General features: G+C 46.4%; 1 protein-coding gene across 1 annotated transcript; it reads right to left on the minus strand.

The window, feature by feature from the left end:
- Positions 1–27,807: 27,807 nt before the first annotated feature.
- Positions 27,808–80,889, minus strand: LOC144797665 (uncharacterized). Its single transcript, XM_078668381.1, has 5 exons — positions 80,685–80,889; positions 58,672–59,022; positions 31,700–31,847; positions 31,563–31,605; positions 27,808–28,923 (listed from the first exon to the last, which is right to left on the minus strand). Exons 1-5 carry the CDS (start codon positions 80,740–80,742, stop codon positions 28,717–28,719), a joined length of 807 nt encoding a protein of 268 aa, XP_078524507.1. The 5' UTR covers positions 80,743–80,889; the 3' UTR covers positions 27,808–28,716.
- Positions 80,890–144,179: the final 63,290 nt, after the last annotated feature.

Raw genomic sequence — 144,179 nt, forward strand, 5'->3', positions numbered from 1 at the left:
CGCAGGTTCTTGGTGCTTGGAGCTGAAAGGGCTGCAGGCGAGGTGAAAGAGAAGTGTCCGGTGGAGTCCAAGGGTGGACTCAAGTCGAAAAGTACCTGAAAGCAGAGGGGACAGAGTCTGGGTCACTCAGCAGTGACCAGGGTGGAACCAGGATGGAACCAGGCAATGTCGGGCGCAATCAGGTGGTTGTCGAGGAGCTTCTCTCCGCTGTCCCGTGGGCTCTGGGGCATCTACGACGTCCAGGAGCGGGTCACGATCTGTCCCACGCAGGTTCTCGCCGTCGGCGCTGTTGGCTTCAAGATTGGAGCAAACAACACTTGGCAAAAGCAATCCACGCGAAACCGGGAGATTGCTTCTCACTCGAACCAGGAGGGTCAGAGTGGGGGCTCCTTTTCAGGGGAGCTGGTGCAAATCTGGAGCAACCAGAATCGCAGGTCGAATTTCAAGTTTCGTCGGTACAGGGGCCACAAGCCGGCTGGCAAGTGACCGGACCAACGCGTTGAGCCAAAAGAAGCAGAAGGGCCCCACGCAGCACTCGTCGAGTGTGGAGGGCTGAACTTCGGTGCAAGAGTGGCTCAGGGTTGGGGCTTCTCAAACCCCGGTGCACAGCTTCGAGGGTCACTCGTGGGCTGCACGGTCAGCGTCTCGTGGTCAATTCAAGATGGCGTGCCCCACGCTTCCGGTCGCCTCCACGGGTCTCAGCTCTGCAGGGACTGTGGATCGGGCTGTTGGAAGGCAGGCAAGCTTGATCTCGTCGATCTCTGTCGCTCGAGTTCCGGCGGGAACTGCAACAAAGCAGACGTCGAAGGCTGGATGGTGCCTGTTTGCACAGGGTGGTCACTCCTTGACCACAAGGGAGATTCTTCAGTCTTCTACGTTGAGTAGGATGTCGAAGGGTCCAGAATTTCGTTTCTTATGTTTCATCAGGATAATCTGAAGTGCATTGGCACTGCTCCCACTCTTATTCGAATCTGGGGGGCTGGATTACCTGCTAGGTCCCCTCCTATGGGTGGGACCCAGGAAGTGGGTGGATACACCCCCTTCCTTTGATCCTGGCTGCGCTGGGACGGGGCCTGGAGTGCCCCAGAACCGGTTTGGCCGGATTATGCAAGGGGCAGCCTTGTGCTCCCCAGGCACTGTCTGGTTTCTTTCAAACCTCCCTGCTACAATCCACTATCTCCTGTCTGAGGGGGTGTAACACCGCCCTGCGACAGGAAACCCTTTGTCCAGGCCCCCTTGGCTGAGTTTCGGTCAGCTGCAGGGGGTCAGACCTGTGTCTGTGGCAGAAGCATCCATTTTGTGGATGTGAGGCTCTTTTTAAAATTAACCGCATTTCAGTAAAGTAACATGTCTTCTCCCTCTAGAGGGGTGGAATGCTATCCCCGTCGCCAGAACTGGCGAGGGGATAGTATTCCAAATCGTATGACACCTTACACGACATGTTTTGATAAAGCCAAACCAAAGTTGCTATATAAACGCGAGGGTTATAATGCACTTAATAGTGTATGGTATGGCATTATCCTGAAACAGCTTAGGGATTTGTTCCCGACGGCTGCAGACAGGCTCAGCTCATACTAGTGCTCCATCTCACATTAAACCACGCACTCTGCCTCCCGGATTGATGAGGCCTTCCATAGGAGTGGCCCACAGGTTTATATGTGTCCAGATATAGGTTTAGATATAGGTATACTATACCTAAGCAAGGGGTGATTACACCACCTTGCCCCAGCTGAGTGAATAGCCAGTTGTGTCAATTTAAGAACCAGCCAGGGGTGGCAAAAGATATGCTGCAGCCCCTGGTAGGCCTTGGTGGCACCTATGCCCTGAGCACCTATAGTGCATGGTACAGGGGCTGACAAGGAGTCCATTTCCAATTGTGGTATGTACCTATAGCACATGTATTAATAATTTAGAGAGAGAACAGCAGGCTGGGGGTCTGTTTAGCAGGCCCACAGACTCAGTAGTCGAAAACCAGTGAAGCAAAAAGCAAAAATTTGGGGTGACCATAGGATAGCAGACCCTACTCTCCTACAGGTCGATTACGATATCGTTTGGAAGGGCTCCAAATCGGATTCCGGTTTGCTGATTCCAATCCGGGGCCCTTGTTTCCAACTGAATGGGACACACTTCTGAACAACCAAGTTCGATGCCTGGAAACAGGTTGGGCTGTCCGAATCGATTCCAAAAGGCATTTGGACAGGTCACTTCTTTCGGACCTGAATCATACAGCTCTATGGATTCGGTTTACGATCGAGCACGTACGATGACTGACTCGGACAGCCGTTCCGAATTGGTTTCTCTGGAACAAATCGCTGCCAGAATCTATCTTTGGGGGCCCGTAGCAGGCCCTCCTTCACCCGGGGGCCTTCCGAATCGGTCCAGCAGGGGTACCCAAGCGACCCCCCCCCCTTTCCAATCATGCACAGTGTGGTAGGCACCATGAGGTGCACGCCACAGGGTGCACGATTTCCCCAAACACCCCTTTCTGAAATGGGAGCCTGTGTTCTCATTCCGAACACAGGTTTCCATTGAAGTCAATGGGAGCCCGACCGAATCATATCCAGATGCATCTTACTCGCTCGGTCGGACTCCCCCGATCGGAGTTGTCCGGAAAGCATTCCGGAACCGATTCAGTCAGACTGCTTTCCGAACGAGATCGGAACCTGGCCCTATTTTGGGATATCACTCTATGAAACACTCAAAAGTTGATAAGAGGAATGCTTGCAATTTGTCTCACCACTGGGAATCGCTCGGGGTAGCACTCCGACTTTTTATTCTTTTGCTTACCATGCCACCTCAGTTTGGACCCAGCCAAATGCAAATCAGTCGACCCTGCTCCTCATGGGAAAAGGCCAGCCCGAACTGCCATGCCAGTTATTTCCTCAACCGGCTGATGAGCCCATAACCAGGGCAAAACCTGTCCTGGGTTGCTTATGTTTCAGTTCATGAAGAAGGAGCAGGGTCAAGACTGATTTGCATATGACTGGGTCCAAACCGAGGTGGCACGGTGAAAAAAAGCACTATGGGTTTGAGTACTACCCGAGCTATTGCCAGTGGTTAGACTTATTGCAAGCAGCCTTCCATCGCCTTTCTGTGTTTCACTCTGTATTTGTAACAATGGTCAGTCCTCAGGATTAGTTTGTTGCTAGGAATGATCCACCTCTTGAACTAACCAAGCCTACAAGCCGTAATGGCAAAGGTCAGCGAAAGCTTCTAATGGGGGAAGGAAAGGGAGGGAACAGCAGGGAAGGAGATCTGAAATGAGACAGACAAGAACACCTGAGTGAGATCTCCTTCTACACATACATTATATAGACAGTAAACTGTATATACATCAGACCCCTACTCCGGGAGGGTACACCTCTTAATACCTGAAAAGAAAATGAAAACATCCTTGTAATGGCTGTTGTTTTGGGACAGAATGGAATGCCTTCAATTGGAATGGGTATGGCACGTTATAACTGCAAGAAGGGAACAAAAGAGCATGTAGCTATATATATATATCAACGCACTCCTAGCTGCCAGAATAGAATTGGTCTATACGTTATTAAGGAACATGAACCTACCCTATCTAGACTCCACCGCACTTCACACGGATAGAGCGTAGGCTCCTGCCACTCATACCAACCCCTGTTAAGGATAGAGCCAGAAGAACAATTATAACGAGACGTCCTCCATAGCATATAAAACCAACAGCAATCTGTAATAATTCACACCGCAGATGTAAGAACTCTGTGGACCTTAATTTCAGGAAGAGTCCATGTAAGTATACTCAATAGTACCCTTGTTGTAATGACACTTACACCAATGAGTCTTAAGTGAAGGCAGGAAATAACCCAAAGTAGCCCAATAGAAATCGCTCCATGTAATGGACGAACAAAAAGGAAAAGTGATACTCTCGGCTCTGTAAGAAAGTATGGACTGTAGTTTTAGGACCCCCGCCGGCCGACAATGCAGGCGAACAAATCCAAATTAATTAGTACTCCTCGCCGCTAGCCGGGGACGCTAGCCGAGGAACCAATACAAAGAAGAACAACCAGGGAGTCAAGATCCTCGCCGCTAACCGAGCGCGTTAGCCGAGCAAATGAACAAACAAGGTACCAGCCTCCGCATGAGCAGCCACTCTCTAATGGAGGTTGGTTACAAAGACAGGGATATCTAGGTGGTGCAAAGCACCCTTACCGCAACTTGAGAACAAAGCAGAACCACAGCCAGAAACGCACCCGGGACGAAGAATTTCCGACGTGGGACTCAGGACTCTATTGCATTTTATGCCGACTTCTCACGAAGTATAACGTAACGCGCAAGTGCTCATGGGAACTGTAGTTCAGGATACAGGCACTACGCGTACTCTCAGAACGAATCGTTCTACAGGGTGCGCTCATGGAAATACGTTCATGACAGTATTTTGCCATCTCTGTGCATGTCCTAGTGAGCCATCTCTTATTCAGTTGTGATCTCATTCTGTTTCACACCATGTCTTGGTAATTTCTATAAAGTAGTCTCTCCTTGTGTTGGAATTTCACTTTTTATTGTGTGGTATCTGAACCTGACCTGGTAAAACAAGACTCTCCATAAGTTATGATGTTATTATATAATCCCAATCAGAAGATTTTGATGTTGTATGATGTCATTCTATACACTTATCACCAGATTTCGATCCAGTCCCTCATGACATTCCAAACAACAAGAAAAACAGTGGCTATGCTATTTATCTGCACTTCGATCACATAGTGTCTAGCGTTACATTTGTTTCTGTTGTTAGAGCAACTTCCAAAAGGCCTCATTCACATTTAACTCAGGGTGCAGTATATGTTAGTTCTCCGCTCTTTTGGTTAGTTGAATGTCATCATCATTGGGTCTTTTATCACTTGAGTGTTCAGTTCTCCAAGTGATCTGCGTTCCTCCACCTGGAGGGAGACCGTCGGGGTTGTTAGACAGTTGTGATTAGAGAGTTAATAGCATCAAAAAGAGGTGAGCAAAATTAAAATTACCTTCATTCCTTTCTTTGGTCCTCTATTTTAACAAGGAAGGGGCTATATTAAAAGGGGTGAGTGGTGCTGTGGTGCATATGTTAATGATCCACTGCACCTGGTGTTAGGTCGACAAGTTTTGGCCCTCGGTAGTCCTGATGGGTCTACGGGCCTTCTTCAGGACCAAAGTGAAGCTGGCTACTTTTTAGGAAACTTGTAGGGAGTAAGCGAATCACTTACCCCTCTTCAGAAGTGAGCTCACTCGCTCAACTTCTTAAATGTGTTATAGGTACACCTATTGCCTATAACTTTGTAAGGAGACAGGTGTTCCTCTGACAGGGATGGAAGGGGAGACTTGCCCTTTTCGGGGCACGAAGGACAGAGTCAGCACAAGCGCAGACGTGCCCTTATTAAAAGGACCAAACCAAATTGTAGCATAGGCACCGAAGTACACACTTGAATTTTCACTGTAATCCTTGGTAAGCTAGAGTACATAGTCGTTTTTCAGTTGTATACATTATCTCGATTTAATGACTGTATAGTGTGGTATATTACAGATAATCTATTTAGCCATGAAGAAGTCCTGTGGCAAAACACGTGTCGGCTGCTTCTGTGATCAAACTGTCCACATCAGGCCATATTGAACAATAAATGGAGAGATTGTATACAACTGAAAAATGACTATAATTAGCCAGATGTGATGAAACAGTCCACATCATGTCATATTGAACAATAAACGGAGAGACTATATACAACTGAAAAATGACTATGATTAGCCAGAAACCGGTCCCAGAATGCTTGTTTTCGGTCCAGGGAAGACATGGCTTGGCAGTTCGTGCTGGACTGTACCCATGAGGCACAGGGTCAGCATGATTTGCATATGGCCATGTCTGAACTGGGGTGGTGGAGTGAGCTAAAGAATGATGATGGATTAAACCCAAATCAGTTGATTGGGGCTGCGTGTTTGATTTGCTCAAACGCTCTGTCCCTCATCCCCTTTGGTATCACTTTGTTCGTCTTAAGTTGACAGGGTATGCCCAGACGTGGGTCCCTTGCTCACTTTGCCACTGTATTCAAGCTAGCCTGGCTGATGACGGCTGATTAGCCAGAAACCGGTCCCAGGATGCTTGTTTCCAGTCCAGGGAAGACATGGCTTGACAGTTCGGGCTGTACTGTTCCTATGAGGCACAGGGTTAGACTGATTTGCATATAACCATTTCTGAACTGGGGTGGTGGAGTGAGCTAAAGAATGATGATGGATTAAACCCATATCAATTGACTGGGGGTGAGTGTTTGATTTGCTCAAACGCTCTGTCCATCATCCCCTTTGATATCGCTTTGTTTATTTTGCACAGCATGACTAATATTGCTAAGCGGGGGGTGGTTGCCGATATTGTCACTATGGCACACGCAGTAGGCCCTGTAAAAGGGCGGCCCCCTTAGTGCCGCATTGGGTACCGCCTGGCGCCCTGTTGCAGGGACCCCCTTCTCTGGGAGTCCCTCCTATGACCGGTGTCTCTGTGGCGTCATTTCTGCTGCGCAGTGGGCTGGTGCCAGGTACTTATACCTGCCCCACCCACTGGCCACCCTCTTTGTCCCCTGCTGGACAAGCTGTCACTCTCCCATCCACTTTTCCCGCGTGCCGGCGGTAGAGCTGGCTAATGAGTTGAACATATTAATGTATACATTTGTGTTGCAGGCAGATTTACAGGGTGATCAGGAGGAGTACCCCTTCAGGAGCACAATGGGATGCTGTGGCGGGGTGGATGGAACAGCACGAAGACCAGATCTTGGGATATAAGGTTTTATTTTACCAAGGGTTTTTTTCTTTCTCAAAGTAAGTCTCTCCCGGGCCAAGAACGCGGGGTCCGTTGTTACTAACTCCTCAGGTGGTCTTCTAGCGTGTCTGGAGATGGGTGAAAGGTCTCTGGTTGGATACCCTCCGTGATGCTCTCCTCTGCGGGACATACGAGAGAGGAAAGAAACACCACGGTCAGATTCTGTTCTTTGAGTTTGTTACTCCCACTAAAGGAACCTGGGTAGTGAGGGAACACCAGTGCACGAGTGTATATACAAATCTTATATACACAACAACAGGGTGGTGTACGTGAGGGAAAGTGCGGGTAACGTGGGGAGGGGTTATGCAAGTGAGCCGCTATATTTACAAAGATTTACAAAGCGCTTTCACTCGTGATAATCAGCTACAGCCTCTCCCCGCCTCCCCAACCAGCCCGACACGCGTTGACGCACCTGGCTGAGCCACACTCCTCCTCGTTGAGTGTGGCTGGGCGATACACAGAAACGTTGGCCTCCAGGCACAGGAACCTCCTTCTTCAGTTCTTCGGTACCTCTCGTTTTCTCCTCGGTCTCGTGCAGTCCTTCTCCTCCTCGATTCACCAGCTCTCCCTTGCAAACCAGCCGCTTGTCGGTGATGTCACACGCCGGTATTCTCTCTTCTGTCTTTTTCACCAATCCAGTGGAACCTACGTCATCCGCAGGCGTGTACATGAAGTCCATGTTCGTATAGTTAACAGGGCCATCCTTGCTTTCCTCGCTGTGCATATTCCACAACTCTTCACCGTCTGTTGGCCACTCATTCTGGGGGGAAGGTAAAGAGGGAGGCGCACTTGAGTTAGCGACCCACCATTCGCTCCTATTGACAATCCCCTTGGCTGGCCCAGACTCTTTGTTACAGGTGCATTATGCCAAAATCTCAGGAATTCTTTACACCAGGACCCTGGTTCAAAAGGGCGGTGCCCGGCTATTACTTTGAGCAGTTATAATCCTGAGCAACCGGGGACTTGCCTGGATAGGCTCCGCCCTAGAAAGGCGTGAATAAAAGTGATGGACTAGGGGTCCATGGTATGTAAGGGGGATAACCCCCACATAAATGGTAGCACCGATTGGGTTGGCCACAGTGCAGTTTGGCTCATCTGGCGGGCAGGGCTGCCTGCCCTTGGGTCGCCCGTAAGTTAACCCACCAAGTTGACATACTCCTTGTACGTAATAAACATGCAGCAAATTATTTTCCCAACAAAACGTGGGTGGACTGTTTATTTTGTGCATCGCCACTATTATTGCTAAGCGGGGGGGGATTTTGCCGATATATGCACTAGGCTTCACTACAAGTCATAGCATGGATACCACAACATGGAAGCCGAGGTGAGAGAGAATGCGAGAACTATTCGTGGCCTAATGGAAGTTCCATTTACCCCTCATCCCTATCGGCTCATGGGGCATTAACCCCTGCTTGTGACAGCCCACTATTCAGCAATACTGATAGGACTGTACACTATAGGAATTAATACATACCACATAGGTATAGATTATCTTCACCTATATATACACATTGCACATACTGTGAATCAATATTAGTGAGTGACAGAGGGATCAGACCCCGTCCTGACGAAGAGGCGTTCTGCCTCGAAACATGTTGACGCCACTAGGAGATTAAGCTCATTGTCAAGCCTATCAGTCTCCGCTACACCTTTTTTAACGATACCAGCTTGTGACTAATAAATAGTTTTTTGCTTTCACAAAGCCAGGTATCATTTTAGATTCACTTTTTCAAACACCCCTGACCCTACCTACACTCACTCCAACTCACATAGCACTCACAATTATTCAAGATGCTCCAGCGTAGTCGCTAGTCGTAGCACGCCCTGTCCCGCAGCGGAACGGGAAGACCTCGATGAAGAAGCATGACACCAAGGGCCCTTTTGGTGTGTGAGGGGTATTTTAACAAACACTGTGTATGCCAACAATATCTGGACTCACAGTTAACTACTTGAGGTTGGACCTTTTTGATTATATATATATTGCAAATTTGAAAGTAAAGGTTCTGGTCTAGAGCTGATGAGGCGTGGGCGTGGTCTGTTACTACTTAAGTTTGCAGCATAGATAGTTCAACTTGCTACGTACTACAAACGAGACACCGCGCTCCGGGTAACCTACATCGCCGAACACGGGTAAGTCTATGTGGGCTCATGTATGTTATGTTCTAAAGTCCAGGTACAAGTGGGGCAGGTAGTATTGACGCACACACAGAAATGGTTAATTACTTATGCCCATGGTGCAATATGACTGCTATAAGCTGTTGCGGCATTTCAAGTTTACATTTACTGCGGAGTTTTGAGAAGGCTGCTGAATGCTGCACCTAATGGTTGATATTATCGCACTTGCAGAATCAATAAATGGTTTTCAAAAGGCTAATTGATTCTTAGTCTATGACGTCAAATTTGATGGAAAACTACAGTGTATTGTGCCTTTTTATGGATCGCATGTTCACGAGATGGCTGGAGTAACTAAACATGCCCTTTTGGTAATTGGTGGCTTTACACCCGGTAGGGGCCTGCTGCATATCTTTATTGTTGTAATGGTTCTATCAGTTGACTGAGTCTTCAATATGTGTCAATTGCACCTATTGTCTCAGTGAGACGTAACAATCGGCTTTTGCTTTCCTCTCTTGTCTAGCAATAATTGGAAACTCCCTGCTCGCAAACTCAACATTCATGGTACTCTGATACCTTACCTATTCAGTATTTCCATACCAGGATCAAATCGTTATTGAAATCTATTTTAGGGATTGTTACTTTGTTTTGTTTTCACTTTGGGTGAGGTTTGAGTAACTGTCACAGTGTTTTTTTTTATTTTAAAAACAAATTAACACATTTTATTGAAAGCTTTGACAAAAGTATCAAGGGTATACTTTATTGAAACTCTTGCCTAATTGGCCTTATTTGTACAAATTATTCATCAATGCTCCCCATTTTTAATAACAATATCAATTGCATACTCATTGCCATCCAAAACTTGCCCCCTGCCCCCAACATGAGTCAATACATGTTTGCGAAGGAAGTCTAATGAGGGTTAGCTTATTGTTGTACCTTTACCCGGTATACCTCTCTCAGCCAGGAAGGAGGTGTATAATCGACATGCATCGTCAAGCATGAGAAGATGAACTAGGTCCTCAGGACGGGTGGGTCAGTACTAGAGAGCCCTCAGGGGTGGGGTCCCATGTATCTGATTCCAGGTTTTTCAAGGAGTCCACCAATATCTCCCAAGCCCGGGCTACATCTATGGACGTATGCCCCTCGTAGCTTATCTAATGAGCATTTCTCCTTGTTAACCCACCCATTTCTCTAGTTCTTTCCGCCACCCGGCTATCCTGGGACCCCTAGGGGCTGTCCAATTTCTCATTATCGCATGCTTTGCGGGTATAAAGGCTAAGCCCTGAAATCTACTGGTGACCTTCGTTTTTGCTGTGTGAGGGAACCAATTCAATATGCAGTGTCACATAGTACATGGGACCTCCCTGGAAATTGTTTGCGACACCACTGTTGTGTCCTCCTCCCGGTAATGTACTAAAGAAGGGCTATCCCAGATCATGTGTTTAAACTCTGCACCTATGGGGCCACATCTCGGGCAGGCCGCTCCCACCATGTAAAAGTACCTGGTGATTTGGTGTGGGGTCAGGTATGCCCTATGAAGGGAAAAGTACTTATTCAACTTGACTTCAGCATTTCTGGATACTTTAGGTACTCTTGCCAAAATATTGCCCCAGTTTCTTTCAGGTATGGGGATTCTGGGGATTTCAGAATCTCCAAAGGCTGTATTGTGTCTCCGCGTATCGCTCTGTAGAGACAGGAGACCGCCTTAACTGTGCCCGCTGCACATAGTGACAGGTGTTCTGAAGAGGTGCTTCCGACAGGCTGGTTTTCTAATGCGCGCGGTACACCCCTGTCAACGCTCTATGTAGGAGAAAGTGCCCGTGGGGGAAGACAAATTCCTCTTGGAAGTCTTCAAACGGGAGGAGCGCATCCTAACGAACATGTCCCCTACTTTTTCCACGCCCGCCTCCACCCACACGTTCAGGCCTTCCCAGTTACCACCATGCAGTAAGCAGGTCAATATCTCCAGAGGTATGGCCAGGGAGTTGGGGGGCTTTGGGCTTGTTTTTTTCAAGCAACCGGTCCAGCAGGACTGTATCACCCTGAATTCTGTGGTGTCTCCTTCGGAGTGCCACAGAGTTTTCAATAGTGTGCCTGTCAACTTAGGGAGACTCGGAACAAACAGCCCTGTTGCTCGGGCCGGGGTTTGTCGACTTGCCAGCCACTGAGTGAACCACTGGAGTTGGGCTACTAGATAATAGAATTCAAACTCAGCTACTGCCAGCCCTCCATCCTCCGACGGATGTTGCTTGGCTAATGCCACTCGTCTGCGTCCCGAGCCCCAGCGGAACAATGTGACCAAAGAGTCAAGTTCCTTGAAGAGCGCTCTGGGGATCCAGAGCGGCGGCATTGTGAAGAAATAAAGCAGTCGAGGGAGGGTCACCATTTTGAGAAGGGCCACTCTGCCGTTGAGAGTGGGAACGTTCGCCAGAACTCAGTTCAGGCACGTAAGGATCTGATGGCCAGTCTCAGGTTCCTGTCTAGTAAATTCTGCCTGTCATGATATATTTTTACCCTTAGATATGGCAGACAGTCAGACTCCCAGGGAAGGTCTCCCAGTTTGTCCAGCCTAGTCACCTCAGCCTTGAAGGGAAAGAGTTGGGATTTCTGCCAATTCACTTCCAAGCCAGACAACTCCTAGTATAGCTCTGGCTCCCACCAGGTCCACCTCTATGTCCCGTAGGAAACCGTCACAGTGATTCTGATTGCGAATGGGCCTGGACTTGTGCTTATTTGCTTTTCTGTTAGAAATTGTACAGTTGGGGACCTTTTTGGTGAATGTTGTGGCTTATCTCTTTATTTTATGTTGGTAAGTCGAGTTCATGTGTCTATTATATGAACCATAACAATGTGCTTGTCCCTTACGTTTTAGTGGACTAAAAATGCTGGTTGTATTGTTGAGGACACAGTGTTAGATTGAGACGCTGTGTCCTTCAAAATAAGTGATTAGAATACAGTTTTATACAATATTGGTAAGAATTTGATTATTGTGTTTATGTTGCACCTTGAGTGATGGTGCAGTATTACCTGACACTATCCTAGTGATTGCCATACAAAACGCATTTCATTTCCCCACCCTCTTTTTTTTAACTCCTCTCTGTCCTCTTTTCTCTCTTCTTATCTCTGGGTACACATACTTTGAAGATGGATTTCCCATTAGCTATAGGCTTCCAGTTCCTGGTCAGTAATCTCACTTGCATCCTTAATCCTCTATTGCTTTGTATGCGACACACTATACCTCAATTGATTTTTCTGAATTTCTGTCAAGCAAATGAGGTATCTGTCCACCGCCCCGCCCCCCACTTACATTTATACACGTTATTTCACCAATCGTAGTATTTGGTCAGTGTGTTATGTGCTTGCTTTTAAGTTCTCATTTTTCTCTTTACACGCTGGTGCATCAGGTGAAGATGTGGTTTTAACTGTTTGTCAAAACAATTGTGTGTCCTTTCCCTCTTTACTTGACCCTGTGGTTCTTGCTTGTAACATTAATGGGCAATCAATCAATCAGGGGAATTATAAGCGCACTACTCACCTGTGAGGGTTTCAAGGCCCATGCAATATGTCTGATGTAGGTTTTCTAAAAAAAAGTTCTATTCACTCTCTGTATCATAGTTCTTTTTGAAAATATTCATTGCTATGTCGTTTTAAGTCTCAAGTCAGTTTTAACCAATTGTTTGGTTGGTTCGCTATGTACATATTCTGTGTATAAATGTATACATGTGTGGTGAATAGTGGTGAGCTTTCGGTTTCCTTGACAACATTAAGACGATTAATTTTGTGCATATTACATGTGTAGAGGATTACAGATTTACCCATGTGCTTTTCGTGTTTGCAGCCCTGAGGAAGCCTACGTTTAAGTGAAACGCATTGGCTGTGCTGTTTGTAATCCTTGAGGAGGAACTGAATAAAAAAGAAAACCACAATCATGGGCTCACACATCTTGTTTCCATTGATACTGCCTATAACTCTGTTCCTCACACTTTGGTTTTTGTTGCCTCTCATTCTATGTTTTAAAATGTTCCATAGGGGGTTTACCTTATGCAGTACACCAGTTCAAATTTATTTCCACAAAAGTGTCTCCACACTCTTATTAATGGTTCAATAAGTGTCCTTTTGCACCTAAAAGTGATCTTTGCTTCCACCAGTGTTTCCACACTCCTCTCACTATTGAACTTTCAGACCTCACTCATGGGGGGAGGAGGGTATGGGAGAGGGGCTCAGAGCAGACAGGTTACTGTGCCTCAAAAGTGTTTAAGGTTGTGAGCTGGGGGGCGTGGCCAGAGGCCTAACATGGCAGACATGCTCTGAAGAGGTCTGTAGCCTGCACCGCTCAAGCCCCACAATCCGCCCAGTATTCCTACCATACTGAGAGGAAACATTGGTGCCTTAACCCAGTGGACCTGTCTGCACCAGCTGCGATAGCGGGAGACATGAGGGTCTGCTGTGAACACGCAGAGCTTGGAGCACAAGGAGCGGCCTCCTCGATGTGGAAGCGGTCGGAGAGCGGCCTGGTTGGTGGCGGAGCCGTGGCCCAGTGAGTGCCCCAGCTGTGTCTCGGCTTCAGCGGAAGTGCTGCTTTCAACGGAGGCCATTGCCCTCAGAGTCCTGTGACAGGCTATGGTAGTGCCAGCCACCTGTATCTGGGCCCGAGACTCTTCAAAGTGTGTGCCCCACCTAGAGGAGCAACTGCCTGCCAGACGACCGGGGAGGCCGCGCTGACCCACACTAAAGTGCATGAACCTGCTCTGCCTGATGATCCAGCTGGCCGACCCACGACGCAGGTGAGGAGCGGAGCGGGGGATGCGACAAGTGAGTCCTGCCGTTCCGGACGGCTGGGGGTGCTCTGGCCTGACCCCTGAGGAGCCTACCACTGAGCTCTGTCTGGGTGGGTGCGGGGGCACGCAGAGACAGTAATAACGGTGGCGGACCCCACCCCTCCCCTCCACTGCTGCTCCCTAATTGTCCCCCCGTATGGTCCTGGCACGTTGAAGAGTGAAGGGCTAGGGCCAGAGGAGACGCCCTGGGCTGGTTTGACGACATGTCTGGGAGTGCAGCCTGGGGACGCATGCAGGCCCATTGTGCAGACTGGCTGCGGGCCAGGACCCACTGGGTAGAGACTCGTGACCCCATGCAGAACCTCCTTGCACTTGGGGTCCCCGGCCCGGCAGGCGGTGGTGCTGGGTGTAGCGGCGTGGTTCCAGGCCCAACTGGTCAGTGATACAACCCCAGAAAAAGATGTGGTAGATATAGCCGGGGGCAAAGACAGAAAAAAACAAAGATTAGTAAGATGGAAAGACACATTGACAGTGGGGCCAAGCCAAGCTCACAGGGAGAAGAGGAAGAGACACACGATCTGTCGCTACGCAAGATCATGGCGGCCATACGGAGCATAAAGGGCACACTGGAACCAAAACTCTACTCGGTGGTGGCCAAAATGACACTGATTAGAGCAGATTTAAATAAAGAAAAAGAACGACTCCGAGACACACGTCAAACGGTCACAGCTATCAGCGCGACCACCGAGCAGCTTCAAAAACAGGTCACCTTCCTTCTAAAAAAAACCGCTACTGTCAAATGTGGCTCGAAGACATGGAAGACATGGAAGGCAGGTCCAGACGCAATGACCTACATCTGGTGGGGGTTCCAGAAAAAGCGGACCAGCCTTGCACTGATCTCTTCGTGGTACAATTTATCACTACTGTGCTCCAACCCAGGGGTCTTTCAAAATTCTTTTCAGTTGAAAGAGCACACAGGCTACCGGCTCCCTCAGCCCCCCACCCCCACCCAGCCACCGGGCATTTCGCCCACACTATCATTGCCTGTATCTTCAACCATAGAGGCAGGGATGCTATCGTGCAGGCTGCCAGGCAGCTCCTGACCTGAAATTCGAGGGTACATCGGTCTCTCTATAACCTGGCTACACTCTTAAGGTTTAACAGCTCCGGAGAAGCTTCACTGAAGTGAAGCAAGAGCTACAAAAGCTCAAGACTAAGTACATGGTGCTCTTCCCAGCGAAACTCAGGGTGGTGGCAGAAGGGAAAACATGGTTCGTTGACTTCCCCGAACTGGTTGCGGAATGGCTGGAGGGATGGCGAAAAGTGAATGGTGGGAAACAGGAGAAGGCTCCATGACCAAAGCAGAATGATGCAGGAGTAGGGCCAGTGTCGACCTCTCCCCGAGAAGAAATGCTGGTAACCCTGAAGGAGGTGAGAGACAAGCAACTGACTTGTCTCAAACTTAAGACCCCTGGACTGGGCTGGGGTGAGCCATGCAGGCCACATTGGCTACGACAACGAGGGCCCACTAGTTCTATGTAAAGTGCAATGGCCGTGAGGGGTGGAAAGGGGGGCCCCCTGCATGTCTCTAATGTGGGACTCATTGGCTTACGGCCTGCCAACATACAGTCCGATGCAGTGGCCTCTAATACAGACGCCAGCTGACTTGGTAAACTCCGGACGTTGTTCCTCCAAAGACTGAGCTAATGGGGGCATTGGGGTGGCGCGGAACTACTCTAGTCATTTTACCCACCCCCAGTTATAACCTAACTAACATAATTCTTTCCTTTTATAGGGGTGACAGGCGCCTTGCCAGTTGGGGCTGGGTGGGCTGTTTAGTTTCCACGGGGCAGGGTAGCATGGTAGGGGGATTTCTTAGTTTACAGGGGTTAGTCATAGCTCGTTTGCCAAGGAGCAGTAAAGTGTCATTCAATGCTTCCATCCTAGACCCCCCTATCTTTGGGGGAATAGTACCGCCAACACACAACATGTCATCCACCTCTAGTTCCCGGTGTCAGAACTCTAAAATAACTTGTGCTCTGCTTACCAACTACTGCACAGGAACAGAGATGCTAGAACCCAAGTCCCTCTCAGCAATGCTGGTAGGTCTATACAGAACCTCCCATCATTACCTTAAGGGACGGGGGAATTGGATAAAATAACAAACAGAGAAGAGACTGGTCCTGCGTTGGCTCCCTCAGTCAGCTACCTTCGGCGCTGTCTTGTCTGATGGAAACCTAAAACAATAACACAACATTATCACCTAACCTCCTCTCTCTAGTGGAGTCTACTCTGTTATTATTTTCTCTCACCCACCATTAAGATGCCGGACCTTAGCTCCTCTTCGGTAAATTAGTAGTGATGCTATTCTCCTCTATAGTTGTCACTAGTGTGAAAGAAAAGACCATTAATTATATGTATTACTTCCTTCTCTAGTGATTCTTAACTATTTAATCTTTTTACGCTTAGTAAGTACACTTACTTCACTATTAGTGGAGCCTTTTTCTAATTGGGAGTTCTGTCATTCTGTTTCTTCTGTAGAAGCCTTCTGAGGGTCTAACCTTGCCCTTTATTGTCTCTTTAGGTTGGCAGAGTTATTCTACACTCCGAAAGCTCCTTGGTGAGTATTTTACATATTCACAATATTTACATGCTCTGGTTGACAGAGTACTGTCCATATTTAATCACCCTTCATCTTTCTTTCTTTTCAGAACAGATACGTTGTTGAACTGGATTCTCTTTCAAAACGGTAAGTAACTTAGTACCAGAACTATCGACTTAAACATCAATTATCTTTCACTTAGCTTTTCTCTTCGAGTGTCTGTGTTCCTGCGTTGAACTCCTCTCTTCACAACGCGTTTATTGGCTCTTTCTCCTCCGAGGTCCTCAAGTCATGAAGAAGCCCTCTGCTGCTCCCTTCTCCGCTCGAGGCACGACCCCTTCCTCTTCAGGCGTACACTCGCAGCGGTAATTCTTCAAATAAGATTCTTCAAATATGCCCGGCAACTCGCGCTTGGATTATGCGCCGAGTTCCGAACCGAAATGCTTCCACTAACAATATTGCGGCAAGACTACAACTCCGCTATTAAAATTTTAACTATAAATCAGAACTCTTAGCCTCTTCCAGAAAACGGACTTCCCTAGTCAGGTTCTTCAGTGAAGTGCGCAATCTTCCCAGCGCTCGCGCTTCACATAGAGTTCATGCAGCTGGGGCCTGGGAGACTAAAGTGCTTACGGGTCATCTGCCTCGGCAACAGCGGCGGCCATCTTGAGTCTCCATGTCCGCACCTTCTCTGCCCAAGCATCTCCATTAGCACCTTGCCCAGTTTGTAGCGTCGTTGGGTAGCAGAGGATGGAACCCAGGGTTCGGGTCCTGACAGTACCCCCCAACAAGGCAGATCCTCTCCTTCCCGGCTTGGTGGGGAATCGTTGATGAAAAGATCTAATTAATCTAGGTGCATTAACATCCTCCTCTTGTTCCCAATATCGTTCTTCTGGGCCATAACCTTTCCAGTCGATCAAATAATGCAACTTTCCTCTCGATCTTTTTGAATCCAAAATTTCCTTTACTTCATACTCAGTTCCTGTTTCTAGCTGAATTGGCTTCGGGGGTGATTGGTGTCTCAGGTTTGCAGGAGCCTTCTTTAACAATGAAACGTGGAAGACTGGGTGTATCTTCAACTTGGGAGGCAATTTGTAGGCGATAAGTTACCCGATTGATTTGTTCCTCGATAGAATAGGGGCCAATAAATCGACGTTGAAACTTCCTGTTCCCCTTTAACTTCAAATTTCTGGTACTCAACCAAACCTGATCTCCTTTAGTCAAGGATGGCCCCTCGCGTCTCTTTCGATCAGCATATTTTTTATACTTTTCTTTAGCTACTCGTAGATTGTCTACAGCTCTTTGTTGAATTTGAAACAGATGCAACATTACTTCCTGGACTGCTGGAACTGCTGTTTCCATTTGCCAAATGGTAGCATTTGGGTGTCTGCCATAGTTCAGGAAAAAGGGGGAATACCCTGTCGAACTGTTCTTTGCATTGTTGTGAGCGAATTCAGCTGTCCACAAATAATCTGACCAATTACCTTCTTCTTTTAAAAGGAATAGCCGCAAATATTTTCCAGTTCTTGATTCACCCTTTCTGTCTGCCCATCTGTTTCAGGGTGGTAACTAGTGGAGAATCTAACTTCTGTCCCCAACCCTTCCATAAAGGCCCTCCAAAAATAGGACACAAATTGGGAACCCATATCTGAAATAACAATCTTAGGAATTCCATGTAGCTTGACAATCTGGGAACTAAAGTGGTCAGCTAACTGTTTGGCAGAAGGAACCCCTTTTAAAGCTGTAAAGTGGGCCATCTTTGAAAAGGGGTCCACCACCACCAGGATGGTGTTGTACCCTTGACTAATAGGTAAATCTGTGATAAGATCTAATGTAACGGTGTGCCATGGATGGGGAGGTGTGGGTAGAGGTTGCAATAACCCCTTTGGAGCTTGCCGTTCTGACTTCCCCTGCGCGCAAATCTCACAGGACTTAACATACTTCTCAATATCTGTTGTCATCTTAGGCCACCAGTAATGTCTTTTAATTATCTCCTCGGTCTTTGCTTCTCCCTTCTGACCAGCTAATTTGTCATCATGGCATTCATGCATTACTTGCTGCTGACTGTCTGTAACGGTCTTCTGCAACTCCGTACCAATCCTGGACAAGGCATCCGCCTTCCCATTTTGAGCTCCTGGACGGAACGTGATCACAAAATCGTAGTCCGCAAAATACAAGGACCATCTCAGTTGTCGTGGTGTAAGAGTTCTGGCTGTTTTCAGAAACTTTAGATTGCGATGATCTGTAAATACCGTTACTTGGTGCCGAGCTCCCATCAAGTAGTGTCGCCACTCCTTAAAGGCGTCCTTAATGGCCAACAACTCCTTCTCTGTGATTGTGTAGTTTATTTCCGCTTGAGTCAACTTTCTTGATCGATAGACGACCGGGTGCAGTTGGCCTGTGGTCTTATGTCGCTGCGATAACACTCCTGCCACTGCTTGATCCGATGCATCTGTTTCTTCATAAAAAGGTTCCGACGGGTCAGCATGTAACAGGACTGGCGCCGTGGTGAAGTCTTCTTTTAAAGATTGAAAAGCCTCCTCCGACTCCTTTGACCACTCAAACTTGGTTCCTTTTCTCAACAATCTCATGAGGGGAAGAATCTTTCTGGAGAATTCGCTGATAAATCTCCGGTAAAAGTTGGCGAACCCAATAAAACTTTGGACTTCCTTTACGCTCCTCGGAGATTCCCAGTTCGTCACCGCCTCCACCTTGCGTTGATCCATCAGAATTCCAGAAGGTGACAGCACGAAACCCAAGAATTCCACCTGCAATACATCAAAGGCGCATTTTTCTAGTTTCACAAACAATTTATTCTCCTGTAGCTTCCGCAACACTCCTTTCACTTGCTCATGATGTTCTGCCACGTCAGAAGAATAAATTAGGATACCATCAATGTACACTATCGCACACTGATCTATAAATTCCTTCAGGACGTCGTTGATGAAGTGCTGAAAGGCTGCTGGGGCATTGCACAGTCCATAGGGTATCACCTGATATTCAAATAGCCCAAATCTGGTCCGAAAGGCCGTCTTCCACTCATCTCCTTCGGGCATTCGAACTAGATGATAGGCTCCCCTCAAGTCGAGTTTGGTGTAGATATGAGCCCCTTTTACTTGGTCCAGAAGCACCGAGATCAATGGTAAAGGGTACCGATTCTTCTTGGTTATCTTGTTAATTGCTCTGTAGTCGATGCACATCCGCAATTCTCCCTCCTTCTTCGGCACGAAAAATAAGGGAGATGAGACTGGTGACTGGGACGGCCTGATGTACTCATTGGCAAGATATTTATCTAGGTACTCCTTTAGATGTTGGTGCTCCTTCTCGGTCAAGGCATAGACACGACTGCATGGCAAATTTGATCCAGGCGATTTTGGAAAAAGGGGGTGGTGATGGACAGAGTTTCTGAATGATGCAGAATACTCTTACCAAGTCAATAGATCATGGTTTTAATCCATCACCGTTTTTAGCTCACTGCACCATCCCAGCTCAGAACCTGGCTATATGCAAATTAGTCTGTTCCTGTCCCAGTGCATGATGGGAACAGGGCAAACCAAACTACCAAGCCAATTCTTATACTGGGAAGGAAACAAGCTTCCGGGATTCAAGCAAGCCGGGCCGAAGAAGGCTGTGATGCCAGAAACCGGTCCCCGGAAGCTTGTTTCCTTCCCAGTATAAGAATTGGCTTGGTAGTTTGGTTTGCCCTGTTCCCATCATGCACTGGGACAGGAACAGACTAATTTGCATATAGCCAGGTTCTGAGCTGGGATGGTGCAGTGAGCTAAAAAACGGTGATGGATTAAAACCATGATCTATTGACTTGGTAAGAGTATTCTGCATCATTCAGAAACTCTGTCCATCACCACCCCCTTTTTCCAAAATCGGTTTTATCCACACTATGTGTGGGAGGGTATACTCAGACGTGAGTCCCTTGCTCATTGCACCATCAGGATTCAAGCAAGCCGGGCCGAAGAAGGCTGTGATGCCAGAAACCGGTCCCCGGAAGCTTGTTTCCTTCCCAGTATAAGAATTGGCTTGGTAGTTTGGTTTGCCCTGTTCCCATCATGCACTGGGACAGGAACAGACTAATTTGCATATAGCCAGGTTCTGAGCTGGGATGGTGCAGTGAGCTAAAAAACGGTGATGGATTAAAACCATGATCCATTGACTTGGTAAGAGTATTCTGCATCATTCAGAAACTCTGTCCATCACCACCCCCTTTTTCCAAAATCGGTTTTATCCACACTATGTGTGGGAGGGTATACTCAGACGTGAGTCCCTTGCTCATTGCACCATCAGGATTCAAGCAAGCCGGGCCGAAGAACGCTGTGATGCCAGAAACCGGTCCCCGGAAGCTTGTTTCCTTCCCAGTATAAGAATTGGCTTGGTAGTTTGGTTTGCCCTGTTCCCATCATGCACTGGGACAGGAACAGACTAATTTGCATATAGCCAGGTTCTGAGCTGGAATGGTGCAGTGAGCTAAAAAACGGTGATGGATTAAAACCATGATCTATTGACTTGGTAAGAGTATTCTGCATCATTCAGAAACTCTGTCCATCACCACCCCCTTTTTTCAAAATCAAATTTGATCCAGGCTCCAGTTCTATCTTACAGTCATAAACTCGATGTGGCGGTAAAAGTTCTGCTTCCACTTCATAAAACACCTCTGCAAAATCTTTATATTCTTCGGGAATTTCCTGAACGTTAATCACTCACATGGAATGCCCAATGGAACACAACGACAAGGCTGGGTTGTTTTTTGCTCGCTCGGTTTCCGAATCGAAACAATTCTCTTGGCAATAACTCGAATCCATTACAACGGTCCTGGAGCTCCAGTTGATGGTAGGATTATGCTCTGTAAGCCACGGGAGACCAAGAATTAGTTGAAATTGAGGAGCATCTATTAAATTAAACTGGATCTCCTCCTGATGTCCGTCATTGGTTGTTAATTGGATCATTTCCGTGTGGCTCACGATTGGCCCCGAAGATAGGTTCGTCCCATCCACTGCACGAACCGGCTCGCTCTTTACCTTCCGGATTGCCTGGATCCCCACCTTAGCGGCAAATCTCAAATCACAGAAATTTCCTGTGGCTCCTGAATCTATCATCACTGATACTTCCGTTAAGATGGTCTGTCCGAATTTCACTTTCATAGTCAGAACTAAATGCAGAGCCGCTGATTGTAGGGTGTTTGCCACTTGATATTCATGCGGAGTCTTTTCTTGAATCGCACCCACCTGCTCAACTCCTCCCGCAGGTGGTGCCGTTAGTTTTCCTTCGGCTTGAAAGTGCTCTTCTTTGGGCAATCTCGAACAAAATGGCTCCCAGATCCACAATACATGCACTGATTATTCGCCCTTCTTTTCTCCTTCTCTTCCTTGGTCAAAGGGCCTCTTATTGCTCCAATCTGCATTAGTTCGGCTCCTGAGTGTGTCTCTGAGGTCCTAGAACCATCTGAACGACCCCGGTCAAATCTTGGAGGTACCCCCTTAAAGTCCTCCTTCTTTTCTCCTCGTCTCTCTCCCTGGAGGAAATCTATCTCCAGCACCAAGTCTATGAGCGCTGATATCTCGGTGGGTCGATTAGGAATTTGGGCTAAGGTGTCCTTTAATTCATCTCTCAATCCACGATAGAACACCGCAGCCCTCTTGCTTTCTGGCCAATCGGTCTCCACCACTAACTTATTGAACTGAGCCAGGTATGCGATTAAATCTCTATTTCCTTGTCGTAAATCAAGCAATTCATTAACCACCACTTGAGATATTCTCCGTCGATCAAATATCCGCAAGAATTCTCATTTGAAATCTTCAAAATTCCTTAACAAAGGGTCATCCCGTGAGACTAATGGCATGGACCACGAAGCTGCATCCCCACTTAGATATGAGAGTAGGAAAGCCACTCTAGACTACGCGTCGGGGAAGATTGAAGGGCGGCACATGAAGTGTAATGAACATTGGGAGAGGAATATCTGTGCCTTCTGTGGGTCCCCGTTAAATCTCTCTGGAGCTGCCAATGGTATGACTGGGGAGAGAGAATGTATCACTTGTGTAGTCGTCCTATTGGTGGTCTCTAATACTGGATTCATGGCTTCCCTCTCTAGACTACTTGGTTGGCTTAATCTTAGCGCCAATTCAGCAGTTTCTTTTCTGGCACTGACTACCTCTTGTCTCAGATTTCGATTTTCCTCCCTAACTGCTCCCAATTCTTTCTGAATTGTGTCTAGGATGGTACCTAAGGATTGGACATTAATTCCTTCCGCCATCTCTGTTCGGGTGCGAAGGCAACTTGGGCACTTCACTCTGTCAGAACTCTAAAATAACTTGTGCTCTGCTTACCAACTACTGCACAGGAACAGAGATGCTAGAACCCAAGTCCCTCTCAGCAATGCTGGTAGGTCTATACAGAACCTCCCATCATTACCTTAAGGGACGGGGGAATTGGATACAATAACAAACAGAGAAGAGACTGGTCCTGGGTTGGCTCCCTCAGTCAGCTACCTTCGGCGCTGTCTTGTCTGATGGAAACCTAAAACAATAACACAACATTATCACCTAACCTCCCACTCTCTCTAGTGGAGTCTACTCTGTTATTATTTTTTCTCACCCACCATTAAGATGCTGGACCTTAGCTCCTCTTCGGTAAATTAGTAGTGATGCTATTCTCCTCTATAGTTGTCACTAGTGTGAAAGAAAAGACCATTAATTATATGTATTACTTCCTTCTCTAGTGATTCTTAACTATTTAATCTTTTTACGCTTAGTAGGTGCACTTACTTCACTATTAGTGGAGTCTTTCTCTAATTGGGGGTTCTGTCATTCTGTTTCTTCTGTAGAAGCCTTCTGAGGGTCTAACCTTGCCCTTTATTGTCTCTTTAGGTTGGCAGAGTTATTCTACACTCCGAAAGCTCCTTGGTGAGTATTTTACATATTCACAATATTTACATGCTCTGGTTGACAGAGTACTGTCCATATTTAATCACCCTTCATCTTTCTTTCTTTTCAGAACAGATACGTTGTTGAACTGGATTCTCTTTCAAAACGGTAAGTAACTTAGTACCAGAACTATCGACTTAAACATCAATTATCTTTCACTTAGCTTTTCTCTTCGAGTGTCTGTGTTCCTGCGTTGAACTCCTCTCCTCACAACGCGTTTATTGGCTCTTTCTCCTCCGAGGTCCTCAAGTCATGAAGAAGCCCTCTGCTGCTCCCTTCTCCGCTCGAGGCACGACCCCTTCCTCTCCAGGCGTACACTCGCAGCGGTAATTCTTCAAATAAGATTCTTCAAATATGTCCGGCAACTCGCGCTTGGATTATGCGCCGAGTTTCAAACCGAAATGCTTCCACGAACAATATTGCGGCAAGACTACAACTCCGCTATTTAAATTTTAACTATAAATCAGAACTCTTAGCCTCTTCCAGAAAACGAACTTCCCTAGTCAGGTTCTTCAGTGAAGTGCGCAATCTTCCCAGCGCTCGCGCTTCACATAGAGTTCATGCAGCTGGGGCCTGGGAGACTAGAGTGCTTACTGGTCATCTGCCTCTGCAAACAGAGGCGGCCATCTTGAGTCTCCATGTCCGCACCTTCTCTGCCCAAGCATCTCCATTAGCACCTTGCCCAGTTTGTAGCGTCGTTGGGTAGCAGAGGATGGAACCCAGGGTTCGGGTCCTGACACCCGGTCTTGCTTGACCGTTTTATCCTGGAATGTGAATGGTCTTGACAACAAAATCAAGCGAGGCATGGTACACCAATACATCCGCAAACATGCACCTGATGTCATATTACTACCCGAAACTCATCTGCTGAGTAACACTTGTAGAGCCATGACTCGGGGAGGCTACACGATGGTAGCACACTCGGACTTTACGTCTGACTCACAGGGGGTGGGTATACTCAGCAAGAACTCAAACCGCTACATTTCACCCAAGAGATGGGTGGATCCACAGGGCACCTACGTGGCACAGTCTTGCACTTGGGAGGGAACCCTGATCAATTTGTGCTAGTTTTACATTCCACCACGACTTTACTGCCTTACACTCCTAAGACTGAGTGAAATGCTGCTCCAACTACAGGAAGGAGCTATATACTTGGGGGGGGACATTAATGCACTGCTATCCCCAGTTCTAAATAAATACTCCAAAGCTTAAACGACCCATAATGACCCTACTCTATCAAATTTTATTGCAGCGCTTGGCCTTGCTGATATTTGGCGATTTCGCCACCCGAAGGAGCGCCAATACACCTTCCTCTCAGGGGTCCATCAAAGCCTCCCCAGATTAGATTACATATTTGGTCAATATGCCCACCTGGCCCGGGTGGCTGAAGTTGGGCACCTGGCCGGGGGAATCTCAGACCACTCCCAGGTGTGGCTGGCGATATGGGGCGTGCCCACACAACACGCTGCCCACAACCCATAAACGCCTGGCACCTTCACAATGCCAAATTTGCCAGTAATCTGACCCAAGCCAAAAACTCCTACTTCGAACCTAATGAGGGATCGGTGACCTCCTACCTTACTCTCTGGGAGGCCTACAAGACAGTCATCCGGTTTTGAGCATATTCCACAATAGTGGGGAAAAAACGTGAACACCAAACACAACTGCGCACATTGGAGAGCGAAATGAGCAAATTAGAGAGGGCGGGACACTAGGCTGTAGATTAGGACAGTCTACACACCCTCCACCTTAAGCAAAAAGAGTACAGAGACCTACTGGAGAATAGAGCCAGAATATCCTACACCCTATCCCAGCGACGGCCCTACGACGTGGGTAACAAAACAGGCAAACTACTCGCTTGGCTTGAAAAGAGAGATCAAACTAGGGGATGGGTTTCGCACATCACCAACAAATTGGGCGAGTTCCATTCAGAGCCTGAGGGCTGAGCAGAGACGTATGCACAATACTATGAGCAGCTCTACGCTCCCAATACAAATTGGTTGCACACTGAGATTAGTGACTTTCTAAGAGACATCAAAATCCCCACGGTCACGAAGGAACAACGCGCTTCACTGGAAGCGGACATTGAGCCACACGAAATAGAACAGGCGTTGCGAGCATTGAACTAATGACAAGGCTATGAGAGCCAACGGGCTCCCTGTTCAACTCTACAAGTGCCTTGCTTCTAAACTAGCTCCCCAGATGCTCAAGATGTGGTGAGAAGCTCGGAAGAAACACGTGCTCCCAGAGGACCAATGAGTGGCAACAATTGTCATAATACGCAATCCAGCAAAGCTGCCGGAGCGCTGCAGCTCATACCGCCCCATTTTCCTCCTTAATGTGAAGATCAAAGTCCCTGCCATGCTCCTAACAACTAGACTCCGACTAGTTGTCACCTCCCTAGTACACCCAGACCAATCCAGCTTCATGCCAAACAGGGAGGCCCATCTTAACCTGCGCAGACTATATGGGGTCATGGTGGGCTCCGTAAACGATGATGTTTCCACTATGGTGGTATCCATAGATGCCTCAATGGCATCTGACACTCTGGAATGGCCCTATATGTTTGAAGTGGTTGAACGCATTGAGTTTGGGCCCAAGTTTCTAGGCTGGATGCACCTATTATATAGAGACCCGATAGCCCAAGTTAAAGTCAATAGCACAGTATTCAGCAGTTTTACTCTGGGCAGAGGAACTAGACAGGGGTGCCCACTCTTCCCATTGATATTTGCCCTCGCCTTGGAGCTTCTGGCGGCTTGGGTCCGCTAGTAAGGGGCATTTCCTGGAGAGAGTCATGGGAGGAGGGCATATCCCTATATACAGATGATATTCTCTTCTACGTGACAACCCCCCCTCCGCGGCGATCACACGCTTAACCCATACATTATGAATTGTTTGGCCAGTACTCCGGTTGTACAGTAAACTGGGACAAATCCCTCATGCATTTGATAACTGGCCCCATGCCAACACTTCCTAGAGGCCTCTGTCTCCCCCTATCCACTGAGCATTTCAAATATTTGGGCATCCATGTAACTATGGACCCCCTTCTATTTTATCGATTACATTTGATGCCTATCCTTGAGCGATTCAAAACTGATATACGACACTGCAGAGAACTCCCTCTTGGGGAGAGCAGCAATGGTCAAAATGATGACACTGCCTCGCATGCTCTATGCACTACAGAACACCATCCATCGAATACCCTACAATATTTTTACACCACGAAGCCCCACCACGGATTAACCTCACCAAGACTTTATCAGTATAATGAGAGTGGAGCAAGCCATCTCGCTTCCCATCGTCATCAGTATCCTGGGCTGCACCCTCCTATGGTATAAGATTAAGGTCAGAGACAAAAATAAAGTGAAGCCAGTGCTCATAGTAGTGGTGTCACAGTAGAGGTAAGGGGTTAGAGTTAAGTGGGATGACCAATGGTTGCGCTTTAGTTATTTTGTAGCATGACTTTGGGCAAGCTCGGGCAACATTGGTTCAGGGTCTAATACGAGGGTCACCATCGTGTGCCGATGGTGTTGGCAATGCCTTCAGTGCAGTGGAAATCGGCTAGGTCTGTGGGAACCAGAGTGACGGGATGGGATCAAGTCCCACTTCACTTACCTGTCCTTGCATTTTGGGCTTTGACTTACCTTACTTAGCATTTGGGTGCATTAAGGCGCACAGTTCACATAATTTGGAGTTATGACTGGAGCCCAGGCACCCAAGACACACCTCGTGGTAGTTGATGACCAACATCTGATTGCAGCAATCTCAGCAAACCTTAAAGCCAGCAGTATTTTAGTGGACACACACTGAGCACACTGTCTGAAAACAATATAGAAACATGAAGATTGACAAGGATGGGAGTGAAGCACCGGTTCTGCGTTATACGGGGAGGAAAGAAAGGTACTGACCTTAGTGAGCAAAGCTGAACATCTATGCAGCTCTCCGTCACTTCCAGGTCTATACAGAGCCAATGCAGTGCCATGTACCAGCATGCAGGCTCACTGCAGAAAAATTCTCCAGATCCAGTTTGGTGCCTGGGGGATATTCTAACAGTGGGGAATCGACAGGTAGATGTACCCATCAGACCATGCATGTCTGCGGGTGTTCCCAAGCTTCCAAGGTAAAACAAGCCTTGGAAAGATTACTTTCCACCCTTTTTGACGTTCCCAAACATCCAAGGCAAACCACACTTTGCACACCCATGTAGCACCCCATGAGGGGGATTTAAAACTGAAGTTCTTCACACTCCTGACAGAGATCTCCACCCCCACATAAGGATTACACCTGCCAAGAATCTCTTTGGGAATTGTTGGAAAGTGTTAAAAAAGGTCAGTTTAGCATATGTGACCCATTTTACCTTTTAGAATAGGTTGGTATAGACTTTTCTGCTACAGTGCTCTTTTGTTATTACTGTATGAAACTGCCATTGCTCTTAAATTCTTAAAGGGTCTCGATTTTGCTAGATAAATAACAATCTGCTTATAAAGTACAATATTAAGGTCATCACCATGTCATGTAGTACATAGTAGAGCAAATTTGCCATGTGTTGGTCAAGTAGCACATTACAAGACATTTTTGCAGCATATATACATTCATTTTGCAATTGTGACCCATCAGAAACATACTTGATCAATTCAGTAATACAGGATCAACAAAGTGTGAAAAGTGTTCATACTGTTTATTTGGGAGTCGTCTCTAAAGCCGAGCTCCTCCTATAGCACATCCATGGTCCATTCCTTGCTCTGGATTGACCGCAGGGTTCTCAGCACCAATATGTACGCAAAGACGGTGGTAAAGGCAGTTGCATTGAAAGGGCCTTCAGTTCACTCATTTCATGGAGCTGACATAATCGCATTCAAGAAGAAGAATAAAGTTTCAGGGTCAAGAGACGCAGCGAGCAACTATGCATAGCCTCGAATGGCACCCATATAACAAATGTCAAGACCAAGTTAAGGTCCCACTGTGGCATCACTAACTGTTTGGAAGTGGACAGTACGTCAATCAACTCTTACAGAGAGTCTAAGTTTTAGTCATTGATTTTCTGTAACTGCGGATCACTCTATGAACTTCTCAGATGTTTGACATATTTTTTAACAATTTCACCAAAATGGAATGCCATGGAAACCATGTTTGGGGGATATGGCATCAATATCATGTAGGCTGCCTTGACATTGACAAGACTCAGGCTGCCCACTTATTTACTCTATAACAACATCTACTCCACATTCAATACTACAGGCAGCACAACCAGGTAAGCGGTGCTTGAAATCTCTGCCCTTTATAAAAAGGTGAGTCTGCATCCCTCTCGGAGACATATTTAGGCAGCAGGTAAATCCAGGGAGCTGCTTCAGTAGAAGTCTATCATTCACCATCCTCATGAGATGAGTTAAATTTACAAGATCTTTGAAAGTATCCTCTGGGATCAATGTTACCTCTTGGTCTTTGGCAATCTCTGACTGTGAGCTCCAAGGTTAGGGTACATCACCCAGAATACAACGTGTTCTCCATGGTCACAAATTCAGCTGTCTGGGAGGACACAGAGGAGTGGCTGGTATGAGAGCGACCGACCCTGGCTTTAAAGAGGTTAGTGAAATAATCTAGGTTGATCATCACATAGAAGGCTGAGAAAGGAGTGTCTGGAAGTGCCCTCTCTGCAGGATGTTGTACCTCAAGAGACATCGCTGTGCCCTGAAAAAACAAACCACAAAGAATTTGTTAGCTATAAATTTTGAACTATAATGACTTGTGAAGTATAATGTCTTAAAGCCTCAAATTAACTTTGGAATACTTTGCAATAGGTTTACCCCTGATGTATTTCACTACATCTCTCCTAGACCCTTTCTTCTGACTCTCCAGAAGTGACATGTCACAGCACACAGTGATACCTCAGTGCCAAAGTGGCACATAATATGACAACGCAAGATATAGCAGGACTTTACTATTTGCTTGAAGATGTTGGAGCAGATTTACAAGCCCCTTGTGACACTTTTACGCTGCCGTTGCTTCGTTGTAAACAATGCACCATGTTGCGACACATTTACAACGTGACACATCTAGGGAGATGCGTCACGTTGTAAAGCCCTGCATCATATTATACCTGTCTCAGGTATAATGTATGCAGGGTGGGCGTTCCGACGCAAGAAAGCCTTGTAAAGCACTGCGTCACTTCTATGACGCCACTGCGTCAAAACTTTATGCCTGCTTGAAGCAGGCGTAAGTGGTGATGCAGCACAATAAGAATAGGCATATCTAAGCATTGCTGGAGTTGCGTCCTGCTTGCAACACAACTCCAGCAATGCATTACCTTTGTGCCAACAGATGCATGACGCATCTGTCAATCCTTGTTCCACTTTGCGCCGTAATATAAATGCAACGCATCCATGGTGGCGCAAGTATTTTTTTTATGTGACACATTTAAACTAAAATGCAGAGATGCGTCAGATTCTTGTAAATCTGCCCCTTTGTCTTGAAGAACAAGCACAAAACCTGCCCTCTCACTTCCCCTTAATACTTTTTGGTTTCAGATGTGAGTTTAGTGGTTATGAGGATGACATTGTGAGTGCATGAAGAGGGATGCCTTGTTAACAGGGGTGTTTCTAGCATGCTTTCTTTCCAGTGTCCTTTACCCAAAACAGAATTCATAGCAACATGTATTTTGTTTGTATTTTATTTTTATTAGGGAATTGTATTTCCCGAGGGGCTTCACTGTTTATTTTTCTTTGTCACAAGCCTGGGTTGGTGTGCTGTTGTTCCAGTGAAAGTTAACACATTCATGTAATGTATTTAGTTCAGTCTTAGGAACCATATGTATGTAGGGTTCAGTTAGTATATTTCTCCATAAATTAGTGGGGTTCAATATTGGGACAAACCTATTTATGATCTATGCTGAAAACGACTTTCCACATGGATACATTCATGATACTTTAAGCAGAATATGAGCAAGTCTTACAGAGATATTTTCATTAGGAGGAAAACAAATGTTTATAAAGTTGGGTCAAGAAGAGTCTTTGGTGTGCATTTCACTTGCCTGTTAAACGTTTACATAAGCAAAACAATGTTTTATACAACTACAGAAGGTTTGGACAGTTTTTGCTGATTATGTGCACTTTGTGTACCTTATGTTCACCATTGATGTATTTGTCTCTCTTGTGGAGAACAGACATTAAATCCCAACGTGATTTGATAGGCAAAGTGGAGGTACTCTAAGTATTACACCATTGTAGCACCTCAAATTGAGTATTAGTAAGGATATATAGCACACCAAGCTGAAGACCAAAGGGTAGGACAGGAAGTGAATAATTTTCAAAGTGATTGAGGTCTCTGTTTTTCAGTTATTTTTTTTATTCTTGGTGTTTATTTCAAAAAGGTCTTAAAGCTGTATATAGCAGTGGTCATTTAGAACAGCAGAGTTGTTTTGTGTCAATGGTTTATTGAACATAGTGTGATTCCAGGGCAATGGGCCTCACAAATGAAGAAGGTACTCCATTACTAGACGGGTGTGCATGATCTGCTTTGTAGGTGCTATGAGGTTAGGGGTCTAGGCGGTTCTCCTGGAAAACCTGTGGCCAGAGTTGTTTTCTGAAGTGCAGGAGAGGATGGGTTACTCTGTTATAAAAGTGGCAGAAATATAAATCCCGTAGGATATAATGGGATGTATATTTCGGCAGATGGAATATCCGTCGCCGTTGTGACAGAGTAGCCCATCCGCCAAGATCTAAGTCAGTCCCTTTGTTTTTCGTCAGAAAAAGCGAAAGGGGATGGGGTATAAATGAATTGGAGACTAATGGATTTCTAGATGGAAAAATTAAAGATGCAGTGAAACAGCAAGAGAATTCCATTTGACGAGTGTGATTGCTCGCACTAGGAATATAATACAAATTGAGTGGAAGAAGAGAGGTTGGAAACAAGAAGAAAAAAGAGCCGATGTGGAACTACAAGGAACAGAGGCAGAGGAGGAGAGCACGTAAAGGAGTGACAGATAGAGGATAGGTGGAGAAAGGTAAAGAGAGAGAGGATATAAAAAGCAACAAAAAGAGAAAAAAAGACTGCAAGGAATAAAGAATGAGGGTGTTGAGAGAAGCCGAGGGACTGGTAGGAGAAAGTTAGGAAGCAGAGAAGAAGAGACAAAGGGAGGGGGAAGAGGAGTGAATTAGGCAGGAGAGAAGAAAAGCGAGGAGGGAGAAGAGAATGGAGGGAAAATAGAGAGAGAGAGAGGCTGAAGCAGAGGCGAGGAGAGAGGGGCTGTGCTCCAGTGCACAGGCAGCAGAGAGGTTCATACTGCTGGTAACAAGGACTCCTAGTTTTTAGTCCTTAATAACAAGGCTTACCTTAGCACTTCGTCTCTCGTTGTGTGCAAACTGCACAGATTTTCTAGAGAGGAAACATAACATTGATTAGTGTTTGCTCATCCTTGTGGACAATCCCAACAGGATACAACTAAGGCAGCTGGGGGATTTCTTCCTACCGGTGTCTTATATTGTGGATGAAACAGAGAAGGATGATTATTCCAACCAGGAGGCCAGCCACAACCAGCAGCGTCACAAGATACTTGGTCCTCAGAGAGCTGCAGCCATACCACCCATCAGCGACAGCACACTGAGCCAGGGCACTCTCTGCGGGAGACAAACCACACAAAGTGAGCCATAACTCCCTGCTCCCTCAACACAAATTCATCTGAGGGACAGAAGGGAAGGGGCAGACAATTCTAAGAGGGGGTAGCAATCAAGAGATCTACAACAAAACATGAGGTACAACTACTGACAAACAAAACTCCCAACATGATTATTTTATGTGACCATATGCCCAACTTGCCCTTTTTCTGGTGCTCCTGCTTAAAAAAGCAACCCCAGTGCTCTCAGCGGAGAGGGATGGAGTTTTCAGCTGATGAGTTTTTCTTCAGCTATGCATGGCGGGGGAGTTGGCTTTACATATGGTAATAAAATGTTACTTTACATTTTTTTTAAACTATCGAATTTCACTGAAATAAACAAAGATTAAGGTAAAGTTCTAGTTAGGTGTGATAAAAAATCTGGTTTCGATTAAAAAGAAATCTTAGAAATTCACAGAATTCTTTTAATTTAAAGTAACGTTATAGTTAGGTGACAATGTAAGGGACAACATTAATGTTTGGAACTAACAAAAACACAGAAATTCAACAACACTTTTATGGTAGTAACGTAAGGGAAGCGCACCTCAAACACATATGAAGTCAGATCGGGTCAAAAAATAATATTCAAAATTGGTAAATCTCAAAGCATCAATTTGAAAGCGGTGCCACTCAGGATACATATGCACCCTACTACCTAGATGCTGAAGTACACAGGTCCTGCCAAAGCATTTAACGTGATACACAAAATAATTGTACAGATATCCTGGCACTCAAAAGTAACATTTCTTATTCATAGTTAGTCAAAACAAAATACTTTATATTCTCTCTCCGAATATCACTGGCAGTAGACAGATTTAGGTTATCAAAAATAGTAATTGTTTAATTCAGAACTACATTTAGAACATCACAATTTCAGAAAAAGGACCAAGAAAGGACCAATTCCCCTCAACGAGATGTAACATTCAGGAGGCTAAATTTGGTGGTTATGTCCTCATAATCTTGGTTCAAATGAACGACAGTCGACATGTGTTTCGTCACACCAGGTGACTTCCTCAAGGCTTATTCCCAATTCTAAGGGCGTCAGACGCTGTATGTTTTTATGATTCCCGAAATCTTCAATTGTATGCGGCGGTGACCAGGAATCGTGTCTTCTCTATTCGCGTACCAACGGCGTGGACTCTCCAGGACACGTCCTGGTGTGACGAAACACGTGTCGACTGTCGTTCATTTGGACCAAGATTATATAGGACATAACCACCAAATTTAGTCTCCTGAATGTTACATCTCATTGAGGGGCATTGGTCCTTACTTGGTCCTTTTTCTGAAATTGTGATCTTCTAAATGTAGTTCTGAATTAAACAATTACTATTTTTGAGAACCTAAATCTGTCTACTGCCAGTGATATTCGGAGAGAATATAAAGTATTTTGTTTTGCCTAACTTTGAATAAGAAATGTTACTTTTGAGTGCAGGGATATCTGTACAATTATACAGAAATACAACAGTTAGCAAACTATAACTTGCACCCTCCCAATGCACTGCTTATGACCTCACGTATTACATTACTCATGACATGTTCTATGACATAATTTATGATCTCACTGATGACATCTCAAAGGACATCACTGATGACATCATCCAAGCTTCTTTTATACACATTACTCTGTATACTAGATTAGCATTAGAGGCCTGAAAGTAAGTACAAAACAGCTAAGAATAATATGAAGCATAATTAATGCCATCACAGATACAACTCCCTTGCGCAGCAAGCATGTGTTACGTGCAACATTGACCCTATGTAATACACTTGATGGGTAGCCCTGTTCATATTGACTAACAACCCCAGATAAAAGGGTAACTCCTACTGCACACACTGTTCAATCTGTATACAATTGTTCAGAGCAAACCAAGTTCTTCTAGATATTCAAGGCCTGTTACATAGCTTATGCCCTACTATGGAAAGTCGTTACCTGTATGAAACCCTTCACAGTCACCTAACCTACAGTGAGAAATTACGTGGATATCTGTAGAAAAGTGGGCACTGTAAACAGTGTTTATGCTATGGAGATGGTTTACTCTGTACCACACTGTTTGCAGACAGTGAAACTGTCATGAGAAATACACCCCAAAGTTTTTACTAAGAGCAGAGTAAACTCTTCAAAACGTGTCCAAAGAGAGACTATTTGCTTAAAATAATCAAGGTCTCACGGTGCTAAAGATCCTACTACCCTCGTATCATCTCTTACGGGTAGAGCACACAGAGCGCTCATTTCTTCTATTACGGGTAGAGCACACGGAGCCCTGTGCTTGTCGCCCTTCATTCTCAAAACAATGCCTATCCAGGCTTGGATACTACATTGCCCTACCGGCCTCGCGCCCTATCGTTCCCGTACAGGACACTACCTACCCTCCCTTGCCTCCGACCTGCCGTCGGATCGGGCCCCCCACCGCTTCATCACTTCTCTGGTTGCTCACCCCCTCGTTGCCTCCAATTCATCTGGTATTTCTCCAGACTTCAATCGACTTATCCTTCTAGCACTTGTTTTATTACTTAGTCCTGATGAGATCCCAATACCTAGCTGGGATCGAAACGTCGTTGACACACACATCTTCAACTCTATACTGTAATCTGTATCTAACTGGAGTATGAGATGTAATTCTGATTGTGACTTTTTGCTTACGTACATTTTCACAAATTTAAATGTCACTTTTTAAGTCACTTGCCTGTGGTAAGGAAATCGGCTGATTTCTCATTACCCTGTCACGTCCTGCTCACTCACCTTTTAGTATATTATTTTTGCGTTCAATTTAATTATTAATACATTTTTTAACTTTCCATTGATACACTCGTAATCCCAACCTTGATTGTAAAATTGTGATATTGTGCTAATTTACCTTGTATGGGACCATTGTTTTTCTTAACAAAGATCATACTTCCGGCAGCCGTCATACTGTGGTGAAACCTTTACAGATAACCAATCTTCTGAAGTAAAACAAGTATATCTACATAAGTTAGTGAAAGAGCAAGGATTCGCACATAAAGCGCCTTGCTTGTACTCATGAACCTCGAATAACCTTAGTTTGTTAATCAACACTGTTTGTCTTATTAATTTACCCTTTATTCTGACCTTTGGGTATCCCAGAGACGCTTACCTATGTGTTTACTAATCCTAATACGCTTGCCACTAAAATGGCTGCTGCTACGCGGGAATTTCTTCTGCGCATGCGTCGGTCATACCCATGTGACGTGACGCACTCGCAGTCTTGGTGGGAAACTTTGTGCACTTGCGCAGTAGTATTAAGATGGCTGCTTTGTTGTCTCACATGCCTGAAGCTTGCATCGCAGCTTTGCTATGCTGTTTGTTCTGCATTAATGACTAAAGCTATAGTTATTATAAAATAATGGGAATAGTGTAAGGATTCATGGTATACAATGTATTCATTTTTTCTGTGTTCTAAAGCTGTTTCTATTTACTTTTCATGTATCGCAAATCCTTGGGCATGAGGGACGGGAATACTCCATGTTGAAAATCCCTTCTGCGCATGACAGTCTTCAGCCAGGGGATGAACTTGGTGTTCTTGAAACCAAGCCAGATGGAAGCACCAGCCAAGATGTGCCTGGGAACCAGTTGTCTGACCCCACTAAGAAGATGGCAAAAGACTACATTGTATAAATCAATAGACTGTCCATTGTTTCGCATATTGAACACATCATGTGAACCTGTAGTTCGATAGGCGGGCCCAGAAAATGTAAATTATGGGCTTGAGAAAGTCAAATCCTAGCTGGTGTGATGACCTGTCCTTTCTTTGGACCAATCGAAATTGGGGATTCTTACACTTTCAACATTGGGGGGGTGGTACACTGAACCGAAAACAGTATAACTAGCCTAGGTTTAGCTAGAGAAAATTGTCCGACTTGTCCGAATAGCTGACCTGTCACTGAACCAACACACTCAATAGCTGATCAAGAAACAGAGGTGCTGCGGAGCACTCTGTCCAAAATTTCCACTGACCCAATCAGGGTTTTGGGAACCTTAAGTGCTGGCGGAGCACTTTGCTGGGGAATTCGGTAGACCCAATCGGGGTTCTGACTGATAGCTGCAGAGAAGGTGTAGCGCAGGCGTTGCAACTGAACTGCGGGTGCTGGTCTAAACTTTGGTGGTCCTGTCCTGATCCTAATCTGGGTATCCTCTCCTGGTTTCCTTACTGCACCTGCTGGCCTCCTGGCAATCGCTTTCCTTGGGGTTCCTACTGTCCTTTTGACCTGCCCGTGGCCGGTCTCCACACTGTTCTAGGTAAATATCATTCTGGGAGGGAAACGCACTTGCAATCCTTTATTTTCGCTAACCTAAAAGTCTTTGCTAAAAGTTAGGTTCCTTTTCTTTACCCTTCCCTTGTGACAAAGTACTGAAGTTATATACGAGCCTGTGATAGCATGTTCCATTTTTCCCCTACCTCATAGCTGATTATCAAAGTACTGTCTCTGAATACATAGATGTTCCTTCTCTTTACCCTCCCTTTATTGAACTAAAGACATCATTTCTGAATCATTAGCGTGTTCCATTTCTTCCCTTCCCTATAGCTGCATGGTTACTTCAAAATTACTTTAGCACAAATAAAAGTTCTTCAGCTTGCCCACTTTCTAGAGGTACTCGAACTGTGACATTCTAGTATGTCCCTTATTTTTTCCCGCCCTTTAGTCATACCATACCAAGTCTAATTTCTGAAACGGCATATTAGTATGTTCCCCGTTCTTACCTTCCCTTTAGAGTTCTAAATGGTTGGCATAATCTATTTTCTACATAGTTACACTCTTTTCATGATTATGATTATTCATAGTTTGCTTGCTGTAAATCTTTTACTTTCAAACACTGAAGAAGATTAGATAAAGGTTTTCAAAACTTCCCGTGTCTGTGGTTATTATAAAGAGTGCAAATATAATAAATGGTATTGTATTTTTGGTGACTGCTTATCTTTTGCAGATCCATTGTGATCATAGGTACCCGTGACAGTGGATTGGTAAGTCGGGTACATTGGAATTAAATAGGAAGGAACTGGGTTGCTGGTAGTAGTGTGTAGGTTACCTGATTAAATAAATACGGTAAATTGAATTTATGGGCCCAAAAGTGCATATGGTAAAATTTGTTAGTCGGGTGACCTGCGCACTCTATCATTAGTGTCACCAGGCTCTGTCCATCAATTGTTGTTTTTGCATTTGTCACCCCGAGTGGGATGGGTTTGCTCAGACGTGAGTCCCATGCTCTCCACACCACTGGAGTCAAGCTATCAATTGTTGTTTTTACAAGCTTTGGTATGTTGTGAGTAGAATCTTTGCACTGTTGGAAACATTTTCTGCAGTACCAAAAAACGTATGTGGAACATAATGAGCACAAGCCGTCAACTGTCACTTACACATAGAGTTACTCTTAAATACAAAGATTGATATTGTTGGACCTGGCCCTTTTGGCAGGTTCACCCCGAGACTTTTTGCTTTTTCCTAGCCTGTTTCTGGAACCTGGGTTGGTGATTTTAGGCCTCTGCGCACTTTTTCACTGTGGTACAGTGTAAAGTGCGTGTGCTCTCTGTGTATGTGTGGTGAGTGACCTGCCCTCCCATAGGAATGAATGGGGAATATGTATGCCCATGGTAGTTCCTGATGTGTGAGGAGTGCAGGGTCGAGTTTGATATGTGCGAACTCGGGAGAATGAATGCTGCATAATGGTGTATGCGGCATGGTTGTTTCTAGTCTAGAAGTGCCACTTTTAGAAGTGGGCATATTTGTGTAGTGAGTCTGCTGGCACGTGATTGGCTGGTGAGCCTGGCCCAGGAGTGCCTGGGCCTGATTGTGGATTGACTGTCTGGTTTGAGTGTGACAGGGGCTGCAGAGCCCCAGGAAGTTGTCTGAGTCAGCCCGTGGATGAAAGGCAGTATCTGCTGCCAGGGAAGTGGGAGGAGATTAGCACCTGATAGTGAAGGGCTGTGCCTGCCTGCCACAATGCTGGCTCCACCCCCCACTGGGCGACTGTCACCTCTATCCCTGATACTGAAGGGACTTCCCTCTAAACCAGTCTAGCTGGTTCTCACACTGCCTACACAAAGACTTCAAAGACTTTTCTGTGTATAAGAAGGGGCTGTGTCCCCTTCCAAAATGTTCTTGTTTCTAACTTGAATCTGCCAGGGGCGTGCTGCTGCTGGGGCTCAGGGGAATCCCTGAGCCCTGCCCAGCCCCTGGACTCCTGATGGACTTTCCCCACTGGGGAGCTTGGAGGACTTTTTCTTTGTGGATGGCGCCCTGGGAGTGCTTTCCTTTTTATTGCAGGACTCCTGGGTACATCTAGCGCTGGGAGCGCTGTATTCGCCCATAGCGCTTGAGAGCGCTTTTATGCCTGTTTATTTACTCAATTTACGGGTGCCACCCCATTTTTATTGAATTATCTGAGGCCGGTGCCCACCCGGCATTGCCCCGTGTTTGATTCACTGCCGCCGGCCCGGAGATCGTGTGAGGAGGTGCTGAGCCCGCCTCCCTGCCCAGGGCCGCGCTGCCATTGGCGGCCCTGCGAGACAGGAAGCCAGGCAGATCCTTTGGTGACGTGGCGGGGCCTGTTTGAGGCAACTTCCGCTTCCCCCTGCCCGGGGTAATCTTTCGTTTTCGTTGCCGGTCTCCCATGCTATGGAGGGAGACCGGAGATGTGCCCGAGGATCGTGGAGGCCGGCGTGAGCTTTCGCGGGGCTCCCATGAGGACGGGAGAGCCCCGCGGTGATGTGGCAGCCCGAGGAGAGAAGAAGGCATCCGGGAGATGGCTGCCGGTGCCGCCGGTGCGGGGCTCCCATTACTGAGGGAGAGCCCCGCAGGCACCAGCCAGCAGTAAGCAGAGGGCGGAGGGGGCGCGGGGCACATTGCCGGTGCCCGCCCCCGCCGCAAGGAAAGGATCGCTGGCATCTAGGAGGAGACCGGAAGAGTCCCCGCTGCCCAGAGAGCCGGTGAGTAAGTGCCGAAGGAGGAGGTGAGGGCTTCGGGGCACATTGCTGGTGCCAGCCCCTCCCCTCCGGTGTGAAGAGCCTGCGAGGCTCAGAGGGGCCTCACTTGTCTTTGAGACTAGTGAAGGGCTCCGGGGGCATTTTTCCTTTACTGAGAGGCTCTGGGGCATTGCTTCGTTGAAGAGCCCAGAGAGGCTCAAGGGGCCTCATCTTGTTTTGCGAGCCCAGAGAGGCTCGTAGGGGCATACTTAACTATGGTGCATTTAGGGCGGCCCCGGATGGCAGTGGGTCGCCCCAACGTTGGCCAGAGCCCACGAAGCTCCTCAAGGGCATTTGCAATTTAGAGCCCTGAGAGGCTCCAACGTGAGGGCATCATTGTTTAGAGAGCCTGTGTGGCTCAGAGGGGCCACATTTGTTTTTAAGAGCCTGTGTGGCTCCAACGTGTGTCTTCAGAGCCTGTGGGGCTCGAGCATGGGCGCAGTTTGCGCCTAAGGGTCAGTGAGGACCCTGTCGCAGTTTGAAGTTCACAGCTGCCCATCAATTAGTGGGCAGCTGCACCGTTTAGGTTTTGGGATGTTCCCAGGTGCCCAGCAAGTAGTGGGCACCTGCCACATTTAGGCCCCTGACATTGAGACTCAGGGCGTTCTAGCCCCAACAAGGCCAGTTGGCCTAGGGACTGCCACAGGTGGTGGCTTATGTACGTTTTGCGCAATTGTATGGTTATGGTACCTCTGAATGTGATTTCTTACATCATGTGTTATTCCTGCACCTCTGAATGTTTTTAGACATCATGTGACTTTTGCGCTACTGCATGGTTCTGGTACCTCTGAATGTATTTTTATTGCATCATGTGCTTTATTCTTAACACCGCTGAATGTGTAGGTTTATACATCATGTGTTTCCCTTTACTACTCCTCTGAATGTATATTTATGCATCATGGGTAATGTGTTCTTTCTTAGACCCCTAAATGCTGTGTGATACTTAGGTGGTTGTTCTTTTTAGTACAGGTGGTCCTAGTGAGGTCCTGGTCCCCTGCGTGACATTCTCCTAAGGTGTTTAGGGTTGCGTAGGTGGTACTTACCTGTCCCCAGTAGTTACTGGATGTGATTTACAACTGTTATTCTTTTTGTTACACTTTATCTTTATTCTAGAAGTGCTATTTCTGATTCTGACAGGCGCCCATGTGGCCCTGTCCTGTACATAATCCCTTATGAATGTTGCCCGTGCCAGTTGGCACAATGTACATGTGTGATTTCTATCTGATGTGATTTTTACAATACAGAAGTTATTTTTATAATAACCTTGTGTGGAGTTCCTTTTGTGGTGTGCCTAGGATGTTGTTGCTGTTGTGTGCTGGCACAAATGCTTTACACATCGCCTCTGAGTTTAGCCTTGCTGCTCGTGCCAAGCTACCAAGGGGGTGAGCAGGGGTTATCTTGGCGTGTGACTTCCTTGCCCTGACTAGAATGGTGGTTTCTGCCTGGCTTTGGCGTCAGCCTTAGCCTACCAGAAATAGCCAGTTCTAACAGATATGTGTTAAATACCTCTACAAACCTAAGGAGCATATGCACTTTGTAATCACACCCTTTAGCTGAACACAGGCTGCACACAATTAGGTAGAAAAGTAATATGATCTTACCTGCCACCATGTAAACTATAAAACAAATTAACACACTCTTTGGAGGATGTAATAAGTGATGTCATTTGAGATGTCATCTGTGATATCATAAATGATGTCATAGAACATGTGCTGTAATATGTGAGGTCCAAAGCAGTGCATGGCGGGCGCATGTTACGGTTAGCTCTGCTAACTATAACTGGTAAATGTCTGTGTATTTTTAGTTCAAAACATTAATTTTGTCACAGACATACTCACCTAACTATAACAATACTTTAACCTTTGGTTTTGTGATATTCTACAAGTTCTCCACACCTTACTATCCTCAGACCCTCAAGTGTAGGATTATTGGCCTAGCAGAGTCATGGAGGCGGAATAGGGGAAGTCCTCCTGCCCTGCCTACTCTTTGCATACAGGGAGGTACCACAGAAAGGAGTAGGGTTCAGTCCTGTTGAAGTCCTCTATGGTCACCCGCTAAGTGGACCTCTTGGTTTGGTGAAAAAGGGGTGGGAGCAAGCTCCCAGGAAGCCCCCTCAGGATGTGGTTAGATTCATGCTATTCCTCTGCAACCAAATGCAGGAGTTCTGGAAGAAGGCTTCTGAGAACTTAAAAGCTAACCAGGAAGTGATGAAGCAAGGCAATGACCAGAAGGCCACTCTGGCCTAGTGTCAGCCTGGCTAGGAGGTGTAGGTGATGGGAGCCTGTTGAGCACAGGGCCCTTCAAGATCATTGGTCAAGGTCCTATGAGATGGTTTGAGGAAGAGGGAGGCCACCTGCAAGGACTGCTACTCTGCTGTGCTGTCCTGCTGCCCTCCACAATTTAAGTTACTCATGTTTAGCGTGCCTAACTGGGTCCCCTTAGCAGGCCCATGCTCTATCACTTTAGCCTTGAACTTGTGACTTTGTCCCAGTCCGGCACGACCAGATATCAACAGTTGGTGCTTTGTGCTTTATGGCGCTGTTTTTACTTATATCTTTTAAGTTGCATAACTCAGGTACTACTTTATTGGATTTTTGATATTTTGGTATTAAATTATTTATTAAATTTTACACCATTTTTTCTAAATTGGTGAGGGATTTTTGTTGTGTTGCTTTTCACTTTATTGGTGTTCGAAGTGCTGCATAAATACTTTACACATTGCCTTCAAGTAAAGCCTGTCTGCCTTTGTGCCAAGCTAGCATATGGTTAAGCACAGGTTAATTTGTGGTTGCTTGTGACCACTGGACAAGGATTGTGGTTGCTGCTTGAGTATAGTGTTACTCCCCTCAAACAGTAACCCAAATATATAAATCTATATATATTCATACAGGGGTACAAGAAAACAGGCAGCACCCCACAGCTTGCTGTGCAAAAAATGTAATTTATTTCACACTCTTAAAAGCTAATTACGAAATTTCAAAACTCCAAAAGTGCATGTATAATGCTATGTGTATTTTTAAAGAAACCTAAATTTAATTTAATAAATTTCTAAGATTACTTATCATTGTTATATTTATTAATATTAATGTAGTCTTATCTTTATTTAATTTAAAAGTTTACAAATAGTTATTAAATATTGAAAAATAGGTATAAATAAAAATATGGGAAATATGTATTCCCAATATGTCCCTCTAAGGCTTCCTATGAAGGACATATGGTACTCACAGCAGTATAAAGTGCAAAATACTTAGGGGCATATTATCAAGGACCGGTGTTAAAATTATCGCCGTTTTATCGGCAGGAAACTGCTGATAAAACGGCGATAATGGGCTTGATAATACGCCCTTGTTAATTCCCATAGAAGTCAATGTTCTGATGTTAACATGGGTTTCTATGGGAATTAACAAGGGCGTATTATCAAGCCCATTATAGCCGTTTTATCGGAGGTTTCCTGCCGATAAAACGGCGATAATTTTAACACCGGTCCTTGATAATATGCCCCTTAATTTGGTGATGTTCAAAAACAACCGAAAGGTTTGGCATAGCTGCCTTCTACCAGGTCTCTGAATTCTGGAAATACAACCATTTCTAAAATTGCCTTAATGGCCTCCATGTTAAAAACAACTAGACTGTCAACATGCGCTCCCAATGCGGCTCAAGTTCTTCACTATCATATGCTTCTTGGTCACATTTATTGAGTTCTAATTGTACTGTTCCTATACCAGGCCAGGTATGACTTTGAAACATAGATCCATCACTTGTATTTTAAATACAATATTTAATTCCTCTAAATCTATCAGGTTACATTATTCACAAAGATTCAATATATACTTGTGCATAAATGGTCCCTGTTATCAGCAAAGTATACAACCTATATCAATGTCAAACTCACTGTTCATCAAAGATTCTGTTGATAATACACATTAATGCCACTACAATTTCTGTTAAGCTCTTTTTGAGCAAAAACAATCTATTTGAATCTGTCTCAAAAAAGATTGTATTACTCAACAGTGGTCCAATGCTTTGCTTGCAGCCATATCACCGTAATTTCTGCTATTAATCATCATACCACAAACAGGAAGAGTCACAGACTAGAGAAGTATAATCTTTGTGGCAATTATTCCATCCCTCTCATATTGTTAATCTCGGCATTGCCACAGTGTAAAATTAGGTCCATCGTTCGTCCCAACCTCCAAGAGTTAATATATATATATTTAATACCAACACTCTTAGCATGAAATATGCAATGCAAAATATCTTCAGTTCTCCAACACACATTCCAATATTGCTTGTCCATATTTCAGCAGTGGAATCGGGTTTATTGTTTATTTCTAAATATAGGACAGCAAAAGTACTGAAATTGTAGATAGTTGTTGAAATAATTATAGAGATTTGAGGACAACGAAGGACATTATGGAACAGTGGTTCTGAGTACTTCATGCCAATCACAATAGGTAACATTTTTTTACATTTGATTGACAATGAGCTTTCATGAATATATTCGAGTGTCAACCCTTTAAATCCCGCCCGGCACATCTTTTAAATACAAATATCTCAAAAACTACTGGACGGATTTACATAAAATCCGAAACAGCAGAGTTTATGAGGTGAGTCCTACTTTCATGCAAGGTTGGTGTAATCTATATTGATTTTTTTTCAATCTAATTTAGCAATATTTCCTTTAGCTGATAAAATGGGAAATGAAACACTTTTTCACCCCATGCCAAACCTTAGTTGACTGAGTTGATCAATTAATAATTTTGTGCTAATCTGTACCCGAGGTCAAAAGTTATACACAAATCAAAAATGCCTTTTCAAACAAAAGTGTAGCTGAATCTTAACTACACCGCGGCAATCACCAATGTGCGACATGCACACACACACACACACACACATTTGTATTTATTATATTATTTAATATGTGTGTGTGTGTATGTGTGTAGTGGGCTTTTTGTGGTTTAGGGATCCTAATGGGTGCAGGTTTAAGGGGGGGAGTATAACAAGTACTTTTCTTTGTAACACTATTTCTGGTGGATGCTCTATCTAACCGCAGCTTCCTCATCTTTACAGGTCTAAAAGAGCAGTTCTACTGCGTGCCTGCAGATGGTGGTGTGTTACTCCTTGTTGGAGTTGTACCAACCCAGAAATGATGGTGCGGACCTGTATATAAGCACCATGCCTTTGCACTGAAGTCAGTGCAACTTGTACTACACATTGGCCCTGCCATGCTGCCAATAATAATAACAACAAAACTACTAACCATCACACTCCTACAAGTGTGGCAATGTGGACTATTTCAGGCCCCCAAAGTTATAAGAATGGCTTGGGCGGCAGGTAAAATTGATTTGTAATGCATATTGAAGTAATAAATAACTGTTGTTGTGGTCATCTCTAAATTAGCCAGACAGTGCCAACTAGTGGCAGACGGTCACAAGTATTGGTGTTGACAATTAAGTGCCGATGCCGGGCACCGGAAACCACTGGCTCTAATTAAGCACTGGTTTCTGGTCTCTTTACTTTTCCGTGCTCACAGACAATGAGCACTGAACAACCATTTGAAACAATGTGCCAATCTCTACCTTGGGACTATTTTAGATGTTAAAGAGGCCCCTCCATGGAATGAGGAGGCGGGATGGCAGTGAGCAATCAGTGGTTAGAGTATCTGCCAGATAGAGCTTTACAGAAGGCCAGTGTCTTGTTCTTCTGATGGATACTTCTAACTGCAGATGCCTCACCTTTCACATACATATCAAACCCGTACCTCCCAGAGGCGAAGGTTCTGGGGAGCGGACTCAGACTAAAATGCCCTGCAGCACTAAAAGGGTGAGAAAAGGACCTTCTCATGAGACCTATCTATTAAGGCAGCAGTGCGTTGTGAACATCACAGTCTGGCAGGTATCGAGAACACTCACTCCTAGTACCAATGCCATTGTAGCAGCCTTGCCTTGATGGAATGGGCTCTCAGTCCCACAGGGGTGATTTTATGGCCAATGTTTAGCAGATACTAATGCAGAGAACTATCCACCTTGACAGGGTGTTCTTTTGCACTGCTCTGGAATTTTGCACCTGAGAAAATGACTAAAAGCTGATTGCATACCTGGGGAGATTTCATCTGGTCGAAGTAAGAACTCAGCAAACGGAAGGAGATGATGGACGGAGCACTGAAACTTTTCAGACACTCACCCCCAGTCACTGATCTGGGTTGAATCCATCATCGTTGCAAATCAGTCTTGACCATGTGCCTCATGGGAACAGTCCAGCCCGAACTGCCAAGCCATGTCTTCCCTGGACCGGAAACCAGCTTCCTGGGACCGGTTTTGGGCTAACAGCCCTCATCAGTGGGGTTAGCTTAAATCCAGTGGTAAAGCGAGCAAGGGACCCACATCTGGGCATACCCTGCCAGCTTAGGGCGAACAAAGCAAACACAAGGAGATGATGGACGGAGCACTGAAACTGTTCAGACACTCACCCCAGTCACAGATCTGGGTTGAATCTATCATTGTTCTTTAGCTCACTTCGCCACCCCAGTTCAGACACAGCTATATGCAAATCAGTCTTGACCCTGTGCTTCATGGGAACAGTCCAGCCCGAACTGCCAAGCCATGCCTTCCCTGGACCGGAAACAAGCATCCTGGGACCGGTTTCGGGCTAACATCCCTCATCAGCCAGGCTAGCTTGAATCCAGTTGCAAAGCAAAGTAAGAACTCAACACTCTCCTGTTTCAATGTGATGCAGCCACTCATCCTTGTTGAGACATAAAATGGAGTAGAAAGCAGACAATGTGATAGATTGGCCATCATGGAATGTCACCACAATCTTAGGGAAGAACGCAGCCTGGGCCATCAACACCAACTTGTCCAGAAAAAAGGCAGTGTCGGACGGCTGTACCAACAGTTCCTGCAGCTCACGGTAATAAGAAACACCGGTTTCACAATCAAGAGCATAAAGGAGCCGCTATGCATAGGCTCGAAGGGTAGGCACATAAGAAATGTCAAGAGCATGCTAAGGTCCCATTTGGGCATGTATAAAACGTTTAATGGAACTCATCTACTGGTGAGTCAAGCAAGTAAGGCTGGGCCCATAAACAAAGAAAGACCAACAGGGACGGTAGGTAACCTTTCACTGTGCTCACTACAGGGCCTTGCTGGTCCAAGGACATACCAATCTAAAGAACATTGGAAAATATGCCTTTTAGGGATTGGTCTGTAATCACCACTGGGTATGGGTTCCCACGCAGTAAGGCCAAACCCTGCCTTAACTATTGTTACCACACAAAATGCCAATACTGCCGAATAATTTCAACGTACTATTTTGATTCCTGCATCTGAATTTAAACTGAATGCAAAGGAGACTTTTATCATTGAGTTAATCCATATAGGTTTGCATTTTATTTGCAAATATTCCTCTTTTTCATATTTTTCAGAAGATTTTTTGTTTACAAAACATTTTCTTGAAGCACATTACAAACAAAACGAAACATAAACATTAATTGTGAAAAACTTTACTTTCATACTTCATTCATACTGGGGGACATGATCCATCATACTCAACAAACACTCAACCAATTGTCAGTCTAAAAAGTCATACAGTTTTTACAATTTATATACACTTTGTTTTATGAAGCCATAGATTCTCATTCGTAATTTGACTCTCTATTTCCAGATAAAATGCATTCAAATATCTTGTGGCTTCCACGTATGAAACGTGATCTGAAAGGGTCTACGCGTTTCGAACTCCTTAATTCTGGAGTTCTCGTCAGGACCGTGGGCTGTAAATGACAAACGGGGGACCTGTATTAGTGTGGGTTCTATGTAAAACTGCTTTTAGTTCAACACCCACTTCTTTGTCTCTTACCTCTTTAAGTTGAAGCGAGCTGTGCCTCATCGTTTTCATCATATTCATCATATTCCGCGAAGCGGGACCACCTATGTAACATATATATGAAAAACTTTACCGGACAACCGGTAAGAATCCCCACAGCTCCCTCATCTAGTCCAAAACCAATTGAGAGTAGCGCTAACAGCTCATCCATAATCTTTTTCAGAACCAGAAAAGCAAGACACATTTTTACCAGTGAGTATGACTTCACGTATGTTTCCTTGACACTGAGAGTTGCCGAACATTATCGGATTAAATATAGTTCATATATATGTTACATAGGTGGTCCCGCTTCGCGGAATATGATGAATATGATGAAAACGATGAGGCACAGCTAGCTTCAACTTAAAGAGGTAAGAGACAAAGAAGTGGGTGTTGAACTAAAAGCAGTTTTACATAGAACCCACACTAATACAGGTCCCCCGTTTGTCATTTACAGCCCACGGTCCTGACGAGAACTCCAGAATTAAGGAGTTCGAAACGCGTAGACCCTTTCAGATCACGTTTCATACGTGGAAGCCACAAGATATTTGAATGCATTTTCTCTGGAAATAGAGAGTCAAATTACGAATGAGAATCTATGGCTTCATAAAACAAAGTGTATATAAATTGTAAAAACTGTATGACTTTTTAGACTGACAATTGGTTGAGTGTTTGTTGAGTATGATGGATCATGTCCCCCAGTATGAATGAAGTATGAAAGTAAAGTTTTTCACAATTAATGTTTATGTTTCGTTTTGTTTGTAATGTGCTTCAAGAAAATGTTTTGTAAACAAAAAATCTTCTGAAAAATATGAAAAAGAGGAATATTTGCAAATAAAATGCAAACCTATATGGATTAACTCAATGATAAAAGTCTCCTTTGCATTCAGTTTAAATTCAGATGCAGGAATCAAAATAGTACGTTGAAATTATTCGGCAGTATTGGCATTTTTTAGGGATTGGTGGCTCAGGCACCTCACCAGGCAATAAACTGGTCCAATCGTCCAGCGTTTATGGGCTCTGCGAAAGAGTATCTGGCTTCAAGGACAACATTCACCATCTGAAGAAGAAACTATGTTTCTGTCTGTTTTCTTTTTCGTCTAAATGGAGGACAACTGTGATCTAGCGCCCCATCTGCCATCCTGATCACCGCTGCAAATGAACTACTTTATTCTGCGGGTGGCCAAATCTCCCTTTTAGGGAAGGTGTCTAGTGCACTAGCATTTTGTAAGTCGAAGTATAGTGGACCACTAGTATAGTGCGGGAGAAGAATCCATCATTCTCCTCTTCATCATCATGGTCCTGGGGGACAATAATTTGGGTGGGTGGGGGAAGCGGAGGTGTGAAAGGGGCATATCCAGTGGTTTGTAGTTAGGCACCAAGAGGGGACGACAGGAAAACGGACTCTGAAAAAGGGATCACAACCTGGGCTATACGATATTTTGCTTTTGGATAAGTCCAGAATGTATGTGTTTTATGATGAAAAATGATTCAGCTTGATATTAAATGCTAACAAAATCTGTTTAAAAAAAACAGAAAAAGAAAAAAAAATCATGGTCCTGGGGGACCCCAAGTGTTTCTTGTGAATGGTCAAAGTTAGGATCAAATGGAGCATTTGCTGACAGTTACATCTTGGAAAAGGAACAGGTTTAGAGTGAGGCTGCATAATGACCAGATGGACTTTCGTTACCTTGTAGCATGAAAGTAGTTGAGCTCAGTCCACATATGGACATCCACATATGGACATCAGCACTAAGTTTTCCATCAGCACCGGTGGAGTCGGTATCGCCGTTCGAGTGACAAGTACCTGCATGGATCTTGGGGTCAGTGTGGAAGTCTGTGCCACAGACAGTATGGGACTGGTAACAGGTCCCAAGGAGACAGACGGTGTTAGGAGAGGACCCACCGGTAGTAATCTGACTGTAGGTCTCAGAAGCTCTGTGGGCCAAAGGGGTGTCAGAGAGAGCCAGAATAACACTAAAGGTAAGTGGCATGGCCTCCATGAAAGCCTCTATCTGCAGCATGGTCAATGACGACCCTGGACAATTCGGGTACCTCATAACTAGCTGAGGAATTGATCTTCAAGACAGGGCTTCTAATGAATGCAATGTTTTTTTATCTTGACACCCTCACGCCTTCTCTTGCGAGCTAGAGTGGTGGGATGGGTTTGAGTTCCAATTCCTGTTTTTGTGTTTGCGCTTCGACTTACCTGGAAACATCGCCAGGGAAGTGGATCACTCATGAGAATGGCCTTGTGACCCGGATTGAGGCTGGCTTGTGACTTGGCTAGAGTGTTGAGCCTCATATGTGACTTTTTCGTGTGTTCCATGATGTAGAGCTTCGCCTCTGGTACCAGATTACTTGAAGGTGCATGACAGCGCACAAGTCGTGACTGGAGCCCAGACACCAAAGGCACACTTTGAGTGGGCCTGTGAAAGACACCTGCTTCCTTGAGTCCTGGCATTGTTTATGCCTGTAGTTTTCAGAGGGGACATGATTCCCTGGTGCACTGTCTAAATGTTTTGGAATCTTCATAAGAACAACAAAAGTTGGGAGCTGAGCTCCAAATCCGTGTTGGAAGGTGCAGAAAGGAGGGAACTGATGTCAGTGCGCAGAGGTGGTGCTTATATGTGGCTCCTCTCCATCACTTCTTGGGCAGTATGAGGTAAACATGGACACCTCCTGGCTCTGGGAACTCTGCTGTTGAAATTTCCCAGATCCAGTTGAGCACCTGGGAATATTCTTAAAGTGAGGCATCTTAGATTAGAAGTATCCACCAAAGGTGTGTTTTTTATGAGTTAATTACTTTTTTAGATCTAAGGGATGAGTCGAGATTTTGAGGGGTAAAAAGGTTTTTGGGATGGGAATGGGTTTACAGTTAAGGGGGTTTAAGTTTAGGGGAGTCAGTATAAGGTTTTAAGGGTTTTTTAGGTTCTGATGATGTTTATTTAAAATGTTACTAGGATTTTTTACGGTTCAGGAAAGGGCAGAGTTTTGGAGGGTAGGGGTTTTTACGGTTTCAGAGAGTGTTTGGGTATGCATCATTATAGAGTTTAGGAATCATATTTTTGGGTGAATATTGGGACTTTTAAGGTCCAGGGATGGGTCAAATTTTGGAGTAAATGAGATTTTAGGATTTACAAACATTATTAATTAAAACTCTACTTTAAAATGTTCATTATGTGGCATGGCCAAGATGGCGGAGTGAGCGGACATGCCTCGAAAGCTCTCCATCCACGCCGGGCCCATAGCATTACGACAGCACCCGTTCCTCCTTAATTTTCACCCAGGAGGTTTACCCCCAAGGTGGGGCATTGGTGTCTTTCCTGGGGCCCGTGAGAGCAGAGTTTGTCCCCTACCTGTGGACGGAGATCTGAGCCCCGGCATGCTGACAGCAGTGATAACGGCCGTTGCACCACCCGAAGGGGTGAAGAGAGCTAGGCCGAGCACGGCGAGCCGGAGACCAGGGCCTTGTCCACAGCCTATTGCTCCAAAAGAGGTGGGCGGCCGCCTGAGACTTTGCACAAATTAAAGCGGTGGCACGGGTGTGAGACAGGACCCTGTCCGGGGCTGAACGGACAGGCCACTGGACTGGGAGAGGCGCAGCCTTGAGCTACGCGGCCAGGAGGATACCGGGCCTGTGACCGGAGCTCAGGAGTGCTTTCCTTGGGGCTCCTCTTCTGCATTTCTGGTAAGGAGTAGTCAACGACTGGACAGGGCAAGCTGGGAGCATCCATCAGCCCGTGTGACGGAGCTCGAGTGGTCAAAAGAAGAGATTGAGCGTCAGGGCCCTCCCGAGATTTTGGCGCCCGCCCGTACATTAGAAGAGTCGCCTCCAAAAGGCAAAGAGTTGGCATTTGAGTTGAGGAGTTGGCGGGGAGGAATACGGGCCCAAGCCATGGTGCAACATACAACCACGGACAGTTAGGCTCCAACGAGCACTTTGTAGGCCTGGGGTGTGGGCTGAAGGCTCAGGAGGAGCAAAGACACAGAAATATGCGGGGTGCTCCCGGTGACTAGAAGAGGCAAGCATGGTGACCTAATTTGGCCTTCCTCTCAACATAACTCTCTGGACTCCCTTGTGGGGACCTGTGGGGACCTGTATAGACCTCCACCCAGAGTTGCCTAGGGCCCATCGCTGGGGGATGGTATGTTGGGAGCCGGAGGGGTGGAACTCGGGGGCTCCATCACTGGCCGTCCTTTGCGACTGAGTGCAGAACGAGACAGTGGACCTGGAGGAGGTGCGGTCACCGGCGTAGTGGGTTGGGCGTGTACTGACCAACACGGCAGCCCTCTGGCCTTAGGGCCCAAGTCTAAGGCACCATAGAATAGAAGAGGTCCGGCTCATACGATTGATCTGGTGGATGACATTCCGCCCTTCGGTCACAGATTGACCTCATGCCAACCGTCGTCCTAACCAAATTAGAGAGTGGACACAGACTGGACTGGACGAGTGCTTGATGCAGCCTGAGGCATGCTGGACCTAGAGAAACATCCTTAGGCCTGAGATGAAGCTAGCAGGGGAGCTGGTCTTGAAAACATGGCATCGAAAATGAATCGCACAGTATGTGATTTGCTTCTGAAAAGCTCTGTGTAACCCCAAGGGGACAAAGCGCCTTCGGTAGAGTTGAAACTGGCCAGCGCAGGAGCGGGAGATGAAAGTTCTATAACCGGTGAATTCCTGGAGGTGTTGTTTGCCTTTCTTCGAGAAGACATATTAGCTGTAAAGAAGGTTCTCCAGAAGGAACTGAGAGAGGTGCGTCGAGACGTCAACGCCGTCGGCGAGAGAGTGGTGGCCCTGGAGGAAGGCTCTATAGCCAGAGACAAAGAAATTGCAGCCCTTTAACAGGAAGTCATTTGGCTACAGGACCAACAACTTCATCTGCAGGTGCACACAGAGGACCTGAAGAATATGTTAAGGCGGAACAATATCTGCATCCGGACAGTCCCCACAGGTGTGGAGGGTGCGGAGCTTGAGGGGTATGTTCAGGCTCTGTTTGGCTTCGTCTTGGGCACATCAGCTGAGAGTGTGGTTACAGTGGATCTGTGCCATCATGTGTGTCCTCCCTGCCGGCTCAATCATCCTCCTGCAAATATTCTGGTCTGTGTACACAACTTTACAGTAAAAGAAGCCATAATTAAGGCAGCCCGATCCGCTCCGACACTACAATTTAGAGATCATGCTCAGCAGCTCTTCCAGGACCTTGCAGCAAGAACCTTACAGAGGAGAAAGGATTTTCGTCCTGTAATTACCCATCTGCGTTCATTGGGCATTGCCTACTCGTGGGGCCACCCCTTTTGTCTGATATTCTTACACGAAGGCAAACCCATCAGCTTCGCTCCCTGGATGAAACGTGTAAGATCCTCAACTTGGACCTCAGTGAGCATGCCTCTCAGCGATCCTCTGTAGAGGACAAGGCCTCCGTTGGACATAGCCGAGGACCTAATCTCTGTTCCAGACTTGAACACCTTCGCCCTGATCCAGACACAATTGTTAAGGAAAGGTCGGCTGTGCTGTGCATCCTCTCTGGCACAGGGGAAGAAGAAGTTGATAATCCCAGCAGAGGTATTTCTTGGATGTTTAGGCGGATTGGTGTTTTGGGTTTAGTGGGGACAGGGGCTGTGAATCTTCCAAGCGTCTCAGTTAATGTGGACTCCTCCCAACCATATAGCCATGTTATCCCATAGGGGTGCATGTGCGTGAACCTAGCAACTTGTAAGCAGAAATCAGGCACGAAGGGTGATTTGTATGATAAGGTTTGTTGTGGATGCCGTCGGGGCAAATCTATAAAGCAATGGCAAGCCTCCTCCGTTGTGCACTATGGACCGTTCCAAGTGAACCCAGAAAGGAACAACGTTGGTCCTGGTCCACATGTATGACAGTTTCAAGTGAGGTAGTGTAGTGTAATAGTATTCGACACACGGTAAACCCAAGCGTCTGCTATGTTTCTATTGGTTATCAACTTAGAGCTTTTCATTCTGAACTTCATAAATCCACAGATGATATTTTTGATATCTTTGTCTATGGAGTGATGCACTCATGTTCTTGCCAACAAGGGTAGCATACCAAGAACATATATGAAGGGTTTAGGTCCACTAACATTTTGACTACTAGGACCTTGCTCAAGAGGATGAGGTTGAGTTGATCCCATTTCGTATAGTGCAATGTGGTTTAGTGATGAGTGGTTCTAGATTGTCAGCCACGATCCTCTCAAGCTCGCAGTTTACCAGTCTCACCAGATATTTAAGGCTCTTGGTTTTCCATTAAAATGGGTTTCCCTCGATAGCCATGTTGGTGCTGATACGCGACGACATGGGCAATGCTCCACTTTTATCCCAGTTGATTCTATAACAATGGCAGAGAAGGCTATTATGAGGGACATCAGTGCCTAGAGGGACCTCTCTATGTTGGTACGGGTCAACAGAATTTCATCCACATAGAGCAGTATTTTAGCGTGGCCAAAGGGGGTATCAATGCCCATAATTTAGGGGGAGAGTTGGATGGCCATTGTTAGGGGTTCCATCGCTAGTAAGAAGAGCAACAGGGAGTCAAGCCTCATAGTGGTGAGGCTTGAGCTTATAGTGCATGTGTAAGGCTTTAGACATGTACAGGTTGTTGACATGCATTTTCTAAAAACCTATGCTGTTCGACTGTTGGCCTTTTTGTATCCAGTCGTATGTGTGCCATAGTTGCTTGTTCTAGGGAGTTCTTGCTGCTGCGTCCACTTTTTATCGGCCATTGCTGCATCTCATCATGGGATCCACAATGTGGCCTCAGCTGCACCCATGATGTGGGTTGAGTGAACTGAGCCCTTGTTATTTTGGAGGTAAGAGGTCATGTGCACCTTTAGCTTCATCTTTTCATGTAGAAGCATATAACGGGTAATGTTGAGGTGCTAGGGTTTTCTCAGGGGTTTGCTAATATTGTAGTTTACAGTTAGACTAACACCGGCATGATCACAGATGGAGCCTTCCAGGATTGTACAGTCTAGGGCCAATGGTGTGAAAGGGTGAGAGATGAGGAAGTAGTTGAGTTGTGATTGTGTGCCATGAAGTGCTAAGAAAAAGGTAATTTCATTTCTGATGGGGATAAAAGCCACCATATATCTAGCAACCCTTGGCCGCCTAGGATGTCCTTGAGGAGTGCTCTGTCTCTATTGTTGTGTGTGTCAAGGGAGCCCGTGCGTTTGATGATCGTGTTAGGTGGATCCGTTTCAATCACCTCCCAAAATGGCGTGCTGTGTGTGGAGTTCGGTCAGGATCCGATTCAGATGCATAGGAATCTGGCTTTATTCCAGTTAGGGACATAGACAGATGCAACACACACTACAGGGGTACTGATCCAGAGCTTTGCAAAGATGAATGGGCACATGTCTCTCAACCAGGTCCCTGGAACTGTGCACTGGGGAGATTTATGTATCAGAATGGCTAACCCACATGTCTTGGGGCCGACGTCAAAGGAAAGGTTTTGACCGGGGGAGGGATGGGGAGGGCTGCAACAGCCACAGACGACTTAGCCCACCCAGTTATTTTTAGCTTGTTGCTTTCCATGGGGTTAAGATGTGTCTCTTGAAGGAGGGCTATATCAGCATGCTTAGGAGTTAAGTAGGTCAAGACCTTCTTCCGTTCTACATTCAGGGTGAGGATTGAGAGCGGTTTGAGTGTCACAGAAGTAGCCGCAGCAAGAGTAATGTAGCCGAATGAGTCAGTCGGCTGGAGGGGCGGGTAAGGTTGAGGGCAGAGTGGATGTGGTCCATGTAGTGCTTATTTCAGTGACATTCCAGGTAGGACAAGCAGGGAAGGCAAAGGGAGAGACGGATGGAGGCGGTGGATGAGAGAAGGGAAGGAGTTTAGGAGGGAGAGGGGAGGTGTGCAGGCAAATCGAGGTCAGAGACCTTAGTGAAGGTGCAGTAGAAGGCACTAGAAGGGTGACAGAGGGTAAAAGGGGGTGTATAAGGCATTTTATTACCTACCTGAGGTGCGGTGTGTGGACTGAGCTGGTTTGCGCTTGCATAATGACACGGGCGACTGCGTAAAATATTCTTTTTTTGTTTTGCCATGCTGCACAGCATTAGGGATACTGTACACCATGTCTAACAACCCTTGACAAAGCCAATAGGTCACAAAGGAGAGACCTATTGGCATCGCCAATGCTTGCTACATGTTATCCCCCTGCCCTGTGGGATTGTAAGGCATACCTCAGGGGTGACATATGCATAGATGAAATAGGGTTTTCATACATGGCACAGGCATTTTTCATTGCCGTGTGTCACTGCAATGCATTTAAACTGCACCCCAGCTAGAACACAGTGGTGTTCCTGGAAGACATATATTTGTGTCATATATGTGGGTGGTGCAAATGCACACTTTAAACCACATACAACAGTTTACTTTCCTGGCTATATGTGCACTTTAGGCACAATTTACTGGTACAATGCACAGAGTCCTAAAGACAGCAAAAAGAATGTTCAGAAAGTGAAAATAAAGTTGCTACAGCAGCCATATTCAAATCAATCTTGGTCTGCTCCAACAGGAAGCCACACCAGATCTCCTATTGAGAAGAACATCATGAATCTCAGACTAGTACCTGCCTCTGGGGCCTTGTTAGTGATGTACAGCCTGAGTCCAATGGCACAGTGAGCACAGGGCTCATATCAGGGCATCCCCATTGCACCCATGGTGTCTCACTTAGAAAAACAGAAAAGTGATGGGCAAAAGATTGAATTATTTTCAGCCACTATTAATTATTTAGGCCACATTCCAGTCTATCATTTTTTGCTCACTTTACGACTTTAGACGGAAAGCAGCCGTATAGAGACCGGTCTTGGTCCTGCTCCTGCAGGAACAGTCCAGTCCACACTGCCAGACTATGTTCCATCTAGATAAGCATTGCCGGACCGGTTTCATCAGTCTGTTGTAGCCTGAGTCCAAAGGCAGAATGAGCACAGGACTCTTGTGGATCCACCTGTCACACTGAGGGTGCCTCACTTAGAAAAACAAAAAGTTTCTTCACAACTATCAACAGACTTAGCAATAGTAACTCCACTGTCAGTTAACTCAACATTAATTGCAACCCCATCATCAAAGGAACCATCATCAACCAATGTTATCATAAATGTATCTACCACTGAAACAACCATCAGCACGGTCAAAAAGAAGTACATTTGTGGCCTGCATAACTATTACTAATGTTAAAATAGGTAATTCCAGCATCAGCAAAACAATCATATTTGTCAAAAAAAGCAATTTCATTATCAACACAGCTGTTCATAAAGGAATTCTTTAGCTGTGCCTGGAACCCCCAAACATTTAACGATGCCAGGTACAACACTCTGCTGAGTGGCAGCAACTGATGTCAAATGATAATTAAAAAATGCGAACTGCACTCTGTCCTCGTATATTAATCAGACGTATTTCCTGTTTCACTTTTGGCAACTTTTATAATTTAAAATTGTGTTATTTATTCTTCTACTCTGTGTAAGACTGCCTTTATTTTTAAGATTTGTCCTACAAACAGCATTAGGTGTCTTGGCAGACTTATATAATTAAATAAAATCATAAATTCAAAATGCATATGTAGAGGATGTTTGGTCTGCCAACTTCATTCATTGGTCTGTTTAAGTGCTATTCACATTTTTTATTTTCCCACTGACAGCATCCAGCTTAGGCAGTGGGTCTGCCTACGTCAGCCACAGGCTGCATTGTACTTAGATTGGTGCCATTTTGCATAACCATTTGTGCACATCCAGCTAAAAAACAATATTGTGTCCTCCAGTGCCAGGACTGGTGAGCCCAGCTGCTAGGCCAAACACTGTGATGGTTAAGTGTGTACTTTTGTTGTTTGAATGCATATACATGCTGCCTTTAGACGGCAGCATTTTTACTTTTTTTCACTTTTGATTTCTATTGTATATGTTCACAAAAAAACAAAAAACACTGCTTGCTTGAAAAGGTCAGACCTAATGGCTTTGTAAATGAGGGTCACATTTTGTAATCCACAAATTTACTAAGGGGCCAATTACGATGTTTGACTGAAAGCCTCCTCCCGACAGTTGGAATCTCCTCGACGGTGTCGGAACCGTTCCAACCGACTTGGTATGTTTACAATCCGCCCAATCCATTATGATGTTCGTGGTCGGAATGTAAACCATGCAGTCACTCAGAATCGGATCTGACTGGCTCTCAGAGAATTAGTGTCAGTCGGAACCGTATTGTAAATCACTAAGGACAGTGTTTCCGACCTCGCCATTTCTATGCCGATTTCCAACAGCCTTTCCGTGTCGGCCTGTCCGACATGGAAAGATTATTGGAAAGTGACTTTGGGGGCCCGTAGCCGGGCCCCCTTCATCCTGGGGCCTCCAGTCGGGGGCTAAGGGGGACCTAAGAGACCCCACTCTAAAAACCTGCACTGTGTGGCAGGTACCGTGGGGTGCCCGCGACAGGGTGCAGGATTTTACACACAAACCCCATTTACGTTGACGGGTGGAACACTCTGGCCCGGGACCAGGGTTCAATTCCCTGCCTCGGCGGGTCTTGGGCTCAAAAATTCCATGGACCTGATAATTCTCGCCTCGGTGCCTATTCCAATCATGGAGTCCCACTCTGCAACTCTGGGCAATAGCTTGCTTAATCTCCACAACGGCCCCCACAACGCTAAAGGATGCCTGGCCTCCACCTTGGGGGTGCCCAGGAGTGGACACCTCACAGGGAAAGCCAGGAAGGGTTCCACAGCGGTATTCGTACAAGCGCCTTGAGACCCTTGCGGGTGAGTAGTGCGCTATACAAGTATCAATTTACATTTACATTTACAGGCTCCCATAGGAAACAATAGTTGCATCGTAATAAGGTGGGCGAAACCGCTGACCGCGAGTCGTCGGTCTCGATTCCAAGACGGTGTCAGGCAGAAAGTTTCCGCACAACATTGTAATCAGCCCCTTAATATGTGTTGAAACATTTGTGTGTAAGTGTAAAACAATTAACAATGTATTTATCTGTTCGCATGCTTGTGATCATCTATACTATGTTTACCAACAGTATTATCATAGGGTAGTAACAGCCATTTCTGATATATCATCACCAGTAATACAAGTATCCCCATTGTTAAAACAACCACACACTGAATGCACCCACCACTAATGTAAACAGATGTAATACTTGCATTATAGTCAAACACACCAACACAGCCACTACTGCACAGGAGGCACACCAAGCTACGATCAGCACCGATTTTGCTGTCACAGCTATGTTAGACCATCACTACTTCACCATCATCCATAAGAATTAAAAAAAACACAAATGCAAGATATTTCCAAAATTTACTGAACACAGTCACATCTGCACTGGGGGCACACCAAGCTAAGATCGGCACTCTCATGTCCAGGTTAGAACATCACCACTCCACCATCACCCATAAGACAAAAAAACAAACAAATGCAAGATGTTTTCAAAATTCACTCAACCAATGACAGATTTATTACCATCACTACCCCAACTTTCATGAACAGCAGTACAAATAAGATACCATTGCCACACGGTCTGCCCTTTTCACCAACCAGCTCATTATGATTAAATCACTTCCAATGTCAATGTCCACACATTCACTATCAGCACCAGCATAGCAATCATGTCATTAACCTTTCAAAGAAAACACCAACCATAAGACTACTCTCCTCTTCCATTACTAACAACAACCCTATCCTCGCACCCACCTTCCACTGTTCACAATCAGAATCACTTGTATGCCTTTATAATCACCATGGTGAACACAGCCCTTATGAGTCTTCCTCACTTCCCCCACCCTTGTTTCAGCCCCTTCACCATCGAATTCACCTCCCCCCAATTATCAAGCCAAATGTGACTGCCACATTCCACCGCACTGCATCAACACTACTACAGCTTTTACCATCTACAAGACAGGCGTAAGAAGATAAGTTGCACGAACTGTGCCCATACTTTGCTTGGTGAAGTCAATCTCCAGACACTCTTCAAGACTTCCAGAAGGGTACGTCACAAACTTGCAGCAGAAGCTGGTCCCATTCTCCAGGTCATCGGTCCTGGTGAGGGTGATGGAAACATTATGGTCGGACTTAAAGTGAACCTGAAGATTTTCCCTGTATCCTGGATTGATATAGGTTCCCAAACCTGGATTAAAGACGGCTATGATGGTCTTATTCATACTTTTTCTTACCCAGTTCACCTGTGAAACATGTTCGTTCGGCCTGGGCAAGAAACAGTTGATTTGGAGGGGGCTTTTGGAGCTAACGGGGCTGTTGGTCCAAATATGAATGTTTTCATGGATGATTCCTAGAAGATGAAAGGAAAAAGGTTTTTACAAGTGGAACCGTTGATAATCATACATGAAGTATCTAATTCTAACATGAATGGCCATGTGTCTGTAGTCTAAGCCAATCAACAGAGTATCCCAACATATAGAGATCCCAGACTCCTAAAACTGCAGTTGCATCAGTCTAGCTCTAATTCAACAAAAGCTGATTACTCCCAGTTCTACAAAATAAAATAAAATGATGGACGGTGAGTTGAAGCTTTTCAAACACTCACCTCCAGTCACAGATCTGGGTTTGCTTGCCTCGTCACCCTAGTATGGCCCCAGCCATATGTAAATCAGTATTGACCCTGTGCCTCATTGGAACAGTCCAACCAGAACTGCCAGGTCAGGTCCTCCTTGAACCAGAAACAAGAATCCTGGGACTGGATTGGGGCAACACCCCTCATCAGGTAGTTCACCACCTTAATAAAAAGTGAGGGGCAATGGGACTGCAGTAGTTACGAGAAGTCAGTCCCGTTCAACCCTCAATCGTGAATAGGTCGACATGTTTCATGCCCTATTGGCAATTCTTCAGGACCAAAACAGTGCTCATAAACTTAGTGAGATGCCCCGCATCAGGCTGAGGCATCTAAAGGATACAACCTGTGTGGTTGCCGGATCCGGCCAGAGAGGGGTGGAGGTCAAACTCCCAGGAACAACCGGATGCAACAGCAACCCAATTGGCATCAAGGATACCAACCGGGCCCCATGTTCCACGGCCCATCTCACATGGCACCGCCCTGGCAGTATCCCTTCTTCCCTCAGGGTCCACCTCAATTCTACCCTCTGAACCCGCCACCTTTTCAAGGCAGAGGTTGGGGCAGAGGAAGAGGGCGAAAGCGAGGAGGACAGAAGGGTGTCCAGTGGTCCGACCAACCGACACCAACGAACATGATGGAAACACGGAGCATCACCACCAGAGGGAGAAGAGCCTGATCGTTAACCTCTCTACTAAAATCCTGACTCCTGTAGAAACTAGCGTCCTGGAGAAAGGACTGGGTTTTGTCCCCACCCCCATCCCCGACAGTTTCCAGGAAATGATTGAGATCAAGAACCTCTTCAGGAAGATACGTTTACGAGCTTTCTTCGATGGGACAACACAACCCCCCGCACTGGATTCCGGCCTCAGGAAACCGTCTACCTTCACCCCCACTGATGGGATGGTCCCTCCAGAAGTCCTAACTTTTGAGCGAGCGGTGCTCTCCAGCCTCAAACAAAAACCACATATTAACCAATTCCACAATTTGTCAAATGCGGAAAGACAAGCCTCAGCCACCTTGGGTAATGATGGTGCGATTGTGATAAAACCAGCAGACAAAGGGGGAGCCACAGTCCTACAGGATCGCCACGACTACGACCTGGAATGCAGACGACAGCTCTCGAACACGACTCATTACAGGCCCCTCTCTGTGGATCCGACCAAACGCTTGGCCACTTCCATTATGAGTCTAGTGATTGAAGGGGAGGTCAATGAATGGATCACCAAGAGAGAAGCTGACTTCCTCACGACTCCGGAACCCATTACACCGTATTTTTACACCCTCCCCAAAATCCACAAAGGCACCACCCCTGTCCCTGGTAGACCGATAGTCTCCGGCATCAGCTCCCTGCTGGAACCCCTGTCTCAGTTTTGTGACACTTTCTTTCAGCCGGTAGTGAAGAAAATACCCTCATATCTTCAAGACACCAGGGATGTCCTTCGCTTAATTGATGAGATGGACGGCAGCACTGATGTGGACCTACTCCTGACCCTAGACGTGGAAGCGTTGTATACGAACATCCCACAACAGGCTACTCTAGAGGCAGTCGAGTCCACCCTGAGACTGGAGGAATGGACATCTCACACCCCCATCTCATTTGTCATGGAACTGGCCAACATAGCTCTAACGGAAAACTTCTTCCGGTACGACACTCAGCTGTACCACCAGGTCCGGGGGACATCGATGGGTTCGACCTTCGCGCCGAGCGTTGCCTGTATATACATGGCAACATTCGAGAACCATTTCATCTACTCCCCAGAACGCAACCCGTTCCTGGAGAATCTGTCCCTGTGGCGCCGCTATATAGACGACATCCTGATCTTCTGGAAGGGGGACCGCACGAGCTGCGACGCCTTCTGCTCCTGGATCAACCAACAGGACCCCTTTCTGAAGTTCAGTGGGACGATCGCTGAGCACTCCATACCGTTCCTGGATCTAAGAATTCTGTTGGGCCCCACGGGCATAACCACCACTCTCTACAAAAAAGAGACCGATAGGAACAGTCTCTTGCTCTACAATAGCCACCACACCAAGGCATTGAGGGACAGTCTACCGTTTGGACAATTTCTTAGACTCCGGAGAAACTGTACCGCCATCTCCGATTACCAGCGGGAGGCGCAATCCCTACAACACAAACTCCAAGACAGGGGCTACCCGACCAAGCTATTGAAACGATCCATGAAGAGAGCCCAGAACAACAACAGGGAATCCCTTCTGGAAACTCACAGCAAAGAAAGCGAGGACATCATCACTTGCGTGACATCCTTCACGAAAAATTCGCCTTACATCAAGAGAACAGTAAACGCACACTGGGGTATTCTGAACTCTGTGTCTTTGGACATCCCTCGTCCTCGGTTCGCTTTCAAAAGAACCAGCAGCCTGAAGGACCAACTTGTCCACACCCGACCAAAGAAAACTCCTATTCGTCCGCAGAACACTCTGTGGGACCTGCCCCCTGTCACGGGACATTATCGATGTGGCAACTGTGTGGTGTGTCCACAAACAACACCAACTAAATCAGTCCGACTCTCTGATACCTTCACTTGGTGCCTGAACCGACACACCAATTGCAACAGCAGTAACTGTATTTACATGCTGACCTGTCCTTGCGGACTTAAGTACATTGGGATGACGACCCGCCCAGTAAAAATACGAGTTATGGAACATAACAGCAACATTCGCTGCAAAAAGACACAAACTCGCCTATATGCACATTGCCATGAAAAGGAGCATGCAGCTGAGGGCATCCAATGGGTCGTGCTAGAATGGCATCCTTCATTAAACCAACAGGCTCTCTTTAGGATGGAACAAAGATGGGTGCACCGCCTACACTTAGATACTGAGGGCTTGAATGACTCCGTCCCGTGGAACACTCTAGCTAGATAGACTCTTGCTCTCCAGCTGTGTACATGCGTGCTTGTCAACCTTCCAACCTGTTGCCATGACCTATGCAATACCACACTTGGTTTGTACAGCTAATTCCCTAATCCCACATTTGCCCACTCACACCCCCAGCGGGATCTACCTAGGCATCGACCTCCCGGGTATACATCATCTTGATGACTTGGTGATCATTTGTAGGCTTGCACTATTGCTTCTCTGGTCAATGACCCCCTAATACCACTAGGACTCCTCGTTCCAACTGCTGACGGGGCGCCACTCAGCCCTTCCAGCCACCCAGCACACATGACTGCACCTTGATTCCCTCCATTCTCTCACGACCCTGGCTGGTCAAACTCCTCAGAGCCATGATATAACTTCAGTACCTGTAACATTGCATAATGGTTGCCTCGGCTCATAGGAGACAGTCCTGTTGCCGACTGCACTGCCTTCCGTTCTCCCAACTCTCCCCTCTCCAAGATGGCGGCGGGCACCGACACCTAGACGCTCTGACGTATTGTCGGGGCGCCGCGGACACTGGGCAGCTGACCTGACACGCCCCCGGCATTCACCAGAACTCTTAACAGCGAGCGCCTTGAGCAACCAGCCACGGCTGCTTTTTGGCGACTCTCCGCGCTGGGACGTGGGTCTAGGTGTAGATGTCACCCGCCCGCTCTGCTGAGGTAAGGTGTTGGGCACGGGTCGTTTGTTGGTTGCGAAACGGGCGCCTACACCGCTAGGAGCCCTGACGCCCTGGTTGGGCCCCCGGCGTGTTCCCTCCACCCCCTAGGGACCACTGGCATCGGCCCCCTCCGAGGCCGTCTACAGAGTTGGGGCACCGGGTTCTTGAGCGTGCGGGCTTTCCGACCGCTAGGATGAGAGCTGACTTGCACTACCGTGAGTGCTCCTCGTGAGGGCTGACGCGGCTGGTGGCCAGGGGCGACCATCCCACCATCCATCGCCCTTTGAGAGCAGCGGATCACCGCCGCTCCTTGCCTCTGGTGCCCCTCCTGGCTGCGGCGACCCCCCAGGGTGGTGTGATCGTCCTGGACCCACTGGGACCCGGTGGGACCTCCGCGGACCTAACCTAGGCCGCTGACTCCTCCCCCCTCTTTCTGTCCCACGAGACGGGACATGCACACTTACCCACCCAAATACACCCCCCCGCTGGGGCTATTCACCCCTGACGTCATTTCCTTATACCCTCCAGATAACTACGCCATTTCCGCAGACCCCACGGGAGCAGCTTTGGGGCACTGACGACCGCCATAAAGGGTAAGTCGTTGCCATACTCTGTACGTTGTGCTTTCACCCTAGGTGCAGCAATAACGCTGGCTAGCGTTAGATCCTTCCTCATTTTTAAACACTACGTGTACGTTAAGACACCTAATGTCTGCTGGCAGTCCTTACCCAGCTTTGTTTGTTTTTAAGTGAACCCCACTAACCCTTTTATGCGTAGTATCCAACCTGTGTCTTCCCCCTCTCCTCTCCCTATTACCATATATTACTTCACCGTAATTTAGTAGCATCCCCCTGAATGGGCAACGTGGGGAACTGAATCAAAAGTTGAAGTCTTATTCTCTCCCCACAGGGCATCCTCTTGATGCAGGAACCCCTCTCTGGCCGGATCCGGCAACCACACAGGTTGTATCCTTTAGATGCCTCAGCCTGATGCGGGGCATCTCACTAAGTTTATGAGCACTGTTTTGGTCCTGAAGAATTGCCAATAGGGCATGAAACATGTCGACCTATTCACGATTGAGGGTTGAACGGGACTGACTTCTCGTAACTACTGCAGTCCCATTGCCCCTCACTTTTTATTAAGGTGGTGAACTACACGATTAAAGACAAAGCAGTAGACCACACCAACCTTTTTTAACTCACCTCACCCACGCTCACAACTTCACTCACTAGGGCCCTCACACCCTTACATCCACCGGCAAGGAACAAAAGATCTCCACAAGAGTGTAGCACCCCGTGCTACCCGTCAGGCATTGCAGCGCCGGCTTGACGTTGGAGCAGGGAGCCGATGATGACACGATACGACTAGCTGGTGACATGACAACAGCCGTTAAACCAGCCTGTTGTGTGAGGCATCCCTAGTTCCGACAAGGGATACCCTTCCCTGTTGCACCCTAGGAAGAGAGGAAGACAACACCCTGCACTACGCAACCACCATTCCCAGGGGAACTGTGTGCAACTATTTGTTATATAGATTGTTGGGACCGCACACTGGACCCCTATAAATATTGTCCCCCCGATGTCCCTCCTTGTTGTTGACCACACCACAACACCCCTCATCAGCCAGGCTAGCTTGAATCCAGTGGCACAGTGAGCAAGGGATCCACGTCTGGGTATACCCATCCCGGATAGGGCGACAAATGAAAAAAGAGCAAGTGATGGACAGAACACTGAACAATGTCAGCAACCAGGTCATAACTTAAATAGAAGGATTGATCACTTCCAGTCTACTGTAATAACATGGTTTGAAACGACGTACCAAGGACACCATTGTGCAGCAATATACAGTGTAAAGAATGTAGAAGTTGCAAGATCAACATATTAATAGAAAATCAATATGTAGGATTAAATTGTCCCAGAATGCTTGTTTTTGGTTCAGAGAGGACCTAGCCTGGCAGTTCGGGCTGGACTGTTCCTATGGGGAGCAGGGTCAAGACTGAATTGCATATGGCTGGGTCTAAACTGGAATGGCGTGGAAAAAAACAATGGATTTAACACAGATCTGTGACGGGGGTGAATGTTTGATTTGTTCAGCATTCCGTCCATAGTCTGTTCTTTTTAATCCCAGTCCTAAATCTCCTAAGAATAACTTGAACCACTGGCCAATTCACCTGGCAGATTCAACAATCTTAGAAGAACTACTGCCTTAGAAGAACTACACCTTGCAGATGCAGAAATCCCCATTACAGTTTTAGTGATAGTCAAAAGCTATTTTGAGAAACCTTACTAAAAAAAAGACAGCAGGTAAAATGAGGTTCCTTTAAGAAGTACAGAGCACAGAGAGGCCTAATTCCAGCACAAAGCAAGAGCCAACCCTGAGAAAGGTTCTTAGCTGGTCAAGCACCTTCTCTCAGCATTCTCGGGAAGAGTGCAGCTTTTTTCACACTGGTCTGTGTTACTAACAAAGACAGTAAAACTCTTTTAATAAGTGTGAACCCAAACATGGGTCCGTCTCTCAGAATTCACAAGGCCCCACCTTCCCCAAAGACAATGGGAGGAATTGTCCTATATTCCTGGATCTTCTGTAATTATTCTTTCTTGGCTCCCTTTGATTTTGCTATTTCAGGTTCCCTCAAAAGTCCCCTCTCAGGGCTGATTTATTCTGGTATTATTGGTATCGAGGGTCCTTTTTGATTCAACAAAGGAATTACTCCCCCCTTCTCCCCACTGTCCTATTGTGGGCTCTTCTAATTTGGCTACCTCGGTTCCCTCTGATTTGGATAGTCCTGGTCTTCTGTTAGTCTTCTTCTTGGGGTGATTTTTATTCTGGTACCCGGTGTCCTTTCTGATTCTATCTTACATGCCTTAGAATTCTTCTATCTCAAGTACCTTCTAATTCTGTTATTCTGTGTCGCCCTTAACTATCCAATTGCAGATCACTACAAAATAACCTATCCTATCTTCACTCTCTTGTCTTTCTGCTATTTTAGGCCTCTCAAGTGTCCTATCTCAGTTTCCTTTTAATTTGTTTCCCTCAACTCTCTAACGATTCTGTTTCCAACACCCCAATCAATTTTCTTCTCTTCTTTTGAGTCTCCTTTGGTTTGGCATCTTGAGGCTCTTTTGTGTCTTCTATTGAGTTGCTTCAGATTTTGCTCTGCCTTGATTTTCCTATTTTGGTGAGTATTAATTCAGCCAGCCTCATGCCTATTAACATTCCTCTTGGCGTTTGCTTGTATATCCATCTGCTTCATGGTTTCTGCTCAATTCTCCTATCTTGGGTACTAGCCTGGTTGCATTTAGATTATGCAACATTGAGTCCCTTTTGATTCCACTATCACTTAATTCTACTATAATGGATTTGTGTTAATATCTGCTATGTTGGGTACAATTTAATTCTCCTCTCACTTATCGCTTATGAATCTGATTGACAGGATTCTCTTAATTCTCTTTTCTTGGGCCAATCATGATTTTGTCTTGAGTTCCTTCTGATTCAGCTCTCCCATTTAAGTTTCTGTTTGAGGTCTCCTTAACCAGAAGCACATTTCCCTTGAATCTTCCTAATACCATTTTATTTTGATTCAGCTGTCTTGAATCCCTTTTGGTTGACCTTTCATTTGACCTTACTTGGGTTCTTAAGAATATCTGGTCTCTGGTTCCTTAACATTCTGCTTTTAGCATCATCTTCATTTCTCTTATATTCAGTATCTTTAAATTCTACTACTTCTGATATTACTTGAGTCTCTTATCTCAATTCCCCTTTCATGTGCCCCCTCAAGAAGTTCTGCTTCACAGACCAATCCCAGGTCTCTAAGCTTGTGTCCAACTTGGTTTGGCTACCTCGGACCCATTTTATTTCTCGCATCAAGTTGCTTCCCGAGAGGTTTCCAAATTTGATCTTCCTTAATTCTCCTACCTTGGTTCTCAATTAGAATTGCCATGTCTGGTCATGTTTAATTCTCCTCTCTCTGGTCACTGCGGTACACCACAATCCTCCCATCTTGGTCCATTCATGATTCTATAGTCTCTTTTAACCCCTTGCATGCTGCCGTCGGCCTTTGGCCGACGCGGCCCCGCCCATTTTGCGGAAGTGCCGCACTGCCGCGAAATCGCAGCCGCGGCAAAGGGGTTAAGTATGCTAGTGTTGAATGCCCTTTAGAGGGTTCAATTTATTTCTTTATTTAATGTGATTTTATATAGCATAAACTTTGCCCAAAGGTGTCAGAGTGCTTTACAAAAGTACCAGTTACATTACATAAGGACTTCGGAGTACATGAGTTACATAAAAGATACAACAGAAAAACTCTAAATTCACAAAAAAATGACAGTAAATACATACGTCTACTACAGATACTAGTGGTTAGAGTTGCATATATACAAGTTATACATATATACTGAACTGATGCATTTTAAGACGCATAGGAACACGGGAGGGCCGCCCATGAATCTGTGGCCCCCAGAGTTTCCTAACCCCGGCCAGCCGGTTAAAACAGTCCGTAACCTGGGGGTAACATTTGATTGTAACCTCTCCTTGGAGGCGCATGTGGGGAAGGTGGTGAGTTGCTGCTTGGCGATTATTCGCTCTCTGAGGAAGATTTTTCCTCTTTTACCTCATCAAGCCCGCGCCCTGATAGCACGGAGCACGATACTTAGCCGGGTGGACTACTGTAATGCCCTGCTCCTTGAGTCCCCTAAATTCCTGCTAGACAGACTACAGCGGGTACAATCGGCCGCTGCTAAATTGGTATTAGGCTGGTCAAGGAGGTCCTCTGCCTCTGGAGCACTGACGGAGCTGCACTGGCTCCCCGTGACACAGAGAATTAAATTCAAATCTCTGTGTCTAGTATTTAAAGCCCTGCATGGAAAAGGACCCACCTCTTTTCAGCAAAAGTTTGAGTGGTATGTTCCGGGCAGAGTGCTCCGCTCCTCAAGAGGAATGTTAATAAAAGTCCCACGCTTCAATACAGTTAGAGCAGGGGGCAGATCATTTGGGGTATCTGCGGCCAGGCTGTGGAACACTTTACCTCTTGAACTGCGGCAACACAAGGATCTCCTCGCGTTCAGAAAGAACCTTAAAACTTGGCTTTTCCCTAAGAACTAGGCCTGTGCATTAGCCCCTTCCTGTGTTGACATGGTCTCTGAGTTACTAGCGCCAAGAGGCCTGTCAGGTGGTAGCGCGCTTTAGAAATTGTATAAATAAAATAAATAAATAATAAGTTGTAAATTCACTCAAGGAAAAGATACAAAGGAAGAGTTGTCACTTCCTGAACTGTGCTAGGATAAGGTGGGGAAAAGAGGAAACATAGGGCTAGCGATGAGGAGGTTCAGGCAGCCAATTTTTCCAAGCCCCGGCTTTAGGTTAAGGTCATGCTTCCTGTTTGAATGAATCCATGATAGGTGATCATATTCTGTTTGCAAGCTTCTCCTAGCAATGATATCTCTTTGAACATTCCAGAAAATAAGACAGGGTTGATTTGACCTTGTTTGACTTTTATTTCTCATATCATGTATGCCTTAGGACCGTACTCCCTGTGTTTCCGCTGATGCCGCTATTTCAGATCACTTTTAATTATCCCCTACTGGTCCCTTCTTGCTTAGACTCTGTTAGATGCCAAACACTTGTCCCAAAAATCTGAAAATATGAAAGTTTTTCCATTTACCTTTTGAAGTTGGACCCTCAGAATAGCCCATACTGACTTCAAATGCTACTTTTGAAATACCTTCAGTAATCAATTTTCTTATTTCCTATTATTTATCATGTCGTGCCATGAACAGTAAAAGAGCATGGCAAGCATGTGCTGAAGACTAAGATTCACCTTCCATGTTAACCACTCTCCTATACCAACTCACAACAAAATATAAATTCTGAATACACCGAGCCAAGATTCTGAAAAAAGGAGAACACGCCTATCTAGGGTACAACTGAAATCATAGAGGATGTCTAGATAAATCGCAAGGTGAGTACACACCTCCATTAATAGGATGGCAATATGGTACGAATCCTCTGATAATAGGACAAATTCCAGCACAAAATGCATCCTTGCATCCATTTTGGATACAAGGATATATTTGGCACTAAAAATAAGTGCAAAATACTAAAACACTACGCGCAACAATTGCTCACGCTCTTCTGTTTACGTTGCTCCTGTCCATGCACGCTAAATGTTTACCATGAATGGCCCATTCTCAATACATTTTTCCCGCAAATTACACACAATGACATGCTGGGGCGTAATATCATAATTTCAGGAACTTCAGGTAACAAGCATAAAGCTCAATTATTGAAATTATGTTAAAACATAACATAAATTTCAACAAGGCCTATTTAGGACCTCATTTTGAATTTGGGGCCATGAGAGCTCTGCTGTCCTATTTAAAATGAGTGTTTTTCTTCAATATAAATACATCCAAATAAACCTTTCCCATCCAAAATTGCCTACTCTAGAGAAATGCCACATTGCAAAACTAGTTTTCAGGAACAATCAGTGTAATGGACATTTGGAGCTCTCTGTGAACTCCAAGGACTGGCTCACCTTTGAGGGTTAAAAAAACACCCAATGTATTCACCATTGGGTTTTTCCTTGTCCTCAAGTGCACTTCTACACACATCCAGAGGTGCAGCCTGTGGAAGACCCTCAGTAACAAATGTTCCCACGCAATAAGACAAGATTCAGGTGCAGTCCAAGAGTTTTAGGAAGGGTTTCAGAAAAAGGCTGGACTGCTGGTAGGTGTTCCACTGGGGATTTTGACCTCCCCCCGCCCCAACTACTCTGATGAACAGAATGGTCCTGGACCCATCAGCAGCACAGAACTTTTGACTCCACGAGGAGCGGTGTCAGAGCTTTGGCCTGCTGAGACATCCCAGTCGGCGACCAAACCTGTGGGTGGGCCGGGGCGCTGAGCTGCTTCTATAAGTCCTGGCTGGGTGTCAGCCCCTTTCCTGGTCTATATTGGAGGCAGGATATTGGGTAAGTGTTTTCACAGCCCAATTCAATCACAGTTTCATGTGGGAGAAAATCAGATAGTCATCCCCTCATTTTTCATCCACAGGCCTCAACAAGAATGCCGTTGATGTTCCCTCAAACCAGGAATGTGGTCCTGGAAGATGTTGGAACAAAAAGACAGTAACCAAGGGAGCCTTGAGTGAGAAACGGCCCAGAAGAGCCACTCATCTGGAGTCCCTCATTGAACCTTGATCCCTGCAGGGCGGTTGCACGTGTTTCCCAATAAATATGTGTGTGTAGAGACACCAGAGAGCGTCCGGAAGGTCTGGGTGGGCCTTATCCCCAAAGGGATCCAAGGAGTTTTCAACTCAGTGACAGTACAATCTACACCCATGTGTACCTCCTAAATAAAGGGCTTTGGCAGAGAGTCCTTGTCCCTCTTCTCTTTTTGGAAAATAGTCATCAATTCATTTCCACCTCCTAAAATATCAGATGGAGTCAGTACAGCTTTGTTGTGATAACTGCGCTAGAGTCACTCAGCGGTGCAGATAACACTGAGATCGACCAAAAGATCCCTTGACTCAAGGGGTAACACAATCAATCACAGCACCAACAAGGGGTCTAGGGCACGCATTCTCCAGTGTAGCCCACAATCATGCAGGAAGACCGAGAAGAATAATTACTATCATAGTATTTATGGTGACATGCACTTTAAGATACATGCTCTGCATTCTGCACTTCATCATTTGGCAACCACGTGCCTGAAAACTGCAACAAGCCCTGATCTTTGGACTGGGTAAGAGTGGTCTGCTTAATTCAAACACTCTGTTCATCACCACCCCCTTTTCTGAATTGAAAACTGCAACATGCAGGCGCGGCAGCCCATCGCACGTGCCAGGGGGTTCTATGGCTAGTCATGGATGATGAAGCATAATGAACCCTATCACCACACAGGGAGCTCAAGCCCTGCAAAGACCTTCTACACCTTGTGGAAGGTGCAAGGAGGCTTCGTAGACACCAGAAGCCCTGCTCTTGACTAAGGGCTGAGTCTGTGGTATGGCCACCTCAAAAAAATGCTTTGTGAGGTGTCTGCAAAGTCACATCTTTGTGCACACGAGGCAGATAGGGCTTGTAGTTGGACTGTGAGGGTGCAGCCGCAACTAGCCAACATCACCGTACCAGTTGGATGGTGTCAGAGCACAAGGCGTTGGGTTTAGGCCCGAGCTTATGGACAGACCCCACCACTAAATCAGAGCAGCAACCTTCTGGGAGAGCCTGAGTCACAAACTACAGCTCAGGTTCAGTGTTTGGAATGACAGTGCGTGAGTGCCTGAGCTGCCACTGTTCACGTGGCCCATAGCGAGGCACAACAGTGGCATGGACACCCATCTTCTTCCTCCATGCCGCTATGCCTGCTCTGATGCAGAACCCTGGATCATCCGACCTGCTGCTCTGGGCACTGCGGGATGTACCAGGGCTGTGATACAATTAGCTGAGACTGGCAGAAAGAACTTGTGGTCAGAGGACCAGGAACTGGCCTGCAAGGAGAACAAGGGTCAACATCTTCAGGTGTGGGGCGGGTGGGTGCCATACATGACCTGAGCAAGAAGGGGAGAAGAGTAGCCATGTGTTGCATTCCTTCTCCTGTTATCAAGTGTGTGCAAGGCCTGCTGTCACCATAGCAGGGGTCCTTTGGTGACTGCTGGAGAGACGCGGCGACCTGTGGGGCTGGCTTTGTTCTCTTGGGCGCTTCTTCACAATAAGTCTGCTTACCTCTTTTCACGTGCACTTTGGTCCGAGCCAGCTTTCTTCACACACAAGTTCTCTCGCTGATGCTCAAGGACCCACACATCAAGAACAATATCTTTTCATGGTTCAGTCTAAGATTCCATCATCCCTGGCATTGTAGCCCTGGACCTCGACAGCGAAGGGAAGCCAGCTCTGCTGGTGGACACGCCATTATGGACCTACCCTGTGCATCCCAGGGGCAACGCAGCCTTGAAGGTGGCCTCATCACGATACCTAAGGACCGACCCCGTTGACTGTAGTGGAGACCGGGCTCATACAAAGAACAGGATCAAAGACACTGCACACTTGCGAATGTGGACCTCTTTTCTGGGCTATTTTTCCACCATTATTTTTTTTTAAATCGTCGTTTTTTAAGACTCTTTCTAAATCCTTCCCAAATACCACATTGGAACTTACCTTGTCCCCTGCCGACCACTCGGCAGTCGTTGGCCCCCTTTCCCCGCATTTGGTGATCATTATCCGGTGTTCAGCCGACTGAGGTGCTGAGACACACGGACTTAGGACCGCGGAATCTAGCAGCGGCCATCTTGGGGGTAGGCTACACCTGCAGCGCTCTAGTCACCAGCGCATAATAGAGACGGGCATGCCTCCGCGCAGCGGACGCGATCTGCAGACGCGCCGTTTCAGCGCCGGAGTCACGCCTGAGTCCAGCCCGTTTGCGCCCATCAGCGCCAAGGAGGTGCCAGGGGCCAGGAAGGCTGGCCATTTAAACACTCAAGTTTTTGTTAGCCCCCTGTATTCTTTACGGACACAGCGTACACTTAAACCCCAGTGGAAGCCCTGTCACCATACGCTTCCACCTGAGGGGCTACTTAACGCTCCCGAGTATCAATGCTCTGGGAGAGGGACTAGCTCTACCCTCCCCGAACTTTGTCACAAACGGCCTAAAATAGGGAACCACGACCTTCCTTTGTCGGTCAGAGAGACTGGGTTTCTGATCAACGCCCGTTCCCTAATCAAGAACAACATCGCTTTCAGAGACTTCATCTCAGACAGAAACCCATCCTGGGCATTTATCACCGAGACCTGGGCCTCTGAGCACACAGGGCCTGAGCTCCTAAATGCCATCCCTGAGGGGTACTCCTTGGCAAGAATGGACAGACAGGGGCGCCGGGGGGGGGGGTGCTGGGAATACTTCACAAAACTTCTATAAGATGCTGGACCGAGCCCCTCTCCTCACCGCCTGATTCTTTTCAGGCCATGTATTTTGCTCTCAATCCCTCCCCCACGGTCTCCTTTTCTGGGATCCTGATCTATAGGCCCCTGGGCCCTAGGTCCGGTTTCAGTCATGACCTGCTAAAATTGCTGGAACCCTATATTGATAGACCTAATCTGTCCATTCTTGGAGATTTTAACTTCCATTTGGAGAATGAAAGCTCTGCTGATACTGCCCTTCTGCTGGATTCTCTAGCCTCCTGTGGGCTGAATCAAGGAGTAGTAGGCTCCACTCACTCTGCCGGACACACCCTGGGCGGGGTCTTTACCAACGACCCCAGGGTAGGATTAGGGTCCCCCCTTCCCCTGTCCTGGTCGGATCATCTGGCCGTCCCACTTAATTTCACACCCTCTCATCCCGTTACACCCTTAACAGATTCCAGTAAGTGGGAATTAAAAAGGAACTTTAGGGGTTTAAACAACGAGTCCTTAGCCCCTTTGATGGCTAGTCTCATGCCCACCTTAGCGAGAGACACTGATACTGCCGCTCTTGATCTTTTCAATTCCATCTCGAGAGCCGTGGATATCCTGGCCCCGATCAAGCAGCATTATTCTGCTAGAAAACGACCCTCAGCACCTTGGTACTCCGATACCCTTAGGCTGCTACGGCAGGGCTGCAGGAAGCAAGAGAGGCTCTGGAGATCACACCTCGACCCACACGAAAAAGATAAACATAAAAGTTTACTCAGGGACTATAAAGCTGCGGTGATGGCAAAAAAGAAAAAACATTTTGCTAAACTGACTGCCTCCCTCAGCTCTCCCAGGGAATTGTTTATAATCATTGATTCCCTGTCTGTCCTTCAATCACCCGACCCCATAATAGCAACACAGGAACTCTGTGATCAGATCTCAACCTTTTTCCACGTCAAGATAACTAACATTCACTCAGGCCTAGAAGCCCTTAACCTAGATCCTGGGCCCCTCCCTGTTTCAGTGGTGTCTCCCTTGGAAGAAGCCCCGGTGAGGGCTCTGGGTTCCAACCTTACTAATTTCCCTTCGCTCACTCTGGTGCAACTTAGTTTGCAGCTGGACAAACTTAAATCCGGATCTCCTCTTGATCCCTGTCCTTTGAAAATTCTCAAAGAGTGCAGGGAAGTTCTTCTCCCCCCGCTCCTGGAGGTAATCAATCAGACAATACATGAAGGTGTCTTTCCGACAGCGTGGAAAATGGCCATAGTCAAGCCCCTCCTTAAGAAGGCCACTTTGGATCCGGCGATTTTCAAGAACTTCCGCCCAATCTCCTTACTTCCAGCCCCCTCAAAAATGCTAGAGGCCCACCTAAACAGCCACCTGAGTGCCTTCCTGGACAACTCCGATCTATTGGACTCCTCTCAGCACGGTTTTCGGAGGGCACATAGCACTGAGTCCGCCCTGACAGTAGTCACAAATAACATCCGCGCTAAGGTCAACAGTGGCCAGACTACCCTTCAGGTCCTGCTCGACCTTACAGCTGCCTTCGACACCCTATCCCCCTCCATCTTGGCCAAGCGCCTAAGGGAGATAGGAGTGGACGGACCAGCGCTTAGCCTACTGACATCCTTCCTTGATCACCGTGAACAGAGGGTCAAGCTGGGTGACTTTCTTTCCCCAGTCAAGCCTGTGCAGTGTGGGGTGCCTCAGGGTTCGTCCCTGAGCCCCACGCTCTTCAATATCTATGTAGCACCGCTTGCCAGGCTTGTGAGATCTTTCGGGCTCGAAGTCCTATCCTATGCTGACGACACTCAGATTATGGTCTCCCTCTCGCAATCCGTAGACATCACAGCCCGAAATTTTAGGAACTGTAGGGAAGCTGTTGCGGGCTGGATGGTAAGGAACTTCCTTAAACTAAATGGGGAGAAAACGGAGGTCCTTATCTTCGGAGGCAAGCATGAGATCTGGTCGATGGAGTGGTGGCCCTCTGCTCTTGGAGCTTGCCCCACGCCCTCACAGTCTGCCCGCAATCTGGGTGTAATTTTTGACACCAAGCTCTCCTTCGACAAACAATTCAGCAGGACTACCTCAACTTGCTGTGGGGTCTTAAGAATCCTGAGGAAAATAGTACACTATCTCTCAATCGAGGCCCGAAAACAGGTCACCGTGGCTCTTATATCCTCAAGGTTAGACTACCGCAATGCACTATATCTAGGAATCAACAAACAACTAGTTCAACGTCTTCAAACGGTGCAAAAGGCAGCAGCCAGGTTTGTTGCTGACGCCCCGAGATTCTCATCAGGCTCCTCCATTAGGAGGGATCTGCATTGGCTCCCCATACAGGCCAGGATAGAGTTTAAGGTCCTATGTGTCACCCACCGGGCCCTGCATGGATCCGGGGCCGAAGACATTAGATCCCTTGTCTCCCTCTATACCCCCGGCAGGGCACTTCGCTCAGCATCTAAAAATCTTCTTTCTGTGCCACGAGTCACCAAAGCCAGATGGGGCGGTAGGGCGTTTTCCTCCCTTGCCCCCCGGATCTGGAACATGCTTCCGGCTGAGCTTAAGGGACAAACCTCCCATTCTCTCTTCCGGAAGGCATTAAAGACCTGGCTCTTCAGGGAGGCCTACCTATAGCCGGCGCACGCCCTCTCCCCTCACACAGCCAGCACCATCTGCAGCGCCTTGATGCCCATGGGCAAAGTTGCGCTTTTATAAACAACTATTCACTCATTCATTCATTCACCCTCAGAACCACTAAGGACCCGTTGCCATGGAGACTGCACTGCTGGGGTCCAGGCTGTATGGTTCAAGAACCAGTCACTCCTGGCGCCCTGGTAACGGGGCAGTCAGAAGCTTTCATCCAGAACTTTAGGAGGTGCAGCCTCCAACCCAGAGACAAAGGGGCTTCATGGGGGCGCTCAAAAGCTTGCAAAGGAGGGCGTGGAGACCATGTAACAGAAGAGAAGGAGTGTGAGCGCTCCCCTAGTGCTAATCACTGAACCTGCCAACTTTGGGGTCAGTGAGTAGAGAGCTCAGGGGTCTCTGCTTCCTCTGGTCAGCCGAGCTAGCGCATGAGAAGGTCGCCCGCCTCAGAGCCATGTGCAGGACAGGAGTGACCCACACCGCTGGCGAGCGTGCTTGCTTTAATGCATGAATCCGTGAGCTGCGGAAGCACAGCCAGGTGTGAGGTTGTGGCATGTCTGCACAGTTTACGAGAGTGTTTCAGAGATCCCCGTGAGGCCTCGGGCATCCAAGTGCAGCTCCCCGACAGTCCTTGGATAAGTGGACCTAGGGCACCGGAGTCCAGCCGTTTCTTGCCCACTCTCATAATGTCAGGAGACACATGACATTCATCACACCCATGTACCAGGCCGCCAGTGCCGAGGGCAGACACGTGTTAACACACGGTTACCAGCCCTGCAGCCACTGCTGGCCACAGGTAAACCGATGTCATCTTGAGGTCTGATTTCCTGTTTTTCAGCTAAAGAAACTGTTTCCTTTTCCGGTTTTGATGGGCAGCGTAAAGAAAACAGAAGTTTTTTGGGGGAGGAATTTAACCGCGCTTTTTTATTCATTTCTAGGAAACGTTCTGTTGTGTTGTTCGCCTTCCACTCGGTGTGAGACAGGTCGCAGCCACCTGCCCCGTTGCTGCCTTCTGGTCAGGCAGTGCGCGCGCTGACGCTGCTGTGGGGCTGACCCGGGAGGATGAAGGCCTGGACGCGGTCACGCACGGGTGTCCTAGTTGCAAATAGGCCCCGCCCCTCGAAGTAAGGCAAGAGAGTTCAACAGTTCGTGACAACAGGCTCGGACTAGGATTGCAATTATCGGCCCTGGCAGCAGGGTTGGATTGGGATTAAAAATCGGTCCGGGCAAACTAAAAAAAATAGTGGCCCACATTTGCATATTGCCTTTTGCAAATCACTGCTTAGGCGAAATTTTATTAAAAAAAGGGAGGGGGTCAAAAAATTGCACGGATTAGTTTACACTGGTGAAATACACCCGAAAACAAGTGAGGCCACTTTTGCTAAAGGCCCCTGCCCCCGCTCAATATGCACACATTAATGAGCCAGCCCAGCAAGAGAAAGGGAGTGACACCTATACCTGTTGCTAAACGGGAGGTAATGTGCGCCCATCTGCCTCCAGAAAGGCCACTCAGGCACCCACTGGGCCGCTGGTGGTATCCAAACAACGCAGAGACCACCCAAATCGCCCCCCCAGACTGCTCAAAAAAGCAGCCCAGCTGGAACTGGACACCGGCCCCTCAGGCATTGCCCGAGTGCCCAAGTTACCAATCCGACCCTGCCTGGCAGTCCCCCAAAAAGTGCCCTGTGCATTCACTGGTCGTGCCCTTTCAAAAAACGTAATTTGGTTAGTCTCATTGGCCTCTTTTTTAGAGAAATGTTTGATGACCCAAGCATTTTAAAGCCTATAGAATTAGTAAGATTGGTGAACAGTGGAAGCACTGCATTTTGGCCAGGTGGGCGAGGTGAAATAAAATGCCCCAAGGGCCACAATGCCTGATCTGGATAGGGCTGCCACCTGGCTGTGTTTTTTATACCGACATGGCCTGAATTTTAATATCCTGGACAGTGCAAAAATGAAGACAAACGCGAAAGTCTCTTTTTTTCCTCTGATTAGTATGTAAATGGTCAACGTACTTTAAATATGTTCTAAAGCTAATTTACCCAATCGTGACTAATAGTGAAACTAGAAAGAAGACAGAAAACAAAGCCATGTTCATGTTAAAAATGAATATGGATATTTTTATATAAAGAGTGTTCACTAATTTTATCATGCTCTGGGACTTGATGAATCTTATAACAAATACATTTCCGTTTTATTTTCTAATTGCTTTACTATAGTTTTACATAAGGTGAACTCGGCCATAGGGCATTGGAGCGATTTACATGAGCAACAGTTACACTCCACAAGATCAAATGTATTTTTTCTTGAAGGCATTGGGAGTTTAAGTGATTTGCCCAGAATCACAGGATGTTGAGCTGACGCGGGGACTGGAACGAGGTCTCCGAATGCCAAAGTAGGCAGCTTTGGCCACAACACCACATCCTCTCCAGTTTAATAAAAGCCCGATAAAGGTTATCTCACTGCAAGAAGGCCTATGCATACACACACACACCCTCAAGGTAGGCTTCTCTTAGTTCACTCCCTACCCACCCCTCCATAGACTCCGGGTGACAGTGCTTAATTTGTAAAAAAAAACGTAGTGCCGGGGCTCTCGACAGAAGGACACTAGAGCTTGCACCATCCGTTGCCACTGGCAGCACTGCCAATGACAGCACCAACATACTACTAATCATCACACTCTTAAAAGTGAGACAATTCGTACTATTACAGGCCCCCAAAGCTTTAAGAATGGCTTTGAAGGCAAATACTAATAACTGGAAATTGAAATAATAAACCGAAGTTGTTGTGTTCGTACCTAAATTGGCAGACCCCACTATGGCAGACAGTCATAAGCCTCGGTGCTGGCAATTAAGTGCCGGTACTGAGCACCGGAAAGCAATGGCACAAATTAAGCCCTGCTGGGTGATGGCCTTGCCGGAAGGGGTCAAGAAAAAGAACACAGCTACTGCTGCTCCAGTGGGGCCAGAGGTGTAAATGGCCCATATCCAAAGATCACACTTCCCCGGTGAGGCGACGGCCCCTGCAATAGGTACCATTGAGATTGGTAACAATAAAAATCTGTTATTTAGCACTAAGATGTCCCTTTGGGGGTGAACACGCGCTTTTACAAATACACATGTTATGTTAGGCATACTCCCACCCGCCCCCACCCACCATTGCCTGAATGTGATGGCCTAGCAGAGGAGGGGTCAGGTCCAAGACACTGCTTCGCGGCCCCACTGGGGGGCAGAGTAGGAATGACCCACAAATAGAGTAACACCTGGTCACCACTGAGGCAGATTGTCACACTTAACACCTTGGCCCCGCCCACCATAGCCTGAAGTGCGATGGCCTGGGAGGGCAGGAAAGGAGCAGAGGCCCTTTAAAAACTGGCCCACGTCACCTTTAGGCACCGGCCCATCGGCCAATGTCTGCCTTCCCAATCCGACGCTGAGTGACAACATGCTGACCTGATGTTGGTTGGGTCGTTGCAAGCTTGGGACTAACAGTGAACCCACACAGTGAGTGTTACGTTGAGAAGGACATGTGTCTTCCTATGAGGCATCCATCCCAGGCATGATAAAATAACAGTATATGATCGTGGAGTGGTGCACCACTAGGCCGCCTTTTCTGATAACAAAAGACTGACCAGTTGCTTTATATATTTCTTTATTTCAAAGATATCAAAAAAGTAGGCTTGGGCCAACGCGTTTCGTTCAATAGGCAATAAACTTCATCAGGGCGGTTTCTTGGAATAATGACACACCACCGGAGACGGATATATTGAGTCGAATCGTGGGTGAAAGTAGATATCAGTTAGTTCTAGGCGATGCGCCCTATCTCGGCCTCCCTGATAAGGGTCTGCTATATGTACCTCAATCGAGAGTCTGCAGCATCAAGGACCCGGATCCATGGTGGGACCACTTCTTACCAAGAAACCGCCCAGATGAAGTTCAATCCCTATTGAACGAAATGCTTTGGCTGGAGCCTACTTTTTTTTATATACTTGAAGTGAAGAAATTCTTCATTTAAAGGAACTGGTCAGTCTTTTGTTATCAGAAAAGGCGGCCTGGTGGTGCACCACTCCACGATCATATAGTATTCAATCTGCGTTGCAGTCTGCACCCAACAGCGGCATGTGCAGGAGTCGCACGTGAACACCTTTACCAACCATAACTCCAACTCAACAAAAAGAACTTAGCGGTGAAGTGCGGCCACTTGGGTCCACTGTTGGCCTGTGCTTGTTTATGATGAAATAACAGTGCAGAGAGCGCACTCGGTTAAAGTCAACTAGGCGCCATTTTGATCCAGAGATGCACGTGACGTTAAGTGCAGGTACTTGGCCTGTATGTATTTAGGGGTTTGAGTGAGTCTGCCCGTTGGCGGATGGCCTCCCCCCGCTACACATCTTTGTGTGTCGGATGTATTTATGGTGACCGGTGTGATGGTCAGAGGGCTGGACAAGTCTGAGAGGGGGGGTAATGTAGGAGCCATGCACGAGCGCTGTGGCTGAGCAGTTAATGTACACAATGCTCTTGGCAGAGTTAGGATGGTAAAGCTAACACTGCTTTCCCTTGCAATGGGTGAGTATATACGACTGCACTATTTTGGAATATTGAACATTATTTTGAGTAATCGCGCAATAGCATCTTCATACTGATTCATCCATTCATTCATAGGGGTGGGTAGGTTGACTGGCTGCGTGGGCAGCCTCTGTGCAGTCTGTGTCATTAGCCAGGTGGCCAAGCTAGCCATACCCAAAATATGTCTGGGCCGCAGTATTCTGGGATTTGGGCACCATCTTTGAAGAGAGATGTGTGTGAGGAGTAAGTCTCCTTGTAGGATGTTTATTTGCACCTCCAGCATTGGGAAGTGATACAGAGGCGAACAGGTGGGCAGGGGGCCCAGAGTGGGCATCTAAACACTATTTCTCTGTCCCAACCACGCACAGAGACGGTTCATCTAAGGGATGGACGGCATAGCCCAAGTGCTGGGCGCGCGCAGAGTAGAATGGACTCTATCAGCACAGATCTAAGCAAACCCGATAAACAGCATTTAGGACGGAGTGATTTGTCTCTTGGCGCTTAACCAGTCGAAAAGTGTTCTTAGTAAGCAAATCGGTTCTTCGGCTTTGGGAGGCTGACAGCCCAGTCGGGCGTTCCACGTGATGACCCTCCCCCATGCTAGCTACCCACCACAAGCATAAACACGAAAGGTGCATGAACCCGCTGGGCTATCGCCGAGCCGTGCACAGCTGCACGGAGGCTCGCTCGTGGCCTGACATCGCTAACAACATTCATTGGTCCGCCTTACCTGTGTCGGTGGAGGCCAGGAGCAGCAGCAGGGCCGCTGGCCACACCAGCCGTGCCATGGCGAGTGAGCGCCGAGCGGCCGGAGCGGCTGCCTCAAGGTGCGCTGCGTCCGGCCGGTGGAGGTTTCACCCCGCTCGGGTTTCCGTTCTTCACTAAGATACAGGAAGGAGGTGGCGGCCTAGAGCCGAGGAGCGCATGGCGCGTCTGCGTGGGTGTCTGCAGGGCAGAGTACATGCGAGTCTGTGCCGCATAGCGCTGGAAGCATAGCGCTGCAACAGGGGTGCGGGAGCAGAGGCGCGGCAGGTGCTGCGGCACCCAGATAACCCAAGAGGAGTTCATAGGGGGATGAATAGGCATGATGCAACTTTTTTGTGGGCAAATTACTGTTTACCAAACACATGTATATTTATTACATGTATGTGGGTGTAAAACGAAAGCCAATTTATATCTTGAATTTAGTCCACTACAGATTGGGGGGCTCAAACATTGTCCTGCCCCGTCCCCTGAAGAAGCAAATCAAACTTCTCCGTTTCACTTCTACAGTTTACACATATTTAAAAATATTTCAACATTATTGGCAGCACACATGCGGAATAGTACCTAAGCATGCTTTACTGTGATGGGAAAACGACTTTGTGTGATGCACACAAAACCAGCACCTGTCCGACGTAGATTGTTGTTTTTCGAAACATGCCTTTATCGTCACAAATTGACACAATCGTGCACCCAAAAATGAGAATGTACAGTAGCATCCTGGCCACATTGAATGTATATTTGATAGGTCTATTAATATCCTTTAATCCTACATACTGAGGTTCTTTTAATATGTTGATCTTGCAGCTTCTACATTCTTTACACTGTATATTGCTGCACATGGTGTCCTTTGGTACGCCGTTTCATACCATGCAATCCCTCTATTCAAGTTAGGACCTGGTTGCTGCAGCAGGCACAATAACCCACCGAGAGACCATCCATTAGTTGGTGCTTTTTAGGGATCCACCCCTTGCTCAGCCTTCCTCCCCACACAGTGGTTGGTTGACTAACTCTATTTATATTGTGTGCACCACCAAAAACGTTCCCTTTTAAGATTATTTTAGCTGGTGCGAGTAGTAGTCACAAAATCAGGCAGGATCTACTTAATAAACAAGGCACACCCTTTCAAATTCTGTTTGGATAGTTCACCAAAAATCATGCTTCCCAGAGGCGAGTTGGTCATTTCTGAGGAAAAATGCCTAGGTGAATAATATGCAAGGCTACTTCCTGCGGATGCCATGAATGATGAGGATTAGAACTTATAATTTCTTTTTGTGAATGTAGCCTTTTATTCTCACTTTTAAATTCAAAGTACTTTCCCAAAACAGTCTGTCCTTTTCAGACACTCTTTGTAATATTAGGGGTAGCCATTGCCTATATACTCTCAAATTAGATGAATTTAAAATGTGCTGAATGTGTGCAGACTGCATGGGCCTGTATTTGTGTAAGACTATGGCTGGCCGGAGGCATAATCATTTCTTGAGCAGTGAAACAGCAATGGACATTTAGCAATACAACAACAGCACATCCGGAGGACTTAAGTACTCCATGCTAGCCTACAGTGATTGGTCACTTAGTCCAAGTCTATTAAGATATAATGAACAGAAGAAAAGTAATATCTAAATATATGTTTTTTTTTGTTCCAAACATCTTTATTGGTATTGTTCAACTGAACAAGAAAAGAGGGGTACGATGCGGGACAATCAAATCTGACTGAAGCTTCAATAATGGCTGCAGGACCCAGCCGAAAAGAGGTGGCGAGATGGTATTGGAGTTTGGTGGACAGCGCTGATGGGGAATTCAATCTACCAGCAACACTGTGGGAAGAGTACTTGCCGGGAAAGCAGCCGACAAATTGATGGCAAGTATCTTGTAACATGTTATACTCCACGGTGCATACTGCAAACCTAAGGTGAAACCACCTCTTTTGTATTTACAGAGTTTACTGGACACCGCACAAGTTAGCAAAATTCGCAAAAGGTGTTACCCCGAAATGTCCCAAATGTGGGGAAGTAAGAAGCAATGATGTACACATGCTTCTGGAATGCCCGGCTTTGAAAACTTTTTGGAGGGATGTAAGTAATACACTGTGCACAATAATTGGAGTCAGGCGGGCAACTAGAGCCAAATTTCGGGGGTGGGGGGGTGAAAAATATTTCGGGGGGGGGGGATAATTCTTCCAACCACAGACGGAGTGGCTGTAAGAATGGGTGAACACAACAAAAGCCTCATTTACAATTAATGGTCTTTTAAAGACCTGTTAAGTACTCGGGTGCGGCTGCAATTAGATGCTCGCCAGCCCGCGAAGAAATGTTAACCCGGGCTGACACACACGACGGGGGGGGGGGCTGAAGACCCGTGAGCCCAATGGGTGTTGCGCGCCTGATTGGAGTACAGCTCCAGGTAAGCATCTCTCTTGTATTTTTTGGGTTACCAAAGAATCACAACTCTTTTACTCTAAATATTAAAAAACTAACTTTTTACTTAATACTGTTGGCTCGCAGGGACATTTGTAAAAAATGGATTAATGCTATAACCCCTAGAAAAACCCCCTAGTAAAACCGAGTGGTTATCCTCAATTAAATATATACTCACATTGGACAGAGTGCTAATGACCAGGCGAAACGAGTTCTGGCTTCCCCTCGAAAACTGGATAAATGGTATTGAAAATTCTTAATTAATAACTGTCCGATGATTAGGCCTCTATACAATTCGTTGCTTGGTTATTCCAGTGGTGGCAGACAAGAGGGTCTGGTCGTAGGACAAGGCTACCTATGGTCGGAGTGTGAAGAAGCAGGGCATAGAGAGATCCAACTTAGGTCAAGCAAGCGAGAGGCTATTATCTATGCCTCTACACTGACCTAGGCTAATGAGGACAAAAAAAAGAAAAGGGGCTCCCCAAGCAAAGAGAGGCTCCCCAAGCAAGCACAGTACAGACAGATTGTTATCCATTGGTCATGCACACAGACAGGACATTTAGCATAATGCTAATAGATACAAAATATATGGTACCTTCTTAGTAAATAGCTCTTAATGACTGTACAAACAACCTATACACTACAGCGAATATAAAGGGAAAATGTATATTATTCTGTTTCCAGTCCTCGCATAGTCGATACTCAGGTGAATCTTCTTACCGCTCTGTGCTTGGAGATTAAAAAAAAAGAAAAATGAACAGCAAGATTCAAGGGGTGTAGGGTAGAAAGAGAAAGCAGAAAAGCGTAGGAGAATTAGGAAAGAGAGTCTAAATATCTTAACTGAATATCTCAAATGTTCAGTATTACTCTATATCAAGAGTGTCCAACATAGGTAAAGGAGGCACATTTCAAACACAGATCTCAGGGTAACCACATAAGATCAATTGACATAGAAATAGATGGAATGCAAATCATTTGCATGGTCAGTTGTGATTCTGAAAATCTGGCATGGATTAGGCTCTCCTGGATTTAGGCTGGACACCCCTGCTCTGGTTTCTTTCAGCTACCAAGGATGGGTTGTTGACATCTATGCTGCAAGTTGGGCCCACACAATGTCTATTTCAGCAGATGGCATTCCCAAGGCCTTTACTCTTCTAAACAAGGTGCTGGGAGCATGTTATTCTTGGTACCGCTGTTCCATTTCACAACCCTATTTATGGTATTATATGTACTGGGAGCGCAGTATTTATGGTGGTGGTTTTTGTGTGTTTATTTCTTTTCAATCAAATCGCTGCTTTCCTGCTGATATTTATAAAGTGCATGCATTCATTTGTGGATCAGTATTTTCTCAGCTGGACAACATTTTGACTGTTATGTAAGATCTTGACCCCGCTCTCGACTGCCTGTTTTGCTAAAAAATTAGCATAAAGACACAATTTCAATAAAGACTGTTAGCACGGTAAATGAAAGACCTCTAAATGATACATATATTTGGCAATATTTACCTTATAATGCACTACTAAATGCTATTTTGCAAAAAACATGTTTACTAGAATCTTGCACCCACTGAATGAATTGACAAGTTCACTATTGACACACAAAAAAGAAGGTTTGATAGAGCTGGCACCTTTATGCCAGCACCTCCACTCTGAAAACTGCTCCAGCACCACTCTGTGGGGAGTGCTTCAGCACCCCCAAAATATCCATGCTGTAGTTCAGAAGGTGAATGGGCAGTAAAGGTGCCTGTCATTTTTTTATTTTGTTGCATTTGTTATGGATTTAAAGACAAATATCCTATGATTGCTACTTATTCTTTTAACGTGGCATTGGAGTTTACTTTTCATTTCAAATCTTTTTTATTTAAGAATTGAAAGAGTACAAAAGAGACAAAAGAATACAAAGAGTAATGCATGGGCGGACACATATGATACATACATGAGGCAACAGATCCCAGAGGCATGTCACGGGAGAAATAAGTATGGCGAGTCACAAACAGATATTACACAGCCAATGAATGTCGAGCATAATAACCATGCATGAAATAGTGGACCTGGAGAACCAAAGTAATGGAGGATAGGGAGAAAGGAAAGAAGAGAGAGCAAAGGAGAGAAAAAGGGAGAAGAGGAAGAAAACCAGACAGCAGCAGCATAACCTCTGGCACAAAACTTAGGTCAAGACAGTGGGTTCACATCACCGATATACATGTCCATCCATGTGGTGAAACGAGGAACGGGGCAGAGGTATAACCACCAGATTGGCGTACGGCGGGTCATAGCAAAGCTCCAGTGAGTCAAGTAGGCTCCAGAGTTTGGCGTGGGATTTTCGCTAAGGTGAAGAATGAAGAACGCCGTTATCTGCACCCCTTAATGTAGCCAGCCATTCCTGCCAAATTTTGAAAGAGACATCGGAAGCACTCTTCCACTTACTCAATACCACTTTACATGCCAGCCTTAACATGAGATCCAGGAGGTGTCTCTCATGCTCCCCACCGAGACCAGGAAGACGGTCACCCAGGCCCTCGTCACCAGCCGACTGGACTACGGCAACGCCCTCTACGCCGGAACCACCGCCAAGCTACAGAAGAGACTCCAGCGGATCCAGAACACCTCAGCCAGACTCATCCTCGACATCCCACGACACAGCCACATCTCCGGACATCTGAGAGACCTGCATTGGCTCCCCGTCAACAAAAGAATCACCTTCCGCCTCCTCACCCACGCACACAAAGCCCTACACGATCAAGGCCCGAGCTACCTCAACAACCGCATCAACTTCTACGCTCCCAAACGCCATCTACGATCAGCCAGTCACGCCCTCGCCGCCGTCCCCCGCATCCGAAGAACGACAACAGGAGGAAGGTCCTTCTCCTACCTGGCCGCCAAGACCTGGAACTCCCTCCCGTCCGACCTGCGCCTGACCCAAGACCACCTCTCCTTCAGGAAGAAGCTCAAGACCTGGCTGTTCGAGCAGTAGCAGCACCCCCCCCCCAAGCGCCTTGAGACCCTCCGGGTAAGTAGTGCGCTCTATAAATGTCCTTGATTGATTGATTGATGCTCCTTTGTTATTCTCAGGTCAGTTACCCCCAGTAAGACATACGCGAAGTCTCTGTGCGGACGGTAGTGGAAAATACGTTGAATATAATTATAAATCCTGTCCCAAAACATTTGGAGTAGTGGACAGTAAAAAAGCATGTGGGCCAGGTCACCAACTTGGGATTTACAGTTCCAACAGAGGGGGCTATCAAGGAGTTTGAGTTTTAAAAGTTTGTTTCGTGTCCAGTACGACCTGTTAAGCAACAAAAATTTGGTCTGAGAGAGTATCGGAGATATTTTGTTTGAGAAAGGTGTGAGGTGTTTACTTTTCTTTCTCTGATCCAAAGTGAGAGAATTTTTTTTAAAGTGAACTGTGCGCCAATCTTGGTGGGGTACAGGTAAAGTGAAAGAAAAAGCTGTCGGATGCTACTTTTTTTCTGAACACATGAAATGAAAACACCTGTAAATGAACTGTAGAAATATATCAGCAATTAGGAAACATCCTCTAACTGCAAGATGAGAGGATTCTTAAAAGAGAATTGTACCAAAACTTTGCTGGGGTACAGGGAGCTTGAAAGAATAAAGGTGTAGGATGCAATTATTTTTCGAGTGCACAAAATGTAAATACCTATAAATTAACTGTAAAAATATATCGGCAATTAGGAAAGCACAAATGTTGTACATTTTTCTTGCAATTCTGAAGTGTAATGATTTTTTTTAAAAATAAGAATCTAAACAAATCTATACACTTTTACTTAGTGATGTGCAAAGGATAAATAGTCACTGAAACCCATTTTCCCCAATCATTATTGTGTGTTACCTAGTTTTATCAGTAAAACTGCCTGTCTGTGCAAATTTCCATGGACATGTGTTGTATGTAAATGACAGCGCACTACTACACCATGCTTCAGTAATGTCTTATTACTTACCAGCAATCCTCATTACCCCGATTAGGGTCCTCCCCGTCCCAGTCCTAACAATGTGAGGCAGTCCTGCCTCCACCCAGCCAATCACAACGCCAGTATTTCCTTAGTACATCAGCCCCGCCCACCTACCGCCATGCCTGTTATCAACAAGACTCCGACACAAACACAGCGGGAGGGTGGGAGGGAAGAGGACTGGGACGGGGAGGACCCTAATCGGGGTAATGAGGATTACCGGTAAGTAATAAGACATTATCCCCTCATGGGTCCTCCCCGTCCCAGTCCTAACAACGTGAGGAACTCACAAGCAGAGACCAATAAAGAAAACACGCAGGACACCAGGGATCCATGCAGAGTACAAAACTTTAATCAATAAAAGATCAATGAACAACAGCGTTCAATACGCCAACAGAAAAACTGTCAGCAGAGGCATGTAAAACATCAAGCCGATAATGTCGCACAAATGTGTGATGAGACTGCCAGGTGGCCGCCCTACAAATCTCCGGGATAGAGACCCCCTCCGCCTCAGCCCAGGAAGCAGACACACAACGCGTCGACCGACCCTGTACATGAGACGGAGGAGGCAAATCCAAAGATTTGTAAGATTGACAGACCGCCAAACGGACCCACCGACTGATCGTGGAAGTGGAAACCTTCTTCCCTTTAGCCACACCCCCACAGGAGACAAACAGGGCAGGAGAACTCCGGAACCCCAGAGAACGTTGGACGTAAATCTGGAGAGCCCTGCGAACATCCAAAGAAGGGGGAAGAAGGGAATCCCCTTCAGCAGGCAAATCAGGAAGAATCACTTCCTGCTGCAAATGAAAACTCGAAGAAACCTTAGGCAGAAAAGCCGGATCAAGCCGCAAAACGACCCGATCCGGGAGGAACTGCAAATAGGGAAACGAAACGAGCAAGGCACCCAACTCAACCAACCTGCGAGCGGAGGTAATGGCCAACAGGAAAGCCACCATAGCGGACAGCCACAACAAATCCGCCTCCATCAAAGGCTCAAAAGGGGACAACTGCAGACCACGCAAAACATTAGGCAAATCCCAAGATGGAATGAGAACAGGAGAAACCGGCCGACGAAGCCGAAAGCTCCGAAGAAGCCGACTAACCAAAGGAGCAACACCCTCCAAGGAGGCCCCAGGACCCCGACAAGCACGAACCGCCGCCCACTGAGCAGACAACGTGGAAGGGGAAAGGCCTTTCAAAAAACCATCCCGGAGAAACTCCAACACAGAAGTAGGAACCCTCAGTACAGGATCCACCCCATGAGAAGAACACCAAGAAACAAAAGAACCCCAATGGCGGCCATAGCACTTAAGGGTCGAAGGGCGGCGAGACAACTGGATGTCACGAGCCACCACCGATGAACAACCCAAAGACTCCAAAGTCAACCGCTCAAGAGCCAAGCCGTCAGCTGCAAACGACGAAGACAAGGCAGAGACAGGAGTGGAAACTGAAGAGGAGATGGACACAAAGGAAGCCGGACAAACCGACCCTTCGCCAGCTTCAGCAGGAGAGGAAATCAAATGCGGCGAGGCCAGAAAGGAGCAATCAACAGGACCGAAACCTTCTCCCTGCGAATCTTCTGCAGCACCCTCGGGAGGAGGGGAATGGGAGGGAATGCATAAAGAAGGCCCGAAGGCCAGGGAATCGAAAGAGCATCCACCGCCCAAGCCTGAGGACACAGCACCTCCGAACAAAACCGGGGCAGGAGAGAGTTGTGAGGGGACGCAAAAAGATCGATCAAAGGAGTCCTGAACCGAAGGCAAAGGGACAGGAACAGAGGAAGAGAGAGATGGTACAGAACAGAAGATGGAAGGTCGCGGCTCAAAGCGTCCGCATGAAAATTCAACCGTCCCGGAATGTACACCGCCCTCAAGGCCAACAGATGAGATTCCGCCCAAGCACAAATCATGGAGGCCAACATGTTCAGAGACGCGCACCTGGTCCCCCCCTGACGGTGCAAGTAACAACGAGCCACCTGGTTGTCGGTACAAACCAACAGATTCGCCCCCAGGAGAGGAACCTGAAAGAACTGCACCGCCTCCCAGACAGCCGCCAACTCCCGCCAGTTCGAGGAACGGGTGCTGTCCCCCTGAGACCACCGACCCTTGGCTTCCAAGGACCCCAAAGTGGCCCCCCAACCCCAGAGACTGGCATCCGTCGTCAACAAAAGGGGAGGAGGAAGACAAAACCGCACCCCCTTCTCCAGGTTGGGAGTGCAAAGCCACCAGTCCAAGTCCCGAACCAGAGCAGGAGAGAGAGGAATCAGAGTCTCGTAATCCGCCCGGGAGGGGTCCCACCGAGCCAACAGATGAGTCACCAAGGGCTTGAGATGGAGGCGAGCCCAAGGAACCACAGCAGTGGTCGCAGCCATTAAACCCTGGACCCGCAACCAAACACGAGCAGGGGCAGAGGGACGACCCAACAGATCCCGCAGCAGAGTCTGTAAGGAAAGGATCCGAACAGGAGGGAGAAACAGCGCCCGAGAGGTGTCGAACAGACCCCCGATGAACTGAAGTCTCTGAACAGGATCCTGATGAGACTTGGCCAAATTCACCTTGAACACCAGCTCCCGGAACAGGGACAACGTAGCCTCCACCGCCAGAAGAGCCTGAGGGAAAGAGGAAGCAGAGACCAAACAATCATCAATATAGGGAAACACGGGAAAACCCTGATGTTGCAAAACCCCCACAGCAGGAGCCAATACCTTGGTAAAAGTCCTGGGAGCAGTGGAGAGGCCGAACGGCAGAACCCGAAACTGGTAATGCATCCCCTGGACCACAAACCTCAGGAACCGCTGACTGGCAGGATGGACCGGAACGTGAAAATAGGCGTCCTCCAAGTCCAGGGAAGCCAAAAAATCTCCCTCCTGGATGAGGGGAATGACGGACTGCAACGTGACCATCCGAAAATGATCCAACCGCACCAACTTGTTCAGGGAAAGGAGATTCAAAATGGGGCAGAAGGAACCATCGGGATTTGGAACCAGAAACAGACGGGAATAGAACCCCAGGCCCACTTCCTCCACTGGAACCGGCACCACCGCCCCTTTCTGGAACAACATGGCGACGCCGGACAACATGGCAGACCGCCGCACGGGGTCTCTTGACAACGGGGTAACCAGAAGACAATCCAGAGGGGGAGGGCCTCGGAAGGGAATCCGGTAACCCCACCTGATGATATCCAAGACCCATTGATCGGAGATCAGAGCTGACCAACGGTCCAGAAACAAATGGAGACGAGCCCCCACAGCGGCATAGTCACTTTTGTCCAGCACCAGAGGGAGGCTGTGGCAGCTGCTGCTGCTGTTGCTGCTGAGGCCGGGATTTATAATGGAACGCGGCCCCCCGACCACGGGTCCAACCACGAAAGGGCTGAGAGGACAAAACCCCCTGAAACCCCTGCTTCTGGAAAAAAGACCTTTGCTTAGGAGCAGGCTGAAAAGGCTTCAACAACTTCTTCTCCTCCGCAGAGCGCTGCACCATCGAATTCAAGGCATCCCCAAAGAGACGAGGACCCTCAAAAGGCAGTTTATGGACCAAAGACTTCTGAGCAGCATCAAGACGCCATGGCTTTGTCCACAGAGACCTCCTCCCAGCCACCGCCGCCCCAGCAGCCGAGGAGAAAGCCCACAAGGAATCAAAAGTGACATCTGACAGGAATTGCGCCAAAACCTCCATTTGAGCCAACACAGGAGTAGGGTCCCCATGATCCTGAAGACAGTCAAACAGCCTCTCGAAATCCTTGAGCAGGACCTGTGACGCATAGGCCGCATAAGGGCTAGCACGCACCCCAAAGTGAGAAGCGGCGTAAGAACGCTTGAGTGCAGATTCCACCTTATGCTCCACCGGATCAGACAGGGAAGCCTCCTCCGAAGATAAAGAGGAAGAGGAGGAAGCCATAGAAGACAAAAGAGAATTAACCTTCGGAATCGCAGGAAACTGGGAATCAAAGTCCGCCAGGCGATATCCCTTCCCCAGGAATCGCGGAATACCCTGCTTATCCACCTCCAGCCACTCTTTCGTGAGGATATCCTTCAGGACATCATGGAAGGGGAGGTCATCCACCACAGAGGAACTATACTGTGCGTAAAACCCATCTTCAGACAGGGTTTTAGGGTCAAACCCAAGCACCTCTCAAATATGCACCAGCATGTCCGAAAAAACCTTGCCCTGGATGTACTTTCCCTTAGGGGAATTGTCCAGTTCATCCTCATCATCCTTAGCCTGCTTAGCCGCAGGCTCAAGCAGCGCAGACTGGACCGCAGAATCAATCAAGTCACGCAAATCAGCTCTAGAAATCTGCAAGACGTCGTCCTCCTGTAGATCCTGAACATTATGCTGCTTGGAAACAGCCTTAGCCGGCACAGGAGAAGAAGCCCCCTCACTCATGGTGAAAAAAACCCAGAAGCAACCAAACAGGAAATCACCACAACAAAAGGAAGTGCCCAGCAACCTCCAATAAATACTGCCCCCAATCAACCAATCACGCAAAGGTGAGTTTGAAGAATGAAAATAAAAGAGGGCAGCCCTGACGTCTCCACCCACAGCCACAGGTCAAAAGAGAATGGCCGCGGGGGCCGGACGCTGCGATAGTGCAGCAGCGCCGGAACGACCAGAGGCCAGAACACCACCAAAACTCCCCGCCCCAGCCCAGCACATGAGCAGGGAGTGTACCTGACCCCAGAACAGGAGCCCGGCCGACCGGAAACCGGAGCGGCCGAGTCGAGCATTTACAAGAAACACAACATAATCAGGAAATACACAAGAAAAAACTCACGGAACTGCCACCAAAGGAAACAGGATCCAGGGACCAAAACCGAGAGCACCAGCGTTCCGACAGCCGTCGGAGCAGACAAAAAACAGGCATGGCGGTAGGTGGGCGGGGCTTATGTACTAAGGAAATACTGGCATTGTGATTGGCTGGGTGGAGGCAGGACTGCCTCACGTTGTTAGGACTGGGACGGGGAGGACCCATGAGGGGGTAATGTATTTGAGACAGGATGTTCCAATAGGCAACACCGGTGACATGCCACAGTCTTATCATGCTCCTGCTGAATGGGCTTGGCTTATTTACTACACTTTGTGTGACCCCTGGCTTTTCACAATCCCTATGACTTCAGTGATGTAACATTGACGGCAGCACCCCCACTCTGAAAATTGTTAGACCACCACTGTGTGGGAGGGCCACAGAGAGGCCTCAGAGCCAAACAGGAGCCAGACTGCACTGGAGGTCTGTAGGGGGCGCTGGGTCGAGCCCTGGGTGGGGGGGGAGGGGGACAGGTGCTGCACAGCTGGAAATGCAGGGCTCTCAAGTTCAAAAAATTCAATGACACAGCACGAATTAAGGTCTAAGACAAGGGTGCTGGTTTCATACAACTAATGGTGTAGCCCGAGTCGAACAATCTAATTTTATGTGAATTTTATGTGAACTGGATCGCATCCCCCGATTATTTTGCTGTGTCCCGTATCCTTAACTCCATGTGGCTTAGGCGTCGCACGTTTTTAAATTCCTCTAGTGCAGCCTAAATAAACCTTTTTCGTTTCCACTACTTTGAACCTACTAAATATGAATTGACTGTTTTAAATGCTTTTTAAACTTGAATAATTTTTTTACTTGTTATCAAGGTTGTATACTTAACTGCTATTGCCTATATTTTGTGATGTTTAAACATATGTCATGTTTTATATTTTTGTATCTGCTGCTTTTATGGTCTGCAAAGATCGAAATAAAGCTTAGAAATGGAAATGGAATATAAATTGTAAAGAATTACAGGTAGAGAGGGAGTGGGGTGGGCCTGTCCACTCCTATAATGTAAACAATTATATCCATTCTAGATAATGCTTGTAACTTCATTACCACAGTCTCTGCTCCAGCTCCTTCTGCACCCACACAGCCTCCACCGATCCCTGCGACCTCCAGTTACCAGTCGTAGCTGGTATTGCCAAGCAACTAAATTCAGTGAGCCTGAGTTCTTTGGGAGAGGGAGGCAGCAGAGAACATTTCGAAAAACAGGGGGATCAAATAGAGCAGAGCACAGTATTGCTGGTGTGTTTGCTAAGCAGCCATGGGCTCTGAACGGGCACTGGTGAACTCTGCCAGCACCTCCATGGGGCACCAAGGAAGCCTGACCATCTTTGGAGCTTGACCCCATTTCTTCAAAATTTACAATGTGTACACCCCATGTGTCAGGAATTACCTCCCGTATACTAGGGCAAGAAGTTTGTCATGGGTGTCCCCCTATGCAAAGAATGACATACAAAATGGCAGTGGCAGAAATTTGCCACGGTGCCATATGTGTAAAAAATTAGCTCCAGTATGGCAGGCAGTGCTTAATTTGTAAAAAATAAAATAAATAAGTGGCAGGGCCCTTTTCAGGGAGGCCACTGCAGATTGCAGCAGACACTGCCCATGCCAGCGCTGCCAGGGGCAGTGCCAACACAATTATTAATCATCACACTCCAACAAGTGAGTCAATTCAGCCTATTCCAGGCCCTCAGAGCCATAAGAATGGTTTAGGCGACAGTCAACATCAATTTTTAATGTACTGAATTAGGAAACAACTGTTGTGCTGATCTCTAGATTAGACAGAACAGTGCCACCATGTGGCAAAATGTTACAAGCCCTGATGCTGACGATCAAGTGCTGATGCTGAGCACAAGAAACCACCTGCTCAAATTAAGCACTGATGCCAGGTCCAGTGCACTCGCAAAAATAAAAACACACACACACACACACTCTTGCACACACTCTAAAGCACTAATATGCATGCACACACTCACTCTTGCATACACACATATTCTCACACTCACACTCCTATTTTTCCAAACCACTTTGCATTGTCAGAAAAGCTTGCACTGCTGCATTTCCTTCTACAACTCTCGTGCCCGCTAGTGAAACATTTCTATACATGCTATTTGTTGGACTTGGCCCTTCTGGCAGGTTCAAATGTTAGAAATGGGATCCCTGGCTGGCCAGGGCTTGCGCCAAAGTCAGTCAGAGACCACCACTTCCACGTCAGGGCAATGGAGTTACACGCCAAGATAACCCCTGCTCACCCTCTTGGTAACGTAGCACGAGAAGAAAGGCTAAACTTGGAGGCGATGTGAGTTAAGTGTTTGCGCGCGCACCCCCAGCAACAACATCCAAGGCCCACCACAAAGGAAACTCCACACAAGGTTATATATAAAAATAGCCTTTGTATTATACCAAAACACATTAGATAAAAACACACACTTTACAATGTGCCAACAGGCACGGGCAGAATTTACAGGGGATATGTACAAGACAGGGCCACATGGACCACTGTCAGGAATATGCACTTTTAGAACTTAGCACTTGGTAGAATTAGCACTTAGAACATATAATAATAATCATCACTGTAGCACAAAATAGAACATCAAGCACACAACCACTAATCACTGGTCGAGGTTAAGTTCCACCTACGCAACCCTAACCACCTTAGGAAAATATTACGCAGGGAACCAGGACCTCACTAGCACCACCTGTACTAGCAAGAACAACCACCTAAGTATCACAATACCTGTAGGGGTATAAGCATGGGAACAAAACACATGATGCATAAACATACATTCAGCGGTGTAAGAACAAGGCACATGATGCATCAAAACAACACATTCAGAGGTGCAGCACAGGAGAACACATGATGTATAACCAACATATTCAGAGGTGTAGGGAAGGAAAACACAATTGCGCAAAATTCACATTAGTCACCACCTGTGACAGTCCCTAGGCCAACGGGCCTCTCTAGGGCTAGGACGCCCTGTGTCCCAATGTCAGGGGGGCCTAAACGGAGCAGCTGCCCACGAAGTGCTGGGCAGCTGGGGATAAATTGATGGGGCCCTCAGGAGCCTCTCAGGCTCAAAGTAAACAAATGCCCCCACAAGCCTCTATGGGGCTCTGGAAACAACAACTGGAGCCTCAGGAGCTCTAAGAAAGAATGCGGCCTCGCTGGGGGAGCGGCCCGCTGACTGCTGGGGCGGCTCTACCCTCTCAGCCTCCCTCAGGAAAATCGGCCCTACTGGTGGAGGGGGCCGGGCACCGGCAATGCGCCCCGATGGCCTCCCTCTCGCTCTGACTGTAATGGGCCCTCTGAGCCTGGCTCGGCTCTAAACATATGACTGGCCCCTTGGATCGTCGGAGTCCCTCTCAAGGGACTCGATATCAAATGACTGCCCCCTAGAGCCTACGTGGCTCTAAAGAAAGAAATGCCCCCACGAGCCTCTCTGGGCTCGCAACTTAAAGGAATGCCTGGAGCCTCTTCGTTGGAGTCCGTCTTGGACTCAAGCGACAATGGCCTCCTCCAAAGCCCGCGGGGCTCTACCGACAACTGTGCCTCCTCCCGGCACTCTGAACCTGCCCGCAGCTCCCCCCAGCCCGATGACACTCACCGGGCTGCTTCCTCAGGGACATTTCCTCGTGCGGCGGCAGGACTTCTCCGGACGGGGGCAGGGGGACTCCCTCACTGCAGGAGTCCCGCTCGCCAGCTGACCACTCCTCCTCGGGCTCCCACTCCTCGGGCTCTCTCCGGACGGCAGGCGGCTTCTCCCAGCGAGGTCCTTTCTTGGTTGCCGGGGCGTGGGCGGGACTTCCGGCCAGGTCGCGCAGCAATTGGCCGGCCGGCCAACCACTTCCGGGTCATCGCGGGCAGCGCGGCGGCCCTTCTCAGGCACGGCAGGCTGGGGCTGACTCAACCGAGGGGTAGGCTCCCTCGAGTTGACTAATAAACGGGGTGAGCTCCCGTCCAGGGCGCGGCAATCTCTGGGGCAATGCCGGGTGGGCACCGGCTGTGAAAAGTGCGGCAATGAGCGGGGTGGCACCCGCGCCACTTGGCACAGACCAACTTGCGGGGAAAAATGCCGGGTGGGCACCGGCTGCGAGGGGAAAGCGCTCCCAGGCGCTTAGAGACGATGCAGCGCTTCCAGGCGCTATAGGTGCAAAGAAAAGCGCTCCCAGGCGCTTAGAGGCCCACAAGTACAGCAAAAGTCCTCCAAGAATTACAGCTGGCAGGGGGCAAGACTGGGCCCAGGGGCCAGCTCACTGGCCCTCCAGGCAGGGAGGCAGTCCAAGTGGCAGTCCTCCTGGCGCCCAACAGCAGCCCCCTCCAGTAGATCAGGAACAGAACAAACTGTAAGGGGACACAGCCCCTTCTTATACTGTGAAACCCTTTGTCTTTGTGCAGGGTGGGGGAAGAACCAGTCGCAGCTGGTCTGGGAGCACCCTTGATGTGCTCAGCCCCTCACTCTATTTACTGAAAAGGCTAGGGTCATCAGTCGCACCACAGAGGGCGGAGCCAGCATTGTGTGGGGAAAGCCCAGCACTATTCAGGACCCAGGTGCACTCCTCCCCAGCCATCAGCATGCTAATCTCCACACTCACCACCGGGCAGACCCATCATGACTCATGGAGCCTGACATCCCAGCCAGCTCCAGCCAATCACACGCCAGTACCTTTACAGCAAACGCACAGCCATGTCTAGAAGTGGCACTTCCACTCTAGACACATACACGCCGCATACATCATTTTGCAGCATTCAATCACACGAGTCCGCACATACCAGACTCGAGCCTGCACACCCCACGCATCAGGAACTACCAGGGACACATACATTCCCCATGCATTCCTATGGGAGGGCAGGCCTATCTCACCACATGAACTCAGAGTGCACACGCAATTGCCACTGGGACACAGTGAAAGTGCGCAGAAACCAAAAATCACTACTACTGGGTCACCATTAAAAGCAAAAAGTTTAGGGGTGAACCTGCCAGAAGGGCCAAGTCCAACACTATTCAAAAGTCAAAATAAATGGCATGATGTGAATGAAATGTGAACTTCCATATAAGAGGTGAACAGGGTTTCTATTAATTTTTTCAGTAGGAGCAAGCAGTAATTGTATTGGAAAAGGACTTGACCACCAGTAGCGGTCGGTGGTGGGAGTGCTGTCGGGCAAATGCGAAATTCGTTTTAATTTATTTTTATGTTTACTTACCTGTATTTGGCCTTATTCCGTAGTTTACTACCCCCCACCCTGCCCCTCCCCCACCCCACATCACCGCCCGGCTGCACTCCCACCACCGACCGCTACTGTTGGCCATGTTGTAAAATATAGAAATGTGGCATCCACGTGATGTTCAGTCATGTGTGACCTCTGCAGTCTTTTTGTCAGTCAACATTTTGCTGGCTGGCTTTTTCAGCTCCTATTCACCGTGGGAGGGGGGGGGGAGACTACATTTCCCAGGATGCAGCATTGGGTTGCTTCGAAACCCAGAACTGATTGTATTGTAATTGCATTTATATTGCGCTTGCTACCCCTGCTGGGGGTGTTGAAGCGCTTTTTCAGTGCGTAGCAAGGTACTCCGGAAACCATAAAGGATTAGTGGTGAATTAGTATAGTGAAATCTGAAAGTAATTTGAGCGGTGGATATGTTAGTCAGTTGTTTGGATTGAGAAGATTAGAGGATAGTGGATGGATAAAAGAGGGGAAAAGGTTTGCATTCATATACCGCTTGCTACCCCTGAAGAGGTGTTGAAGAATTTTTTTGTCAAGTAGCACACTACTCCGGGACCCATAAAGGATTAGTGGTGAATTAGTACAGTGAAATATAAAATTAATTTGAGTGGTGGACATGTTAGTCTGTTATTTGGAATCAAAATGATACTGGAGGGATAGAAGAAGAAAGGATTTAGAACTTTTTTTTCCCTTTTAGATCTCATAGCAGTATGAGGAGGCTTGGTATGCTGCTGGCTGTGTTACCAAACCATTGTATACTATAAGCAGAAGCTGCTGCTAGCTCTGTTATCAAACCATTGTATACTGTAAGTAGGGGTAGCGGATGGCACTTTTATCAAACTACTGTATACTACTAGACAAAGACAGTAGTGCCGGCCCTGTAACAAAACCATTGTATACCACACTTAGGAGGTAGGCGAGAATGGGATAAAACCACTGCACCATACATAAGAGGCTGCTGACACTATAGTTCAATGCCTCTATCCCCATACACAAGGGGCTGTTGGCACTGAAATTAACCCAATCCTTCCTTACACCTGATATCCACAAGTTGTAGGGACAGCGAACAATGTAAAACCAACACTCTCCCTACCAAACATGCACAACAAGCCATAGCCGCTTGGTTAATCCTCTCTCTGGGCCAGGTAAGGGTGTAACGCACTATATAGATGCTCTCATGCAATGCACGTGCTGCTTCTGTGTTGCCACTAGCGTGCTTCCACCTCCTAGATGCTGCACCTACGACAGAGGCACCTGTTTAAAGACAGAAAATGCCTCCTGCGGTGCCAGATTATACTGGGCTTTTCAGAGATGCCCCAATGCCCATGGCCATCCGGTCTCCTCCCATTGTGAAAACGGTCAGCAAATCACTCCTCTAACAGCACAGTCACGCAGATCCCCTCAACGTCACTGCTGCTGGCCAGAGGAAGCTTAGTACAAATAAGAGGCCTCTCTCTGGAACTTCATCAGTGGAAATATACTCAAACATTACCTACAATGAAGGCCTGCTTATATCCACTAGGGTGACCAACTAGCATGGGTGCAAATTCAGGACGGTGAGTGTAAAAATTCAGGATAAAAATTCAGGACAGGAGGTCGTCAAATCAGCTTTATTTGGAGTAAAATCTATAGCTATAAAAGCATACAAATAATACACTAATCCGATTTAAAAACAGCGTTTTCATATATATACAGTTTTTCAAAAATACCAATAACTTTCTATTTGTCAATTATAAATATACAAATTACATGTGCAAAAATTACCTATGTGCAAAAAGAATGCCTAATAAGCAGAATACGTATGATAAACTATGTTGTAATCATAAGGATATTGAAATATTGTTTTAAATGGCTAAACTAAATTCAATCACTGAAATCTTCATACATTAAGACATCCAAATAAAACAAATCTTTTCTAATCCTAATTACCCTTTGTATAAAAAAGATAACAGAATGCACTGTTTTTAGGTCTCGTCCTATTAATCGCGCAAGCGATAATAGGACGAGAGTATTGAGGGCAAAACAAGCTCTGAAACCACCAGGCGGATTACGTCAAGTGCATGTGCTCGTGCATGCGCTTACTATTTGCTCCCCGAGCCGCTTGCCTCCGAGAGCTTCACTTCGAAGGGATCCGCTCCCCCGCCCCCTGCTTCACACTTTTCACGGCCGCTAGGCCGTGTCTCGCATTTCTCTTCCCCCCCTCCCCACAGCAATGCCAAGAGCTTGTTTGTCCTTGCCTTTCATCTCCTACCCGTCTTATCCCATTGTTAACATTTCCGCACCTTTGTCCGTCTATTAGTCATACCTGTCTGTTCGTCTCTGCTTTTTAGTATGTGCCCGTTTCCCTCTTTCAGTATTTTGTAAATGAACTTGCTAACTGTCCTGTGCTGTTCTTCATAGTGTCTCTTATGCACACATTTTAATGACCGGCGGTTCAGCGTCTCACGCGCACATTTATTAAGCTGTACCTGCAACGTAACGTACGCTCTCCTTTACTGTTTCTTCCTCCTTCATTTATCAGGCACACAATCACGCTCTAATTTTATTTAATTTTTCTCCTCACTTTCTCCTATATCTTTCCTCTTTTTACTCTCCTCTGCCCTCCATTTCTTTACCATCTGCATCGCCCTTGATGGATCATGTATGCCACTTGTCCGCTGCTTCCCTTCTGTCTCAATCCCTTGTTTCTCTTCCTCCCCCTTGTTTCCCGGCGCCCCTGTTTTTCTCTTTTTCTTTTCGCTTCTGGCTATGTTTCATCCCGCCCTTCTTCTTTAGCTATTTTGTTCCAAGTTTTACTCCCCGGTTTTGCCTTTCATCCTGCCACTCTCTCCGTCTACCCCCTCTCTTCCATGCCATCTCTCCCTCGTTATCTCTTCTTTACTTCCCCTCTCCTCTTCAAGTCTTTCAATCGCTCCCTTTCTGACTAATTTTCGTGTTCATTCTTCCCCCTTCCGTCGACCCTCTCGTTTGTCTTTTCGGCGCTCTCCTCCCTCACCCACACTTTCGAGATTTCTCATCTTTCCATATCTAACATATGCGTTTTATCTGCCTTCCGTTAGCCCTCTCCTGCCTTCACTTCTGGTTCATTCTGTGCACATATCCATCCTTCTCATATCAGGCATATCTATATATTTCGGATATCATTCTGCCTCTGTCTTTCACTCCCCTTACTTATTTCTATGTTTACACTCCTTGCTTTATTCTCTCTCATTCCTTCTGTGCATGTCCTCACATTAGCGCCCATTTACCCTCTCTCCCCTCCACTTTTCCAAGTTCACCATCACCAGCTTTCCCAATCTCCCCGTCTTCTACTCTTTCTAAATCCATTTCTGTTCTAGCCCCACTCCAACGCCAATCCCTCTCTCTCGCTACATACACTCTCTTCCAGACCCATCCCTTCTCACCACTATCTGCCCTTTGTCTTACACATTCCCCTTTTCTATCAATTTTTACTTTTCTTCCCGCAACCCTCCGTTTCCTCCTTTCCCCCTGTAATTCTTTTCTCCAGTTGCCTTGTTTTCTACTCGCGCGCCTCTCCCCCTTTCACTCTGTTCCCTCACTCAACTCCTCTCCTCATTCATTTTCTCTAGCTCAGTGTCCTTCGCCGCCTCCCCCGACCCTTCCCTCATTCCGTTCCCCCTCAGCCCGATGCTCTTCTCTCATCCCCTCTCTCCCGTGCTTCTCCCACAGGGACAGGAGAGGAAGCGCGCGGCGCGAGCTCCTCAATCCTCTTAAAGAGACAGGTGCTCGCGCTTTTACTCGGGGAAAAGAGCAAGACTTGAGGAGTCGGGAGGAAAGAGAACAACCTCACACGTCTTGGGAGAGGGAGTGGTTATCGCGCAATCCTCTTTTCGGGGAGGTGTCGCACTGCGCGTTTCCATTCTTTTAGTAAGGGAGTACTGCCATGAGTACTGGAGATAGCGTGCAACAACATGCTGTCTTATAGCCTTGCTATTAAAGACGGCCATTTCAGACGGGGCTCCTTACCTGGCCAGTCCTCACTGAGTCCGAACAGAGAAGAAGCCTTGGGTGAAAGGGGTTCAGAGGTAGCCACGAGTACCACAGCGCATTGCCGAAGCTGGGCTTGCTCGCGTTGTGAGGGTTCAGACTAGGGCACTATTTGGGTGGTTCTAGACCAGTGTCTTTACAGTTCTCGTCTTTGTTCTGCCTTTTCTCACCTGTCCCTCACTCCGCCACTGCTGATGGGCGAGTGCAGCAGGTTTCCCGCCTCCTCCCCTGTGGGGATGGGGCTCTGTGCGCATCACCGAGCATCTGCTGATGGCGTTTATTCATCCGGCGCATGGGAATTAAACACAACACAACCTCCCCGTCTCACTTTCCCCACTGCCCTCCCCTCCCCACATCCCTTCTCACCAGGACTGCTTCAGCGTCTTCGCTCTCCTTCTTGTCTGCTTTCCGCATGCTTCATCTTTGCTTCATCTTTGCTTCCCTGAAACCTCTTCTTGTTGTGTCCGTCTGCCCTCTGTTAGACTCGTTTTTCCCTTGTTTTTCTGCCCTTCTGCCCTCTGTTAGACTCGTTTTTTGTGCCCTTCTGCCCTCTGCATCACCACATCATCACTCAGCGCTACCCCAGCATCACCCAGCACCACCACAGCACCATCACAACATCACTCAGCAGCACCACTCAGCACCACCACATTATCACTCAGCACCACCACATTATCACTCAGCACCACCACAGCACCACTCAGCACCACCACATTATGACTCAGCACCACCACATTATCACTCAGCACCACCACATTATCACTCAGCACCACCACAGCACCACTCAGCACCACCACAGCACCGCTCAGCACCACCACAGCACCACTCAGCACCACCACAGCACCACCACAGCACCACTCAGCACCACCACAGCACCACTCAACACCACCACAGCATCACTCAGCTCCACCACAGCACCACTCAGCACCACCACAGCATCACTCAGCGCAACCACAGCATCACTTAGCGCAACCACAGAATTACTCATCGCAACCACAGCATCACTCAGTGCAACCACAGCATCACTCAGCGCAACCACAGCATCACTCAGCACCACCACAGCTTCACTGGTTCAAATATGTTCTCTCAATGTTTCAAGCTTTATTACAAATGCCACAAAAAGATGTTAATATTTCACTTATGTTCTTGGATTTTCGTCACAATAAAATACACTGAACATAATCTTCACAAAAGTTATTTACAAAAGTTAAAGCTATTGCCATTATAAATTACAATAACTTTTATTTAAGAATCAATTATTAAAAAAATTAAAATCCATTGTTATTTCTAATATTAATACATCTAAGTCACGTAAATACAACACATATTGCATTACAAATGCTATTGGTGTCACATTTGCGAAAGTTAAAACTATTGGCATTGTAAATGACAAAGCTATTAATTTCGCTATTTTCAAAAACAACACTTAAATAAAAAAATTGTCATTTACAAGACCACTAGCTCAAACTTTCCTAATGCGAGACCTATTGCATTGCAAATGCTTGTTTAAATATGGGCTGAATAATACTTTCTGCCTGGAGGCTGGCAATACCCCCCTTAAAGCAGCATTAAAAACATTTAGTAAGACAGGGATCCAGAATTCAGTGTTACATTTAAATACATCAATGGGTACCCCATCTGGCCCAGTTGCTTTTCCATTACTACTTTTTTGTAGGGCAGATTTAATTTCCTCAGACGCAATTGATAGTGATTTTACGGGTTCACTAATATAAAATTACTGTTCTTTAAATTGGTGACTATAACAGCATCAGGGTTAAAAATACGCTCAAAATGCATAATCCAATCTTCGGGGGGAACATTATATTCAATTTTCACTGTTGTTTTTTCTTTTAAAAAGGAGTGGTCAATTATCTTCCAAAATAATGCTGCATCTCTTGTTTCTGCTGCCTGCACTAAATTATCCCAGGCACCCTCACGAATTAAATTTTTTCTGTGAATCACAGTTTTTTGTACTCTTTCCTCAGGTTATCAATTTTCACACTATCTCTTGGTTTTACCTTGAGGGCTGTTGTTAGTTCCCTGTTTAACCTGGAACATTCCAGATTAAACGATCTTGGATAATTTTCATGGGCTATTTTCTTCTTTTTATATGATAAGTCCCCTGCAATTTCTGTCATGATATTACTGAAAGCAGTTATAATTGCCTGGTCTATTGAAGATCAATCCATACAAATATCAATATCATTTGTTTTTTTCCTTTCAGGTTATCCATGAAAGTTATTGTATTTACCATTTAATTGAAACTCCTTTATTTCCTTGTAACTTTATGTCTGTGTCTGATACCTTACCCCTAAGTTGTTGAGTCAGACTAAACATTAGTGTAAGGATAAGTGAATGGTGGTCACTAAACAAACTTGGACAGATTATACAATTTTTCTCTCAAGGCCTTATGTGAGAGGAATGGGCAAAAGGAAAAGCGAGGAGGCCGGATTATTGGATCAATTTTGAAGTGGTTTATTATAAGATACACAAGAAGTCACTCAAAGGGTACAAAATAATGAGTATCCTGGTTGATTCCTCTTCTTCCTCTGGGTATGGTGACCTTCTATCGGTGTGTCCCATGGTCCTTGATGTGGAAAGGCACCCCCGGTAGGCTCGGAAAAAAAGAGGAAGTAAGGCGGTAAGTCTCTTGTATTTCTGCCATCTTATCGTATGAAAACCCTTCACCAAGACACCCTTCGTGAAGCAAAAAAAAACAATTAGGAGGGAAGGCAGCTCTCCTGGATTAACCTCTTCGACGCTGATGACGGAACCGCTCCGTCATCAGCCGTGGTGGCGCTGTGCTGATGACGGAGTGGTTCCTTCATGGCCCGCCCGACGCGCCTTCGTGGCGCTGATTTCGCGCCTGCACGGCGCTGATTTCGCGCCTGCCTGGCGCGTTCTATTGAGCGGGCGGGGCCATGACGGAACCGCTCCGTCATCAGCGCAGCTCACCCGAGGCTGGTGACGGAGCGGTTCTGTCACCAGCGTGTGAGCGCCACGTGCCCCCCCACCCCCTTAGCGCTGCGGCGGAATAGCCGCCGCAGCGAAGGTGTTTATCATAAAGAGACTGCTGAGAAGGATGAGAAACGAGGAAAAAGCCGTGGGGCAGTGCACACAAAAAGAAATAAAAGAAAAGTTTAATAAGGGTTCCTTCGGGATTATTATCCAACTGCTCTTCGGTTGTGAGAGGGGGCAGGGATGGTCTTGAAGGTGCTCAGGGTGTATGAAGAAATAAAAGCTCAGTGATGGAGGCACAAATAGCGTGAGGGCCAAATACCCATTAAACGCTTTTACTCAGCGCTTCGTGTAGGATGGTATCCCTCACTGCCCTCCCTCTATACCCTCCCCCCTTCCTGTACCACGTACCGCGTTTGCTGCAACTCTCCGGAGTTGCGGCGTTTCACAGGCATCCTCCGGGGGTGTCCACCATTCTTCAGTCCAGCTCTCGGTTCTGTCATCCGGTTCGAAGGTCACGCCGAGGGGCGCCTCTGGATTCGGGCTCTCTGGAGGTCCGCTGGTAGACATGGAGTCTTTCTCCCCGACGTTCTTCCATTCTCTACTCGTCTCCTCGCCTTTCTCCTTGCTGCTCTCACCCTTGCCCCTGAGCTGTTCTCTCCACTCTCCCGGTCCAAGACGCCGCTGCTGTGCTTCCTGGTTCCTTACATACGTCACGTGTCCTTCCTCCCGGCATTCTCATGGACTCTTCTCTTCCTCTGGCGGGAGTGCTCTCTGTTCGGAAGAGGCAGCGAAAGAGGTTAACCCTTTTTCTCCCTCACCTCGGCTCTCATTCGCATTCTGCTGCTGATAGGAATGAAGGAGGGGTAGGGTGTCTACGGGAATGACCTCCTCACACCTTACATTTAGCGGACACAATAAAATGGTCAATACATGATACTGCATCCATTTCTAACGATAATGGCATTACTCCTAGTCCTACTCCCTCGCCTTCCTTCAGTGCAATTGAGGCCCCGCCTCCCACCCAGACCCACCCCTAGCATAACAACTCTGCCTGCCCCCACCTGTACATAAACAAGCTGAGCTAGCAAACCACACCGGGAGGGAGGGTCCTCGAAGGAAGGCGAGGGAGTAGGACTAGGAGTAATGCAATTATCGTTAGAAATGGATGCATTACCTCCCGTCCCTCCCTCGCCTTCCTTCAGTACATAGCAAGCAGAAGAAAACAGAGATGGACAACTAAGTGACAAAGAACAAAAAACAGTACCCCAAACACAGCAGATCAACATCCCTGGCCTCGCAAAGAGGACAAGACACCGTGGCCCGAACCCCCACAGGAGGAACCACCCCCACAAGAGGAAAAGCCACCAAGACCACGGACCGAAACCAACAACCCCACGGAGCGGAGGAAGGCAAACAACACCTGAGTTGGATCAAAGCAAACAAACAAAGAGACCTCCACCCGGAAGGACTCCACAACCAGCAGGCACCACAGCAAAAGACGCTGGGCAGCCAAACTGAGCAAATGAGACTCCACAGCTAAGGAAGGAGCAGGACAGAACACAGGCAAAACCAGCCCATGACAGAGCCAAAACACAGAGCCACCGGAGGGACAAAGGACGGAACTGGACCCAAACCCAACAGATCCAAACAGCCCAATTAGAAGGGAAACGTTCAAGACAGGGCCTACAACACCCCCTCGCACCCGCAGGTGCGTCAGCAACAAAAAACAAGGACCAAAAGGCAAGAGTCGCAACCCAAGACCCCCAAGGGAGGACCGGATAGGACATCCAGCACCAGCAGCAAAGACCCCGAAGGGAAGGACCCAACAGGGCGGGGAAACAAACACACCAGACCCGGAAAAACAACCAGGCAACAGACCCCTGGCAACATGGCAAGGAAGCCAGGAGAACCAAGAAGCCGGAAAGCTGCCCACTGCACCCGCAGAGGGGCCACCAACAACCCCAGAAGAGCCCCAGCCGGAGGAAATCGCCACACCAAAAGGAGACCAGCGCCATGGGAACAACACCCAGAGAAGAACACCAGGCCGAAAAGGCCCGCAAACTCCAAGCACAGGACAGCCAAGAGGAGGACCGACGGGAAGCCCACAAACCACCGCCAACCGGACAGGAACCCCCAACATAGCCAAGTCCAGCCGCACAACTGCCAGGCAGCAGGTGCAAACCCTGCACCGAACCCAGGGGAAGGACTTGAAACTCCAAACGGCACAGGGCCACCGGAAGGAACCTCCACTGAGCGCAACACAACCCGGGCAGGAGAGAAAAACAAGGAGCCCAAGGCCAACGGGGAGCAACCAACAACCCCCGAGCACAGACCCACAGAGCTCGCACCAGAAAGGCCCTGTGCAGCGAAAAGGCAGGGTAGGGGAAGGGGAAGGCACACAGAAAACCCAGAGGGCTAGGAGAGGGCCAGTCGCCGACCCCGCCCCCCCAAAGTCCCAGAACCCCGGTCCAGAACCGGGCCACGCTGGTGCCGCAAACAGGACCACCACAGGGAGGTCCCAACAACCCACCTAAAGGCCAGACACAGGGAAGGAGAGAGAAAACCCAGGACGAAGGACGGACCCAGCATAACAGAACTGCCAGCACACAGGTCAACCACCGAGGCAGAGAGCCATCAGCCCCAGCACCCAGACCAGAGTCCACAGAAACAGGACGCAGGAAACCAAGGAACAAGGACCAGAACCTGGACCCACCCTCATCGTGGCAGAGGACCACGGCAACGGAAGGACAGACGGATCCAACACCCGCAGATAGCCCTGAAAGGGCACCAGGGCAAGCTCAAATGCCTCAACAGCCGCCAGCAAGAGGACCCCTGGGAGAGCAGCAGGAACCAGAACTGGAACCCGAACCGAACCCAGCTAAGCCCCGAACAGGCCGGTGACCGAAGCCACCACAAGTGGAGCCGGAGGAGCCAGCGAACACCCAGCCAGAAGGCAACAGCGGTCGAGCCACCAGGAGAGCCCCCACGGGGACGGACCGACAAGGGCAGCAGGGACAACAGACCCCGGAGACCAAACCAACAGGAGCCAGATAGACAGGCGGAGAAGAAGAAAATTAGCTCAGGGAACCAGAAACACCACAGAAGCCTGGCGCCCCTGCACCCGCAGCCACAGGACTGCCTGAGGAGTCCCCGGGACCACAAGGCCCAAACCTACGAAGGACAAGAGACCAGGCACCCACCGGACAAGGGAACGGGGCTGAGCACAGTCTGAAGATGAGCCCCGACAAACACCTTGCCCCGAGAGGGCACCAGAGAAGGCACTCCCCGGGTCACCAAAAACCCGATCTCCCGAATAACCACCAAGGACCTCCCGAACAGACCGAGCAAAAAGACACTCCAGCCGCAAGAGGCTGACCAGAGAAGGAAGAAGGAAAACGCCAGCCGCATGAAGAAGAGCCACGAGAGTATCCGGACATGCGGGAAGACCCAGGGCGAAGGTCCGAGGCCGAAGGGGAAGGACGCAACACAGAAAATGGGTGTACCCCACAGAGAACCGCAGGAAACGCAGAAAAGAAGCTGCGACTGTGAAGCAGAGAGAAGCCTCCACAAAACTCCGCGCACAGGGTCAGAGCTGATTTGCATATAGCCAGTGTCTAACCCAGGGTGGTGTGGAGTGCAAAAAAACGATGGATTTAGGCCCAGATCCTGTACTGGGGTGAATGTATGACATTGTTCTACATTCTGTCCATCAACTGTGTTTTTTGCAATCCACAAAACTCAGGGCATGCCAAAAACCGCCAGGCAGGGCCCGCGGAAAGAGGGCCCGAAGGGCCAACACACGGAAGGGAACGGGCCGAATCCAGGAGCAGGCCCCCAGAAGAACCAGGACGGGAACAAAGCCGTCGGTCACCCCAGCTCTAGCAACAGAATGGAGCGGGTCCCAGACCTGAGCCCCACTGACAGGAACCCAGCAGATGACAAGCAAACAGGACACCCAGTCCAGCAGAGCCACCCAGCAGGAACCGGAGACAGGCACCGGAGGCAGCCGAACCCCCGATCCGGAGGAACCCGCACCAAGCCGACCCAGTACCCATGACCCACAGTACACAGGACCTCGCCAACAGAAACGTTCCGCAGCCACTAAGGAGGAAACACCAAAGACAACCACCCACAGTCAGGGAACCGACCGGACAGCAGTGAATGGGACCTAACAGGGCAGGGCACTCAAACAAGGAGGCAGCAAGCCTCAAGGTCAAAACCGCGCCCACCCGAAAGACAGAGGAGACACCGACAGCGGGGACAATGGAGAGGTCCAGTGCAAGGCACGTGAGAAAGGCAGGACGCCTCATTCAAGGCAAGGCATGCAGAGGGCCCAAGATGGCGACACCCAGCCAATACGAACTTCCGTCGCCAACTCCATGAAACCCTGGACCAAGGAGGGCACAGAAGAAGCAGAGAACAGGCCACCCCCCAGCGCTACATCCAAGCAGCATCCAAGCAGAACATCAGACCCACGAAGCAGTGTGGCCAGGACAGAGCCCAACAGCACAATGGGAGGAAAGGGGCGACCCCCACCAAGAAGCAAAGCCACTGGAGGAAGAGAGGGATGTACAGCACAGAAGTGAAATCCCCTGACACAAACTGAGTGTGTATAGAAGCCTGAAATCATTCAGGACCAACACAGTGCAGAAGGAATACAGAGGGCTGAGGAGAGACTGCACATGGCAGGCCCCATAGGCAACCGACAATCAACTGTCAGCTGGTCAGTACCACAGCGGACAAAGCCACAAGCACAATGCACATACGACAAGTACGAACAACGTACGCCACTCCCACAGCACCAAACCCCACCCCAGGACCAAAGGGCAAGCCCAACGGGCAGGGCTGAGAATACCAAGGAAAGAAACCCACAGTCCCTGCCCAGCAGGAAAGAGGAAAACCCTGCCGACAGCACAGGAGTCCAGCGACCCACGTCCCGAACGCCCACCACCCTGGAGCCACAGGCAGCGCCAGTGGCGGGAGAAGGATCCACAACATCCAAGGACCCAGACAGGAACCAGTCGCTCACAGGACCTGCGGATGAGATGGGGACGTAGAAGGCACCAACCGAACCCCAGAGCACAGGACAGAGCAGCCACAATCAGCCACAATCAAGTCTAGCACCATCCTCAGACATGAGAGGCAGAACAACCCCCACGGAGCCCAGGCCACCAGGGCACCCCAGGGGGACCAGAGACCCAGTCGCAGAGGAAGAGGACACCAGCACGCCTCCACCAATCTCATGCGACCCAGTGGCAGACAACCGCCAAGGCCACCACCATAGGAATCATGAGCACAGGCAGGACACGAACCCCATCTAGCAAAACGCAGCACCACCAAAGGCACAAGAATACCTGCCGAGGTACAGCACCGAGGCTGGTACCACAGCCCAAGCAGGAAGGGGAAAACAATCAAAAAACGGGCACAAACCCGTCCTACCTGGCATCTGGGAAGAAAGCATACCGGGAGGAGGCAGCCACGCAGCCCGACCCGGAAACGCAGCCCCAGCCACAGGAGGACCGCCGGACACCCCGCAGATTCCTGAGCCACCGCTCCGACCCCATATCACGAGGGAGATGAATAGAGGAGGCACAGCCAGGAGAACGCTGCAGAGGGCTTCGGCGTTGCAGAGAACCAGACCGAAGACTCCCCGGCACCGCCACAGGGAGGAGATGAAAGGGTAAGTCTCACTAGGGAGACAGAAAAAAACAGGTGGAGGTGGGGGCGGGCAGAGTTTTTATGCTGGGGTGGGTCTGGGTGGGAGGCGGGGGCTCAATTGTACTGAAGGAAGGCAAGGGAGGGACGGGAGGTAATGATCTCACCCCTACATAAGTATGTATAGCTGTTTCTCCATCTAAGTTTTCTGGTTCTATGACCGCTAAATTACACTTATAAATGAGATTTTTAATTGCTTCCCCATAAGAATCATGTGGTAAATGTGGGATTTGGTCCCTAAAACAATCACAAAAACCATATTGTTCACCGTCTACAATATCGCAAGATTCACAATTAAAATCACCCACCCATATAAGTATGTATTCCCCTCCAAGTTCCTTTAAAAAATAATCCAAGTCATTCGCTAATGCCTTAATAACCCTGAATCTAGTACCATCAAAAATATTATTATAACAGTTAATCAAGACAATAGTCTGTTTCCCTTCCGAATATAAGTGTATCAGCTGATAATACTGTGACTTATTATTAACTTTCTTTAATATCAAAGGTGATGTAAGAGCAATTAAAGTTGCTAATCCACCTCTGGCTCTCTCCATTCTAGATGGGCTTGCATTGGTGCAAATTACCTGAAAACCATTGATAAAAAAAGGGTCAGTAATCAAAGTTTCCTGAATCATAACTGCTGCACAATCCTCTATCGTTTTTTGCCCTTCTTGATCATTTATCTTATTTTTAATTCCTGCCACGTTCCAGGACATAATATTAGAAGACTCATGGGTTTGTATACTTACTACATCTTACCAGATCACTAGAGGAGCTACTGGAGCTATTATCCCCAATGTTATCTGCTAGATCGCATTGGGACGTCCATAAAAGTTTGTACATAGGGGCCCCCATCCAGGTTATCAACAGTAGGGATATGTTCTGTTGTTCTCTTAGAAAAACTACCCACGTGCTCACTGAGTCAATCAATCTCACTACACTGTCTATTATGAATAGGGGCAGTTGGAACTTCTTTATACATGTTAGAAAAGTTTAAATGTCTACATCTTGGCCTATAAAAGAAAAGCAACCTAATGGAATGGCAGTTATGTGGTCATTCGTATTGCGGTTTAACAATGTCGGGCTGGTCAATAAAACCTCCATCAAATCCCCTACCAGCTCCCTACTACGAAAATTCACCACTATACAATCTCCTGAACAGTCTTTTCTAGAGCTACCCACCCAATTCACCCTCCTCAGCATTATTATATTATATTGTAATACATTGATATCAACATTCGTTTTAGCAGCAATCCAATGTGTCACTTGATTTTTTAATAATTCGTATGATTCAAGACTTTTATCTTCTGGTCTGTGTACATTTTTAAGAATAATGACATATGGGGTTGCCTCGGGGGGAAGGTGCAATGGCTCTTCAGGAGTATTAACATGTTGCATAGTTCTACTCATGTTGTTCATTTTATTAATTTCTTCTGGACCTTGTCCTGTATAAGGGCTTTGAGTTCTTTAGCGGGTCTTTGATCTTGAGTAGGTCGAGGATTAGTACTGTCCCTTAAAGCAATTTAGAGGAGGTCCTACTTTATTTAATTTGATCAGCAGCTATTGTAATATCACAACCTTCCTTTGGCTTTAGCGGCAGATTGCCACTCGCAATTGGGTTACTCATATATATATTTTTTTTAATTCTGTTTTTATTAACAACAAGGCAGTGGTCATCACATTCCAAATACAGCTTAATCACATGTGCGTCGTGGGAGAACAAAAATCGTACAAAGCTTTTACATTTTTAGAGTGTATACGGCAGTACCCCAGAGTTCTATTTACAATCCAAGTGTCTCGTCCAACGGGACAATTTTGGGGGGCTCGCATATGTTGCCTCTATACTCATTCCATTTGGATCAAACTTCTATCCATCTCCGTGGGCATCCACGTGCCACGTACACTGTTTTCTCCTGGAGCATGCACCAGTCCATATCGGTCTTCCAGGAGCTTAGTTTCGGCGGTTCTTTAACCCCCCACATCCGCGCTATGTTGCGTTTTACAATTACACATCCCAGCGTTGCCCATATTCTCCCCCTGGGTGGCATGTCCGTGGGTTCCCAGATGTTCAAGAGGCACCTCTTTGCTTCCAGCCTCAACTCCACCCCCCACACCTCCTGCATACAGCGGGTCACCCTGCTCCAGTAGTTACTTAACACAGGGCATTCCCACAGGATATGAAAGAACGTCCCCAGCTCTCTGCATCCCCTCCTGCAGTATCCATCCACGCTACGACCCATCCTCTGTAGTCTGGTCTCAGAGAGATACACTCGGTGGAGAATTTTAAGTTGGATCAGTCGGAGTATAGCTGAAATGGCTACTTCCTTAGGGGAGGCAAGGGCACTCCTCCACTCTTCCTCATCAATTTCCAACCCGTCAGCCTCCCATTTCCCTTTAAGTGGCAACAGCTGGCCTGGGGAGTTGTTGATGATTTTCTGGTATGTGAGTGAGATGGCGTGGTCGGGGAGGTGGCTGTCCAGGAGTCTGTCCTCCAGTGGGGAAGATTCCGGGGGGTGGGTCCCTGGAGGGATGTTAGTCTGAAGTGAGTGTCTGACCTGCAAATATCTAAAGTGTTCTGTGTGTGCTAATTCGTGTGTTTGTTTGAGTGAAGCAAAGGACACTACCCCGTCCGGACCCTACAGATCTTTAATGCGAGAAATTCCAATAAGATCCCAGTTTCGGAACCCTTTGGTGCGACCCAAAGTGCCCAGCTTCTCCGATACCCACAATGGGGTTGCCATAGTAAGGGTGTTGGCCCATCCCATTGTGCGCTGCACAATGTGTCATAGCTGGACCGAGTGATTCGTTGGTCCCGTGAGTGGGCACCTGCCAGGCCTGGAGTAGAGCGCCGCCTCAAAGTTACCACCTGGTAATAGCCACCGGTCCATTCGGTACACAGGATCATTCCCGTCGCAATACGTGCCCTGGTTAATTGCCGAGAGGTGTGCAGCCCAATAATACTTCCAGATGTCAGGAAGCGCTATGCCTCCCTCGTACCATCCCAATGTCAGTTTTTGAAGGGATATGCGCGGCGTCCCAGACCACAGAAGATCTCTTTGTGTGGCTTCAACGGACACGAAATATGATTTCGGGACCAGATCCGGGTCATTTTGAAGGGCATATATGAATCTGGGCAGAGCCATCATTTTGAAGAGCGCCGCCCTTCCCAGGAGGGACAGCGGGAGCTTACGCCAGGAGGCAGCGTCCCTTTTGAATCGCTGCAGGGGCGGTAGGAGAATCCGCTCGAACCTTGTGGCCTTCTCCTTAGAGATAAAAATCCCCAGGTACCGGAACCCATCCGCTGCCAACTTGATCGGGCAGTTTCGGGGGGCTGTAGGAGGATCTTCACGTATTACATATACTAGGGACTTGTCCCAGTTTGGGTTACTCATATTTTATACTATTCCTAAAACCAGATCCTTTAGAAAACTCATATCTTTTTGAACCAATTTTATCTCAGTCATTATACGTCGTTCAATACGGTCCATTTTGGAATGTCATTTTTTAATTTTTTTTTCCAAGTTTCATGTTCCTTGGGCACTATCTGTTGAGTAGTTCTCCCTCTTTGTCACCCCAACAGGTGTATCTCCTTTTTTTGTCTTTTGCTTTATTTTGGGCCTCACAACCGTATTTTTTTATCGAGGCCATTCTTCAATTTTGATAATTGCTTTGCCTTTTTTGCAGGCGGCGAAACCACATCTGTATCATTGGATAGTACTGAGATCTCCAAAGTAGATGTCAAGATACATGGATTATCTAAGTTTGGGGCTGTATACGTGTTGGAATCTTTGTCACCTAGCAACTCTTCCTCTATCATTGATGCCATCTTGTTCCCTAACCATGATTTAGACATAGAATCATGCTGATACTCTATTATCACTTCCTTCAAAGCGGCTTCTAATGCAGTTTTTGGAGCAGCTAGTTTCTCTTCCACAAGGACAATCTCACTGTCAATCATGCCCACCGCTGATTTTAAATACTTTGTGATAGGCATGTTATTTGTATGCTGCCTCCCCACAGAATATGGTAGCTTCCTCTTGCCCATTTTCTCTCGCAGGGTGAAATTAAAGAGGAAGCACAATAGCTGAAAAAGTGGAAGTCATGAGACATGCATGAAGCATAGTGCCAGGCCATGTGGTGACTGTGGCATTGTGTTGTTTCCAGGGCTTTAAGTGGAATGAAAAAACTGGTGGGGTCTCTCTAAAGGGGGTGTTCGATGTAATTGAAGGCGTGGCTTAAAACACCTAAGCTAGAAATCTATGCTTAGTATAGTGTGCCGACCGACTGGTATTTTGCCTCTTCTGTCAAGTATCCAGATAAATAACACAACAAGTAACGTTACACCTACAACAAGCAAAAAATATTGGCTTTGTCAATGGTTGTTAGTTGCATAAATTAAAAAAGCAACTACCATGGCTTCGTTGAATATAATATTGAAAATGCATCAGTTCTAAAATGATGAGACTGTGAAAGAACTGTAGCCCCGTCTTTTTATTTTAACTTGTTTCACCATCTTCCATCTGACAGAAGGCCCTGACCTAGACCGAGGCTGGGGGAGGACCACCACATGCTTTGCAGCCCACACTGGCCCATTGTCACTGTATGTGACAATCATCAGCCGCAGACAGAATGACAATGGGTGGGGTGGGGCTGCTCTTGTGCTCCAAGGATGAGTACCAGGCGGCCCCATCAAGGAGTTGAGGCTTCATGCAGGGGAACAGCTCTTCCCCCTGCAATGCCTAAAATTACAGACAAAAGGCGGCCGTAAAAGGGATCATCATGGACAATGGACGTGAGATCCAAATTATGTATGGGGTTGTGAAATTTACAGACAGTTGGTGACCCTATTATCTATATTGTCCATTTCACCACCTTTCGTGGACCAAAATAAAGTATAAATACAGTGATTCATAATGAAAATGGAATGGTGGCTAGAGAGGAAACAGTCAAAGCACATACTCGCATCACTCACACAAAGGTATCTGAGAAGATAACCCCATAGAATGTTTAGGGGGTTCTGCTAGCAACCAAAAACTAGCTGCTTGGATTGCCAACGAGTTCCGTTCACCTTGTTACTTCACTGTGGTTGAGAGAATTCCGTGATCACAACTCTACACTACACCTCCCTGCCTGAAAACATCCTCAAATCTCGGAAAGTGCTGCTTCTCCCTGTACCACACCAGGCCACGCCCTTTAACTTGACTGCGACCCCCCTACAACCAATCTGTGGCACACCTTTGTCTATGCCACGTCATGCTGCAGTGAGTTAAGACTAGCCTGTGGGTTAGTCCAGTCATGCACTGTTCACGTGGTGTTATCTCACACCTTCTTATATTTTCAAACTTAATCAACGATTATTTCAAACACTTTTTCATTCATTTAATAATTCTCATTTGCTTCAAAGTTCATGTTTTCAATCACATGCTATAAGTCACTCATAAATCATTTTTAGAACACAGTTTTTACATGAGATCAATAATCATAATAACTTTTTGAACAAATCCAATCAATATTAACACATAACACAACTTAGTCGCGAGCCCGATGCATTTCGGTACCCGAGGTACCTTCCTCAGGGGAATTTCTAAAAGAAAAAAATATATGAGAGCATGATCAGTGTTGTGTATGCCCATGGTTGCTATAGCTTGTTCTGAATATAATGTGTATCATCATACCTTAATGTAGTTGATGTATGTGGAGTGTTATCTGTAATAAAGAGACATCTTAATCAGCCCTGTCATTGTGATGCTTATAAATCATATTAGACAATGGTTTGTCTATAATATAGAAGGGAACCTTACCGATATCATCGAAAGAGTTTCAGCTCTGTGTGCTGTAATTAAGAATACACAAAGTAAATCTTATGTTAATACGTTTGCAGGCAAATAGCCACGTGTACCGTCAATATAAAAAGTTTTTTCTCAAAATGTCTGGTTTCATACCTGATGCGCTCGGACGATACACTTTCACCTGAAAGTCAAGTAATAAACAAAAAAGTACCTTAATTCCTAAGTCATTTCATAACGCTTGAATCTTACTTTACCATGCGATAAGATGCGGGTGCATACCTGTTGGATAATGTGTTCGCGAATCTGCAAAAAATGCAAAAACGCGTTAAAGATATGGAGTTTTAAAGATGGAGAATTTAAGATCACGTAAAAATCATTGAGCATTATCCCGTTCTGCTCCGTACCTGATTAAACTGTCTATCCGTCTTTCTCCGCTCTCCAAATATTTCAAACCGCTGTCGTTTGCCGCCATTGAAGCGGATTATGTATATACGTCAGTTACGTTGCTCACGCCGAAAACTGACTATTCTCCAGAGCGAAATAATTAGAGGCAACAACACGGTCGCCATCTTAAGATTGTGTTTTAAAGTGGAGTAGGTTACAATCCGCGTGATAAATGTGATATACTGTATGTTGGAAGATGTTATAAATATTCAATATCAAGCGGAAGATGAAGTATCACAATGATGTTGATATATTTAATAGACCTAGGTGCGGCAAATGGTGAACCATCATGCTGCAGTGCCACGCTTAGGGTTGCACCTTCCAGAGAGAAAAATGCTGGCAATGTGCTAACATTTTAAGATTCTGCGAAGACCCAGACTTCTGTATGTATTTTTGACATGGCCTTTCTGTCTTTGTTTACTTTAATTATCAGCCTGGGTTCATCAAAGCAGCTCTAGAACATCTCTTATATTAACTGTTTAAAAGGGTGTAAAGATAGAGGAGAAATAATGGCTTTAGGCGATTCTCCCAATTTTTGCACAGCCAGGGACAATCAAATCTTGAATCAACAAGGAGCTACAGAGGGAAAGAACAAACAGGTCGCCCTCCACTCAATACGCAATATAAATACAAAAACCTGTTCATTAAAGCCTCCTCATCTGGAGGATAGTTGTATAAGCGGAGGTGGGGGTTTGATCACTCTTTTTACCATAAACACTCTTCACTTTCACCCAAGGTAGTGTCCTCCCACTTTACTGCCTAGACTTTCTTTTATTTACATAAAAAACTTTTTCACATGACAGTCACCATATCTCCATACCTCCTATACATATAGGGATGTATATTTAATAATGTGTCAAAAGAGGTTACATCAATCTATATGGAAACCCTAAGAAAATTGTGAAAAACGGAGGACAAGATGGCACCTCATGGGCGGACCACCAATAGAGCTTGCTGATTGGTACTCACAAGCTATGCCCACTTTTCTCATTATTGGTAACCATCTTGCCTCCAATAATAAACACGTGTCCCAAAAAATCCATGGGGATGAGGAAAGGCGCTCCGGTTTAAGAAGGCGATTTTGTACGACAGTAGTGTACATGCCCGCATGAGGGACTCACGTTTGGAGTTATCCTCATTGTGACGAAGTGGAGGGCTGGTACGAGCAACTTTGGCTCTCACATGTCACTGTATGGAACAATACCAGTGTCCCTGATTGGTGATTAATGACCCTACAGCCCTAACAAAATTGCCTGAAATCAAGATTGGCAATGAAACATGTCGGCCTAAAAGGTCTGCAATAATGCAGCCATTTTTAATTTGAATAAGTGCACAAGTGAAAAATAAATTTAGTAATTGTGCTACTTATTTCAATTTTATTCTCACGGGGTCTTGTTTTATACACACCACACTTGGTAATTTTTGCACTATTTTTTTGGACACATCTTTATTATTTGAGGCAAGATGGTTACCAATGATGAGAAAAGTAGGCATAGCTGGTGAGTACCAATCAGCAAGCTCTATTGGTGGTCCGCCCATGAGGTGCCATCTTGTCCTCCTTTTTTCGCAATTTTCTTAGGGTTTACATATAGGTTGATGTAACCTCTTTTGACACATTATTAAATATACATCCCTATATGTTTAGGAGGCATGGAGATATGGTGACTGTCATGTAAAAAAGTTTTTTATGTAAATAAAAGTCTAGGCAGTAAAGTGGGAGGACACTACCTCATGTGAAAGTGAGGAGTGTTTATGGGAAAAAAGAGTGATAGAACCCCCACCTCCACTTATGCAACTATCCTCCAGATGAGGAGTCCTTAATAAACAGGTTTTTGTATTTATATTACAATGCAATCCTGGCAACTCTGGTCACGCCCCATCACTCTCTGGACCATCCTTGGGAGGCGCCACAATGCCGGGTCCCGCCGCCGCTCAGCACCGGCAGTTTTTAAAAGCACGTGCTGAGATGGGTCCCTATCGGGCTCTCCATTTTTGCCCTCGCCATCAGGGAGTAAAAAAAATTAAAACTCTGCAGCAGTGCCACCTTTGATGTAACTTCAAAGAAACTCATTATAGTTCTTTCAGTCTCATAATTTTAAAACTAAAGCATTTTCCAATATTATATACAACAATGACATTGTTGTTGCCTATTTATCTTATGCAACTAACAACATCGGCAAAGCCAATAGTCCTGGCTTGGTGTGAGTGTATTGTTACTTGTTGTATTATATATCTGGATGCAGTGACAAAAGCAGCAAAATACCAAACGGGCCGCACACTATGCTAAACACAGATTTTTTACTGATGCGATTTTAAGCCATGCCCTTAATTGCATTGCCACGCCCCTTTGAGAGACCCCACCCCCAGGTTTTTCTTTCCACGTAAAACTGTAGTCTCATGCTTTATATATACAGTAACGTGTTCTTGACTGTTTGCATCCATAGCAACACTTGACCAACACTATATGAATAGGCGAAAAACTTTAATTTATTTTGATAGTATCACCCAGCATTACATGCCACTTTACAACAATGCAAAAAGCTTAAAAGATGAAGCTTCAATTTGTGAATTTCACCTTTTATTATTTGCATCGATCAAAGGCTAGTCAGTTAAGTGGTGAAAGGGCAGATAATGCATTTCATGTGCTAATGTAATTTCGTTGCTAATGGGCAAATATTTCCATGCTTCTGAACCCGTGGGGCTTGCTAACACTCTTACTGACATGGTAGGCAGTGTGGTCTTTATCCTTCATGTCATAGTCACATGCACCCAAGGCTTTAAGTGGTCCGGGTCTCACCGGGTCTGAGCACCAGCAGTTTTTTAAAGGGGGCCTCGAAACGGGTCACTATCGGGCTGTGTTTTGTGCCCTGGCACAGGCGGTCCGTTTTTTTCTGGACTGCAGTGACAGCAGGCACATCTATGTGCACGTGCTAACACTGCTCACTTCTCACTAGTGGAGAAGTTGCGGCATGACGTCATGCCAGGTGAGCGTTGTAGGGGAAGGGGAATTCTTTAAAGAGAGGCATTTCTCTCTGGATTTCCCTTCTCTTTTTGAAACTCAGGAGCAGCAACATTGTCGTGGTGTCACCAGGGCTTTGAGAGGAAGCGTTCTCAATATTCTATATATAAGCCATAGTTGCTGCTTATTTATCTTATGTAACTAACAACCATTGACAAAGCCAATAGTCCTGACTTGTTGTAGGTATGATGTTACTTGTTGTATCATATATCTGGATGCAATGACAGAAACAGCATAATACTAGCACAGATTTTTTGCTTACCTGTTTTTAAACCAAGCCCTTAATGACATTGGCCACGCCCCTTTGAGAGACCCTCCACTTTTTTCATCTACATAAAGCCCTGCGTGCACTCCATCCCTCCTGTGGCCACGCGCAGTAGCAGGAGCACCGGAATGCTTCTGAAGTGACAGATGAACATGAAGCCTCACTGCTGGTGCATCGGTGTCCATGCAGAGGCCAGACTTCAGTGCACTGTCACCAGGCCTTCGTCTGCAACACTGCTTGGGCTCGAGCCCTGGTGCCCCACAGAAGTTGGCACCCATGGCATCCATGGTCACACACAGGGTCAGACTAAGACAGAAAATAGGCCCGAGCACCAAACTAAAAGTGGCCCAAATTATTGAATTAGAAAGCTACAAACAAGGCCCATGTTTGCAATTTGAGGATGTTTTGGACTTGTAAAGACAGCTGTATTTGTGTTATGCACGGCATGGAAAACAGCATTGATTTGAACTGGCTGCAGGTAATATTTGTTTTATTTTCAAAGAAATCAGTAGTACAAGCATTTGCAATGCAATAGGTCTCACATTCATGCAAGTTTGAGCTATTGGCATTGTAAATGACAATGCCTTTTATTTCAGTTTGGGGTTTTAAAACATAAATAAAAGGCATTATAATTCACAATATTAATAGCTTAAACTCTCGCAAATGAGAGACCTATTGCATTGCAATAAAGGGCCTTCTCGACCGCTTGTTAGATTATAGATATCAGAGGAAGAGACCGGCCTGCGATGTCTTCAAAGTAGTGATAAATAGTGCAGTGAAGAAGATAGGTAAGTGAAATAAATTACACAGACACAATGTGTAAAGTAGGAGTTACATATGATCCAAGTTATAAACACTAACAAAGTGCTCCAACACCTTTAGCTCTGTAATTACACTGCCGCAGCTCAGGAGGAAGAGCGGGGGCCATTTCCTGCCCTCTCTGTGATTTGCAGTGTGGCATTGCGTAATATCATTGCTATATTTGGCCTAATAAAAAAACACTCCAGCTGTAGTAGGGTTCTGGCTTCACCTCCTGGTGCAGGGCGGGCTGTGCTTTATGGCAGGCATGGAGGGAGGGAGGGATGGTCTAGGCTGCAGCCCCAGCCTCGTACAGTGCCCTTGCTATTACTAGTGAGCGAGTGGTGCTGAGGTGGTGGTATTGGTATTGGTGGTGGAGTTGGTACTGGTGGTAATGGTGGTATTGATGGTTCTGGTATTGATGGTGGTGGCGGCATTGGCAATGGTGGTATTGGTGGTGGTACTGGTATTGGTGGTGGTACTGGTATTGGTGGTGCTTGTATTGTGGTGATATTGGTGGTGGTGGTATTGGTGATGGTGGTATTGGTGATGGTGGTATTGGTGAAGGTGATATTGGTGCTGATACTGATGGTATTAGTGGTAGTATTGGTGGTGCTGGTATATGTGGTGTTGGTATTGGTGGTGGTGGTATTGGTAGTTGTGTTGGTGGTGGTATTGGTGGTGGTTTTGGTGGTGGTATTGGATTGGTGGTGGTGGTATTGATGGTGGTGGTATTTGTGGTGATGGTGGTATTGGTGGTGGTGGGATTGCTGGTAGTGGTATTGGTGGTGGTGGTATTGGCGGTGGTATTGGATTGGTGGTGGTATTGGTGTTGGTATTTGTAGTGTTGGTATTGGTGATGGTGGTATTGGTGGTGGTAGTATTGGTGGTTGTGGGGGCATTGGTGGGGGTGGTATTAATGGTAGTGGTATTGGTAGTGGCGGTATTGGTGGTGGTGGTATTGGTGGTGGTACTGGTGGTTCTGGTATTGGTGGTGGTGGCGGCATTGGTGGTGGTGGTATTGGTGGTGGGGGTATTGGTGGTGGGACTCGTATTGGTGGTGGTACTGGTATTTGTGGTGCTGGTATTGTGGTGGTATTGGTGGTGGTGGTATTGGTGGTGGTGGTGGTATTGGTGATGGCGGTATTGGTGATGGTGATATTGGTTCTAGTTCTGATGGTATTAGTGGTGGTATTGGTGGTGCTGGTATTTGTGGTGTTGTTATTGGTGATGGTGGTATTGGTGGTGGTGGTATTGGTAGTTGTGTTGGTGGTGGTATTGGTGGTGGTATTCGATTGGTGGTGGTATTGATGGTAGTGGTATTGGTGGTGATGGTGGTAATGGTGGTGATGGAATTGCTGGTGGTGGTGGTATTGGTGTTGGTATTTGTGGTGTTGGTATTGGTGGTTGTGTTGGTGGTATTGATGGTAGTGGTGGCAATGGTGGTGGTGGTATTGGTGGTGGTGGTATTGGTAGTGGCGGTATTGGTGGTAGAAGTATTGGTGGTGGTACTGGTTTTGGTGGTGGTACTGCTATTGGTGGTGCTGGTATTGTGGTGGTATTGGTGGTGTTATTACTAGTGAGCGAGTGGTGCTGGGGTGGTGGTATTGGTGGTGGTGGTATTGGTGGTGTATTGGTGGTGATGGTATTGATATTGGTGGTGGTTGTATTGGTGGTGGTGGTATTGGTGGTGTTGGTATGGTATTGGTGGTGCTGGTAATGGTGCTGATATTGGTGGTTCTGGTATTGGTGGTGGTGGTATTGGTGGTGGTGGTGGCGATATTGGTGTTGGTGGTGGTGGCGATATTGGTGGTGGTAGTACTGGTATTGGTGGTGGTACTGCTATTGGTGGTGCTGATATTGTGGTGGCATTGGTGGTGGTGGTGGTATTGGTGGTGGTGGTGTTGGTGGGGGTGGTATTGGTAGTTGTGTTGGTGGTGGTGGTATTGGTGGTGGTTTTGGTGATGGTATTCAATTGGTTGTGGTATTGATGGTGGTGGTATTGGTGGTGGTGGTGGTATTGGTGGTGATGGTGGCATTGGTGGTGGTGGAATTGCTGGTGGTGGTGGTATTGGATTGGTGGTGGTGGTATTGATAGCGGTGGTATTGATGATGACGGTGGTATTGGTGGTGGTGGAATTGGTGGAGGTGGTATTGGTGGCGGTGGTATTGGCGGTCGTATTGGATTGGTGGTGGTATTGGTGTTGGTATTTGTGGTGGTGGTATTGGTGGTGGTGGTATTGGTGGTGGTGGTATTGGTGGTTGTGTTGGTGGTAGTATTGGTGGTAGTGGTGGCATTGGTGGCGGGGGTATTGATGGTGGTGGTATTGGTGGTGGTGGTATTGGTGGTGGTACTGGTATTGGTGGTGGTACTGGTATTGGTGGTGCTGGTATTGTGGTGGTATTGGTGGTGGTGGTGCATTGGTGATGGTGATATTGGTGCTGGTAGGTATTGATGGTATTAGTGGTGGTATTGGTGGTGGTATTGGTGGTGATGGAGGTATTGGTGGTGGTGGTATTAGTATTGGCGGTGCTGGTATTAGTGGTGTTGGTATTGGTGATGGTGGTATTGGTGGTGGTGGTGGTGGTATTGGTGGTGGTGGGGAAATTACTGCTGGTGATATTGGTGGTGTTGGTATTGGTGATGGTGGTGATGGTATTGGTGGTTGTGTTGTTGGTGGTGGTATTGATGGTGGTATTGGTGGTGGTAGTGGTATTGGATTGGTGGTGGTGGTTGTATTGGTGGTGGTGGTATTGGTTGTATTGGTGGTGTTGGTATTGGTGACTGTGGAATTGGTAGTGGTGGTATTGATGGTGGTGGTAGTGGTATTGGTGGCGGTATTGGTGGCAGTGGGTTCATGCTGTAAATTCCAGTGGGTTTTCCCCAGCGCTCGGCCGATGCTCGAACTGTTATAAAAGATTTGCAAGTCTTCATCGGGACACACGCAATTGGCATGTTACATTCCGACTGTGGCCCTGCGTTTAGCTATAGGGCTTACAAGGAAGCCATGGAAAGTTTGGGCATGGCCTTGCAGTACTCCTCCCCCTACCACCCGAGGAAAATTCAGTGCGGACATGAAAACAGGGGCCTAAAGCAATCCTTAACAGCTAGGGTATTAGGAGCGGGAGGTAGTTGATTCAATCACCTACACGGGGTCCAGAGGGCACTCAATAATATGCCAAAAAAATCCTTGGCGGCAGTACCCCTTATGAAATCCTGTTTGGGACAAGAATGTGGGTACCTGATCTCGATTGTGCCAGCACAGTGGCGGATGCAAGACCATTTGAACTGAGTGAACGTTTGACGGTTTTACAGGAACTCAATGAATTCTGGGCGTTACAAAGCAACATGCAGGTCAAATACACCGCCACTGGAGAAGTGAAACCAGTTCCGGCAAGACCTGCCTGGGTCCCGCAGATTGGGGACCTGGTCAGGGAAAAGATCGTGGAAAGAAGAGGGTTTAGGCCATCTTGCAGATCACTTGTACCTGTCCTGGCGGTTGTGGGAACAAGAACAGTACTTCTTCCGCCTCTTACCGGCAAAAAAGAGAAAAGATTTGTCTCCATTGATTTGATCAAACCACATCATGTGGCCAATTCTTAACAGTAGGTGCGTGGGGTCATGAGTAGCCACAAATCTCCTCTTGCTACTATACAGGAAATTCAGATGGAAAGACTAATAATCTTTCAAGACTCCACTACACAAAGTAAAGGAGTACTGAATAATGGAGCGCAAATCATTCCAGTTGAAATTGAATAACATTAAGAAGAAACAACAATGCATGTTGCAATTCGGACCAGCAATGGTGTCTACATTAATGTGCCTTCAAACAACACACCTGCCAATTCTACAACACCTGTGGAGCTACCAAAGATAGATCGTAATGCTACTGGCTACTTCATCAACTTCAATGATTTCTCTGAAAGAGTTACTTAGTGTAACCTTGGTTACATATTTGGTTTGCAATAGGGGTAGTATACCTGTTAATTTGGATCGGCACAGTACGGTCTTTTTTCTGCTTCTGAACGGACAATATCTCCCAGAACGCACTGCAGTACAATCTGTGAACTTGGTCCTGAAACCAAATACGTCATCACACCATGAACAAAGAGACTTATCCGTGGTGAACATTACAGCAATTCCAGTACCTGATGGTATAGTTTGGGATAAAGTTTCATATGATGTATTTGGTCCCACTAAACATTTGAAAATTGTTTAAAATTTCTTTAAATGATTTCATTATCCAAGTACACTTTCTGATGATTGGGACATTGAAACTGTAAATACCATGCTTTCAGATTTAGAACAGTCTGCTGCATTTTTTTACAGAGAATTGTATGAGGATAGAACCAACACCGATACCATGTTTTGTTACCAGCATTACAGTCATCATTTTTTGCATAGAGCTAGTGTACCACGCACTCCTAATTTGTACCATCAATGGGAAAATTGCCCGACACCACCAAAGGGTAGTTCTGCCACATTCGCACAGAAATTTGCACTTTTCACGGTTCAATACATTAGACCCAGAATCGTTTTACTACAAACTTGCACAGACTAATGCAACACGAAGAAGATTATCCTGACTAATTCTAAGCTGATGTATTCAGCACCTTTTAGCTCCCAACTGTCCAAAAAGGGTTTCGACTACTGGAGAGACACCATAGACACAAAATCCATCTGGGGACAAGACAGTGGCAGGTTCAGGGAACTGCGGGTTTATTCATAGCTTGCCTTATACCATTACAGATGATTTTTCTGAACAGAACAGAACAACAGACTACCTGCTACGGGTTTACAAAAATTAAAGACCTAAAAACATTGAGCATTGCTGCACCCACATATATTAAGGGTATCTCAAATAACACACTAACAAGTGAAGGGGCACATGGTACAAGTACATACAATTCATCATCTCCCGATTGGAAGGATTGGTTGGTTTGCCTGTAGACACGAATATGTGTAACTCCAGATTCGAGAAAACCATCGGAGGGTTAAGTACCCATAGGCCCAACCCACGCTATGTGCACCTAAATGACTCATGGGTAGTGACTTCCTATAGTATTGTGAAGTTGTGCCTAGATTGGCTAGAGACTTCAAAACTCTCACAGGTGAAACAACACGTGTCCCTTCTGTCAGACAACATGGATCTTAGGGATTTCTTGCTAGGTCCCAAGCAACAACGTAGGAAACGCTTCTTATATGCCATCTATAATGAGGTTTGAAAAGTCTCCCAACAGGAAGCTGTTGAGAGACTTCGTGAAATTGATAGATTTGAAGTAGAAAAGGCCTTAGCTAGTGGCAGCTTATGTCATGGGAGGGGGGCTTACAAAAACAAACATGATGCCAAACTGAAACTTTATAGTACATCACACAAATATTGCTCTGATGTACACTACCTTAGACCAGGAATTTTCACACTAAAACACAAATCTGGAATTCCTTTGGAAAAATTAGCAGAAGTAGGCCACTGTTTGGGAATAATTCATTTTTTAAATCCCCCAAAGTTGAGGGATGATGGAGGGGGTTGCTCAAAGAGGCACACTGGATTAATCAATGAGAATTAAAGCTACTAAAGGAAAGCGTGTACCGACCCCACGATGAGCCATAAATAGTGGTGCTGTCCATAAAACAGTATGGTGAAAAAACCCTGACAGAGCCAATGGGCCTCTCCTTGTAGAATAATAGTCTCTGTCAATGCTTTTTGCCGATGCTGTACAGCATTGGCAAAAAAGAAAACAAAGGCATGATGACACAGCCTTGGCGTTGACATAAGCGTGCAATTGGTCACTACATTTGCGCGTTCCGACCAGCAACAAAAAAGCTGCCAGGCCATCAAAAAAAAAATAATGAGTAGGAAAATTACATTATTATATTTGAAGGAGCACGAGGGGAAGGAGAGTAAAGGATAAGTAGGTGAAGGGAAGCAAGTGGGGCGGGTATTTGAGAAGGGATAAGCAGAGGCATGAAACAAAGAAAACACATGGGCTCTCATGGAGTACTCAACGAAATAGGAAAAAAGTATTTCCCTAAATGTGAGCAGTGAAAGTGCACAAGTCAGGCAACCAAAAGGATGGTAAAGAGGCCGTGCTCCAGGGTTGGGTCACACACAAGAAGAATAGGGAAGCTATCGCGTAAGAAGCAAGTAAATTAGAGTGAGAATAAAGCTAAGTACTGGTTAGCAATGGACAAGTACTGATCCCACTGTACAGGTTTTGGTACAGTCCACAAGAGGTCGTTTCCAATTAAATTATAATAATTTAGGTTGGACCCTATCTGCCACTGTGTTACTTGTGTGCAGGTGCCAGGCTGAGTCAGGCAACAGTCTTTCTCAATGAGCCTGCACATGTGAATACATGCTTTTGCACACATTTCATGTGCAACCTGAAAAATAGCCCATTATCTCAACTATATGCTTTTTAAAAGGTGGGCCCCGGAGCACACAGCTTTCACTTTAAACAGATCATTACAGTGGTCAAACTCCTTGGGGGTGGGGGTTGGGGGGCGGATGGGGTTGTTCCTAGCAGCAATCCAAATCCAGCCATCCAGAAGTGGAAAAAGTCCAAGGGGTTCACCAGATAATGTAATTTCTACAAAGGACAAAACATGTTCAAAGTCCTAATTCTTCCTAACTCTATACTAGCACAAAAGTTGATCAGGTATGCTATATATTGTTGTTGGGTGTGATTTAAGTGAAGTGTCAGATAGTGGGTTATACATTTGAATAAATACACCCTGTTTAGTTCTCCACAAAAGTCACAGAGAAACTCTACTCAACCCCTGATAGCTTCGCATAAGCAACCAGTAATTTCATAGAGAAATGTGTGCGAAGTTCAAGCAGCACTAACAATTTTAAAGAAAGGAATACAACACAATAAAATTCCCAAACCAATTTGGAGACTGAAACAAAGATTTAATTAACACAAAAATTACCAAAATCATCAAAAAACAGATAAAAGTAAAATCAATTATTCAGGTTTTAAGACTAAACGCACCTAGAAAAATTAAAACACCACTGAAAAAAAGTTCCCGATTAAACGGGACCTAGGCCGCAATGGAGAGGAGGTCAGATACACAAAGGGGATCATTCAGATCAAGGATTGTATCTTCTTACAAAGTCTCGAGGTCAGAATTGTCCATCAGGGCAAGGTCCAAAGCTGAAGTCAAGCAACGACCCCTCTGAGTGTGAGACATCATTGTTCAGTTCCAGCTGCAGCAATTTGTTTTTGCACCAAAGGCTCGGAGCAGGAGAAAATTCTTCAGCTGCAAAGGTGATTTTGCCACGGGGACAGATTTGCTGCTTCACCACAATCCAAGGTTGTACCTCAAACGTAGTCACTTTTTTGGTTCTCAAATTAGTCCACTGGGGCAAGGCTGGAATCTGTAGTAGGGAGGGCTCCGCAAGACCATATACCTTTTTTGAGCTGCCCCAATGAATCATTTTCCGTGCCACAAAAAGCTCAGAGCAGAACAAACCTGTTTTTCTTGTCCTGCTTGGATGTGACTTCCCTGGTGAAGACTCAGCACTTTGTCTGGTCTATCAAAGTTGGAAAAAATAACTACGTCCAACTTTTCTCCAATTGCTAGGAAGGTTCCTATAGGTGACTCTTGCTCTCATTATAGGGCACCAGGTCTCACTCCAGCAGGGTGACGAATACAGTGGGATTTGTGCCCCTAGAGCAGGCAAACAAGAGTTCAGCCACATGACCATTAGAGAGCATTTCCCGTCTCTGTGTAGCAGAAGTCCTCAAGTTTTCTTTTTTCCAGCAGCTTCGAGTGTAGTCTTCTCAGATACACCTGAGAAGAGTGTGGTGAGGTGCTTGTCTTATCCTGTGCACTGAAAACATGGTGAAACCAGTCAGGACATGGGCCTAACAGTTTGGGCTGGACTTTTCCCATGAGGAGCAGGGTCATGGCTGACCTGCATACGGCTGGGTCCAAACCGAGATGGCATGGTGAGCTAAAGAACGATGGGTTGAGATGCTACCCGAGCTATTGTCAGTAGTTAGACCAATCACAAGCATTCCTCCTATCACCTTTTGTGTGTTTGATGTACCACCCTTAGTGGCAAGGGTATGCCCAGACATAGGTCCCTTTATAACTTTGCCAATGGAACCAGACGTGGCTGATCAAGCCTTTATCAGGGTGAAATTAGTCTTAGGTTGCTTGTGTTCCAGTTCAAGGTGGACCTTGCCTGGCAATTAGGGCTGGACTGTGCCCATGAAGAGCAGGGTGAAGGCTTATTTGCATGTGGCTGGGTCCACATTGAGGTGGCATGATGAGCAAAAGAACAATGGATCGGGATGCTGCCCATAGAAACTGCCAGTGGTTAGACAAATTGCAAGTATTCCTCCCAACACCTTTTATGTGTTTGCTGTACCGCCCTAAATAGCAATGGTACACCCAGATGTGGGTCCCATTCTCACTGGGCCACTGGGACTGGTTATAATTGGTTGATGAGCCCTTATCAGGGCAAAACTGCTCCAAGGTTGCTTTTGTTTGTTAGGTGAGGACCTGGCCAGGCACTTCGGGCTAGATTGTTCCCATGAGGAGCAGGATCAAGGCTGATTGGCATATGGCTGGGTCCAAAGCGAGGTGGCATGGTGGGCAAATGAATAATGGGTTGGGATGCTAGCCCGGGTTATTGCCAGTGGTTAGATAAATTGCAAGCATTCCTCCCATCACCTTTTATGTGTTTGAGTAGCCTGTGCACTAGCCAGTGACTGGAGAATTGTCCTAATCCTGGACTGTCTACATCTCTGGCCCTATGCCAGGGTCACTGGAGCTGTGTGGCGAAGTAGGACTAAATTATGCATCAGGGTTGACTAAATTATGCAACAAGAAAAGACAACTTATGTGTCATACTGCAGCACAATTTGTGGCAGTATTGCTTAATAATTTTGTTCTTTTTACACACCGTAACATTATCTGGGCAAAGGATTCACCTTAATAATCTGAGATTAAGAGCTAAAAAAAGAGCAACCACCAACTGAAAGATGATCCGTTAACCTTTGCAAAGGGCCTTCTATTGAGCACCAGTATGCATGGCAAAATTATTTGTAACTTTAGATCAGTCCAAGACAGAAAAAAGTTTTGTTTTGGTGAAAATCTGCACATTATGCAGCAGTTAATGGGTTATGCAGCAAGTGCAACAAATCCACAATTATGTGGAAACCACAACTGTATAATTGCCGATTTCCAGGGGTGCTGCCCTATTCCCACCTTTGTGCAACGCTTATCTTTCAGTAAACATCCCCAGAAGTCCTTATTCTAAAATACCAGAAACCTTCTTCCACCAGGAGTGTCTCTCGCTTTAGATGAGGTTTCCTCCCTATGGCAGTGTCCAACTGGTCCTCCCTCCTACTGGGGTTGGTGCCAAAAGATGTAGATGTCAGGCCTTCGGTCACTGTGAGGGCACCTACTTTAATTACATAGTGTGCCCCTTTTATAAAAATATATATTTGGGACCCTAATGTGGGCACTTACCGGGCATACTTTAGAGGCCGCTTATTAATAAATAAAATGAAGTTTTCTCACAAGGCAAGGGCACTTGTTCTTGTCATGTGTTACTGCATTGCCTTTAAACTACAATCCAGCTCAAGAGTTGTACTCCTGGCCGCCATATTTGTTTGGGATCGTGTCAATGCCCAACATTTGACATTTAACTCCCATGACATTGGTGCATTTTCTGCACCACTTACTAAACCTTATATGGAGCACAAATAAGCTAAATGGACACTAATTTTAGCACTATAATTTTAGGTCAAAGACATTGAATAGCAATGCCCTGTGCACAGAGTCCTAATAAGAGCAAGAATCAGGTCTAGAAAAAACTGAAAATTCAGGGATGACCTTATAGAAAGGGTGGATTTCTTCCACATTGCTGCACGGCATTACAGTTCTTAAATCTCTTGTGCCTTAATACATCTTCATTTAGGCTTGAATAGAGTTTGATGATCATTAGTAGGTTTGTAGTGCAATGTTGTCAACTCTTGTTGCATCACAACCTATTTGCCCCTGGAAGTGCACAAGGCTCAACTCTTGCCATGGCTAGTCATGCCAGCTGTAATTTATTTGTCCCTGGTATAAAAGAGCTGCTCTCTCTGTAACTGTTTGTACAAAGCAAAGACCGGAAGAAGCAGTTCAGAGAAACACTTATCAAACCGTTTTGTAAAGGACCCAAAATCATCAGCTGAGAACTCAAGGGGCACCAGCGGATCCTCAGCACCCCAGAAATAGACCATTGTTTTTGAGACCGAACCAATCACACCCATGTTGAACTGTAGGAGAAAATTCTCCTTCTTAGAGAGTTTACTAGAGTTGGTGAAAACATCTCCAAAATGTTTCCTTTTATCCAAAGCACCCTTTGAGGTTTCAGGTGTTACTTTTGGTAGTTTAATATCTAAAATATTAGAGCAACCATCCTGTGGGTCTTTATAGACAATGATGTTCTCTGCAATGAGACATTGGTATTGATTGTGACTTCTCTCAATGATCATGTTATAACTGTCCCTCAATTCCTTCAACTGTGTCTCTCTTGTTTTTTCTAAATCATTAAAGAACATCTTAATGGCATCAGTTCTCATACTGCTTATACTTTGCTTTGATGCAGGTGCATTTCTTGATTCGTTCTGAGTTTGCAGTTGTTTTTTTGTTCCCATTTCATTCGTGTGTGATGAAGAATTTTCCCCAGTGGTCAGACTATGTGCATGCCTATCTGTGATGCTATCAAATGTCTTAATCTCTTCCAGACAACAAGACTCAGAAGGTAGACTCATGGTCTCTCTCCTGTAAGAACTCTCAAGGGAATCTGAAAGGGTAGAACTGTCTGGCATGGCGGGATGGGGAGAAACACTTCTGGGTGGGGTGAGTGGGGATTCTTTAGATTTCGGTTCCTCCATAAAAGGCGGCGTGGCACTCAAGGGTGGTGTGAGTTGGTCTGCATCTGCAGTGGGAGTGGTGGTGGGATCGGGTTTGACGGCAGTCGATGATGGGCTAGGGACGGCTTCATTGGGACCATTAGTTGTATAAGTCAGGACATCAGTGGTTTCCTTGTTAACAACAGTTTGCGCATCAGTGGTGGGTTTCGGCAACATTGTGCGTTCATTGTGTCCAAGGGCTGTGTATAGCGCCTCAGCAATGGTGGCAGGGGGTATGGCAAAAGGGGGTTCAGGGCTAGGAGAGCGCTTGGCTGCAATCTGAGCATTGGTGGCAAAGAGAATGGAAGTATAAGGCTCATTGCAAGGAAGGGGAGTAGTTGCCTTCTGAACAGAGGTGGCATCGAGTAGGGCAGCAGGGTGCTCATTGCTAACCGCAGGGACTGCATGCTTACAGGAGGATACGGAAGCACTGGGTTCAATGCTAGCAATGCGTGCAGCATCATTCTGAACAGTCGTAGCAGGGCTCATGGCATCAGTGGCCTCATTGCAAGGAAGGGGAGTAGTTTCCTTCTGAACAGAGGTAGCATTGAGTAGGGCAGCTGAGTGCTCATTGCTAGCAGGGCACTTGACAGCAGGGATTTCAAGGGTAGAGGAGGATATGGAAGGGATGGGTTCAATACTAGTGGGGCTTGCAGCATCATTGTGAACAGTTTTAGCAGGGCTCATGGCATCAGTGAGCTCTTTGCTAGGGTAGTATGTGCTAGCAGCTTGTCTAGTAGTATGAGATGGCGTATCCTTCATATTTTGACTACTCCCCTGTCTGGGTGATTCCTTAAACAGTAAGGCCATCACTTGCCGCATAGGGAAATCCCCAGTGCATTCGCCCAGTAAGTACTGGTCAATATCTTCTATCCTATTGTACACATCAACACCTTTGAAGCGAAGTGGTTTTAAAGTTTTATCTTGTAACTTGATCCTCAGCTCATCCCTTGTCTTCATGGTCAGCTTGTCTTGTAATTTCTTCACTAGCATGGATCCTTCGTCATCGACAATCTTCTCCATTTCTGAGTGGTAGTATTTTTCTGTAAAAGGATAAGAGAGAAGAACAACAAACATTTATTAGTGCAGCCCACAAATTGAAATGTAAATAGCATTACTAAGACCCAGTGTAATTAGGCTCCATGTGCACTGAATTAACAGTCGAAGGCCTCTATTCCCAACATTTCTATCATACACAAACATGTCCCTGAAAAAATGTTGACCTGTTTTCTATTCCAACATCCAGCCAGATCCACTTCCCTACTGCTGAGACCCTCATTAATCATGGATTCATGCATGTAAATTGCTAGGACATGAATCAGGGACGCTTTTTGTCTAAACCTAAGAAGACCAGCCCCTTTCATGACAAAGCAGCGTATTGGGAAGGAAAACAAGCATTGGCATAGCAAATATGTATCGCCTTTGGGATCTTATAAGTGTTTAGCCATGCAGCACATTATCCAGGGTGCCTGTGCTCGCATTAGTGGCTCCCACACAGTGTCAACAGGAAATAATCAGAGCAAGAGGCAATTTTGCAACCATCTAAATGGAGACGTTGCTGGCAATGAGGCAATGCTTGGGTTCACTGTTCCTAGGGAGCAAGAAAGACACAATAAAGCACGTAGATGCGTTGCTGGGGTAGTAAGCACTATATAATGCCAATATAATACAATTATCAACAAAAACACTGCAGATAGCTTGGTGTGTCATACAACATTTCCATTTATTGGAAAGAATTCAAAACTTTGGAATGTGCACGCGCTAGCTTTGGAAGTACATACTGACTTGTAGTGGTATTGTCCATATGTAGCTTTATTTTGCCAGCAGTCTTTCAATAGCATGAATCCACCCCTGGGTTGTGGCTGTCTCCCAACATAAGACTTGATATTCTTCTCAAAATGTGCGGTGGCTAAACTGGGATGCAACTTAGTCCGAGGTCACACATGGGGGTCAGCGTCTCAGTTCATGAACTGCTGGAGCCTCAGGGACAACCCCCTCTCTGTGCGACTACAGGAAACCAAGGGAGCAAAAAAGAAATTACGAAACACTGCCACTCCCAGACAAACACAGTGACGCCCATGCCCAGGAATATTTGGGGAGAGAGTGTGGCGTAACACCCAGAGCTGCCAACTTTGGACCTTGGGAACCGGGTTCGAGTCTCGGCGTTGCCTCTCCCAGTGCCTAAAAAACAAGTCAGAGTATCTGTTTCATCAGGAATCTAGCAGACATCAAGCTAGTTTAAACGTAGAACCAGAAACATATTTTTCCCAGCACAACAAGATACTATGGCCCAAACGTTCACAAGGCTCTTCCTGTGCATTCTGGCACTTGTGGTCTCTTCCATTAATAATGGAAACAGCAATAACACAATACAAAGAAACTGCCTGGGTGGATAAGTACCCTGAAATGGATTAGGCCCTTAGGCTCCATGTCCCTACAAAGTTTGTATAAAGAAGCATTGCTCCATCGGCTAGTGATACTCATTCTCAGCCTGAGCCATAGCTTCCCCTGGCAAAAGCTGAAGTGTACCAGATGTGGAGGAGTGCCAGCAGAGGCCTAATGGAAGGAAGCATTGCAGGGCTTTAAGTGGGCCGGGTCTCCCCGGTGCTGAGCACCAACAGTTTTTTAAAGGAAGCCTCGAAACGGGTCTCTATCGGGCTCTGTTTTGTGCCCTGGCACAGGTGGGCCGTTTTTTTTCCCAGACTGCAGAGACAGCAGGTACATCGATGTGCGCGTGATCACACTACTCACTTGTCACTAGAGAAGCTACGGCATGACGTCATGCCAGGGTAGCGTTCTAGGGGAAGGGAAATCCTTTCAAGAGAGTCAATTTCTCTCTGGGTTTCCCTTCTGTTTTTGAAACTCAGGCACAGCAACATTGTTGTGGTGTCACCAGTGCTTTAAGTAGAAGCTTTTTCAATATTATATACAAGCCATAGTTGCTGCTTATTTATCTTATGCAACTAACAGCCATTGACAAAGCCAATAGTCCTGACTTGTAGGTATGATACGTGTTGCATCATATATCTGGATGCAATGACAGAAACAGGAAAATACAAGTCGGCTAAGCATCGATTTTTTGCTTACTATTTTTAAGCCACGCCCTTAACCCCTCCGGTGCTCATGACGCGCTCAGCTCGTCATGAGGTATACCTCTAGGGTGCTCATGACTCATGACCACACCCATTTACATTATGGCCCAGCACAGCAGAGGGATAGCTCAAGCAGCCAAGGTGTTAATTAGGTTTGCCACGCCCCTTTAGGAAACCCCCAGGTTTTTCATCCCACTTAAAGCTCTGGCTGTGATAAAGCAAGCCTTGCGAGCAAAAAGGAAGTCTGCCAGGGAGACAGAAAGATTATGGCATGGTGACGTAAAAGTTAGACAATGCGAGGCTCACCGCGGATAGCCGCTGTAGTCGACCCATGTGCAGTTAAGGGGGTTGGAAACATTACTGCAGGGGAAACAAGTATTTGCAATGCAAAAGGTGTCGCATTTACGAGAGTTTAAGCTATTGGCATTGTAAATGACAATGCTTTTTATTTACATTTGAAAAACCAAAACATAAATAAAAGTAATTGTCATTTGGATCTTTTGACTGGGGAGAATGTTTGCATTGTCAGCATTCCATCCATCATGTGTTTGCTGTGACACTTTTCGCCCTAAGTGGGATGGCTATGCCTAGACATGGGTCCCTTGCTCACTGTGCCACTGTATTCAAGCTAGCCTGGCTGAAGAAGGGTGACATACCCTGAAACTGGTCCCAGGATGCTCGTTCCCGGTCCAGGGAGAACCTGGCCTGGCAGTTCGGTCTGGACTGTTCCCATGAGGCACAGGGTCAAGACTGATTTGAATATCACTGGGTCCAAACTGGGGTGGCATAGTGAGCAAAAGTACGATGGATTTAACCCAGATCTTTTGACTGGGGGAGAATGTTTGCATTGTCGGAATTTAGTCCATCATGTGTTTGCTGTAACACTGTTCGCCCTAAGTGGGATGGGTATGCCCAGACATGGGTCACTTGCTCACTGTGCCACTGTATTCAACCTAGCCTGGCTGAAGAAGGGTGACATACCCTGAACCCGGTCCCAGGATGCTTGTTTCCGGTCCAGGGAGTGGAGAAGTGTGGCTCAAATGGTTAGAGCGGCAGACCCTGATGCAGAGGTCTGGCCTGGGACCAGGGTTCAATACCCGCCTTGGCGGGTCTTGGGCTCAATTTCCTCGGACCTGACAATTCTCGCCTCTGTGCCTATTCTAATCATGGGTCCCACTCTGCGACTCTGAGCAACAGCTTGCTTAATCTCCACAACGGCCCCAAAAGCGCTGGGATGCCTGGTTTCACCCTGGGGGGTGCCCAGGAGCGGACACTCACAGGGAATACCAGGAAGGGTTCCTAGGTAGTATACGGACAGCGTCGGGACACTACCTCAGGGAAGTAGCTGTGCACTCTATAAATACCGGTACATTTACATTTACATTTACCTGGCCTGGCATTTCGGGCTGGACTGTTGCCATGGGCACAGGGTCAAGACTGATTTGCATATGGCTGGGTCCAAACTGGGATGGCATAGAACGATGGATTTAACCCAGATCTTTTGACGGGGGAGAATGTTTGCATTGGCAACATTCCGTCCATCATTTGTTTGCTATAACACTTTTCGCCCTAAATGGGATGGGTATGCCCAGCAGTGGTTCCCTTGCTCATTGTGCCACTGGATTCAAGCTAGCCTGGCTGAAGAAGGGTGACATACCCTGAAACCGGTCCCAGGATGCTTGTTTCCGGTCCAGGGAGGACCTGGCCTGGCAGTTCAGTCTGGACTGTTCCTATGAGGCCAGGGTCAAGACTGATTTGCATATGGCTGGGTCCAAATTTGGGGTGGCGTAGTGGGCAAATAAATGATGGATTTAACCCAGATCTTTTGACTGGGGGAGAATGTTTCCATTGTCAGCATTCCGTCCATCATTTGTTTGCTGTAACAGTAATCTTTCAATGGCATATAATCACCTCTGGGGTGTGGCAGTCTTCGAGGGTTCACTGACAAAATATCGATGTTAAAAATATTGATATTAAAAAGATCGAGTAAAAAATATAGACAACAAAAATATCAACTCCTATACTTCAACAGGACAGGTAAGCACAAAAGTATTGACTAAAAAATATCAATGTAAAAAATATAGATGTATAAAATATCAATTTTTATATAAATATAAAATAGATTAATATATTAAATACATTAAATATAATATTAACAACATAAAATACATTTAATATACATTTTAATCAAAAATAACAAATAAACTTAATAAAAAACATAAACACACAAACATAATAATTTATACATATATATTTACTTTGAAACAATAAACGATTATTTCTAATTCATGTTAAAAGTTTAAAATAATATAAAAAATAAAAAAATGAATGACAATATGAATAAACTATTATTTATAATACATTAAAACATTAAACTATTAGAAAAAATAATTAAACTTACATTTCACTATACAATCAGTACAACAGTAGGGAAAGTGTTGCATAGCAATGGGATAAAAATAACTATTCCCACTCCAGTGAGTGCAAAAGTAGGGTAAGTGTTGGATAGCGGAGGAATTAAATTTAATATTCCAATTCCAGTGAGTGAAGGAGTAGGAAAAGTGTTGGATAGTGGAGGGGTAAATATTTCTATACCCATTCCAATGAGAGCAACAGTAGGGAAAGTTTTGGATATCAGAGGAGATACAATTACCATTCCCACTCCAAAGAGTGCAACAGTAGGGAAAGTGTTGGATAGTGGAGGGGTAAAATTTACTACTCCCACCCCAAAGAGTGCAACAGTAGGGAAAGTGTTGAATTCAGGAGAGTGAAAAAGTACTATTCTCACTCCACTGAGTGCAACAGTAGGATAAGTGCTGGATAGCAGAGAGGTAAAAATTATTATTCCAACTCCAGTGAGTGCAACAGTAAGGAAAGTGTTGGATAACAGAGGGGTAAAAATGACTATTCCCACTCCAGTGAGTGCAATAGTAAGGAAAGTGTTGGATAACAGAGGGGTAAAAATTACTATTCCCACTCCAGTGAGTGCAACAGTAGGGAAAGTGTTGGATAGCAGAGGGGTAAAAATTACTATTCCAACTCCAGTGAGAGCAACAGTAGGGAAAGTGTTGGATAGCAGAGGGGAAAAATGACTATTCCCACTCCAAAGTGTGTAACAGTAGGGATAGTGTTGGATAGTGAAGGGGTAAAAATTACTATTCCCACTCCTGAGAGTGCAACAGTAGGAAAAGTGCTGGATAGCGGGGAGGTAAAAATTACTATTCCCACTCCAGTGAGTGCAACAGTAGGGAAAGTGCTGGATAGCGGACTGGTAAAAATCACTATTCCCACTCCAGTGAGTGCAACAGTAGGGAAAGTGCTGGATAGCGGACTGGTAAAAATCACTATTCGCACTCCAATGAGTGCAACAGTAGGGAAAGTATTGGATAGCGGAGAAACAAAGATTACTATTCACACTCAAATAGTTAAAAAAAAAAACAATATATATATATATATATATATATATATATATAACGATTCAAAAAAATCATAAAAATAAATAAAACATATTAAAAAAATACAAAATCAAATATATTAAACATATAAAAAGAACACATATTATAATATTAATTACATATACCAAAGCCTACAAATATTATATCAAATACAATAATAAATACAGTTATAAAAAAACATTCTTTTGAACTTAGAAAATATTTACAAACAAGAAAAGTAATTAAAACATAAATGTAATAAAATGAAATGAAATGGCGACTTATAGAGCGCGAACAATCACCCAAGGGTGTCAAGGCGCTTGCTCAATGAGACAGGATTTCAGCTAAGGAGTTCGCAGGGACCTTAAAGACTAAACAACCAAGGGCCAGATGTAGGTGGCCCAATACCGGTCGTTAACGGCCGAAATTACCGAATTTCGGCATTACCGACCGGTATTGGGCATTTGGGATGTAGGTGGCCTAAATTGCAAATTCGGTAATTTACCAATTCGGTATTTTAGGGAATCGGTAAATTACCGATTCCTTAAAATACCGACAGGTAAATTACCGAATTTGCAATGTAGGGAGCACTCAAATGAGTGCTTTTCCCATTTTAGGATTCGTTATTTACCACCAACTATAAGTTGGTGGTAAATAAGGATTACCTTTGAAAATGCAAATCTGTGCATTTTAAACTGTGCCATGTGGCAGACATACATGCCCTTAGGGTATGTATGTGTGCCACATCTGCACACAAGCACGATTCAGGGGTGCAACAGGGTGTCAAAGTGACACCCTGGCACCCTTGAATGTGTCCCCCATTTTACCGAATCGGTATTTACCGATTCGGTAATTGCCAGGCAATTACCGAATCGGTAAATACCGATTCGGTAAATACCGAATCTTACCGATTCGGTAATTTTTACCGATTTATTTGCTACATAGCATTTATCGATTCTAAAATACCGAATCGGTAAAATTCGGTATTTTAGAATCGGTAAATGTACTTTACCTACATCTGGCCCCAAGTCTTTAACGCCTTCCTGAAAGCTAACAGATTTTTCTCCAGTAGGCTATCAAATTCCGTTTTAAAAATCCTGGTCCTATGTCCTGTGTCGTCTTGAAGACAATACATAGACCCTTGAACTCTATACGTCTTCTTATCGGCAGCCAGTGTAAATCCTTGAGTGCCATTGACACAGATTTGTGTCTTGGGATGTTCAACAGGAGCCTGGCTGCCGCACTCTGCACAACCTGTAATTTAGCAAGGCATTTTTTCCGGAGGTTGATAAAGAGCCCATTGCAGTAGTCGGCCCTTGAGAGGACAAGTGCTGAAACCACTAATTTACGGAGCTCAACTGGGATGAATGGGAGGATTCCTCGTAGAATTTTTAACGTATAAAAAGAGAGGGAGGTAACCTGATTGACGTGGTATTCAAATGAAAGTTTGGAATCAAAAGTGACTCCCAGGTTCTTAACCTTGGTCACTGGCGTTGGAAGTGGCACCCATTCCAGGGGCCAGAGATCAGGTGACAAAAAGTTAGTGTGAGCACCAAAAAGTAAGACCTCCGTCTTGCTGGAGTTAAGTTTTAAGCAATTAGTAGCCATCCATTCTCCAACCTGACGGAGGCAGGAATGGAACTGTTTCACAGTGTCAGTGGGGGATCCTGACACTGAGATGACAATCTGCGTATCGTCTGCTTGGAAACAGCAGAAAAACCCAAGGACCTGATCAGTTTTGCCAATGGTGCAACATAAATATTAAAAAGAGTGGGGCTCAGGGAAGATCCTGGTGGCACCCCACATGGTAATGTAAAATTGGGTGATCGAAGGTTATTGAAAGCCACAAATTGTTCCCTCTCTGACAAGAATGATTCGAGTAAGGCAAGTGCATTCCCTTTGACGCCAATTCACTTTAGGACTTCCAGGAGTTTCTGATGGTTCACCGTATAAAACACAGCCGAAAGGTCAAGCAGCACAGTGCTGCACTGCCCCCCGAGTCGACGGTTTGCCTAATCATTTCCGAAGCTGTGATCAAGGCCAATTCGGTACTATGATTTTACGAAACCCAAATTGAGTGTCATCAAAGAAATCATTCCTTTCGATGTATTCTGATAGAATATTGTTCATGGCTTTGTCCGCCATTTTCGCTGGTAGGGGAGTCTGGAGATCGGGCGGAAGTTCTTAGGATCAGTGTCATCAAGATTTTTTTTTTTTAAAAGAGGGAGAACGGAAGCCCGCTTCCAGCTGGTGGGGAATGTGCCTGATGAAAACATTTGAATAAAAATGGGTATCAAATGAGATGCAAAAATCTCAGGTAAAAGATGAACATTTTTTGGAGGGCATAGGTCCAGTGGAGAACCTGATTTGGTGGATTTTAGCAAGTTTATTGTTGCTTCCGTTGTCAGTGGTGGAAAAGTAGATAATTCAGGAGGATCGCTACCGTCAGCACGGGTGCCTTGCGCAATACCGGCAGTCCCATGTCTGGCTGAAGCCACTAAGAAGGCAGTTATTTCTTGAATCGTAGGTTTAGCGAAACTGTCGTAAACCACCTTAACTTTATCTTGGAAAAACGTAGCCACCCTGTCGCAGAATGCCTGGGTTTTGGGTGAGTCAGCAGTCTCAGCTGATAGTTTCCACCTCCTTTTCAGACGACGACATTTTTGTTTTTGTGTCCTAAGTTGTTCAGTATACCAAGATCCAGTAAGTCTGTGCCGGTCGCTAGAAATGCATTTAGCTGATAGGCTATGGTCTATTGATTTTCTAAGCCAGTCCTCAAATGCAGCAACGGCTTCATTTGGATCTTCTAAGGGTAGTGGGGCGTTTTGGGCTAAAGCAGATTGAAACGCGCCCACATCCAATTTATTCCAAGGTCGGACCCTTTTCCAATTCTTTGTCTGGGGTTTTGTACTGGAAATTAAAACATAACAACTTTATGGTCCGACCAGACAATTGGCATTGGTAGGAGGCAATCTAGATGGTTATTATTAGAAAATATTCCATCCAATAAATGACCCCTAGAGTGTGTGTTACCAGACACCAGGTGAGTAAGGCCCATACTGTTTGCGATGTCTATAAAATGTACAGCATTGCTATCCAATGGATCCTCTAAGTGGACGTTAAAATCACCCTGGAGCACGAAGTCTGGTGAATGGGATATGATATCCAAAGACGTACCAATATCCTCCAAAAAATTGGCCTGAGTGCCTGGTGGCCGGTAGCATAGCAGGCCATTAAAAGTGTAATGATTGCCTATCATTACTTTACAAAGTATGGACTCCAAATAGGGACCATTATGTATTTATTTTATTTCCCACCCTATAACACCACATCAATAACAAAATACTTGAACATTTTTTATTAACTTTATTTCCATAATTAACATCATTAATAATCAATTAAAGAATATATTATTAATTTAAAAAACTAATAAACATTAATTGACTACATACACTTTAACACTATAATATCAACAAATACACACCTAAATTAAACTTTAAAATAATAAAACACAATTAAAACGTATTGTTAAATTAAAAATAATTACTATTAAGAACTAATAATTAAATAATTAAAAAAATATTTAATACCCACCTTTACCCCTTTAAAAGAAAACAGAAAAAACAACACAAAAAAATAAATTGCCCGAAGTAAATATCAACAAATTAACATTAATAAACAGCTATATTTAATTAACTAAACACAAATTACTTTCCACCCTTTACTCCTATAAACACCACAACACACACCTAAAATTAATTACACAATTACTATAATTAATTACCAATTATTAAAATTAATGAACAATCAATTATTAATTCATGATTTAAAAACAAATTACTTCCCACCATTTACACCTATAAACACCATAACACACACCTAAAATGAATTACACAACTACCATAATTAAATAACAATCAATTAATTAATTAAAATTGATTAACAACCAATTATTAAATAACACTGTAACATCTAAATGAAACAAATATGAATAAATAAAAAATAATCAATACATGTAATATAATTAAATTATTTCCCACCCTATTCCCCTATAAATCCACAACCCGCTAGGGAAATAAAAACGCAAAATTCAAATAAAAAAATTAATAACTACTAATAATGTAACACATATATTAAAAAATACAAACAAATCATACAAAAAAATACATTACATATAAAATATATACTAAAATACATAAAATTAATAAAAAAACGATATTTTTAACAACTATATTTTTGGAAATAATATTAAACACTATGATATTTTTAAAATTGGTATTACTTACCTTAAGTCGATGTTCTTGACCACGATATTCTTGCTGTCGATATTTCTGAACAATATTAATGAATGGATATTTGTGCAACTCGATATTTTTTACTTGATATTCTGTCTCTGCACCGTCTTTGACCTTGAGACATCCGGTGATATTCGTCTCAAAATGTGCAGTGGCTAAACTGGGATGTAGCCCAAGGTCAGCACTCCACCCTCTCAGGGCGATTACAGGAAAACAAGCGAGCAAAAAATAAATTACGAAACTCAGCCACTCCCAAACAAACACACTGACGCCTATGCCCAGCAGTATTTGGATAGAGGGTGTGGCGTAACACCCAGAGCTGCCAACTTTGAAACTGGGGAACTATTTTCGAGTCTTGGCATCGGCTCTCTGCGTGCCTACAAAAACAAGAAGGGTTAATTAAAGACACGTTCTCTCCTCAAGTGGTGTGAAGCGACCGTGAACTTTCAACACAAGCAGTTCTCACTACACTCCAAAAACACAAGCAGAGGAGAACCAATGAAAAAGATTGGCAGTGCTCAAAGCCCATATTGTAGATATAGCATGTCTCGAAGAGACAAAGCACATGCGCTGCCTAGGTGAGACCAAAAAACCACAGACGTGAACTAAAGGCCCCACCGTAATGGAAAATGGGACCGACCGCCAGAGTTGCGGCGGTCCCACGAGGCCAATTAGAATGCCCCGCCACACTGGCGGGCGCATTCTGGCCCTTAACATTGCGGACGGTGCTGCTGGGTGCAGCTCTGTCAGCAATGATAAAAGTGCAAGGTTTGCATTGCCATGCACAACGTGACAGGCACCGCTCGCTGCCTGCCACCTTGTGTATGGCAATGTAGGCGGGTAACTGCAGCCCCCCACACCCCCGGGGGCCCGTAACGGGCCCCCAAAGCAATTTCCGCCAGCTTTTCCATGGCGGCATCGCCGCCGTGGAAAGGCCTTTCAATTTGCACATCATAATATGGGTGGGGGTGCCTGCTCGGCACCGCCACTATGTTATGCCCCAGATCCGCACTGCAGGCAATCGTAACGATTGCCTGCCATAGGAAAAGTAGCCCCTGCCATACTAATATGGCAGGGGGTAAATCTCAGAATGTATGACGTTCCATCGCGCACAATTACATCGCGCGCTTTTTCCCCGCATCTATTTGATCGGCGAGTCCATTACATCGTCTGTTTTCACCGCGCAATCTATTGCAGCGCGATTCCATTGGTTTCTATGGGGCCGTACTTTACCCCGCAGTACAGCATGTCGCATGGCAAAACAACGCGGTCTTTGGAATCGCCTGCGAGAACCCGCCTCTAAGCCCTGGCCCCCATCTCCCCCCCCTCCCCCCCTCACCTCAACGCCAAATCTTCGCTTTCTATCGGATGTTTGCAGTGTATAAAAAGTAAAAAAATTTTTTAATGTTGGCCACCAAAACAAAATGTACATTGTTTGTGTATTTTTTATTGTCGACGTGACAGGAGGTTCGAACATTAGACCCCAGGACCAAAGGTGAGCGCGTTGCCCTCAGACCACATCGTTATCCGTTATGTGGCCTTAAAACATTCCTGGTATTTTGGCCCCTCGGGCAGATATGAAATAAACTGAATTAACGTTAATTCAAGTAGCAGAGCAATTTGTATATAAGCAGATCTTAACTGCTGTTCTTCAAAGAACTTTGGTGTAATAACATTAGTCCCGTGCACCAAAGTTGGCCGCGTTGCCCTTGCCCTCAGACCATCGTTGTGCTCTTAAATTTTGTCAATTTTTAGGGTCGTCATCATTTGTGCCCGAAGTCACAATTGTATCACATAATAAGTGGTCGTAAATCCTTTCTATTATTTGCTTCCGTTTATGCTTTGCTGGGTATATTTCTTCACCCACGCATCCATCCACACACCCATCCACGCATCCAACCCACGCATGCATTCACCCCACGCTTCAGCACACCCACCCACCCACGCATCCATCCATGCATCCACCCACCCACCCACCCACTCATCGATGCATCCATCCACCCACCCACGCATCCATCCACACACCCATCCACGCATCCACCCACCCATCCACCCACCCATCCACCCACCCACGCATCCATCCACACACCCATCCACGCATCCACCCACCCACCCACCCACTAATCGATGCATCCATCCACCCCATGCACACAGCCATCCACACACCCATCCACGCATCCACCCACCCACTCATCCATGCATCCACCCACCCATGCATCCACCCACCCATGCATCCACCCACCCACCCACGCATCCAACACACGCATCCATCCACCCACCCATCCACCCCATGCACGCAGCCA

This window comes from Lissotriton helveticus, chromosome 12 (assembly GCF_964261635.1).
Source record: "Lissotriton helveticus chromosome 12, aLisHel1.1, whole genome shotgun sequence".
Taxonomy (NCBI): Eukaryota; Metazoa; Chordata; class Amphibia; order Caudata; family Salamandridae; genus Lissotriton; species Lissotriton helveticus.

Coding starts and splice junctions, on each gene's coding strand:
- LOC144797665 (XM_078668381.1), bottom strand. CDS start 80,742: ATGGCACGGCTGGTGTGGCCAGCGGCCCTGCTGCTGCTCCTGGCCTCC. Junction 59,023..80,684: donor CCTGGCCTCCACCGACACAG/GTAAGGCGGACC, acceptor TTCATCTTCTAG/GAATCATCCATGAAAACATT. Junction 31,606..31,699: donor ATCCACAATATAAGACACCG/GTAGGAAGAAAT, acceptor TTTCCTCTCTAG/AAAATCTGTGCAGTTTGCAC.